Genomic DNA, 134,639 nt, shown 5'->3' with positions numbered 1-134,639 from the left:
GGTATTTAGAAATCCCTTGGATTTACCCCTCTGTCCAGTCCTGCACTGCTCCACAACCCTGTCGATGGTAATGCTTGTTGTGTGCTGAACAACCAGAAAGGATGTAGAAATTCTCCTATTTCTCTAGATATTTCTCTGGTAATCATCAGATATTTTGGACTTAAATATTGTGGACTAAAGTCTGGTCAAAAACATGCTGTAAATTCCGTAAGTGCTTAAAAAAACACTTGTGAATATTCATAAGGAAAAGTCTGCTTTTCATGGGTCCAGTCTACTCATTGGTCCTTCGATCCACTAATAGGCAAAGTGTCATCTAGTGGTAAACTGCATATTGCACCTAACTGAAAACCTCTCACAACATTTTCATGCAGATTGGGTTGCTCCCTGTTCCCCCTGGAGAAATGGCTTGTCAAATACATTTAGAGTTTCCATATGTAGCTCCATACCCTGTTCAATATTTACGCTATCTTACAGACTAAAAATGACAGTTTGGTTTAATATGTGGACAGATCAGCTTCATTCAAATTTGCTATGGGCTGTTCTGGACCGCCTCAGCGAATGACACCGAGCTGGAAGTGGAGTTCATCGCTCAATACAATTGAACAAACTTCACTTTACTTCTACAGCATTGTGCCTAATTCCCTGCTAATCCAATTAAACAGTTTAGAAGAAAGGAGAGAAAAAAAATGCAGGCCTCTCGACAGCCACTGTCTCAGAGAAATGAGGGAGCCTCTGAATAACCCTTTCGAAAGAGCACAACTTAAAGAAAGCTGTATCTCAAATTTGTTTCTAATGGATGGTGTTCAACTCTTACTATTCTTAGAAAACGCAAATGAAATTAGATAGCCATTGACCTTGACAGGTACTAATATATGCTAATGCATGATAATTATTAGATTCTGAGGTGATGCTCTTGTGAGAAATCTACAGCAGCAAAGAGTTCATTTATAACGTCTTTGCAAGATGAGACAACTTTGTCCAAGGAATAACAGATAGTGTCGTCAGTGGTAACCCACGACAAGATTAATCAGTCTTGGAAAAGATGTGAAAGAAGAGGACGACGAAAGGAAAGATTTTGCTGGTCTTCTGTTGCCCTGGAGTATCAACATGTAGCACTTTAACCAGAGTGCTGTCCAGTTGGAAGTGAAAGCTTGGTGATGAGATGACAGGTATGCAAATACATATCAAGCTACTTAAGTACATCTTATGAAGCTGTCTCTTCAAAGACAAAGACATACAGGGATTTACTCTGTGTATCTAAGTTTAAAGTTGTTTTTTTTGTGGTGTGCATTGGTAATAGCACACAGCTCTGTCTGCCACAACACAAAGGACACAGTACAGACAACACTGGCTCAGACAGGAACCGTCAGATGTTTTTTCTTTCATTTTTTTAAAGTCAATCATTATTATTTGTTTTATGTATGAGACTGATTAAAAATGCTCAGGATTAAAAACAAATTGTAAAAAGAAGCATTGCAACTGTTAAGAGGAGAGAAACAAAAGGTCGACTACAGCAGGAATCTGTACGCCTTATTTGTAGTGATGAAGAACTCAGTATGTAGCTTCAACACACATTCATCAGTCGTGATTAAATAGTTCAGAAATTAAAACTCATCTTCTCATGTCAGCACCTTACAATACTGACAATATTAATGTAGTTTTTATTTCCATTATCTGGTGCATCCCTTTAACAACACTTCAAACATCCATCCCATTTGTCACAGATAAACTGTCTTTCATATGCGTGCCGTTTCAGTGATTGCAGTTGCTATGCAGTCATACAGATTTACAGTATCTGTACACAATTAGGTGCTTTTGCAACTGATTGCTTAAGGCAACCTGCACTAAAAAGCTGTTTAATCAACTTACTGCCCTCAAATACACTAAATTATGAAGAAATGGCCAAACAACTGGCAAAGAATACTTGTGAGAATGCACTGGAAATGATAAGACTCACCTTATATTTTCCTTTAAAAGATTTAAAACTGCATCATTCTTTGCTATTCTGTTAAAATTAACAGTTTGATCAATAATCAGACAGACTTACATGTGTTTTTCTTTTTTTTTTATATGATTTGAAATACTGCTTCTGTATTATACCTTTAGCTTTGTCACTTGTACAGCTTCACCTGCTCATACCTTCTTCCCTGATAAAGTTTAATAACAGAGTTATACAAACTCTGAAACTATGCTGCTAAGGTGAGTATACACCTCACAGCATTTAAGCCTAATCAGATACATTAGGCTCATCACCACTGACTGTCGCAAGATCTGTGATGTACTGGCGACCCATCCAGGGTGTATCCCGCCTCTCGCCCCATGGCAGCTGGGATAGGCTTTTTTCTGACACAGATTATGTATTTAAATAAACTATTAGTGAGGTTTTGAACACATTTTTTTCTGCTTGGAGTCCCAAGGAAGACAAAGGAGTTGTTGTTCTTGTCAGACCAACAGTAAATTTTTACTTCACAGCATACATTACACTGATTAAAAGAGGGACTGATATGGCACTAGTGTCAGAGCATAACATGAGTTATAACATAACATGAGGTGTGTGGACACCGGGAAAATATTAGTTTTCGTTGAATGTAGGGTTTTATTCTCGTGTCCAAAGACTAGTTACCTGATTGGCAGCTGTCTTCACCAACAGATGACCTCTTACTTACTGACATCTTACAAAATACCCTTGAGTGATTGTCTCGTCTAGCAGCTTCAGACAGGCTGCTGCCATGGCAATAACAGGCTGTAATGGATTTGAATAGCACCTTTTAGGGTAATCACCTCCGAACCTTGATCTAGTTTGTTTCTCTCTTGGGTCCTCCTCTTGCCACCTTTCTTGCCAACAGACAAACCCCAAAATATGATTCTCTTCAGTTAAGATACTTGTCAATTTAGCTAATTTCCTCCAATGAGGGGAGCACAGTGCAGAACAGCTCGTCGTCTTGTTTAATCACTCAGATTTAACAAGAAATTAACAATCATACACAAACCGTAGAGCCATAACTGGTGATGTGTATGCATTAAAAATACAAACTGTTGATATTGACACTAAGAAGAACATTCAATTTGATAATCCCTACAAATAAGCCTTTGCTTTTAGCTTTCCACTGATAAAATTAGCCTTGATGTCATTCGTGAGGACATGTGATGCAAGCAAAATGTAAATGACCCAAGACAAAATCCTTTCCTGCATTAAGCTTTTCTTTTTTTCTTCACTCACATCAGATGGTAAATAGGGTGCCAAGTGTGACAGGGAACAGAGGGAGTCTTTATGCAATCCCTAGGGCTCCACCACCCTTGATGTTACTGCTGCAGCCCCGGTGACTGTACTTCATTACTGTTACTCCATGAGGGGAGCTCAGCATAGCTCATCGTCCAAAAGGCAGGGACCCTGTTCTTTTGATTTAGGGGCACCGTTTCTATCTCACATTCTTCTATTAGGCAGAAAGACAGATAAAATATCTGTCTCTGTCTGTCACCTTATTTCAAAAGAAAAAAGTCCTTAGAGAGAGAGGAGAATTTATGAAGAAGCTCAGCGTTGGATCGTGATGGATGCAGCCAAAATTTCTCAAACATATTAAGCTTATTACTTGTTATTATGCTTTAACATCAATGTCAGTTTGATGAAGGAGGTTGAATGAGAAGAGGATCATGCTGTATATACATAGATTAGATCTGTAGCTCAGGATTGTATGAACAGGCAGTACTGGCATGTTTTTATCTGCAGGTATGTGGTTCAGGTATGTTTTCTACGAGGATTCCAGTTCATTGCACAAACATGCTGACTTTTTGCCAACTGGCTACATAGCTGATGCTTCTGAGAATGTAGTTTTGTAAAAACATTTTTGGTATCTAATCATAGTCATTGAAGAATATAAAAGATTTGACTTGATCTGTAAAGAAAAAAAAATGTACAAGAATGTGATATCACTTGGTTAGGGTTAGAAATCAAAACTAGTTGGGTCATTTTAAACAAAAATGATCTTTTTACATTGTGACTATGACCTTATATAGGCCATATCTCCCAGTAAGAACGAATTTAACGAGCTATGGAGAGGAGGACAGTCTCAAAAACATATTATAATCATCACTTTTTATTCCTCTTATGAAGACAATCTAAAACAATTTTTTTTTCTTCTATAGTTGGAGATAGAGAACTTATACTTCCCAATGATCTTGAAGCATAAGAATTGTGACTAAATTAAGCAAAACAAATAAAAACATCACATAAATAAAATAAAAACAGACACATCCGCACCTGCACACAAATCTTTGGGAAGCTCCTGCATTTTTCTTTTTTTTTTTTTGTTACAAACACCTACACATTGTCATTAGCTGGTGTCTGCAAACCCTCTGGCTGGTATCCATACACATGCATATTACATGGACTCCTCTAAGCAAGTACGGATAATTGGGAGATGTCAGGAGTCAGAGTATTCTTAAAGTTATCAAATTTGCATCACCTGGTCTTTCCTAATAGTATAGACAAGGGTAGGGGTAAAAAAAAATGCCAGCATACTTAGACAGAGACCAACAGGTCTCTTTTGACTCAAGAATTTTGTTTTATTTAGAAGAAATATTGTTATCTTAAGGATGCTTTTCTATTTTTATCTTACATATAGCTCAGCATCTCATATCTTTTTAAAAACGATTAGAATTGGGTTTGATTAACTGTTCAAATTTTTCCAAATAGAATGTTTCAAATATTGGCTCAAAAATCATTGCAACAAATAGAGAACATTTGAAAGTTATACCAAACATGGACAATGTTCTGCATCTTGAGAGCTACAGAGTGTAGAGTGGGTAAGGGGGTTGGATGGTATAACTGTAACCCAGATCCAAAATTAATTTTATTAACTACATTTGGTGGCCTCTAGAGTGTCAGTCAAAGATTTGGGCATATCTTCTCATTTCTTTTGAATAAATACATGTCTGAACATGTATGTATGTTCAATTAGAGTCCTCTATGTCTGTTAAACTGATGTGAGATTAAATGTAGACCTCAGAGTACCGTGCCACAGCTCTGTCACCACATTCAATATGACTGGAAATCAGCATGCAGTTCATGCAGCCTGTCACCATGGAGACTGACATGTTTCACTCCAGCTGTCTGATTCACTCGTTGGCAGATGCTGTTGGGTCCTAGCTGCTGGCCAAAATGAAAGCACAATCCACTCTTTGGGCTAATGGAGGAAGCATTGCAATAAGAGTGAGACAAGACACAGAGAGACGGACATACTGACAGAAAATGGCAGGATGATTGAGATGAGCCCAAATTTCAGAGAATGGGAAGGAACAGTATCAGGATTAACAGAGGAGGATGTGTTATGACAGGTAATCTCTCAAAGCAAGGAAGAAATTGATTGATACCGACCGCTGTCATCTAGTACTCGCTTTGAAACACTGACAGGTTTTCCAGGCAGACTCATCTGTTTGTAACAGTTCCTATATCTTCCATGTTGGTCGTTTTTCATCTCTGTTGTAAGTGATGAATGAAAGACAATAGTACTTTAGGATGCTTTTCTTAGATGAAACTAGCATCAAATCAAAATATATTAGATAAATGGTCGGTCTTAGAAATATTAAGTAATCAGCAATATGTACATAACACTCTCAAAGTAAAGGTGCAAGAGATATAATCTAATATGCAATAAAAAATAGGGCATTTAACATAGCAAGTACTCCTTTCTTTATAATTTTAAGTTTATTTTGATGTTAGTAGTTTGCTGCTGTACTTTACTGGAGTGAAAATGAATACATAGCTCTTCCTAAGAGAGTATTAATAAACACAAAAAGATAAATGGAAACCAAATAGGCAGAAACAGGGGTCAATGTTTGCTTTCCAACTGCAGCTGAAGGAAATGGGATTTACATCCAGAAAACCCAAAAGTAAACCATCGCTAACACCAGGATAGTCTGCACTGGAAAGGGAGATGATGCCAAAACTTTTGTTTGGTGCAGTTCCACTGAAACATATAAAGAAGATTTTCCACAAATATTGGTAATATGGGGTTACCTCTACAGTAAATGCACACGTGTGCCCATTTCTCATTCCATCAACTGAAAAGACGTTTAATGACGCTGAGGTCATGTTTCAGTATGATGATGCATCTTGCCACATTTACATTTTTCTTCAGCATATATAAAATCAATTGCATGACATGGTCAGCAGAGATCGCATCTTGTCTGAAAATGTATGGTGGGAACTGAAAACAAAGTGGTCCATGACAATGTCAGAACTGACAGATGAACAACTTTGTCTTTTAATGGTGAATTCCATAATTCCATGTCTCAAATAATTTTTTTTCCCTCACAACTGAATGAATCTATGATGTCTTCTTTCCCTACTTCATCTAAAAATTTTTAAAATGTATATATAAAAGGTTATATAAACAAAACCAGAACGTTCAGCTATTACATTAAATTGTTTTGTGTCATACCTGTGTTTTCTTTATTTTATCAATTAATTTCCTTTTTCCTTTTTTTTTGACATGGAGCAGAATGAATTTTGTCCAGAAGAGGGCTCCATTTTTTGTTTTTTTTCAAATGTTAGTGTTCTAAGATTATGAGGATGTGTAGCATACAGACTTTCTATTGTACACAGTAGAATCAAAGTCAGACTTATTGCATAAAAAATATCTTTGTGGATATTTTAGTAGTGCAAAAAACTATTATACAGAAAGATACATAAAGGTTATAAGAGTGCATAGAAGTACATAGACAGCAGTTAGTAGATAGTCTAAAACTGTATGTTCTCACTGTAGCTACAAACTATGTATTTGCATCGTATTGGAGGGTTATTACACAGTATATAGTATGTTCTGGAACATCATATGGCTGTTCATTACTGTGATGAAATGAGGGCAAACATTCTTCTGTTTCTATGTTTTATTGCACAGTGCGATAGCTGCTGCGATCACAAAAAGTATCATATCATGTCTCTCTGTAGTGAGCTGTGCCATTAAATATCACCTGGTAAAGACATAACTACTGTCCGATCTCCAACAGGCTTTAGAATAGAAAACAGTTTCCTGCACTGACGTCTCCCTGTTTGTTTCCTTGAGTTTCCTTGAGCCCTGGCAAGCTCATTAGAAGTTTAGGTCAGTTCTACCCAAACAAACTGCTGTAAAATTGTCTCTTTTCAAGTGAAAGTCTTTTTTCCTCTGGTCACCTTTCCACCACATATAACAATGCTTGATTATATATTTGCTTAAAAATGACGACGAAAAAACCCAAATTTAAAAAACTTACGATTGACAAGTATCTCCACAGCACTATGGAGCTACAGTAATGGGGAAAAGTTTGACTAGTGTGCCTCAACATTCTGGTAATGGGAGAAATAAGAAAAACATTTTTATGCCTTAAAAGCAATTGCAGTGTTTTAGGGTGGCACCAAGTCTGGGACTTGTAAAATAGTATAACTAAGGATTATTTTTCTGTGGGACCATTGAGAAAACATTCAAGAGAAAATCAGTGCCAACATATTCTTTGTATGTCTTTACAAGCACTAAAATCTACATTAGGAGACATAAAAGTCGGCTATGGTGAAATAATTTTGTTTTGGAAATTTGACTCCTTTGTGGGAACATGTTTTCCAGTTAGTTACGTCTCAAGGTTGCAGCTCACTTCTGTTTTGGCTTCAGTCTGAAAACAGTTCTTTTTCTGTCTCACTCTCTCTTTCTAGTATTTTTTTTTTGTCTAGGCAGCTAAACTGGTCAACTTTGCACTTAATAGCTTTGAAAAAAAGGAAGTACCAAACAGCACACAGTGTTTTACAATTCTGTACCTCAGGGTCCTATCCAACCTGCTCTCGTCTAATGATGTCAGATGTTGCCTTTTTCTCTTTGGCATTTTGTACTTTTGCACAAGGTGCCATTAAGCCCTTGATGCCAACAGAAAATACTCTTGATGTATTTTTGAAAATATACTCGGGAACAAATGACAAGGCCTTCACAAGCAGGCTGGAAAGAAAAAGATAGTAAATCAGAAAACTTCAGACCAGTACAGGATAATGATGCAGAAATACACCATTGCAGTATATTTACACAGCACACTGAGATCTGACACTATAAATACTTTCTGCATTGATTTGTGACCCCAAGGGACCCTGACATTACATTCGTATGTGGAAGGTTGCAAGTGACAAAAGGCTCAGCAGCAATGCGTGGTTTGATTAATGGGCTGACAAAACTGAACTTTAACAAGACTATTTGTTTCTAACTTGAAACTGATACCAAATGACACGTTTGCCTGATATCTGTTTTTCACACATAAAACTAAAAAATTAAAAAGCTTATGCTTATATATAGCAGAAAGCAGTTCATAAGCATTTTTTTTATCATGTTTTAGATTCACATTGTGACCTTTTTTTGTTAGAGAGGCTGCTAGTTAAAGAAATATATAAAACTGGGTGTAGGACAAAATAATTAGCTAAGTTGGTCTGTATAGGTATTCAGCTGGTCTGATGCAAAGCAGTGTGTTAGAGGTAGTCATTTGGAAGTCAATCAATAACAGCATTTGGAGTCATAACAACAGTTCCCCACTGCAGGCGACTTTTTCTTTCTCAATCACAAGCTTTTCTCCCACACACGTTACCACACACACTTTTCTCTAAACTGTAAACACCCACAGCAAGAAACCCAAACTTTCAGCTTGGTTAGTTTCCATAAATGGCAAATTTCCTGGTCTACTATTTATTCTAATGTCCAAAGCACAGAATGATAAAAATGAAAAAATATTCAGACACCAGATGTTTGGTTTATGGCTGCCCGACAGCTGGTGATTCACTATGTCACAGTGTCTTATAATGGCTTGGTTGGTTTGTCTCTATAAGTAACTCTCACACTGATACATTTGAAAACGAGATATAAATGATACAAGAGATATTTTGAATTAAAGACTTATGTACAGCAGAGATCACCACACGCTCATTCCTTATTCCTTCTTATCTAATGGAACAACTAATTTTACAGCCTCTGTGTCTACAACAGCAGAAACAGCATGACTGGGTGGCCGGTCAGTGTATTCTCTCCCAGGAAAATCTTAGCAGCACTAACATAAAGTTGACCCATTTGTCAAAGAATGGGTTTGTGTTCCATGGCTGGCTGTGTTTGTGGTGTCCCACAGTCCTCATCAAAGTTGGATAAGTGGCTTCAGACATTAGCTTAGGCATAGAACCACTCCTAGCATAAATCCCTGGGCTTGGTTTGGCTTCATCTCATCTGAACTTACACTTACCTTCCTTTCAAAGGCCTTGGTTCTGTGAGACAGCTGTAAAAACAATATGTCAATTAGATGTTCAGAACTGTGCCTTTATTTCTCAAATTAGTGTGGAGTCTATGGAAGAGGGGGCAGGATCACAAGTGGCTAATGAAATTTACAGCCTGGAAACGAGGCAGGCACGGGGAGACAGGAAATGAGTGTTTTTGAAATCGAGTCTGAGCCATGCCGCCCACTCGTCCAGACATTTCTTATGTATGTCATTGCACACCACTGACAAATAAATAACAGAAGCAGATTGAGTTGTTTTCAAAGGCACGTTTTTAATATATATATATATATATATATATATATATATATATATATTAGCAGATAACGAAGCAGATAATAAAAAGTTTTAGAAAACCACCACTATCACAAACTCAATACAACGGAAGTGTCAAGAATCATGTTTAAGGTGTTGGTACAAGCCAGTTTTGATTAGAAAGGAAAAACCTAAACTGCATTTAAAGTGCAGTACTTAAGTTGCATTATTTGATGTTGCAGTGATTATAGTTTCAAATTTAAATCATCTACAAGACAATGTAGAAACACAATATCATTTTCCTTTGAGTTGAATCCTTCATCATTTTCATGTTATCTTTGCAGTGGGAAACTGTAACATACACACCGCTTCAGATGACAAACTGTAAAACTCCTTCCAAGAAGGCTTTTCTTGGCAGTGGTTTCCTATTGTTGATGGTAAAACTGATGAAGTGCTTATCATCCTGTAAAAACAACACAACATCATAAGTTGTTTCTCCATGACTTATTTCTCGTAGAACAGTTGGCAGTTTGTCCACATATTTTTTTTCAACTTCTCATTTCTCATTCTAGTAGCATCATTGCAAAATTGTGCTATATATTTATTTATTTATTAAAAATGACCACCTCTTCTTTCACATCCAGCCTCAGAGGAATTAAGCAGAACTTTAAACATATATATGTGTATATGTTATATATATTTATATATAGGACATATTATATTATTTCTTATTATATTATCTATTTAGCACCACATCACAACAAATGTCCTCTCAAAGCTCTTGGAAGATACAATTTCAGCTGCTTATAATCTGATCCATTGTGATTCAATTACAATCGAATAAAATCAAATTAATTGACATGCAAATTAGTTCAATTCACATTATGCCAATTTAAAAAAATCATTTTGAGCTAAAGAAACAACAGATTACATCTGAACTTCTCAACAGTTCAATTCCCTTGTCATGAGCATGCATACCATACCACAGAAAATATGAGGACTGAACTGTGGATCTACTGTCAAACAGAGGGAGCAAATGGATCCCAAGTGCCCTGCAGTCAGAAATAACTTGAATTAATTTGCATTAAAATAACCAATATCAATAAACATGTATCCAGTTCTCAAATAACAAGATAATGTCTTAAGTAAATATATTATTGTCAGCCAGGGTGATTAGGAATGGATACCATTCCACTTCTTCCAAGGACATGCCTTGGACAGTGGGAAGTTATTACAATACACTCTTCAGTGCACAAACCAATCAATCTGGCAAAACATTTATCAAATAAGATGTTTTATTTTTATTCTAATCTTTAAAAGAACAACTAGGAAAGAGTGAGTAAGAAAAGGGGGAAACTAACAGTGTTTGTTCCAACACTAGGAAGTCTCACTACTTCGCTGTGATTCGACTGTTTGACAGACAACCTGCATTAGTCCATTTAAGGGAATTATTATGCTGGGCAAGACAATGGCACCAGATGGAAATCATCAAGTGAATGCTAGCTGCTTAATTTTGTCTTTAGAGATCCCACGTGCACGAGGCCACTCTGAACTTCCTGCTCACAAATCAGATTACAGGTCTGTCCCTGAAATATCAGTTACATTTAAGGTGTATACACAAATAATATTGCAACAGAGCTGTCCACTGTCTGAGTTATGCCCAACATGATATGGGGAACTGAAAAATGTCAATGCAACAATATTGCAATGAAGATTCAATTTCTATTTTAGATTCCCACTCATTTACTTCCTCATGGTCATGAGTGTACTGCACATTAATCACAAGACAACTCACCAGATCACTTGTCACACACTGTTCGTAGGTCTTTGTTTGTTTCTATAAATGCTTAAAAATTACCTTTAGTTTACTATTCTAACGGAAACCTTTGATATCGTGATATCAAAAAACGGTCAATGATTTATGACAATCATAAATTGTCATACTTGTTGGGCTGTTCATCTGAGATCAATTTTGTCCATAGACAGGAGTTTATAATCTCAAGCCTGATGATAGAGCTGTTGTGCACAATACAGAAAATCTGATTAGGTGGGACAACTAGATTTAGCATAGGAAGAGACCAGAGGGTTAGAACTGATATCAAATTAAAGGAAAGGTTCTGTATCATTACCTAGGCTGCAACAGAGGATGGTGAGAGCACCATTTCAGTTGTTGTTTTTGAGCTGTGCAACAAATAAGAAGTTTGCCACTGTCATTTCAAACCATAAAACAACACATGGAATGAGCACAATGCAAATGCTCAACAGGGCACAACAAGTACAATCAGTTCAGGAAGATAATGTATTGTTCACCTTAACAGTGTACCGTTATTTATGTCTGACTCAAACCTGGATTAGTGGAATACACTCATGAAAGACAGTGAGTATCAAAGATGTTGCATACTCGGCAGCTTGGCTGTGTTTTAAAATAACTCATAGTGTTATTTTTATGTAATTTTACCTTGAAGATACGCTTGGAATGGCTGCACTGGCCATACTGTAAAATATGCATAACATGCACCGGCATCAAGGTGGACGCTTTGATTTGCATCAACATTTCTTTTTATGTTTCAGAGGTTTGAGCCCATTATTAGGAGTAACAGTGATCTGATATAAGGCATAAACCAAGAATAATAACTGGAATAACAAACACATTTTTGGTAAAGGATTGCGTATTAAAATACAACAAAACATGGAACGTAAATTTGCAACATAAAAACAAAGGTTTCATATTTCTCACAAGTGCCCATTACGTCTATGTCCCCACAGAGAGTATGTCATAATGCACCTCTAATATCACTAAATGTAGCACTTAGTGCTCTTCTTGGGCAGTATTTTTCAGTGTGTCGGTTTGTGAGTGTGTTCTGTGGTTTCTCTACAACCTTTCATCTAATCTACTTCACACTTGGTGCTTGTTTTACTATCAGCTATCAGCTGGTTGGATGCTACACACATTTGATAAATGATTGTATTTGGTTTTGATCTCTGAGCTTTGATATCCACATTAATTTCACACAAGCTGAACTTAGTTGGGGTATATAAATCTTTTTTAAAACAGCTACCTCTGTGTACTGTTTTTAATTTTATGAAGACACACTTTAGGCAAACAGCAATATCAGTTCATGTTTTTCAGTTTGTCTACTTTATTTCATAGCTTTTGTTAGTTTACAGTTGTTAACCTTATTTAATGTCCGACAGTGTTTTACAAAATGACGACGAAATCTGACCTGCAACATTTGTTCCAAAAACAAAGAACACGGCTGTTCAGCTAAATCTACATCAACAGAAAACAACGTGTACAGGGTTAAATTGCACTTTTTTTTACGCTGAACAGAAGGAAAAGGACAACCACGAGTAACCATATTAATACCTTTGATATCCTCTTTTCAAAACTTTAACATGGATGTTAGGCTTACTTTTGACCGTTTTTATTTATCATAGTGACACACACTGATATACAAAAAGATGTAGGACGCAATCAGCAACAATCCTGTTTGTGTGAAGTTGTTTGGATCGGCAGCCCACATGTTTTGACTTGCAGGAAAAGATTGGAGATGGGATCATCTTTGTTATCTGATTCATTTTACTGTAAGCATAGCAAGAAATCCCTGGCACACCCTAACCTTGCTCACTAATCCTAGAAGAACTATGTGTATAACCTCGTATATTTCCAAAGACCTCTTTGGTGGGCATGCTTAATCAGGGAGCTTCGATTGCGTGCTCTCTATGTGTGCATGCGCCTCAGCTTCTTTGATTACAGCAGCTTACTCTAATCTCAACTTTATCAAACTTTATCTAACTTTATCTAATCAAAACCGTAGCCAAACTTATAACAAGTTGTAAGTGGCAGTTGATTAGTGACTATCAGCTGTTTGTGTCTGTTTTTCATCAAACAGACACAAACAAAGTGTCAAAGCAAGAGACCAAGAATAGAATATAGAATGTTTATATCAAGTTTGATTATTTAGCAGCAGCTGGCTTCTTTCTAAGTTCATTTAAGATACTTAGATGAAATAGCAGAGACACGTAAAATGATAAACCTGTTTCCTTCAATTACATCTTTTTTCAATCTATAGTTTCATGTGTTGCTTTGCCTCATGTCTCTTGGTTGGTAGGTGCCCCGCCCCCCCTCCATGTAGGTATGGAAGAACTGGTTTCACTTGGAATATGATTCACAAACTTTCCAAAACATCATTAGTCTATTAATAAATTCCAGCAAGTGCTGGCAAAGCATAGTGACAATGTAATGTACGTGCATTTTTTGCACCTACTTAGGCTTCTTCGGTTGGTTTTCAGTTGCCCCTGAACTTTTCGAATAATTTATTCATATCAATGAGAGAGAGGGGACTTTAGTTTTCCTTTTGTTTGTCAATAGAAAATCACAATTTAAGTGACATAATTCAAAGGAGGTGCCCGAGACCAATGTTGTTGCATAATTTAAGCCACATGTTGGCACCCTGAACTATCCATGCATTTGCTGACACAACACATTCCTCTAATGACGATACTAAGATCACTCACTTGTGCTTGCAAGCTACCATCGGTCAGTGAAGCTGCTTGAGTCAAGCTGAAGTCCAAGTAGGTATCTATACAATTTTGTTTCTTTGTTAACAAACCTTTGTCAGATATGCATGTATTTCACCCTAAAAGAAGTTAATGTAATTCAGCATGACTTGTAATGATGGTAGAAATGTAGTGTAAATGTTAGATTCATGGGAGGTGTTTGTCACAAAGAATTGATTAGAATTATGTGACTATTATCGCTATCTTTACCAGCAAAAATCCAAAAATCTCTCTCAAATGGGACTTTTGGTGTGTGTGTGTGTGTGTGTGTGTAACAGTAGCAGTTTCCATGGCTCATTTCAACAGTTATTACAAAAGCTAAAAACTGTAACTCTTCTATATATTTACAATCCCAGATATGTTTAGCCATCTGTTAAGCATTTAGCTTTTAAAGATTGGATGGATTAGAAACACATGAAACTATTGTGTATCATTTTACAACTGTATAAAGAGGGCAGGGGAGAGACAGTCAGTCAGCGTGCTGAGTATAGTATGAATTTGCCTTGCCTTTTGGCTGACATCACTCTAATTACAGTTTTTTCCTGAGGAGTAAGTCACAGACAGTGTGTCACAGAGGCAGAATAGAGTGAGACGGGTGAAGGAGAAACAGCTTGACATTCCCCATCTGGATATACTCAGGAGAAATGACGCTTCAACCTACAAGGTATAGAAAAACACCATACACTTTGTGTAAACTGTGATATATATCAATTCCTTTAAAGAAAAAAAGAAGAGCAGTGATTTACAAACTGTCAGTAACCATGTGTAGATGCCGCCTAGAACGTGTTGGCACGTGTGAAGGGAGCTGCTGTTCAGATTAATAACATTTTGTGAAATATGAGAGATTTTCCATATATTTTATTATTTAGATTAAATTATGCTGAAAACTGCAGCTGCCCTTACCAATAGGAGCATGTCTTTTAGCATCTAACTAAGTCTTTTAACACATGTGAATGACAAGTAATCACCCTTTAATTTTAAATGTATCAAATTATTTGTATTTCTGTACGTGAATACGAATATAGAGCCACAGAAATGATATTGTTTACTGTGTTTCATGTGAGCTCAGTCCTGACTAATGTATGCTATGCAAAGATATACCAAAGACCATTTCCTCATTTTGCTGTTGTTTTCCCCATCTATTAAGGAGGCACAGTCTCTTCCCTTTAGAACAATTTTGATTATTTGAATTTGAAATTCTGATTTAAATTGGAGCTCATTTTATAGTCTCTTTAGCAGCAGTACTTTGATGTAACAAAAATACAAACAGACAGCCAAAGAGAGAATGAGAATATCACACAAGGGAATACTGTGGACAGAGCTGAGCTTGTTGCACATTAGTGGAGCATGGAAATGATTGTATCACATGACTCAGACACAGGTAAAACAATTATTGTGTGGCATCTGACAGATTGTAGAGGAGATGACGACTAAGGCTTTGTTTTGTGATTGTAGTTTCGACCTTCACAAAAAATCTGCTGATCTAAATGTTCAGCTGTGTTTTCATGGTAGCTTTTTCCAAGTTATTTCAGTTCACCTCAGAGGTCAATGCTTGAAAGTAACTGTGGCTTCATGCACGCAGAACTGTCTCCAGCAAGGAGTAGGGAACTCAAGTCATGGAATGTCCCTACAATAAAAATTTCCGTAGAAGGCAAAGGTTCTCCACAAAAAATTGCCACACAAACTCACATGGCAAACCTTATAATTTGTCACGTTAGCATGGAATTCAGTGGTACATTTTCAGTTGGTAAGGGTAAAGCAAGGACATTTCTATAATCATCATTACACATGAAATTAAGAGAGAAAAAGACTGATATCACTCGTGTCTGTTTAGGAAATTTGTAAATGGAGATAGCAGTCAGTCATAAGTATATGTTCTGTAAAACAGGGGAAAACAGACAGCAAACATGAGAGAAGTATTGGTCTTCTCACAGTCTATCTTCTCACAGAAAGCAAGGGAGTCGAAATGTCAAATTGTTAATTTTATTCTTGAATGCAGACATTTACCCATTGTTCATGGAATATTTCTTCTCTCTTCACAGCATCCCAGGATATAACAACACCAATGGCACGGAATGTTCAGAATCAGAATTGTGGGAATGGCTCATCGCTAGTCAGCCAGTGTATATTGTGATCATCAGTGTGCTGGGCATCATATTCAACTTCTTTGTCCTGATGGTTTTTATCCTCCATAAGAAGCCCTGCACAGTGGCTGAGATCTTCCTGAGCAACCTAGCTGCTGCTGATCTTGTGCTGGCATCCTGCTTGCCCTTCTGGGCTGTCAATATTTCCAATAATTACAACTGGCCTTTTGGCAAATTTATGTGCAAAGTTGTCAATGTGGGCATTAAAATAAATGTCTACAGCAGCATCTACTTCCTTGTTTTAGTTAGCATAGATCGCTATGTGGCACTGGTGCATGGTTTGTCACATGGAAGTATGCGTAGGCCAAAGTATGCCAAACTAAGCTGTCTACTGACATGGAGTTTCAGCTTGTTGCTCAGCATACCCACATTTATCTTTAGGGAAGTGAAATATTTCCCTGACTATGGTGTTCATGCTTGTTATCTTGAATACCCAAGCCACACTGCAGAGCTTGTCTTTGATGGGATGTTGATCATTCTTAGCTTCATTGTTCCTATTTCAGTGATTTCATTATGCACTTTGAAGATCATTCAGGCTTTGAGGACCCAGACAATGGAGAGGTTCAATGCTGAGAAAACAGAGAAGAAGGCCACTAAGTTGGTGCTGGTGGTCCTCTTGGCCTTCCTTATCTGCTGGGTGCCATTCCACCTGATCACCATTTTGGATTTGCTTCTCCGAGTTCAGGTCCTGGGAGGGTGTACCCTCTCATCCGTCTCAGATATCTGCAACCAGATCTTCACCTACTTAGGCTTCTTCAACAGCGTCCTCAACCCCATCCTGTATGTTATTGTGGGAAAGAACTTCAGAAAAAAGGTTCGGGAACTCTTAAAGCAGTGGAGGATTACGAAAACAAAAACAGCTGAGTCTACACGCTCAAACCTGTCCTCTACACTCAAGACTCTGGTATAAAAACACCCCCCACGAAATACTAAACAAAACAGACTTTTACAAAAGATGCATGTGGTGGACAATCATTTCATAATCTTGTTCTGAAATGATTCGACAAATCATTCAAATGTTCTACTAAGTTCATGAATTGTATTGTTTCTCTCAAAAACTCATTGATAATATATGTAGCGATAGGCCACAAGGCTTGACCATTAACCCTTCCAGGAGAAGCTAGAGTTTTACAATGTTGCTACTGTAATGTTCTGTGTCAGTCATATAAAACAACTGTATAATTTAGCACAAGCTGTAAAAATGTGTTTTCCCCCAGTTCAGTCGCCTGTGATAAAGTTACTGGACCCAGGCTACGAACACTTGCAAATATTAGAGTTGTCTAGGTAAAGGTGATGTAATGTAAATATGCCCAGCTGATGATGTAAATATAACTTTCATGTAATGTTCTATATTGCAAATAATACTGAATATATAACTAAAACTAAAATTTTGCTTGTAACATAACTATTAACTGAAACATATGTGTGGTGTTTTGAATCTTTAGAATAGATTTAAATATTAAATTAAGCACAAAAACTGTCCCAAAGGAGAGTCAAAACAGCTGCTTGCTAAGTGTTTTCTGGTGTTTCTGACTCATTTTTTTTGTAGAGTTAAAATGGGATTCTGTCAAAGATTTTCCAGTGGTGATACACAAACACTCAAACACTGTTTTGTGGTCTGTATAGACATCAGCAGTCTCATTATGTATTTCTCTCCACACAAGCATCTAATGGCCCACTGTTGACTCACTGTGGGTTCTGGGTAAGGATACACCCTTAGGCAACCTCAAAATGGAGGTAAGCCATGACAAACGGGAAATCAAGCCCTAACATACATGCCAGGGTTGAAATAAGTTTGGAGCAAAAAACATGCAGGCAGACAAAAAAAAAACCTCAAACTGTGAAACGTCTGCCAAAAATACACAGTTTGAGCTTGTTTTGTGTATTTCTATCAGCCTTCCTGAAACATTGGGCCACGCTTGAAATTCTCCTCTGTAGAATTTAAAATTTGTTCAATCTTATTCTAATGCTTGTGTTTGAGGGCGTATTCTAAAGCTGAATAAAACATCATCAGCATTAGTTTTGGCTTAGTAGTACTCACAGTGGATGATTTCAACAGTTGTCGTCAGCTTTTTTTTCCTCAGGGCTGTAACGAAACTGTTACTTGAAATGATTGCATGGCTACCAGCTGCAACCTGTTGAGTGACAATATAATCTATGACAAACGGAAGTCTATCCATTGTAGTTCCAAGAAGCTGCTTATGACTTATGACTAGCTACAACATGGAACAAAAATGTTTTTTTCATCATTGTATAAACACACAGTATCATGTCATGAATTTACTGGCAACAGTGATCACATTACTAAGCTCGACTAAACAGCTTCCACCTCCAAGTAAAAGAAAAAAGGAAAATATTTTATTGTAAAATGTTGACTTTAGTAAGAGTTTAATTCATTGGGATGTAGTTTCTGTGATGAATCTTCAACTTGACAAATGTAATCAAGTTCAGTTAAAAACAACTCTACAACTGTGTGGCCAAGCCAAAATCCTCAAATGTGAACATTGTCAGTCTTATCACTAAGCCACACTAAGTTTCTCCAAAACCCAGTAAAATTACATTTTCATCCTTGCCTCATCAAAGCTGGATATTGGCGAGTTTAATCCAAAATAAATCCGATGCTACAGAAATGATGTGCAACAAATTGCATCCATGTTAGAAAAAAAAACGTGTTCGTTATGATTGTATATAGAAAATGGGGGGGGGGTTGAGTATGTTTGCTGTTCTCCGAATGATAAATGACCACCATCCACTCATCATTTTGTCCATTATCTCCTCACACTTAGACCTCAGAACATGAGACAAATGTAGCCACAGAGGCATTCAACCTCTAATGGTACTGTTAAAGGGTCATCTTGTTTTTTTATTCAAGTGGAGTTGTGAATTATTTATAGGTTGTCAGTGTCTTACCCGTAAAAGACAATAGATGAATCAGAAGCTTTCAGGGGACCCTAAAGCTACATGCAATGGGGCCACTTGAGGAGCAAATTTTTAACCATCTAAAACACCTCAAACCATCAAATTTTTATAATGGTTAAAGCAATATGCTGTGTATACATTTACATCACATCAATTCTACATCAATGGTTGTTTTCATTTTCTCGAGCGTAGAGCATCAGAGTAGGAACACTATTTGGAAAGTGTTCAAGAACAGTCTGGTTTGGAACACAATATGGACAATGTAATGCAGATCAACTATACTGTGTTTCTTTACCTATCTGATGCAGAAGTGGTGGGGTGTAAACATCTATGAGAAAGCATTCACTTGAACCACTATGAAAAGACATAGGTCTGAGTTGTTTTTGATTGCTTCAGTGCTAACTATTAGCTTTAGCTCACCCGGGTTGCTGCAGGTAAGGCCCTCACTATTCAACTTTACATAACTGGACTTGAAAAAAAAAAGAAAGAAATAAATAGATTTTTTTTACTATATGATACGTTCCTTAGTTTTGAGCCTCTGTGACTTTGGAGCAGCTTTCAACCCCAAACACAAAAGTATGTCACAAGAGCTTAGCTTTTCTGCAGCCGTTCAGATACATAGAATTGGGTTTCCACCATACCACCTTTCAGTAACTCAATCATCTGCCTTGTCATAGTTATTAGCAAATTATTTTGTTCTGCCTTTTAGAAGCAGTACAACCTTAGTTCTGGATGCAACCAGCGACCAATCATCTCATAGTTTCTTTCTCAACAAGTCACACTAGGGAATTGGCGACCTCATCCCAGCTTGTCAACAGTATCATTGGATGAATTAATATTGTAGTTTTTTGTTACTTATGTTAGTGATGGATATGGGAGCATCATCTGACTAATCAAAGATTAAAGACTGATCAAAGAGAGGGCAGAGACAGGTTCTCTGGGTTTTGCTTTAGTGTCAGGTGGCTTCGATCTTGCACAATTACCCTGCGGTTGTTTTCCATGCAATTCTGTCCTCATCTGGGCACTGGCACATAGTTTGGGACGTCTGGCATAGCTATGACTTGCTACCACATAAATCTAATCATTCAGAGCAGGAGGAAGATGAGAAAAAGCAGCAAAGGATAAGAGGATGAGGAGAAGATGGCAGTGCACTTGGTGCTTGTTCTGACTGTTCTTTCTCTGTTAGCTGCACTACCAGATTCTGATCTATTGGACACACTGGATCATTTTGAGGTCATCTCTGCATGTACGGGGGCACACGTATCAGATGTTGTTCACCATTAAGCTACTTACCTTTGTTATATCAAGAGCTCATCAAATCCTGCACTGAATGTGATTATGGAGAAGTTTGGTCAATTTAGTGTTTAGACAATTAATCAAAATGAAAACATTGTCTGTATGACATTAAATGAAAAAAAATACTTTATCAATCAAAAAATGAAATTATGATTTTGCAATGTTTATCTTTTTATTGTTTGTTGGGAGTTATTAATTATAGTGAGCATGCTTATGTTCTGCTGGCAGCAGTGACCTCCTGTCTATGACACAGAAGAGCTGAACATACTCCATTGTTTCTTTCACTTTATTATGAAGAGTATGTGTAGTGTTGTCCATATTGTTCAGCAACTTGTACACCATTCTTTTTCTCACAATCAGCTCCAGAGCTGTCCTCAGCTCAGACCTGGCCTTCTTTATCAGTTTGTTCATTCTTTTCAATTCACTGTCTCTAATGCTGCTGCTCCAATAGATGACTGCGAAGCAGACTGCACTCTCTACAACAGACTTCTAGAAGACATGCAACATCTTGGTGCAGACTCTAAAACCTAAGCTTCCTCGAGTAGTGGAATCTGCCCCGTCAAGTCTAACTGACCACTCAAAGCGCTTCACTACATGCATGGAACACCCAGGTATCTGTAGTCCTCCATCACATTCACCTCTTCTCCAGGATGGAAATAGTGTTTGGCTTTTTTCTGGTCCTCCTAAAATCAACAGTCGACAACTGTTTTTGGCAAAATTCAAGATGATGTGATGCCACCCATGCCAAAAGTGGTCGACAGGTTCCCTGGCCTCATGTATTCAGCCTCATGTCTATCACTGGTACACCGGCAGAGTCGTCTGAGTATATCTACAGACAAGGATGCTGAGTTGTTCTGGAAGTTTGAGATGCGTAGACTGAAGGGAAATAGTGAGAGTACAGTCACCTGTGGTGTCTTTGTGCTTCTGTGCTGCTGACTATGGTCTCATTCAACCTCTTAAGTCTTTCTATCTAGATCTAAAAACACACAGTGGTCATTTACCTTTGCCATATAAGGGAACAGCTTTAGGGAATGTCAATAGCTGTGTAATGTCTTCTGCAGCAAGCTCTTAATGAATACCAGATAATGTCTGCTCTGTTTACACCTTCTTCACATTCACAGTAGTACATTGTTCAGCTCCAGTCTGCAGTGTTGAATTGCTGCTCTCCTATCAACCAGAGCACAGCCTGAGATCCACAGATAAGGCTTTGCTGTCTGCTGCAGAGACCAGACCAAAGCTGACTAATGCTGAATGTCAGGATCCCTTGATTTAGGTATCCATTTTTTATTGTTGTACCGTTTATGTTTAAACTGTGCAGAAATCCCAGCCGCAAACAACCCCCTCTTTCTTGAAACCACAACTCATTCTTTAATGTTTTGTAGTAAACAAAAAATAGAGAGATATGTAGAATAGTGATGCCAGAGGAACACGTCTGGTTTCATAATATACACACATAAAGACAATAAAATACTTCTCATCTGACTCTTAGGTCTTTGAAAATGTTGACGTCTGGTTGTGGAAGAAGAGATGAAACTCTACTTTTTAAAATAAATTACTTCTGAACCACTATTGTTATCATTTGACCAAGCTGATATTGCCATATCTAAGCCAGGCTTGGATTCTATATCTTGTTTCAGTTTAATTGTGGTTTCCTGCTTCAGGAAGACTAGTTGTTTTTCTAAGGTGCTGGGTTTAGTTTCTTTACCGACCTCACATGTTGCAATCTAAAAGATGTGAGGCGACATTACTTACATTAAAATCCAATTTAAGTCAACAAAATGTCCCATAGCCTTTACAACAAACCACAATGAACAAGGTGACTTCCTGGAGCCTATCCCAGCTGTCATTGGGCGAGAGGCAGGGTACAACCTGGACAGGATGCCAGTCCATCACATCAGAATGTTTTCATAATGAGTCTTTTCCCTTCAAACCACAACCATGGGATGTGTATGTAAAAACACTGTGTACAATATCGCAGATGTAATATTTTTTGCTCCAATATTCAGTCAAATTTGACCTGTTTTAAAGTTCAGTTAAGATAGATCAATGCTCTTTCATAATCTTTTCTTGGTAGTTTTCTGTAATCCAACCCTTGCCTTCTGCAGTTACAGCCTTGCTCTGACATGTGTACAGAAGAACGAATGTTGACTCTTTTCCCAAACAAGTTGATATATTGAACTCAGCAGCCAAGGGTGTGGAAGAATGCAAATATATATACAAAGCAACTCAAAGGAGATCTCCCCTCATACTCTCTGTGTGCTCTTACTAGGAATTCAGTGTACAAATGTGTCTTTAATCATGTCCAAAGGAGGATTCATGGAAGAAACAGTAAGAACGTCTCTTGTTGCATTTTAATGACTTGTTCTGTTGTTAATACTGATAGGCAAAATTTTTTTAAATTCTCAGCTCTTTCAGGCAAGGCAGAAAATGGAGTACTACACAAAAATAGCACATAAGGCAGGAGGTTTAACACATTGCAAGGATTTTTTTCTTAAATCTGGTTTAAAACAAGAAAAAATAATAATTCTATTTAGGTGTGTTTGAGTGTGTGCTTCTTTTACTTAATGTATACCTAACTAATGTTTACGTGTAGTATAACACAGTCATTTTTACAATTAAAACTGTTTTTAGTTTCAAGCCTTTGCTGCTTTACTTTTCAAGTTTTAATGAATGTCTACCCATGCATAATAGCAACATTTTTTCATGAACTTTTATTACATTTACATAATTGTTTTTATCCTATAAAATCAATTAGCTTGTTTGAATAGGGGACAATAACTGAACATCATGAATAGATTATATCCCACTTCTTTTTCATATGCTATTGTCACAAAGTTATGCTGTTAAGTTAAGTTCTACATTCACAGATTTAGCATTTTTTTGGCAACAAAAAGCAGACAAATATCTCAGCAACACTATCCCCACTTTCAATTCCAATCCTTACGGCAAACAGTAAATCAGAGCGCGAGCCATACCCCAGTCCACAAACAGACTGTCATTGTTTCTCGCAAAACCTTCACTCGGTGTTATCAGTTATTTATTCAATTTAACACAGTTCTAAGCCATTCAAACTTTAAACACCAAACCAAAGTTAAAATGCATAAAAACGGAGCCACAACTGCATCAATAAATAATGTTGGACTTTAATTTAACGCTAAATGAGCTTTTGCACTAACCAGCATGAAACTTATCTCAGTAAAATTCCCCTTTCTTTCTTTGTAAAATTACACTTTGGACTTTACAAAAAAACTACTCACAGTCACTCTGTTTAACATGCAATTTGACATTAGATACCTAAATTCACAATGTATTTCTGTAATTTTATTGGTATTTTTTCAGCTCCAGGAAATTAAAATGAAGTACAATTAGTGATTTCTTTATAGAGTCATTTTCCAGCTTTTCATTTGCTGAATTATCATTATTTTTTAATTTTGACCTCGTGTGTTTCTGTCACAATCCATTTCACATATATTCACATCTCTGAATGCAAAAAATGTAGTAATTGTAACACTACAATATCTTAAACATTACGATTAGTGTCTCTGATGAGTAATGTATTAATATTTTGTTCCACAGTCCATGGAGCCAGTGTCATCAGTACCTACAGCATTGATCTGGTCTGAAAACAGCAGCACATCATCTCCATTCAGCCCATCAGAGTCTAACTTCTCCACAGAATGGGAACTTGTCCTCACCATCGTCCCCCCCTATATCTTCACCATATCCCTGTTGGGTCTTCTCCTTAACGGCTTTGTCCTGGCAGTGTTTCTAGCCCACAAAGACAGACTGACTGTAGCAGAGATCTACCTGAGCAACCTTGCAGTGGCTGATTTTATTCTTCTCTGTGGCCTCCCTTTCTGGGCAATGAACATTCTCAACAGGTTTCACTGGCTGTATGGAGATGCATTATGCAAACTGGTCAACTCCATCATTATCATTAACTTCTACACCAGCATCTACTCCCTGGCCATGATTAGCATTGACCGCTACTTGGCACTCGTGAAAACCATGACGACCAGGTGGTTTAGACGGACACTTTACGCCAAGGTCATTTGCTTCATCCTGTGGATGTTAGGGCTCTTGCTGAGCATCCCGACCATTGTTCACAGAAAAGTAAAGTTTATTGAGGAGTATGAAACAGTTTCCTGTGTTCTAGATTACACTCATGACAGCTCTTGGAAACTAGCCCATCAGATTCTGATGAACGTCTTAGGCTTTGTGCTTCCTGTTATGGTTATTGTTTTCAGCAGTTGGCATTTAATCAAGGCTCTGGCTCAGAGGGGGGAAGGTTTGGGTTTTTATGACCCTAAGGACATAAAAGCCACAGTACTGGTGTATGCTGTCACATTACTATTTCTACTGTGTTGGGGTCCTTTCCAGGTATTCACCTTCCTCGATACGCTCTGTTCTGTTCAAGTGTTAGATGAAAACCTGTGGTTTCATACTCTCGATATAGGAGGTCAGATTTCAGCATATCTGGCCTTTCTCAACAGTACCTTGAACCCTCTTCTGTATGTCCTCTCTGGACAGCACTTTAGGAGGAAGGTTAGCGCCATCTACAGAGGGGCTAGATATCGACGTAGAGACTCAGACATGACTACATACCAACGTTCTGTTGCGTCCACTTATATCAACAAAACAGAGCAAATTAAACCTGTGGTCATTCTTAGTGCCAAATATCAAGTGTGACTGATGACATCCTGCTCTCCATCATCTTTATCATTTATGAATGAAATATACAGGATGTGGCTCTTAAGCTGTCGTATATTTAATGAGACTTAACACAATTATAATGCTATTACAGAGGTAAGCAGCACTATGAGAGGATGTTTATTCTACATTTATGGAAATAATTAACACAAATAGAGATAATGGATCTTATGTACAAGAAATGGAAGCAGATTCTTTCTTCACAGGCTCCATCTTGACACTTGCATCTTATGCTGTGGACAGACAATATGTATCTCTGTTTGGCCTGTTTAATTGCTCATTCCTTGTGACTTCTGGTGTTTCTAAATAAAACACACAAAACAAAACTTAGCCCACTTCATTTTGTCTGTTTTCTGCAAATTCCTTCTCACAATACAGGCTACTATGACACAATGACTTCCCATATACTTCACATACATTTACAATTATTCCTTCTGTATATTTTGGCATGAAAACATTTATCCAATAATGACAGCATGCACAGTCATGTTATGTCTGTTTCTCTTAATGATGCAGACATAAATTATTCATGCATTATTAATTTGTGCGTTAGTTGAACTACTGGTACAATCAACTTAATGACACCCAATAATCCCCAAATTACCGTATTTTCCTGAATATTAATCACTCTGGAGTATAAATTGCATCAGTCAAAAAATGTGTCACGAAGAGGGAAAAAACATGTATAAATTGCACCGGACAATAAATCGCATTTATTTAGAAATTTTAGATGCATTAAATATTGCATTGCTTTAGATACATCATTCTCACCGTCTGTAAGTTACTTGAATATTTTCTTTTACTACCGAGTTTCAATCTCATTATGGGCTTAGTTATATTGACAAAAAGCAGCAGTCTTCCAGCAGACTTGAGCTAACAACAAGACAAAAGCACAGACAAACTATGACTTCACACAACCATTTGACAAGATTAACTGCTTCACATTGTGCAAAATAAACTCTCTGCAAAGCCTCTACGTCCGTATCTGTTACAGACAGAGTTTGCGAGAATAACCAGCTGTACTGTCATTTTTTTCTTATTAATTTTGTGCTTACGCTCCTGCTCAGTATATTACGGATGCATCGGATGGGTAAATGCTCTGATGTTTTCACTCCACTAGATTTGGTCTGCCGTTTGCTTCTGGGCAGGAAGCATCCAGGGCTGTTACTGCATAAAACCTGTTAGTGAAATTGTAGAAATAACTCTGACGTTATGTCACAATTTAATACTGTTGATTTAAAAATCCTAGAAGAAACAGTTTGCCATCTGAAATCAACAACTTGCACTCTGGGCATTTTAAAAACAGTTTTTACCTTAGTAGAAAGTGATCTCCTACAAATAGCTAACAGCTCACTGACATCAGGCATTTTTCCCCGAGTCACTAAAAACAGCTGCCGTTTAAGATGTTTAAGTCATTAGTTTTTGCCATAGTTTCTTTAGTTTCTCTTGCCCTGCCATTTAGCTCACTCACTTTTGTTTGTTTCTCCACAGTTTAGATTTAGTTCAATTTAGTTTAGTTAGCTCAGCCGTGCTTTGTGTTTTTTTGTTTAAATAAATCAAGTTTTATTTTTGAAATATCTGCATCCGGGTCTTACCTCCACCTCCAAGCCACACCATAGCAACCACAGCTAACCAGTTGTGACAATTTCTTATTCTTTATCATTTTAATTATTGACATTATTTCTCTTTGTATTCTTTCATGTATTTTAATGCTTCTTCCACTCCCCACTGCAATGCTTTTATTTTATCTAAAGCACTTGAATTGTTTTGTACATGAAATGTGCTTTTTGACTTGAGTGATGAGGCATAAACAAATAGTTCTGGACACCCTGGAGCTTAATCAGATACCCCTCTCCATTGTTTTTATAGAGTCATTTAAACTACTGTTAGTGTGTAATGTTTTCAAGTGCTTAAATTATGGAAAGTTGACCTTTTAAGTAATGTATTTCATTTGGAGATTGCTTGTATGTTTTGCAAGATTAACAGTTGGTGAAAGCAAAAAAAATATGTAAAAACTCTTATTAGAAATTGGTAAATGCTCTTTTCATAGATTTCTCTCATTCATTTTTATGTCTGTGATCACATGACAAAAAAATCACATTTTGTCTCATAATCTGCTATGACTGTCCTGGTTCTTGGTTCTTAAGAGTGCAGCATTTGTAAGCTTACTAAAATACTTAACTATGACTATGACTGATAGTAATAGCCACATTTTGCAGTCGTTTTTGGCATAAATTAGCTTGTTTTCCAGCAATTCAAATTCTGAGATTTCCTTTCATGTAGAGCTGTTTTTCCACATACTCTACTTGTCTGGACATGTTTGGATGCAAAATCGCAAAAACGTGTCTAGAATTGCTCCTAGAAATGATCTTGTCACCTTTCTTCCATTAACTCCACAGAGTCATTGGAAGATACTGTCTTATGAATAAAAAACTGCTAAAAAAAACTGCTACTAAAAAAACTGCTTGTATGTTTCTTTATACCGGGTCATCAATATCAATACTGTGGATATATCAAAATAAATATCCTCTGGATAAAAGCACACACCAGTTATCATTCAGAATAGGCTTGGAACAATAGCCAGCATTCTTGATCTGTTGTTAACACAACACTGTGATGACCTCTGAATACTTTTTACACCAGATCCTACATCCTGTTCACTCTAAAGAGGCACCACCCTGGCTTACTTTATTTCGTTGGAAGAATACTGAAGTATATTACTCAATGACAACAGTAGGAAAAGTGCATGTGTGAATATCAGGAAGTCCTGAAGAAATCTCAAGTGTTCATGAGATTTCATGAGTTTATGTAGTAGTTTGTCTTGTTTATTTGCTCAGTTTGAAATTTTGCGTTGCACTGCTAATTTGGTAGACAAATATTTTCGTTGTGACAATCTTATATCAGGGGACGTCTGGGTTTCTCTGCTCAAGCTGCTGCCCCCGCGACCCGACCCCCGGATAAGCGGCAGATGATGGATGGATGGAATCTCATATGAGACTGAAATTGTACAACATTCCTCTCCCAAAGGTTCAGCAACTGGTGTCCTCAGATTCCAGACATTTACAGACTGTTGTAAAAAGAGGGGATGTTACACATGGCCTTGTCCCAACCTTTTTGAGACATCAGATTCAAGATGAGCTAGTATTTTTCATGCATCTATTCTTACTTTTTCTGTACCTGCTTGACATAATTTAGAATAAAGGCCCCAGATGAGCTCTTTGCATTTTACACATCATGAAAACTTTTTGGGATTTGGGTTCATATATTGTTGGCTGACTTTTTCTCCATATATGACATATTGAGAAAAGTTTTTTGTTATTGCTTTATGATTTTACAGATGTCTGTTTAGAACTGAGTTAGTTTTATCTCTGCATGTGACCAGGTGATGTGATTAACTTAGTCCACTCTTAATCTCATTATGGGCTCTGTGATCATCTTATGTCAAGCTGTTGAGGACTGCTTCTTCATTCCCACATCTGGCTGCTGTGGTGTATGAGGGATGGTCACCTTCAAACAGCCTATGTGCAGATGGTACAGGAAGAACTCTACTGACACAGACTTGGTCGAATACAGAAACCTTTTATTGCCAATCAGAATTACAGATTGATGCATCACATCTGGAGAGATCTTCAAAGCCCAAATTAAAACCTTCCCTTATTTAGTAACCCTGAAGATGCTGCGTACCCCCATCAACAGGCACACAGGAAGCGTATAATGTATCTAGTGAGCCACCGTGGACGCGTTAACTGAGGATTGTGTTTTTCTCAAAATGTTTTTGTGCCTCTCTTATCTGAGACAAACATCTGTCAAGTATCAGTCACTAAACTGCACCAATTGGCACTGCTTACCCTAGTTTACTAGAAGAGCAGGAGACCATCCTTAAAGAGGACTTATGAGTGGCCCATTCCTCAGTACCAACACAAAAACCAACATCATAGACAGATTTGTGTCTTTTGCTTGTAAACTGAAAACATGTACTTTTAAAAGGTTTGTATGAAACATTAACTCATTAATTTTTATTTTGACCCACCCTTTTCATTTCTATGATCACTCTATCATCATCACATTTGTGTATTTTTTTTTCATTTCATGTTCTGACAACTTTAAATGTTTTTATTTACTGATTCGGTGTAACTTAAGTTTCAAAGCAGGTGAGCATCTTATTTGCCTTGCCCCAAGGTGTGCCAGTTTGAAAACAACTGCTCTACTTCATACAGTCACACACTGTCACTAGTAGAGTGAAAACAGTAGAGGAGGAGCTGAGTGGAAAAAGGGGTGGGAATAATCAGATATTTTCAAAGACGTCTGACATCTGAGTTAAATTGCTCCTTCAAGAAAGAAAGTCAGAGGCAAACAGAAGACCGTTGCAGCACGTACGGGAAAACTGTTGCTTGGTGATCTCATTCTTTTTTTCCACAAGTAATGGCTGTCTCACCCACAAGGTATGCAAACGCATTTATGGCTAACTTTTCTATGTTTTGCTGTCATTATGTTTGGTTGAAAGCTTAACTAGGGCAATCTGTAACTGAGCAGTGTTCACCATTGTGCATTGTGATCAACATGATGTGCTTTGTAACACTCCCTGTTATTTAGTAGGAGCATAATGATTTGTACGTAAAATGATGATGATGAAAAAATGAACAGGATTGACAGTTGGCGGTTAAATACCAGTTGAGAAAGTAATTTTAACTCTGGCATGTCTCTTGGGAGCATCTGGGAAAAAGCTGTCTGGGTGGCATAATCATTCCCAGTTGAATAAAAATGCCTTAATATGGCTTACATATCTGAATGTATATCTATTTTGTCAGGGACTGACAAAAAGTCAGCATTTGAATCTATTTTTAGTCGTCATACTAGTATTTTGTTTGCTATGTGTTGTGTACTTTTCATTATCGGACCAAGGAAGGTGATTATTAATTCATTGTTAATTTCTTTATGACCTTTTATTCCCTATCATGAGTGAACTCTCCGCTAGTAAATAAAACAATGCCTCATGATGAGTAAAACTGTTTACTACTGTCATTATTTAATTATTCTTAATGTAGTTAAAGACACGACAAAACAGCAATAAAATGTGCTAAATGCTTCATATCTTTACACTTTTACAGGGTCATAACTCAAAAGTGTTCTGCTGTTTCTTTCATCTATACCTATCACTAAGGGCACAAAATGTCAGGAGACAAATGAAAAAAAAAACTGCTCTCTTATGTGAAGTATGACCAAAACAATTCATTAGCATACACGATATGTAACCCTATGTTACACTAGAATATTTTGATGAATATTTCCAAGAAATAATCGGTCTATTTCACTGAAAGTTTTATGACAATTGTCAAGCTTAGCTCCACTCTGTCTTATTAATGTTTGGTTGGCCTTTCTCTGTTTCTCTGCAGCGTCCCTGTCAACTTTAGCTCTGTGGCTGAAGCCAAAAACAACACAAATAACAATGCTTGCATAATGGAAACGTGGACCTACACTGTTATTCCTGTGTATATCCTATTCATCGCTGTGATGGGAATAATCCTGAACGTGTTTGTGCTGATGGTTTTTATCCTCCATAAGAAACCCTGCACTGTGGCTGAGATCTACCTGAGCAACTTGGCTGCTGCAGACCTTCTTCTGGTGTCCTGTTTGCCCTTCTGGGCTGTCAACATATCCAATAAATTCAACTGGCCTTTTGGAGAATTCATGTGCAAAGCTGTCAATGTGGGCATATTAATGAATTTCTACTGCAGCATCTACTTCTTGGTTTTGGTTAGCATAGATCGTTATTTGGCTCTGGTGTACCCATTGTCCCAAGAGAGGATGCGTAGGCCACGTTATGCCAAAGTGGCATGTTTTTTGGTGTGGGTTTTCAACTTCCTCCTGACTACTCCTGCACTCATCTTCAGGAAAGTGAAGTATTTTCCTGCGTTCAATTCTACCTTTTGCTATCTTGACTTTCCAGATTCTAATATAAACCTGCTGTTTGAGTTGATGATCTTCATATTTGGCTTTGTCATCCCTGTTTCCATTATTTCCTTCTGCACTATCAAAATAATTAAAGCTCTGGGTAACAGGTTAATAGAAGGTGTAAATGTTGAAAATACAGACAATAAAGCCACCACTCTGGTTCTTGCAGTCCTCCTGGCCTTCCTAATCTGCTGGGTGCCATTTCAGATGACTAAGATCCCGGATTTGCTCAAACAAGCTAAAATTCTGACAGAGTGTCACTCTCTCAAAATCCTGGAAGGCTGCAAACAGATCTTCAAATATTTGGGGTTCTTGAACAGTGTTCTCAACCCCATTCTCTATGTCATTGTAGGAAAAAACTTCCAGAAAAAGGCACACGAAGTTTTCAAGCAGTGTAAACAAAAACCTACCCACACCCTCACTTCCACACGCACTTATCTGTCAAAAAGTATCAAAGCTCAAGATGCTTAAGCTTGATCTACAGGCTTGTGATTTTTTTTTTCTTGAGTTAGGATATGTTGTTAAATGATTTTCTAAATAAAATTAAACAGGCTGGTAATCATAATGCCGATGTAATGAGAACAAATTCTGAAATTTGAATACACAAGTTTTACAATTTCAGTATTGAAATGGAAGCCTCTGACGGGATAACTTCCTCCTGCTGCACTATATTTTACTCATCTACATCAGTAATGTTTCTTTTTTACCTAAGCTGAAGTTCTGTAAAACTATGAAGAATAATCAACTTCATCAACAGATCAGTTGAAATTATGTGTATAATCGTTTGTGATCAAATGTGTGTCATGATATTCTGTCTATCTTGCACAACTTTACAGGATATGGGACTCAGTCACCATATCTTCCATTAAAACAGTCACATTCCAAGAAATTCCTGTTTTACGAGAAATGTTTTTAGATTCATCACAATAGTAACACTGCTGCATTTAAAAAGCATAACCGCATGTGTTTTATAGTGCAGAAGTTATGGATCAAACTAAGATAATGGAAGAAATGTAAAACTTAAAAGTGATTGAGGCATACTTGGTGTCTCTGTAGCCGCATATAACGAATGAATGTAAATTTTCAGTGAAAGGATGCTTTTTTTCTTGTTCATGTACATGTTTGCTACACTGTGTTTGAATCTCTGTTCATTATGACATTGCTAAACTGATGCAAACCTTTGATAGGTTAGTGGTGAACACCCAAAAAGAAATCCTGTCATAAGTTAAATCCATGCAATATGTCTTACTTTGCTGTGTAAAGTAATTGTAACTTGTGCAAGTATCTGAACATGGCTACATGCATGCATTTGCAAGGTTGTGTAGATTTGTTGCTTTTTTTAATTTACCATTCAAAACCAACTGACAAATAACAGTTCAGTCATGGCATGTCTCTTTACTTTATTAACACTCTTCATTGTTGTTCAATTAACTTGTATGTATCTATTCTGACACATAATGGTCATAATAAATGTGATGAAACACCTCGGGAGGTCCAGCTTTAATTTTTTTAACTACAAACAAATGAACTTACACATATGAGTTTGTGCAGTTCACTGTGACTATTGCTTTGCGGTATTAGAGGAACAGATGTTTTCTTTCTGTTTTATGGCTGCATGCCATATCTACAACCTAGTGTTTTGATACTTTCACATTCTTTCAACAGCAAGCAAGACCGGTTGAGTAGTTTTCTTTAGTCTAGTTCAAACTTGTGTTTATAAAGTTATTATCAGACATGGAATATCAGCAGCATGAAGACTCAGGACTAGGCATTGGACATGATATGCACTCGTTTGTCTTACTTTTGTGGATGTTTTAAATCACATATCAATCAAATTTAATTTAATTTTGTACTCAGTTGTTGTACTCTTCCAAATAAAACTGTTATATTGTTCAATTGTCATTTTTGTTCATTTGTGCAATGAAAGAATTGCATGACTCTGTGGAGCTCAGTAATACATACTACTTATGTTGATCTTTTGATATTTGATATATATGTATTTTCACTTAAATTTTCAAAGAAGTGTTCATCTTTGAAAGCCCGACAACAATTTAACAAATGTAATATCTGGTTGTTGATCATGCCTAACAACCATACTAAAGACAGCAAAAAGAGCACATTCAGTGTTTCAAGCAGTGTACTGTGACGGGGTCAGTTTTTACTGATTTTATTTGCTTATTTGGTTTTATGATTGCATATAGTGTCTATTTTTATATCCTGACCTCAAACGGAAGCTAAACCGCAAGCAGCGGACTTGACTGCATTGAGCCACAGGTGGTGGCACTTGGATTTTACACCCTTTTTAAGCAGGAGGCTGCAGCAACATGGGAGAGGAGGCAGGACCGAGGGGAAGCGCAGTGGGCTCTTAGAGGGGTGTTGGCATGATGCCCCCCTCTCACAGGTAATTACCCTTTTTCAGTTGTTTTCCCAGAAGTGATTTTTTTTTCACAGATCCCGAGCATTCTCCTCCGTTTTAATCGTCACATTGACTCTGGGTGTCTCTGTTTCCTGCTTTTATGATTGAGGCCGGTTCCCCATGTCTGAAATTTGGAGACTATGGACGCTGAGGGAAAATTGAATATTTTTCTCTGGTGCACCGCTATCGCTATGGAAACAGCAGGAAACACACAACAACAACCCTAAGAATAATATTATTAATGAAAGACCCCTATTCCTTTGACGTATTGTTACTGTCTGACAGGATCCCCAGAAGTGAAAGAACTGTTTTCATGTCTTTGGGTCAAATATCCCATAGGTGTAAGCATTGCAGGTAATCCCACCATCCATTCCCTCTCCTTTGTCTTTGGGAGCATATTGTGGATTGTAAAAGGAACTAAGGAGATAAGAAAACAAGAAAATAGTTGAGACTGACCTTTGCTCTGATGTGGAGCAGAGCTCAGAAATATAGTAATATCCAAAGAATGAGTATCAGCTCAGAGAAACCAGGCTGAAAGATTATTTAAGAGTAGTGACAAGTGGTGATTGAGGATGGAATTATTTTGACAAGGTGGGGAAATGGAAGTGACAAAGAGAATAGACTCAGGAATACCCTATCAGAGACAGGATGGGAGAACAGACCTTTTTTTTTTTTTATTTAATTTAAGGCTGTCACTTAACCTAGGAGTTTGCTGACACGATGGAATCATTTAGATCAATGCATAATTAGAACATTTGATTGTTAACTGAGCTGAAAATTGAAAGTTTTTTGCATGCAGAGTAGGAGTGTAGTGGTAGGTTGAAAAATACAGTATATATGTATCAAGGCTAAGTTATAAAACTTTCAAGCAGTGTTCATGTTTTTTTGCAGTAGATGCTTTTCATGTAGTGATGCAGTGATCGCTCAAACTGCATTTAAGGATATTTTCCCAATCACCGCAGCTTTTATATCATCAATTAAATACATTATTACCTACCCTATACATGCCCACGTTAAACCAAAAATGTTTCGTGTAAAGCTGCAAAAGAGCCTGCAAACAACTTTTACAGAACTTCAGCTTTGTATGGCAGTAAAGTTGAGGTTAACTGTTAAACCAGAATTTTCATGATGGAAAATGATGTGTTGATGGACCAGGAAATCTGTGTCATTACTGGATACTCGTCTTCCTCTATTACTTGCATTTACTGTGTGTAATTTTCTGGACTAAGTGCATCCATTATACATTAATAATGCAAGAGCATCTCCGCAGTATTAATGTGAGCCTAAATGATTTCAACAATCAGCAGAATCCTGCACCCTGGGTATCATTTGAAAATGGAAGTTTGATCCTTGGGCACATTTTAACTTTTGCTTACTTGGCTATCATCATGATTTGGATTATTAATGAGGATGAGAAGTGTAATGACTCCCTGACTTTATTTGCAGACTTTGCTAATTTACAGCCAAATGAGCGCAGATGTTGATTATGTGCCTGACGAGGTGACTTTAGAAGGCAGAGTATGTCCCAGCCACAGGTGCGCCTGACTGTTTGTTTACAGCAGTCATTTTTACCCAAAAAACCTAAATGAAAAAATCTCCATTATTGATATATACAAAGCAAAAGCTATGCTCTTTTCTGGAGTTTTTTGTTGCCTCTGTCTAAGTGTGCCGCTGTTGCTCAGGGGTTAAAGTGGTCATCTTTCAATTGGAAGGTTGCTGCTCAGCCAAGATACTGGAACCCACATTGTTTCTAATGTATTCTTCACTATCACTTTGGTTAAATCTGTACGCTAAATCGATGTAAGTTAATGTGTATGTGATCATGGGTCGGATTTCTATAATGGATGATGTAAATGTGGTTGATCAGGAAAAGGCATTTTATCTAGATCTTGCCACTTCCAGTAGTTTGACAGCTGTAGTGCTTCTTAATTTATCACTTACATAAGTAGCCATAGTTTGGCCTCTCTACCAAGTCAGGCGTACATGGGATATGTTGGTATGGAATAAATTTTCACCAGTAAGTCACTTGACTATTGAAAACTTGTGGATCCCTCACACAAATACCACTGGTCTGAATGATTATGAAAAGGGGATCTGTAAGCAACATAATTTGATGTGAACAATCTAGCCACTGACTCTTGCATCAGTTCACCACCTCACCAATTTCCACCAATCTCCGAAATGCTCATGTGAGAGATTTTCTGTAAGAGGGATCACATTTTCCCATCAAGGTTCCTGTATCCTACCAAAACCCAGAAGAAGAAAAAATAATGACATTTAGAATGTTTTGTCTTAGGAATAAATGCATGGTGCTCCCGCAGCCCCACTTTCAGGGAATACACCTCCTTCTCACTAGTTCATTATTCTTATTCTAGATTAGATTATTTTCTAGTTAGCAGCTCTCTCATAAGTAATATTCCAGAAACAGAAATCCATGCCATTACTATAAGTGATCACACACCAGTTTCTATCACTCTGGTATATAAGAAAACCACATCAACATCTAGAAATTGGAGATTTAAAACATCATTACTTAAGGATCCTGATTTTATTAATTTCTTTAAAAAAGAATGGGCTAGATATTTGGAAAATAATGACCTACCACGAATATCAGCAAGTATTCTTTGGGAAGCAGGAAAAGCAGTAATGCAAGGCAAAATAATCTCTTTTTCATTGCATAAGAAAAAAATAGAAAAATCAAAGATATCAGAAGTAGACCTAAAAACTGAATCATTAGATGATGCCTACAGTGCCTACCCAGATGAACAAATTCTAAACAGAATAAGAAAGTAAGTGATAATAAAATCAGCCTTCCAGCCTTACATCATGAACAGGTTATGGCTTTGGATTCTCCTCTCTCAATAGGAGAACATATGCCGAGTAATAAATCCCCAGGTTTTTAGAATTCAGCCAATTTTGGTCTACATTGGCACCAACATTTTATAAAATGATAGTGTAAATTAAGGAGAATAATGTATTACCTCCAAACATGAACTCTGTGAACATCATCTTACTTTTGAGACCAAGCAAATACTCCATAATCTTCTGCTAGAAGATTAGAAAAAGTAACTCCTTTCATAATACACCCTGACCAAGCAGGTCTCTGCTTCAGTCTGCAGAGAGGTACCAGACTGGGTTGCCCACTTCCCCCCTCACTTTTTGCTATTTTCATTGAACATCTAGCAGCTGCTGTGAGGCAAAATAAGAACATTAAAAGCATCCAATCCAAAAAAGTAGAACATAAGATACAGTAAGTCTTTAAGCTGATGATTTATTACTTTTCCCCCAGAATTCACAAACATCTCTCTCACAGACAATCGCACTCATTGGAAAATTCTCATGACTATTCTATCAATTGGTCTAAGTCCACAGTTCTGTCAAGTAACTGTAATTTCCAGAATATACCCACAACCGCATTACAGTCAGGAAATATAAGATATTTAGGCATAAACATTTCCCCAAGGTTTTCAAAGCCAGCAAAACTCTATGTATGTTCACCTTCTAAAGACAATAGAAGACAATCTCACACGTTGGAACTCCTTATCCATATCATTCATGGGATATCTAAAAAGCGAGAAAGAACAGTTTAAGAGCCGAGAAGCAACTCCATGTAAGGGAGAATCTGAGGGGCTCATCGGATGTAAAACCTTGAGCGAACAGTGAACAGTGAACGAAACAGTTTGAAACTCCTCGAAAACAGCTGAACATGGCGGAGATGAAGACAAATCTTTATCAGAGTGGACTGAAGTAGTCCTCAAAGCAGAAAGTTTTACATGTGTGGAGTGCAGGAGAGGTAAAGTTAAAAGTAAAGGCAGAAAGACCCAATGAGCAACAACTGAAGACAGGTGCACTCAAGAGATGGTAAAGCATCACAAATGAAGATATTGTGGAGACTTAAATAATATTGATGAGACAGGAGACGGAGGTGAGTTGAGTCCGTTTACTCTCCACAAATTAAATATCTTAGAACACTCGTAACTCAGAAACTGTCCTTGTTGCTAGGCAACTTGTAAACTATATAGAATCCGGAACCGGCATATCCCATAAGCCCTTGCTCTTCAAGGTACAAGCCCTCTGATGAATGTCTCTCCTAAATTCCTTATTGTGGGTCACTAGAATATCCAATAATGTCTCTAAGTTTTAGACGTCAGGCATCATTGTCTTCTCCTAATATTACATTATTTAATTTAATCCACATCATTCTCTTAGTTAGGACAAGATTAATTTGTTCACTTTCATATTTGAGCCACTGCAAAACAGGGTTCTTCATATTTGAAAGCCGTATACTTTTTTTCCAATTTGGATGTAAGTATTAATTTGGATGCCAGTACCTAAAGCAACATCCTCATTTTAAGCCCATACTTACCTGGAACTTGAAAAGGTTTTGGTACACAGGTTAAATAATTAATTGTGTGAGCATCGAAATAATATACTACAGTATGAACCCTTCAGAATAATTAATAAATGTTGTAAAATGCTTTCGAATCCAGAGGACTTTATTAATTTATAAATGCATAGTGGGATTGTTTCAATTGAACTTTGAGTGATGAAGAAGTTGATTATTGCATTTTTTTTGTGCAAGCAGCAATCGGGGTCACTAGATAACATCACTGACCCATAATGAAAAAAGGTTTGGGACGGTAAAACTAAAATAAAGAAGAAAGAAAATCACAAATAGATTTTAAAGATAAAGCCTAAAATGTGTTAAATGGCTGACAAAAAAGTCTAGAAATTGTCAACCTTACTGAAAATCAAATAATGTTAGACTTTAATGTTGATCTTTAGTGCAGAAACTGCTGAAAGTGACATGACACAAAACAATAGCTGTGCGTGAACAGAGTACAGAGTACAGAACTGTTTTTACATCCTCCAACTGTGGGGGGAGCCAAAGAGTAAAAAAAAAAAGATGGTGTCGCCTGAGAGCTGAGCAATTTGGGAAAAACGTGTGCGTCTCTTAAATGTCTTGTACGAAACCAGTGCTTTGTTTTTGGTGGTAGCTTTTACCTGATTGAAATTTGTATGGTGAAGCAGTTTTTGTTTCAAATGTCCAATATTTCTTTTTAAGTAGTTTTTGTAGTTTAATTTATTTCTATACATATTTGCTGCCATTTTTCTTCACTCATTTGAAGTCCTATTTCAGATGTCCATTTTGAAAACTGTTGGCGTTTAATTGCCTGTCATGTTTGATGTGTACATGTTTTAGGAAATCCTTAAAAAGTCCCTATTTTTGGACACGAAAATTACTACAAATTTACAGAACTAATGATTGAAATGAGTTTATGGTAGAATTGTCAACAAATACACCTAACGTGATAATTATCTTGAAAACACTGGACATCATTGCAGTATTTTGGAACATTGTAACTTGTGCATTTCCTTTTTGTTTGACACTGCTATCATAGGTGAATGGCCACCTACACCTCGCACACATTTGCATGCGCGTCGAGTTTCTTGCTGTGTACAGTTTGTTATTTATTCAAAGTCACGTGTTGCTGTTTTCAAGCTGTCCACATTGACAAAGACAGCTTTTCATGATTTTTCTGATTTGTCTGTTTGACATATACATTAGGTTTATTACACCATACTCCACAGAATCAAACAAAAATGTCAATCTTGGCACTGTTTAAAAGCCCAGGCCATGTGATGTTGGAAAGCCTTGCTTCCTATTAGTTTCAACATCTTATGCATTTATGATCATGTATCAGATTCTAAACTCATGTCTGCCTTGGCAGAACAATACAACGTAAGCACCTCACTGCAGTTATATAGTTAAAAGAAAAACATGTCTCACAATTAAGTGTCTGGATTTTTTTCACACTCTGGACCAGTTCCAATACCTCCAACAAGCCCTTATTTGGTCAATTGTGTTTACTTCATCTGAGACTAAAAAGGAACCGTCCCTGTCCCCTCAGTGGGTCGACTTGTAGTGGTGTCAATAGTTTCTGGCTAAAAAACAGACAAAAAGCTAGATTGCTATGGCAGTTATGTGTGCTACAAAGGCAGGCCATCAGTGCCTGGTTTGTCTCAGCAGCACAATGCCAGAGGTGAATTAAACACTCCTGTATTAACAGTCTGTCCCTATGCTGCATAAGATTTAAAAGCTTGGAGCGATATGATCTGGAAATACCTGTTGTTACTGGAAAGAAACTGTTTGGACAGTTTCGATAGAGGAAATCCTGTAAGTGAAGCTCCATTTTCTACTGTACAGAAATGTTTATTTCTACCGGTCATACAAATTTTAAATTTAATTTTGAATAAATTGTTATAGGGCATCCATTGACTCAATTTTTTTTCCATCCCCACCCAGTGCTCACATTTGCATAGCACTGGAGTGAGCAGTTCACCACATCAGAAAGTTTTCTGTTCACAGTCCCACTCAGGATCGGATATCATCGTGTTAGGATGGACTCCATGCTCCTCAACCAGACAAACATATGCACATTCAACTCCATGGTGGAACTGGAAATGTATCCAGCTGTGTATTCCTTGTTCTTCATTGTGAGTTTTCCAGCCAACTGTCTGTCTCTGTATGTCGCCTGGATGCTGATGATGAAAGGGAACAACATGGCAGTCTACCTCGTCAGCCTCTCCATTTCTGACCTACTCTACACGATTTCTCTGCCTGTTTGGATTGAACTAGCCCTGCAGAGGAATGTAGGTGACAGTCTTTGTTACACAGTCAATGTGATCATGTTCAACAGCTTTTATGTTGGCTCAGGTCTTCTTTGCTGCATATCTGTTGATCGCTATCTAGCATTGGTGTACCCTCTCCACTTTCACTGGGTCAGAGAGGTGAGAACAGCACTGGTTGTGAGCACTGCAGTTTGGATTCTTGAGATTATCATCCACATTATCTTACTTCACCACATGGGGGCAATGCAAGCTTCAAAACTCTTGTGTGAGCAGAGAATACCCATGACACAAGAGGATGCCAACATTGCCCTTACTCGGATTGTCCTTGGTTTCCTGGTGCCCGTCGTCATCATGGCTTTTTGCTTTCAGCAGATCATGCGGTCTCTCCAAAAGAGCACCTCCATCATGTCAGAGGAGCGCAGGAAAGTGGGACTGCTGCTGATGTTTCTCCTTCTAACTTATATAGTGTCCTTTGTGCCCTACCAGACTGTCATGCTGTTCAGGGCAATACTGGAGCCGGGGGACTGCATCTGGGCCGAGAGTCTCAGGGATCCATATCTGGTCACAGTAGCAACCACAACTCTGAACTGTACGCTGGATCCTATAATATACTGTTTAATCAGTGAGAGTGCTAAAAACTTGATTAAAAGCACCGTGATAAGAGTTAGGAAAGTTTTTATGAGAAGGAAATGTCAAATATTGTCTTCAGGAATTCATTCCGTTTCCTAGCTTTGTTTTCTTTTTAACTTGTATCTGCAAATCAAATGGAATACAAATTCATATTGAAGGCTTGATAGTCAAAGAGGTGGAAAGTGTATAAAATAAAGGTGTCTTTCCATATAGACATAATATTAAAGCTATTTGCTGTGGTGTAAATGTGATCTTGTACAATGTCATTAAAAAAAAGATGTTCTATATTGCTTTGACTGATATAGGTCCATATTTTTAAAAAAATGATATTTTCAGGAAGATAATACCCTTATTTCTGCTTTTAAGGGAAATGTTTCTTTAATAAATCAAGAATGGCTTTTTTGACTTCACATTTGTACTTTAATTACATCTTAATTTCTCAAAACAAAATTAAATAAAATGTGTGAGTTTTTAAAGACAAACTTAAAGATGTATATAAAACTGTCATAGCCATAGTGATTAGCCATATCAACATAAATGTGCTATGGAAATAATTAGGCAAACATGTCTTTATCAGGCAATAGTCTCTATCATCATTCAATGTTCACATCTGTATTGACACACTGAATATTTAGACAGTCTCATATCAAGACCAAATTAAATCTGCCTGCTGGTAGTTTGTTCTTTCATGGCCTGTCACCCAGTGAATGACTCACCGTAGTCAGGGACACCAAGGGGGAAGCAGCTGGCCCTTCCTGTTCATGCAGACTGATAAGGAAGCAAAGGACAAGACAGCTGAACGATTCAACTATGCATGTGTTTTAATGTTACCGTTTTAATGAGAATACATTTTATGGGCTGAGTTTAGAGTGGGAAAAAATCTGGAAAAAAATAAGTAAGTATCAAGCTTTAGTTTTAAACTTTAAATGGTGTTTCTGTTAAATACTTCTTCATGCATTTACAGCTCTAAATGAAATACTAACTTTTAAGTTTCTGTTTTTTTCAAAAAATAAATCATTTTAGACAAATTATTCATGGTTAGGCATGAATTTTCATTTAAACTTTAAATTGTTCGAATGATTCCATAAGAGCAAACATTTTATCAGCAGTTTCTTTATATATATTGAAGTCATGTTGATTATAGGCTGAATTTTGTCTTAGTTGCTGTTGTGTACTGATAATTTAGTCATCAAGATAAGTTGTGAAGAAAATGTAAGTAGAGTAGACAATGGACTTAACTTGAAGCACCACTGCCAAGGCTTAGAAAGGACTAACGGGAAACTGTTTGCCAAGAATGTAAAGATAAAGTTTGGGTCCCTCACATGAGACATTTAGAAAAAACTGTGACAGCAGATATCAACCAAAACCCTGAACCCCCTACTTAAATCAGCTTTCATTTTTTCATTTCTTTTGAAGTTCACAAAACAAAAGCTTTCAATTCATCATCCAATTTAGAATCTGTAGTGTCCAAAATTATGCCAAATTAGGATCGGACACATCTTCCTGTTTAGGAAAGACATCACTTAAAAAAAAACACCTGGTGGTAAGGTCAGGTCAGAAACATGATCAATACAGAATCTGCAGTTCAGAGAAGTTCTGTTTTTAAGAGGCAAAACTTTGAATGTTTACAGTTGGAGGTGAGTTGTAACCCTACAAATATCTAAGTCTAGGCCTACCGATGTGTTCATCGGTGTGTGACTGTAGAAGAAAGCAATGTAACTCTGTAGACTAAGGTGCGCCGTATGAGTGAATGTGGCATGTAGTGTTAACATGTTTTGAGAGGTCAGCTAGACTAGAAAGGTGCAATACAAGTACAGTCCATTTACCATTTAAACTGTTGCATTCCTTTTTTGTTTACTTTCCTATATTCTTTTCAAGGGGTTGACGTTCAAACACTACATCTGGGATGGAAAACTTTACCCTGGCCACCAATTACTCAGAATGTTTCTCAGTTGACAACGCATCCACTAGAAAGGTATTTATGTTCTTCTACCTGGCCGTCATCATCACTGCCATCCCGGCCAACGTCTTCTCCCTTTACGTGTCCTGGAGGCACATTAGACACAAGAATGATCTTGGCGTTTATTTGTTCAGCTTGGCCTTGAGTGACCTGACTTTCACTATTGGTCTTTCACTGTGGCTGGAATTCCTGTGGAGAGGAGTTTGGGTCCATGGAGGCTACATTTGTATACTATCAATCTACTCTCTCCTCACCAACTTTTACACCAGTGAGGCTTTCCTCTGCTGCATTGCTCTTAACCGCTACCTGGCTGTGGTTCATCCATTAAAGTACACATCCTTTAGGAGAGTCGGGACTGCAGCAGTGGTCACTGTTGTTATTTGGGTGTTGGTGGTCTGTTTCAATGCCAGTACCATCAACAGGGAGGACTCATACTATGAAAGCAAGACGATTACATTGTGCTTTGACATCTTCTTCCCGCTGTCCAAAAGCCTGACTCGTGTTAGCATAGCACGCTTCTTTTTAGGATTTTTTTTCCCACTTGTCCTTGTAATTTTTTTCACTTGGGGAACTTGTCTGGCAGTGAAAACCAACCAGGCCACAAAGGAAGAGGAGCGTACACGTATTTCAAAACTACTAACAGTAGTTCTCCTATGCCTTTTGTTTTGCTTTGGACCTATCCATGTCATAATGCTACTGCAGACAATGTTTAATGATTGCAAAAGTTTTAAATGGCTCCGCTATAGCTACAAGATCAGCACTGCTATGACGAGCCTCAACTGCCTCTTAGATCCATTACTTTACTGCTTCATTACTAGAACAGGTCAGAAAAATGTGAAACAGGCTGTTATCTTCTTTATGAGAAAGAAGAAAAACACTAATGACGTTATAGCATGAGCTGAGTGTGACAAAAGTTTCAAAACGACCATGTATTTACTTCATAAGTAGACCTTTAACAGCAGAAAATAATACTTAAGACACAAAAACAACTGTGATGTGTCATGTGCTGCAAAAAAGCTGTTAAATGATAAAGTTGGCAGCTGATATACCTCTTATTGCCTATGTCTTATCTGCTGTAAATAACCAAAACTTGAAAACTTCAAGCAGCCTCTTTTTTTGCTAATTTTTTATTATTATTTTTCACAAATTCATTAGAGGGGTCTGTAAGATTAGGTTGACATGCTTTAATGCTTCCAAAGCAGGACATTTTTCATATTGTTCATTTGCCAGGTGGAGACAGTAGAATGCAGAAAAGAAAGAAACTGTTCTTTTTTAAATCACAAAATGAATTGTGCAGAATCTTTGAGAAGTTAAAACAATTAAACAGTTTGACTTTAAACTTAATTAATTGATATACGGCTCCACATATGGGTGCAGTGCTTTACCTTTTACAGGCCGAGGCTGCGGTTATCGCACAGGTTAATTTCTTTTTGTGTGTGTGCAAACACTTTAAGAGAAGAGGAAAAGAACTGCAGCGAAAAAAGCAAAGGACAAATACTTGAATCACAAATAACGAGTCCCTGGTAAAATATTCTCTCTTAGCATGTTTTAAGACTAAAAGATAAAAGAACTATAATCTGAATTTACCACCTGTTGGAGAATACTGGTGTTTTTCACTTTTAAAGTTCAGCTGTTGGTCACTGTTGAGATCAGCTGTTGTATGTATTTAATACAGTTTATAAAGACTCAAAATATAAAGCAATTGATTAATATGAAAGTTCAATTTAAACAGGGAGACTTGATATTATAAAATAATACAGGCACATCTGGATGTGTAACTTTGCAGCTCATTTACTGACATATGCCCGTTTCCAAGAACAGTCTTATCACATGTTTTAATATGATTTGCATGTGGTGTACTAAACTGGAGTCATGTTCGGGGCAATGGAGCTACACAGAGTGCTCATAACAGAGAGGGTCAAGTTTTTTTGTGATTTAGATTTTCTGCGTTATTTGTTTTTTGTTTTGTTTAGTGTTATTATTTGTAAGGATAATCGTTCATTCTTGTGTTGTTCTTTAAAAGATTTAATTGTCAAATTAACAATGTAAAACGTACACAAACAGGAAAGATAAGAGCTTATATGTCACGATTACGTTCTGTTTCATGTTTTGTCTCGTCATTTCCTGTTTTATTTTGAAAAATCACTAACTTTCCCCTCTCGTCTCAAGTATCTTGCTCTTCCTCCCGTGTCAAGCGTCTGATTGTCTTCCCTGATTCCCAAGTGTTCCCCTTGGTTCCTCGTGTGTTCAGATAGTCTGCGTTTCCCTTGTGCCAGTATGTTGTCTCCGTCCATGAGCTTCGTTACCAGCCATCTCTTGATTCACAGCCATAGTTTCCACGAGCCTGCAGTGAGCGATCCTCCTGCAGAGCTATCTTGATTTGTAATTTATTCATAGCCATAGTTTATTTATTCATCACGATAAGTTTCATAGTTCCTCCTCTAGTGGAGCGTTTTCTGTTCCTGTTCTTGTAAGATCTGTCACGCCTCCGCTAAAGGAGTGCTTTAAGATTATAGTTTCAGTTTCATAGTGCCTGGGTTTTTTTTTTTTGAGAGCGTCCTTTGTTTAAATCCGCCTCATCAGGAGAGCGTGAGTTTGTTTGTTATTGTTCATAACTTTTGTTAACTTTCATAGCTGCACTCATCCTCAGCCATAGTTACTGAGGAGAGCGCTTAGGATTTTCACAGCCTGTTCTTTTGCTCTATGAGGAGATCCTCATCCTGCCTTGCTTTGCTGTGCTGTGTTCCAAAATAAACCACTTTGCTTTTGAACTGACCCTGCATCTGAGTCCTGAGGTCCTTGACATTGTACAAACAGGGGCAGCTGGCCAAAACGTCTAGCAATTACAGTAACTTACAGTATTTTTAGTGATATCCAATGTTAGATATTTTCATATTTCCCTGTTTGAGGAAGTTAATAGTTTACAGACACCTCTCTGTCATGAAAATAATTCAAATCAATATACTGTATGTTCTTTGTCAGCAGAAAAATATCTGTTTTGTCTGTTCTGAGCTTCAATGTAAATTCTGTTGCATGAAATCTTCAAACTGATACATAAGTATATAAGGCTTCTTTTGTATAATTGGTGCTGTTCACAAAACCATTTTAATAGAAGTGGAAGTTTATTTTATATTTTTCTGGTTACTGTATCGGTGTTTTCAAACAGGACTGAGACAGCCTTTATGGAAAGAACTTATTTGCATTTAATGCGTAAACATAATGTGTATTTTGGAATAAGAAAAGCCCCCTTCTTGCTTCCAAATACGTTGTGATGTGCAATGAAAGGCTGTAATTTTCCAAATAAAGGATTCGAGAATCATTTTGATAATCTGTGTGAATTTTATCTTTATTTCTACATTGAGGAAAAGGGAAAGATTTGACAACGTTTATGAGTTGTGTTTAGGACTACAATGACATAAAATGGAGCCAAACAAAGTATAAAAATCTAAATGAAGATTAAGATAAAGAGACAGTTTTAAGACAGTAATGTGGGGCCTATGGTTGTGGCTCTGTGATGGACTAGCAACCTGTCCAGGGTGTACCCATTGATAGGCTCCAGCCCACCCACGACCCTAAATGGGATTAAACGGGTATAGAAAATGGAAGGACATCTAGAGCTCTCTAGTGGACAGTGAGGGAAGTGCAATTCTTTATTGCTAAGACTGCAGTGTTTTGTAATGCCAATGGCATCTGATATAGAAATGCATCTCTTCTATGGACATCATCATTTGATCAACATCACAAGTAAAACAAACACCTAGAAGTGTTACCTTGTAAGACAGAATCAGGAAACGGACAAATCCACGTTCCTTTAGTTTGACAATGTGTTATGTCAAATACCTAAAAGCAAACCTTAATCATAGGTTTTTAAAGAAAGGTTCATCTAATGGCCACACCTTTATGTCCCCAGATGGGGGGTAAATCCCCACAATGTCTGTGTGAGAACACTGATAGTAGAAATAAATAAATAACGGATGTTTTGATGGAGCACCATGCCACTTCAGAGACTGTTAACCTTGCAAGAGCTTGCCTTCCACATTATTTTGCTCAGGTATTTACAGTGTCTGATACATCTCTTGTCGCCTTCGTGACAACACAGAATGGAAAGGACATGTGCTCCTTCACGTGAGTCTCTCTTCCATGTCAGATAACATGCTTCACTTAATCAATAACCTGCATCAGCAGAACTGATGGGCCATAAAGCCCACCAAAACGCACATCTTCCCACCTTCTATTGCCCTTGACTGTGCAAAGACAAACTTCATTCGATGTACAGTGCAAGCTGTCAGCAGATAGAAGTACCTCAGTGAATCCCAATCTTTACCTGGATGTTGCCAGAGTCTCAGCAGTGGCACATGTGTAAGAGCGTGCTCTCTCGCTCAGGCACGGTGAATGCACCAATACTTAATCTGCACTGGGTGAAACCACGCAGAGGGTGAAACTGACTCTACGCACATGAATCTGACAGGGTCATTATTCTAAGAATAAGAAAGCGCAAACTGAGACACAGCAGCTACAGTGGAGCTCATGAAGGATGTGAGTGGATTGTTGATGTTGTCAAAGGTTCCACTTAAGCAGCATGTTATCAGAAAACAAGCATTTGACAGCTGTGACTGGCACTGTGTGCTGGCAGGAAGGCTTTGGGGATAGGCAGGGTACGCCTACATGTGTAAGCAACAATCATGAGCTGAAAAAGGGAGACAGATGGACATATATTACAGCTGGTGGTCGTGTATTCAGGACATTACATAAGATATTTGTAAAGTAAACAAGAACAAAATGGATCCAGATTTGCTTGATTTTATGTTAGAGTTTTATGTTACATTGAGCAGTTTGCTCAACTGTTCATTTTATTTGCTGCCGGCAAGTAGCAACCTTTCTTTCCTCGCTGACTCCTTATATGTTTTTCTTGATATAACAGATTTTCTTGTGGTTTTATCCATACAATTATGATCCAAACCATCTCACTATCTCCCACAAGTTCCATTCAATTTCCCCAGAAGTGTGCAGTTTGACTCAGCTATAAAAAGAATTGCCAAGAGTCATTCGGGTATGGAGAAGGAAAGAGCTTCTGAAGCATGGGGGCTGACTCCTGACTCCACTTCAAAAATCGAATAATGAAATAAAAATTGAGGTTGTTCAGCAAAATAATGCAACAAAACAGTTTCAGTGTAATAATGACAGCCTGCTTACAATGTCAAACATCAACTACTGTTTAGCAATGTCTGCTCTGATTAACTCATTTCTATACATAGTTAAGAGTAGGCAGCAACAATCAGATAAGATATTTTCTATGAAAGATTAATGTCTCTCTTTAAATTTGGTTTGGGGGAATGAAACATTTTGGTTTTTTTCTTTTTGATGTCATCTAACAGGGAACATTTGAGCTTTATACGCAACAAACTACTGCATCTGGTGTAATGTCTTTGATATTGTCTTGATATTTTAACACACTGTATTCTCACAGAATAGCACTGGCCTTTATCTGAGAGTTCACAGGAGAGACAGATGGGAAATGAGGGGGAGAGAGAACTAGGGAGTGACCAGAAATAAAGGTCCAGCAGGCAGGGTGTCAAACCAAGCTCTCTAAGGGCTTTCAGCCCATGACATCTACTCCCAAATCACTCAGCTATCAGATCGCATCAGAGTACTTTTGACACACCACTTTTACTGGAGGTGTCATTCAAACCTAGATCCAAACAGTATTTGGGTACTTCCGAGTTACACGATGCTCTTTGTTTGTGTACGTTTTTCAGTAACTCCTGTCTGATAACTCTCTTCATTTAAGTATCTCAGATGTCAAACATGTCAGGCAGATTTCTCATCTCTCTCCTGGCACAGTTCATGTCAAGCACACTGCGCACCTCCAGGCCATCGTCTGGCACCTCCTACAAGTTTTCCCCCTTCCTGTTGCTCACAGCGGTTTCACACTTCTCACTTCCTCACAACAGCTCCTTGTCCTGGCGTCAACATCTCTCCAAGCTTGTGAGGGAAATAAAATGAGCTGCGCAAGTGGCATAGCAGGGATTGGTGGTACAATGCAGTAATCCTTTTATTTGATCTGAAGTAGTACCTCTTCTCTCTAAAGTTAACGTGTTTCCTTGGAGTTGCATTTTTGCAGAAATCATTGTTGCAAACTGGTTTTGACATAGATCATTCTGCATACTGAGACTGAACACTGTATTGTTCAAAAGCAGGAAACCTTGAATTGATTTAGGTTGCAGGGTTGTGAAATACATGTCAGATTTATGCATAAATAAAGATCTAAAAACATAGCAAATAAGCTGGACATTAGTAAGACCCCCCCTGACTGGTGACTAATGGACATTTTCAAATTATGTTAAGGGAATATAAAGACGGCAGGAGTCTCAGTTATAATCCATCTTCTTGATCTATCATTTTAATTCATTTCATGCCCTTCAGCATCTCCTTGATTAGCCTCACTAAGATTAGGATGTGTGCCCACGCCTGCTGTCAGCGGGACTCACAAGCCTGTCTTCAAACACACACTTCTCTCTGATGGATGGCATCCGTTAAGGGTTTCTTAACTGTCAGTGTGCCAGAAGAAAAAGTGTTCTTGGCGTCAGAAAACTTTTGATCAGGAATGTTCAGTCAATAGCAGCTTTTATTTTTTGGCAGGGAGTTTGTCACAGTCTAGACATACAAAGCTGTTTTGATAGAGTTTTAAATGATTTTATGTATTTTTTTTCCTGTTACAAACAAACTCCAGTGTCATTAAATCATCACGTCAAACCTCGCCTGAAACAAAATACCTGTGAAATGTTTCAGGAAACTCTCAAGTTTTAGATTGCATAAGTTCCCATCATTCTGTGAAAAAAACCATAGAAATCAAGTAGCTTTTTCTGACCTATAGCCACTCGTCACTGTTAAAACGCTCTGGTGTGGCTGTAGGAGTGACATGAGAAACAGCAAAAGGTAAGTAAAGTAGCATTGTTATAGAACGACAGATATCACACTGGAGCACAGGGTCATTCAAAACACATTTACTTTCCATTAGCATCTCTAATTCCTGGAGGCAGAGGGGTTGGATTTGGCTGATAACCCAATACAATTTAAATAGGAGCTCAACAAGTTCACCAGCTGTAAACCAAAACCAAAACTTTTTTTGTTCCAAGCTCTAAACATGTTTTCTTCTGCTGTAAAATATTTTTTCACCAGAGGAGATTTGGATACAGATTGACAAAATGATGAGCACTTATGCATTTGCTTTATTTTTCAGAAGCTCAACTTTTTCATGTAATTGTTTTTTTTGATAAATGGGGTGCCTTTTGGAGCGTGAACAGATGCAATTTTGCGTTTATGCTGTAAAATGAAGTTACTTTATGACTTGTGCAGACTCAAGTAACATATCAGTTTCCTAGTCATCTGTGTCAAACACCTTCATAGTCTCATCGCTTTCTATGTGGGTACTCATGGAAGGCCTTTGGGTGAAGCCACATATAAGTAGGCATCCATTATGCCTTTCTCCCATTGCTGTTTTTACAGGCAAATTAGAAACTATGGACAAACAAAGACATTACCAGGAGCTTCATTAGCTTCATTAGAACAAACAATATGAGACTGTAGATGTAAAGAAAAATGTTGTATGAAGTCATACTGCAAAAGAAAACCAACTCCTGTTTGTATTTAAAACCATCTTTCGTTTTTTTTCTTTTCTATCACTGCACCACATGTAATTGTGAGAGCTTAAACCTTGTCAAAATTCCCAAAATTCAATATGATACCTTCTTCAGGTATAGCAACTGGAATCACAAGTTTCAGTAGAAAATACCCTGTGGTAAAATTAGATGATTAAGTTTGGTGTGCACCTAAAAGCAGTTGCATCAGAAGTTCATTTACAAATTATATATGTGAAATCTGCTGCAGAAGGGTTTCTTTTCTCTCATCATACCAGTTTTCTTTGACACTGTCAGTTAGGTGTCGTTCTTCTGACAAGGTGGGAAGCCAAGGCTGGGTTGTGTGATCAGGAGTTTACTTCAGTGTCTTTTTGTCAGCTTGGCAGCAAAATAACTAACAAATTGAATTTCTTATTAGAGAGACACCGTATGGGTAATGTATGAAACATCTCAGTTCTGACACATTTGGTTAATCATTTCGATGCTCAGTCCCTGACAGAAATATTTATTTGCAGATTCTGAGCTGCTCGGGAATGTGTTCTCCCCCAGGACCATCCGTTTAAATGCCTCTGACCCAGACGTCTTAAGACATGAGTAAATTAACAAATGAACAGGCTTAGATTTTTTGTAAACACCAGAGAGGAAAAAATTACCCAGGTAATTTATCATCTGTGAAGGAGGCACATAGATAAGTGTGCGAGGCAGACAAAGAGAAAAGATTATGGGTAGAGGAATGTATGGGAGCGAGGGTGGTTGAGGTCACTTCCACCTTGAAGGAAAGCTCACAAACACACAAACATGTTATTGCGTGCAATTTATGCTTCTTTACTGGCCTGCCTCGCTGTTTAATTGCTTTGATAATGCTTCATTTCAATTTCCTCTGTGCACACTTGTACACACGTGACTCTGGCTCAGAGGTAGGCGAGCACACATAGAGACCTTGGAGTGCAGCATTCTTCATCACGGTTCATCACGACAGTTGCAGCTGTGCTTTGTCAACTGACTGCATTTAAATAAAAACAGTCTTCTTCAGTGACTTTTTTCTTCGTTCAATTATTTTTTTTGATAAAGTTGATTGGAGTATAATCTGAATACTGAAGACAGTCCCTGTAGCATTAACGGTATTTACTGCAGCTAAAGAAAATTTCAAAAAGCATTTAACTGCCTATTAATGTTTATAACAATATATTTCAAATGTAGCTACTTACAATTCAAGAATTTTATAGTTCCCCATAGACACTGACCACAAGTAAAGATGGTCAAAGGGTAAATATGTATAAGAAAAAATTAATTTTCACTGTCAACATGTCCTTAACCAATGAATGATGGTTTGCATGCATAAGAGGTAATAGTAATAGTAATAATTTTAAGAATAGCCGAGATTGGATGGCTGTCTGCGAGCTTGGAAAGCTTTTATAAAAGGAAAAATAACATTTCCAGTCACGATAGGAGGAAGAGGAGAGGAGAGGAATAAAAGAAGAATTCTAAGACCTGAGATAAAAATGAGTTCATGTGTTTCCCTTGATCATGCCATTCTACTGAATTACTATTCTGTAAAATACATAGACATAAATGAACCACAGCAGCTCCCTCAGAGACGAGAAAGATTGGTCTTTGTGAATCTGTGCGTGTATTGACATGTTTTTTGGAAGAGCTCAAAAACAGAGTTCTGTATGTGTCTGTCTGAGTATTACAACTGTGCAGATGGAGTCATTAAGCTTTGCAGGTGTGTTGTTGAGGTCAATATGAGTTTGATCGAAGGTGTGGGCCAAGAATGACAATGCAGCTGGTGTGATCCTGTTCCAAGATGGTGTGTAGTTGATAATATATTAGCTTGTGCTTTCTGCAAACATATTTACCAATGGGAGGGCTTTAACTCTACTTTCATAAAAAAATTACCAACTTTGATATCAATTACCTGCAAATAAAGCATCCACTGCTGTTTAATGTGATCTTTTTATGAAGAAATCTGTGTCTCTCTGATTGTCTTACAAGTAGTGGCGTCAGTATGTGTTTGTAAAAATAAAAAGGAAAAAATTGAAATAGTCAGAAGTCAAACGTATTGTTGAGAAAAGCCACAGGGAAACCCACCTCTCCACCTCTGTCAGTAGTATTCAAAGCCACCGTGCCACACAGAAACAGACAAAACGTGCATGACTTGTTCAGTTCATATTTGACAGTTTAATGGAAAATACAGACAACTTAGGTGCTTGACTGATAGAAAAAGGAGGAAAAATAGTTGTAAACATGCTCGGTGAATAAAAAAATCAACAGCATCACATTCATTAATCAAAACTTACATGTTTGTGATCACAGAAAAATTTAAAAAATAGAAAAGCTCAAACAATCTTAGTTTGCCGGTATTGTAGAGGAGCAAAAACTAAAAGTGTAAGCCGACCATTTAATTTCATTGCCAAGAAGGAATATTATAACTTTTCAAGTTACTTTATGTCAGTTAGCTGCTATGCCTGTGTTTTAATAACCATGCACTGTGTATAGTTTATTTAAGCTATTAGTATGTAGTAGGTTTTACCTTTAGGCTACATATTCAACACCACATACAATGTAGGAATGATTGTACATGTCCTTTAGGTAAATACTAGCATTGTTTATTGATCCAGCAGAAATATAACCTCCCAACCTCTGGTCATTAAACGTTTAAGTCCTTTTGTAGCAGGCCGCTCGGCTAAAAAAAGCCCCCACAGTATGAGATGACAAAATGACCAATAGTGTCTCTGAAGATGAATGACTTGAATGCAGCTCTCTTGCTGTTGTGTCCGCAATGTGAAAAAATAAGATTCAGCATGAACAGATGGTCGTTGCCCAGGTGTCTGATAAGAGCCTTGAGGGCTGAAAAACAACAGACTTGAGCGAGACAGCTTTGATATACATCACAGGTAGCCCATTTTACAGCAACATATGGAATGAGGTATTCTAACAACAGGCTCTTCTGCATGTTCAATTTTATTAATTTTTGGCAACATGTTTTCTTCCCATGGCTATGGCACGATGACTGAATTTCCCGGGAGCAGTTCCAGTCTAAGCATAGGAAACAGAAAGGCACATTTCTTGACATCTCTAAGGACTGTGCACTCTCCTTGTGACTCAGTCTGAGTATCATTCTGTCTGTCTTTTCACTCCCTGTCTGTGGCTTGAGTGTTCATGCATTTGATACCTAATCCTTCTCTCTGTCTTTGGCCTGTGTAGGTGTGAAGCCATTCAGCTTAGTGCGCTCCATCGCATACTGTGACAGGTTTGTCAGACTGATGTTTCCCTCTTTCTTCTCCTTGTTGTCCTCCTCAGGCTCCCCATCCTCTTCCTCCGTCCTTTCTTCTCCCAGCATGGCACTGCCGTTGTTTATGCTCACACTTGCCCGTCGAACATCTTCAGGAATGTTCCTGCGCAGCTCACGGTTCTTGTTGCGCCTGGCCAGCTTGGTGAGAGATCCGATGCGGAAGAGATTCTCCTCTGAGGAAGACGCTGTCTGTGGCGTCTGCTCGCTCCCCTGATGGTCATATGACACACAGGCTCCCTTCAGCCTCAGGTTGTTTAGTTTGGTGTCGATGCTCTCCTGGGAAGAAGTCTTAAAACGGCCAGCATCCAGACTGGCAAACATGGCCCGTTTTTCCGGTGAGAGCATATCAAGCGAGTGAGCTCGCTGCTCCAGGCCCAGCTGACGGCGCTCCATGCTGCGGATGGTGGCGGCCCGCTGCAGCTTATCATGGATCTCAACACTGAGACGTCGGCGTGTTTCACGGAACTCTGCTCTTACATTTGCCTTCCACTCAGCTGCATGAGCTTTAATCTCTCCAACCTATAAAGACAGTGCAAACAAATATGTGATAATATAATAATAATTTAAAGCAGTAGCACATTCTTTGAACCCTGTCTAACCCTGTTGAATTGTGTAAGAGTTACATTGATTTACAGTGCAAGAAATATTTGTTACCCAATAAATGCTTGGAAATTGTGAGATGCCTACATTGCTTTTAACCTTTTCAGTTAGCATGCATTCATATCACTTGACTAAGTTAAGTTTCTTCATTTTTCTGCAGAAAAAGCCTCAAAATTAATATCTGAGATCTCGTCTGGTACTATTATGTTTTAAATTTAATTTATTTTCTTTTTACTTTTAGTATCTTTGCATGTCACTAAAAGTAAAAATCGGCCCAAAAGAATTTTAAACTACTATGTCATATACTGTGGACCAACATAGCTCTTTCAGATGTGATACTGTCAGAAAACAGCTACTTATTTGGTGTTTTAGGCAATCACATCCAGTTACAGAACCTTAAAACAAGGTCTAAGAATCAGTGATTAATACGAATAAGAGAGGAGACAGAGGACAAGAGAGAGCAGAGTCACTTCTTATATGTAATAAATAAACCGCACCTCTTCTTTAGTCTTCTTAGAAAGCACTCGAAGCCAGTCTCCAATCATGCTGAGAACAGCTGCAAAGTATGCTAAACCCACAAGAATCCAGAACCACACTAAAGGCTTGTACCAGCTCATATAGTCAATAATTCGATTTCCACCTGGAAGGGTAGGCAATATACAGGTTTAGTCATAAGAAGTAAATTGTGTCACATAAACAACATTGTACATGATGACAGCGCAGCATTCTGTTGCATACCTGCAACATAGTCTCCTATTCCCACTGTAGTGAGCGTGATCACAACAAAGTAGATGGCGTCCAGTGTGGTCCAGCCCTCAATGTATTTGAAGATGACAGCAGGGATGGTGACGAAGACAATGCAGCCCGCCAGGATGAACAGGATGGCGGACGTCACTCTTATCTTTGTCTGGCTGATCTGATGGTGCTTTTGCTGAAAAAAAAATATATATTTATAAAACAGGAAGGTGATGCTTTAAGGAGTAACAAAAGCAAATAAAATAGATCCTCGATGAAGGACAAAATGAGGAATAAAAGCAACCAATACATGACACTTAATGAAACAAAGTGAGCATGGTGGAATGTAGTTCAGTAAAAAGAATGGGACTGCAATAAAATGTACACCCTGCAATAATACTTTGATACTTGAGGCTTTTACACTGCTTTGTCATCCACCTAAAATAGCAGTATGACCTACAAGAAAAAAAAATATCAGCAATTTGATACTTGGAACTCACCCTGAATATCTTCTCAACTCGCAAGATGCTTTTCACAAAGATGGTCCCCAGCTGATCTCCAATTCCCGCTAACAGGAAGCCAAAGAGCGGGATGCCAAATATGGCATAAAGGATGCAAAAGATCTTTCCACCTTCCGTGCTTGGAGCTATGTTTCCATAACCTGTTGAAACAGTGTAAGCACGATGAGGAAGAAAGAGAAAGAGAGAGCAAGAACCTGGCCAAGATTCATTGATTGCATTAAAGACAAAAGAGAAAAGGCACAAAGAAGGGCAAAAGAAGGGCGAAGAGGAGGTGGTAAGATGAGAAGCAGAAGTCAATCAAGACTTACTTATGCAACATAATCAATTGGAGCCCTTTCGTAATACTTCGTAGTGCATGGAGAGACAATAATTAAGTTCACCTTAAAGAAAATTGCATTAATAATGGACCTATGGTGACTTACAACGATACAATTTGATACAACGAAGAAGCCAGGGAGGTAAAAGACAGCATACAGAATGTTTTACTTCCCATTCCAACCATTGCTCGGTGATACTTGCATCAAGCAAATTTTAATGATGAATATTTCACATAGCTGTTTCAAAACATTTTCATGTGGCAATGAAGTAAAATGAGGCCTCTAAAAACTTCTGCTCAACAGCAGTGGCTGAAGTTTATTCAATCTCAGGATGACACCATCACAAAAGGTCAAGGACATAGTGTTTTTCCAGTCACTTTAATGATGGTGAATACAGTCAGGAGAGAAAATAGACGCTTTCATTCGTCAGTACTGATGTCATAGTTATGGATACTAAATTACGCTATAAATATATCAAAGTTGATTAAAGCCACAAGGCAACCAGACATTTCCAGTCACATGTCATCAACAAGACGTTCTCCCTGCAAATCAGCAGATGCTGTTTGAGGAAATGAATGTTTGCAAAAAAAAAAAGCCAACATGTTTAGGTCAGCAGCGTCTGAAAGCAATACTGAGAGTGCTGAGCTGCACAGGTTGTTAAGTCCCACAGTGATTACATTTCAAAAAAGGAAAACTCACTCGGGGCGGGAATAATAGGGTGGGACTTTACACACAGAGTTTAATCTAATTCTGTTATTTTGGATAATATAATAATTTCATGTGTTTAGTGTTCATGTTTTTCTGTATCTTGTCCTTTTCTTTCTTTTATAAAAATGCTCTGTCAGAACAGAAATTGTGAACTCCCCTACAACTGTTACTATGAAGATATGAATTATGAAAATACATTTCACAATTATGTGCCACATTTGAATTTTTTAACAGATCACTGGTTTATTTATTGACTTTATCCACTTCATTAATATTTAGCGCATAATGTCAGTTCATTTATCTAGCAAAGAAAATTGAGGCTTCTGGTATTTTAGACAGATTATGAGTTCATTCTGCAGATCTGAACTGAAGTAAGTTCAAAGAATTGGTCCCCCTTCTCTTCCACATGAGATGACATAGAATGACATCAGTCATACATGTGGGTGTGTACAGTACACATTTTTTGTAGCGTTGGTCCATCATTTCACCTTTTGATTATTATGGCTTGTTTAGATTTATTACTTCTTATTAAACTGTTAAACCTTTTCATTGAATGTTGTTGACTGTTGTTAAAAGGCTTGCTAATTAAAGAATATACTTAACATACATATATAAGTCCAAAGTTACTTGTGTTAGTTTTCATTAGCATGTTTAGTGTTAGCCCCAACTGACTGAATAGAGAACCACAGGTCAGAAAGAATGAGTCGATACTCCTCTGACGTTATTAGAATGAGTTTCTATAATTTAAAGTTGGTTAGCTAACACCTCATCGTGATAGATGAAGACATATAACACTGTCACCGACAGCAAACCTAACTCGTGTGAAATCGTTAAAAAGAGGTATGTTTAAAGCTTTTACCGATGGTTGTGATGACGGTTCCAGCAAAGAAGAAGGCACTGCCCATATCCCAGTAACTGGAGTTGTATGATTTCTCTCCAATAGGCCTCACTCCCGCACTCATGGCATCTATGGCATGCTGGGAAGAGAAAATATGTAAATTTGAAAGACTGAATAGACAGAAAAAACCCCAGTCCTGCTTTATTGCACCTGGCTCTCATTCTGCCAGTGAAATCTGACAAACAGGATTTTGAAGTGATGATTTAATGCCACCTCAGCTGACAGCAACACTACAAAGACGCATCTGCTTTGATTTGACTAAGCAAAACCCTGATGGTGTCAACAGTGGGCGTAATTTACCCATCGTACCAAATGTTTTGGTATTTCTGTTCCGTGTAATATACATATGTGACTGTGCTAAACTCAAGGGGTAAGAGGGGGTTTATTAATACATCTACATCATTTCTGTTCATAGTGTGATATCAAGAGCAGTTATCCCAACCGTTATGGCATGTGAGCTTGAAACAATAACATTTTTTTTTTCTAATTAGGGAAGATAAAGCAAAATAGGAAAAAGGACGTTCAACTTTGCAGCCTCATGGTAAATCATAACATAGCTGCAAGACAAAAGTAAATGCTTTTGTGCAGATAAACACAGCTTACGTCATTTTGTGTGTTACCAATTTTACCTTTGGCTCCCCACATTTGGGTTATTCAGAAAAGGAAAAGACGTGGGATAGATCAACAATGAGAGAGCACCTATTTCAAGGCAATCATTGATGTTTTTCTAATCTTAACCATGTGGTATTTAATGCCTAAACAAACAACAAGTTATAGTCCAAGTAAACAGCAAGTGGAAATGCGCAGGATGTAGAACATGATTGTTTAAAAAGTACTGGTCAAGTAGTGAAATCTGTTCTCCTGGATGGCAGCCCACCACCTGTTCCTTCCAACATTACAAGCCTTCGTGCTTAAAAACAAAAACGGTCTCATATGCAATTTTAGAAATGATTATGTCAACTATTCAACAGAAAAAAAACATCCTATAATGAATATCTGTTTTTACCTGTGACAGAAAGATGCTTTCTTGTGACCCTTCAGGATTACCCTTTGGAATGTGGAGATATTTCCTCTTCTGTAGCTCCCTCAGAGAATGCACCATAATGACTCACTCTTACTATTTGTGTGCAGAAACATGGAGCGCAAGATCGGCTCAAAATATTCAGTGTTTCGCTCTTCACACAGAGCTGTTTCTCCACTCTACTCAATTTGCATGTTCTTACAGTTCCCAAAGACTAAATCCATATATTTCCGTTTCATTCAGAGTACCTTTTTTTTTTCAGTCCCTCAGCTTCATCCCCACTTTGTCTAGTGTCTGGAAAACATTAACCGCAACGTTATTCTCATTGATCTCCCCCTGTGCTCCATTATGCATCCATAAAAGGTTGATCTACTATACAGCGTTCTTTCTCATTTCCGTGTTTATAGGATATTATGAGAAAAGCATTTATTTTCTCATTTTGATAGAACTTTATAGTGTAAGATTTTGCCTCTGGGTTCATTTCTGCTGATACGAAATCAACTGTGAAGAAAGTCTTTGGTAAGAAGTAGCTTCAGTGCCTTTTTCAGCACTCCGGATGTGCAGTTCAACCTCTTCATTTCGAGAAAACCCCAACCTATCCTTGCAAGCTTTCAGAGAGATCCACGTCCGTATAATAAAAGATGCATCAGCTCTCGTGACATACATTTCAGTAAAGTACAGCACCACCTTTAAACACATCACTGTACTTGCCAACTCACAATCTTGCATGAGATTACCTCAGCTCCACCATCACTGCCCCACTAATGGGAAACATTTTGAAACTAAGATCAGCCAATTACAATCATGCTCTTTCATATATTTGTTGTCCCTTCATAAGAGAAACATAATAGTGGATATCATATAAAAACTATAAATAACCTAATTATATGGTCATGGGAGAGTTGCTACACAATGTATCTGGATATTTTATGAGTAGATATATTCTTGTCTTGTGCCTTTTCCACAACCAAGTTCATGCAGAATGAGAAACATGAAAAACAGGGCTCTTGCTCATGCACTTTTGATGTACAATGATGGTGAATTATTGTTGTGAAGTAGCAAGACAAATGGTGTTTTGCTTCACCCATCATTTTCTTTTCTGCTCTGATTTCACAGCAGAGTTAGCACTTTGGACATTCTTCCAGAAATGCAATCACCACCAACGGGGCTCTTGGTTAATGTGTTTTCACATTCTCCACTGCAGTATCATTAGAGAGCAGACAGCCACTGCAGATTTTTATCCTCTCAGTGTGACTTTCCACCCCACAGTGTGTGACAGCAGTGAGCCAGCCAGCATGGAGCCGCTCGCTCTCCTTCACCCAGCTGCATTCTGACACTGTGCCAAGCTCTCCTCTATAACACTTTCACCATCAGTAATAACTTTGGCTTCACCCACTCCACCTTGAAGTCACAGGAGGACTAAAGTCCATCACGATTACAGCTGGTTTGACCTCGGCAGAGCAATTTCTGCATTTAGATGAAAAAGTTCTAAAGTAGTTTTGTTACTTTGTACAAACCCCACTTCAAAAAAGTTTGGATACTGTAAAAAATGTCAACAAAAATAAAGTGCAACGGTTTGCAAATCTCATAAACCAATACTTTAGTCAATGAAAAATATCAGCTCATTTTCAAATTTGATGACAGCAACAAATCTCAGAAAAGTTGGGAAAGGGGCAAACAAAAGAGTGGAAAAAGAAGTAGTACTACTTAGGTTAACTGGCAAAAGGACAGTAGCATTATTGGGAATAAAAATAGCACCTTGGAGAGGCAGAGGCAGTTAAAGTAGACACAGATTCAGCAATCTGCAACAAACTTTGTCTAGAAATTGTTGCCCAATATCAGAGTTATGTTCCTCAATGTAAAATTGTAAAGACTTTGAATATTCTGTCCTCAACAGTCAGTGCATTATATAATAAATGATTCAGAGAATCTGGAGACACAATAGGTCTCTGTGCACATTATTGTCATTATTGGATGTCCGTGATCTTCGGGCCCGCAAGCAGTACTACCTTAAGAACAGGCATGATTCTGTCATGGAAATCACTGCATGAGCTGAGTGATACTTCCAGAAATAATTTTCTGTGAACACATTTCATTGTGCCATCCACAAATGCAGGTTAAAACTCTATCATAAAAAGAAGAAGCCACGTGTGAATGTGATCCAGAAAAAAAAAACATGATCTTTGCTAAGGCAAAGTGAAAAACTGTTCTGTGGTTAGATAAACGGACATTTGAAATTGTTTTTAAAAATCGTGAACACTGCTTCCTCTAGACTACAGAGGAGAGGGACCATCAAGCTTATCATCAGTGCTCAGTTCAAAAGCCCACATCTCTGATTGTATGTGAGTATATCAGTGTCTATGACACTGAAAACTTGCACATCTGGAAAGGCACCATCGGTGATATAAGGCACGGTATTTTTGGAGCAACATATGCTCCCATGTCTTTTTCAGAGAGCCTTCGTCATTTCACTAAGACACTGTTGAAATCAGCTACAATCCTATTTCAGATGAAAACTGGATAACATTCCTCTCCCCTTGGGCCAGTCACTGGTCTCCCTAGTTCCCAGATGTTTACACTGTTGTTTTTGACTGAAGAGGGGAAGAGGGGATGCTATACAGTGGTAAACATAGCCCTGCTCCAAGTCTTTTTTTAGATATGTTGTTGCCATTTCATTCAATATTAGATGGTACAGTAAAATGTCTCACTTTCAACATTTGATACATTTTCTACAATTTACTGTGAATACAATATTTGTTTATAAGATTTGAAATTCATTGCATTCTGTTTTTTATTCCAGTTTTAGACAGCATCGCAACCTTTTTGGAATTGGGTATGTACATATTGTGCAGACCCCTGAGGAGCAAATTCCTCATTAGTAGCACTTTGATAAAAATACAAAGCCTAACCATAATCATTCATTTACGAGTTTAGAAAAATTCCCGACGGCACTGGTTGCACATCCTGATGCAGTTTTACTGCAGGTAGTTCAGTCAATACAAATGTTTATTTGTAGATAATTGACTCATCGATAATCGAGGCTTGAGTCCTGCCAGTGACAGCATGGCTTCACATCATGCCACTGAGTGAGTCATCAAAACAGCACCTGGAAAGCCAATTAAGGCTGCTGTCGTTGTGGGAGCACAGTGGGTGTGTGGAAAATACAGCTACCGAAGCAGACGTGAAGAGGTCACAAGTCGTGCACAGACACACTCACCCATTTTATCAACACAACGCGGTGGAGCAACGCTTAACAAGAGCTTGCTCTCGAATATATTGTCTCTTCTTGTTGTCTCTCACACACACACATGCTTCCCAAGGTTGCATTTTCTTGTCAACTTCTCCACCCAAACAGTTTGAAAACAGTGAGTCACCGCTCCCCGTGTCCCCTCGGAGGATCTTCGGCTGAGTGATGGGCTGAAGCACGAACAGACGGATAACGGGAACTGTAGGAAGACCAGGGTGACTTTTTCACGGGCTGCTTGTGAAGCAGCATGCCCTGCAAGGCTATCCGTTAAATAACATAAAGGAACATTTATTTTATTTCTTTTTATTATTATTTGTTTGTGTTATCACCATTACTTTTTCTACACTAAGTTTTTGGTGGAATGTTAGACCAAAGAACTTTTTGTTTTGGGTTTTTCACAATTTGACATCAAGAAATTCCCCTTTTTTTATGGACCTTTGTAGAAAAGATACTATCATCGTATCTGTTCTGTAATAATAAAGCTACGGCCAGTTCTCTTTAGCATAGCTTAGCTAAAACATTGGAAAGTAAGGGAAACTGCTAAACATATGAAAAAACCTGTCTATAAATTTGGTTTGGTAAAAACTGTGCCACATGCGCATGATTAACCAAATTATTGACTATCAAAATATTCAAAGCTTTTTTAATTGTTTTGTACATGATATGTGCTATACAAATAAAACTTGACTTGACCATTCTTTTAGCACATTATCTAATATTATGGACAAATACCTAAGCTTTCAGATCTTTCTAGTCTAATTACATGCCATCGTATATTATCTAACATACTAAGCTCATCATTTGTTCAAGAAACTCATGTCTATAGTTCAGCCTCTGCTACAAGCACTTCTGCTTTCAGTGCCAGGAGGTGTGTGACTGCTGGTCTGTGCAATGAATAATTGATTCCCTCTGGACCTCAGACAGAGGTTTTAATTTCCAAGCTTCTCCTTGGGAAATACAGTCATTGATTTTTACCAACTCATGATAGTGCTTTTGTGGCTCAAAGATTGAGCACCACAAGGGGATGTATAAAAAGGATGCTTCTCAAATAAAAAGTAAAAGAACACAGGTTGGCAGGGGAACAGGAGAGAATCAGAGAGGCAGTTCAATATTCACTGGAGCAGTGTTCAAGATGTTAGCATCAAATGGAGCTATTCTTGCGGAAAGTGGAGCACGCCAAGTGCCATTTGTGTGGTTCTCTCTTTGGGGTTATTTCAAGCTAAAGGGAATCAGCGAGGTTCACTGTGGCACTAACCTGAGTTTCATCTTTACTTCACTAAGACTACAAGATACAAACAAGGGAATCTTATGCTCGCTTGAAATCGGCATAACATTTTCAAAACTATTTAAATTGTTCTGTTGATTTAAGCTAATTAGGTATTTCTGACTTGATTCTCACTTCTCACTCAAATGTTGATCCTTGTTCCTTTCTTATAGTTTCTTTCTTTTTGTTGTCCCTTTGACACTCTGTATAGAGTGCTTGACTGATCTTTTTTCCGCGTTTTTTCTATTTCCACACGCCCTCACAAATCAAACTTTCCACCCAGCCGACTATACACGGGCACATCTCAAATCATTTTCTAATCCCGCTTCCACTTGTTCATGTCAGCTTGATGTAGTGACCTTACATCTCGACCCATAACTCTGGGTGTGATGCCAGAGAGAACTGTGAATCATCACCATGCTGTGTGCTATTGCTGCTGACAGTGTGAAACTACACTGTAAAATGAACAGTTAACTTGCGCTGTGATGCTAATTGTTTTTTTTTTATTTAGTTCTGCTTGCTGTCTTGTCTGATGTACTGAGGCACTGAGGATAAAAAACTTCAAAAGCTGTGATGATCAAATGTTGTGCTCTTCAAAAGTGGTATGGTCTAAGACAAGTCTACTAGAAGTGGGTAATATAATAAGAAACTTAGAATAAGTCTTATCAGTCATGTATAATGTACCAAGGGTTGTATGTAAGATATCAAACATAAGAAGGGTCACTGAAGTCCCGCTGTGCCTGAAGATTGTTTATCAAAACTGAAGCAACATCAACCAAAGTTTTGATAGAAAACATGGAAAACATGCCATCCAACATCTCTGTAAATGTAACAATTCTGATGTGGAAGAAGCTTAATGTTTTTCAAAAACATGTGCCTATTACATCTACAAACTGGATATTTTTCCTGCACCAAAACATTTATCATTAAGGCTTAAAGATAGTTATTTAAAGCATAACTATTTTTCAAAACATCTTACTATCTGATGTACAAAAATGCTGTGCTATTCAGAATCATGAATTATTATCATTATTTACACTTGAATAACAACAAACTCAACAAACGCTGCAACCCTGAATTTCAATTCTCCCTCGACAGCTACAGCATAAAGGTCACTGGGTCTGACCCTATTTTCTATTGGGATATTTGTCTTTTGTAAGTGACACATATTTCCCCTTTTCTCCATGATTACTGTTATGTACCATTGAACTACATGCGCGGCATATATTTAAACAGATGTAAGGTGTCACAGAGAATTATGTGTAGCACTGGGGTGGCCCTGAGATGAGATACCGCAGTTTTGGCACAGGGATGGAGCTGCTGTCAACAAAGCAGGCAGCAGACGACTGGGGCGTGTCTGCTGATGGTGCTTTTGACTCGATATAATCAATTCATTGTCTCCTCCTTGTTAATGTAATTAGGATTAAAAAATGCCAGTAAATTAACGCTACCAAGTCTATGAAAACACTCTTCAAGAAAAAATATTGCATCTGCCATGAGTGGAACTCTTTTTATTTCTCAACTGGGTTTTCCTTGATTTAGAGAGTGGATCGTTGGAAAACGTCCACTTGTTCATATATTTAAGTGCAGAGTGCCTTGAGTAAATTGAGTAACAGAATATTAAAAATAGACCAGGGTACTCAGGGATGACACATCTCTAAAAGTGCACGACGGATACAAGAATTTCTAGAGAAAAAAAAGGAAACATCCGGGAGACAAACGCAGCTGAATTTGCCAGTAAAGGGGAGACTGTATGTTGGAATCGAATTAGGAGTGACTGCTCTTAAAATGACAGTCAAGTACCTCTCTGTGCAGCAGCAACACCAAAACTACTCCAACTCAAGAACTTCTACTAGTTTTTCTGAGCATCCGGGTGTGTCTTTATCTCAATCAATGAACTTGCATGAGTTAGGGTTTCTCTCACTCAACATGTAAACATTAATATAATAACTCATATTTCTACTGATGTTTTATGACCATTTTGAAATTATCGTTCGGAACTGCAAGGTTAAAAAAGGTAGTACTCAAGTACTTAAAAGTTTTTCGCTTATCTGAAGTAGCTTTTGTCATCGAGCACTTAATGTGAGTTGGAATTTGGAAATATTTGTCTCTGCTTCTTGGTTTTGTTTTGTTTTTCCTGTTTTCTATGCACAACCTTTTACTTCTTTGGTTTATTGTTGGCATGCATAACATAGCCAACTCCATCACCCTTTGGTGAAAACCCATAATACGAACAGATTTTCTCCTGCTGTTCTTTCATGTAAAAGCAAACTTCTGACACATTTCAATAAAGTAGATCGCTTGATGATTTTTGTCAAAATTGAAAATTTAGAATTAAAGGCTGAATTTACTAAAAGATGCCCTACACATAACAGAACTCAAACTTAATAAGAGCATGGGATTTAGTTCAGGAAAACAGAATGAATTAGCACAAAAACTCATCATTATCCCTGATTGCAATCACCATCTATAGAACTGCTCAAAAAAATCAGTCCTCTCCCTTTTTTTGTCTTAATTATCTGCTGAATGTGCTGAGAACCTCCATAATGTACCAAACCATTTTTACTCAGTTAGTCTTATCCTTCTGTTCTCTATTGGTGACAAAAGAACTTCCATCCACTGATCTGAGATTGGGTCGCGGAGGCAACAGGTTCAGGAGAGAGCCCAGCGACACTCTCCAGCTTCTCCTAGGGGATCCTGAGGTGATCCCAGGCCAGAGGGACATATAGTCCCTCCAGAAAGTCTTGGGTCTGCCCTGGGGCCTCCTCCCAGTAAGACGTGCAAAGAAAACCTCCAAAGCGAGGTGACCAGGAGGCATCCTAACCAGGTGCCTGAACCAAATCAGCTGTCTCCGGAGAAGCAGTGACTCAACCTATCTCTAAGGCTGAGCCCAGCAACCCTCCAAAGGAAAACCATTTCAGCCGCTTGTATCCACAAGCTTGTTCTTTCAGTCACTACCCAGATAAAAACATGCTAAATCAATGTGAAGTTCAAAAGCTGCCAAACAGCTGGAAGCACAAAACAAAAACATTACCATATTCAAACTCTATGAAACCATAAACATGATGTTTCAGTCTAAAATCTCATCTTCTCTCTCACTCTTACTCACCTTGATGATGTCATCCAGCTCACTGGGAGTGACACACTCGTGTCTTTCCAGAAAAGAGGCCTTCTCCAGGGTGATGTTGGTCTTCCGGTTGCTCTCATATCGCTGCTCCAAAGCCTGAAATGCCAGTGCTCCACCAACCAGGTAGAGAACAACCACGATGAACACGGCCAGCACCGTCTTCCACTTCATTACTGAGTGGAGTGCTGCAATCGAGCCATCGGTGCTGGCATCCAGACTAGCCACCATGCTGGCAGAGCGGGAGGAGATGGAGAGGCGTGGAAGTGGACAGTGGCCATTGGTCTTTGGATCGTAGCCCATGGGGTTTTGCATGGTGGCCACGCTTGCCTGGACAAGGCTTGACTTCACCATGCCGGACTGGACCTTCTTGGGGGGGACCAAGTGGGTCTGGACTGCCACTAGGAAAGAGAACAAGAAGTAAGAAAAGGCTGGACTGATTCATTTTTTTGCTAGAAAGTATACAGAGACAGTAATTCCTTATCTTGTTGGTGTGATTGTGATACTTGTCCTTGCTTTTAAATAACAAATACATTTTAAATGACTGCTTTTGGTGATTTAATGTATTGGTATGTTTACAGATCCCTTTGGCATAACTGATCCTATATGATGCATATGATGAATTAGTCTAACAACAGTGACCCCACCTTATCTCGTGGCTTCCATTTCACATCTAATAACAATGAAGGGACACTGCTGTATGCGACATAAAAATAAGCATGTCGCAGCTACTGACAACCTATTACCCCCTGTGTGAAGCTTCAAAAAAGCTTTCTTCTGCCCACACTCAGCTAATAAAAGGCTTTTTGCAATGCAAAAATGCAAAGCTATCAGAGAAAAATGCTTGTTACCCAGGCTACGGCCGTGTCTGCAGCAAGACTCTGTCAGATCAACGTCTTCTTACCATCCTGAAATTTTGTAACCATCTCAGATTTCCCCTGTCAAACTCAGCCCACATCCCATCAGCTCATGCTTTAATCTCTACATAAGTCAGCATCGTATTGAAACACTAATGATGGGAAAATCTGTCAAATCTAAATAAGCAGCATAAGCATAGGACACTATAAAAAAAAGCATTTGCAAATATTTGAGGCATGCCTTAGACCCTTTCAGAGTTGTTAGGTAGAAGTGAGAATTGAGTTACTCAGCAGGATCCAATTTTCCTAATGTGCTAAGTGAAGAATAAGTGCATTATTCAATATTTGAGCGCTGGATTTTTATAACAAATGCATGTGTGCAGTATGAGGTGGAACATGAAGCAAGAAGCAACAAGGAGGTAGCCAAATTTAGATCCCCTTAATGTATCTCTTTTTTAAGCTTTTCAGAGCTCTGGCCTTCACCCCTAACGCCCCCTCTTCTCTTAGGCTGTAGAGCATGGAGTGCCTCTATGCTATAGGCGGAGCCTGTTGTCTATAATGATGTAACCCTGGAAGGTACGAGTGAGAAATTAATTTGGCTGAGGGAGGCACTATTGTGTTTAATGTAATTGTATGGCACATACAAACACGCTGACCCGATAAATCAAGGACGTCCAGGAAGTGTCTCCTCCTCTGATGCCGTAGCTATGAATCTTTTTGAGTAAATCCCTGCTTCAGTGAGTGGATCAATAACAACAAAATGATGTCCCAAGCTCAGGAAGGTGAAAAACAGCCACTTTCAATTAGCAATACAGGTCTTTAAGGGAGGTGGCTTGTTTTTATTTTCATAATAAGAGATGAGTTAGAAATTCAAGACTGACAGGTGAAGCCGCTGGAAGACTGTGATCGACATGTTGGAATGTAATTGGTGCAAAAACTGTTGGGCAAAGTGCAAAGAGTCATCTTACTAAAATGTTTGATTGCTTTTTTTTCTGTTTTTTGCCACTAAGTGAAATTGAATAAATGAAGCATGCGGTAGGCCAGTGGCAACCATTCAGTCAATATGGTCGTAAAAATAAATACACAATACACAGCTATGTTCTGTATATTAAAAAAAGCTAACGCATATTTTCCAAGTCTGTGAGCCATTAGTGTAAAATTGTTTTCAAGGAGCTTCACATTGATTTTTTCAAAATTAAATAAGGGCTGAGAGGAAAGCAAGGTTTTATCTTATAGTATCGGATGCTCTCACCACCCTCACTCTCTGCTTCTAGTATGTCAAGCCAAAGGAAATATTCACAGGGGACTGAGCTCCATAATGGAGGATCTCCTCACTTCAGCCACAAAAAGTAATGGAAAGAGATAGGTTTCCAGTTGGCACAGCTGCATTGGGACTCTTCTATCTGTATGTTTGTTCTATTTCAAATATCCAGAAGCATTATTCACTCACTGATGAAACGCTCCTTCAAATCAAATCAGCAAAAGTAAACATGAGAGGAAATTTCTAGGCCTGCTCTTGGCCATGTTATTCCACACGGTTTTGAGGCAGGTTGCAGGCATTTAACTCACCAACTGAGCTTCAAAACCAAAAGTGAAGCTAGCCTGAATGAAATAAAGAAACTAAAAATTTAAAAAAAAAGACCAATGTTGTTAAAGTTTATATTCATATAAATAAATTCTATCTTAAAATATAATTGTAGAATTAATTTAAGCAGAGCATTGAGACCAGTTTTTTAAGGGGCCCAGAAGGCACGGAGGAGGAGTCATGGTAATTCATTCGGGGAAAGCCCTCTCAAAGTAACACATTTTTGTAACACACAAGTTTGATAGGAAATTATAGCTATATGAGTTGACATTTTCTTTAAGTGTAATATTACAAATCAACAAGTCTATGTAGTCCACTTTTATTTTTGTGAACCTTTTAGGTCTCACAGCGGTTATTTCTGCTCGCCTGACGTTTTTGTGGCTCCTCTTCAGTCAGCGCTGCACAACTGAGCACACGTATGATGGGAAATGGAAATGTCACAAGCCCTGTTGTTCACCGCTTAGAATCCTTTTTCTTAATTTAGTGAAACAATCTAAAAGGCATCTCTCAGGAAAATTCAAAAGAGAAACCACCACATAGAATTTGTGTAAAACTGCTCAACCCGGAGAATAAGGTGATCTGATGCGAATGCGCCTCTAGCTACCTCACCGTGATGGTACTGATATTAAGAGTGGGCTACCTTTGAAACTACAAATAATTAGCCTTAATTACAAAGTCACAATTCAGTGAAAAAGTGAGATTTACCAACCTTGTTCTGGGTCCCAGTTAACTTGTTTCGCCTGGTTTTCTATTGGAAATTTCATGGTTTTTTTTTTGTTGTTCCCAATCACGACGCTGGCACAGAAAATTTATTCAACGCGAGTATAAAATTAGATAAAGACAGGCAAATTACGGCACGTTTCTTTTCCGCATCCTCGACACGCCATTTGTTTTCGTGGAAACCTGTTCAAATTGTATAGAGAAATAAACGTATCACGAAACCGCATTGTCTCGCTATCGAGCAGAATACCCCCTCCTCCCTTTTTTCTCCGCCTCGCTCGAACGCACTGTACCACTGGCAGACTTGAGATACACCGCCTCAGACGCCTTTCTCTGAGCTGTGGCATCACACGGTGGTCCAAACCACATCCCTTGCCACACTCAAACAGTGGTCCGGTCCAGAGAAACTGCCTGTGTGTTCAGCCGGGCGTATTTACGCACGCGTTACACCAGCAGCACGAACAACAGGGAAGGATGCTCTCCTCCCTCTCAGCCACGACTCCACCTGCATTTTCTGTACAGATGCATCAAGCGTTGCATCGTCTACATTTCCACTAAAGTGTAAATCTTAATTCATGACTTTATTCATACTCACTCTTATTTGTCCACAAAACACTCTATCTTCTCATCAACTGGCAACCGGCGGCTGAGCACATGGCAGACTTAACCCATTACATCATTCACATGTGGGTGAGTTATGGCATGAATAATTAATGAATCTCAATAGGCACAAAGACGGGTTACCTCCTTTATCGTGTCAAACCCCAAAATTGTCAACTATGGGCTATAAAGATGCTATGTTTATCATTTTAGAGAACAAAACAGCTCAAACTGTGCTTTTTATTCAATGCAACAGATTGTGAGCAGCTTCAAGATCCTTGAAGGTGAAATGTTCCCTAAAAGTCTAACTTTCCAGATGGGGTTAAATCATTCTTAGGGATCAAACACACACTTTTGTTTTCCATCACTCCATAAATTGAATCCAAAAATTTTAATTTAAATTTAAAAGTTGAGCTTGTTTGTACTGCATTTATACTAATACAAATCAGTCTGCATATACAACTGCTTTGGTATGATAACACACACCAAAAAGTGTTTGTGCAAAAAAAAAGAGAGATCAGAACACAGTGCAACAGAATACGAAACAGGAAAACAGGCCTATGTTACATTTATGGTCTTAGTCTCACGGATTCAGTAGATAAAGTAGATAAATGCCAGTGGTAAGAACAATAATCAAATAAACACCTACTGAAAACATGCTGCAAGCAGAAAAACGCTGAAAACACATTCAAGTGTCATTTGTTCAACGTGTGTGTAACTTAACTTTACTGCATGGAATTAAGTCCTAAACATTTTATTTTCCAAGTAGCTAATTTCCAGTTTCTCATACTGATCAGCATGATGCAGCAGTTGTGGTCAACACAATCAAAATGTCCGAAAATGTATCTTTTAAATATGTTTGTCACTTGGGATGTGTTCCCTAACAGACATAAATCAGGAATCAAAGGATATGCTGAACTGTAACAGAGACATCCAGAACTTTGACCATGAATGCTGTCACTAACATACACTCCCATATGGAACGCAGTAAAGATGCTGCGTCTGTTTTACACTTAAAACTTCATTCTGTGCACCTTGTATTTAAAGGAGTGTGATAGCCACGTGCAATCTTTGCATGAACCTTCATCTTCCTTCCTTTCAGTCATATTGTAATCTTTTAGAATATTCAGCCATTTTCAGCCAAAATTCATAGAGTGGCTTTGTCAGTAAAATTATGAACCTGCACATTCAGGTCGTCCAAGATGTGGCTCTCCACAATTTCACTGAAAATTTGATGTTACACAGGTTTGTTGGTAAGTCCAAAAAATTCTTTACCATTATTTCAGATTTACAAATATATATTGATTCCCAACTACCTCAGTTCAAATGTCGAAGTATCCCTGGGCAAGATGCCGACTCCAAAACTGCCCACCAATGTGTTCCTTACTTGTAACTTGGGAGTCAGTTTGGATAAAAGCATTTGCCAAATAAATGTGAGTTCAAGAAAACATGTGAAACCTGGATAAAGTGTTGCCTAATGTCAAAAGGTTTTCAGACTGTGGCATGACATGCTGATCAGTTAACATAAATCAATTTCTAGTAGACTTACATAAAAACAAAAAAGAAAAAATATTAGATATATGACACAAAAAAAACCCCCAAAAAAACATTTTGATAAAGCCTAAAACAACACATGGTCAAACAGTCAGTTTTGCATGTTGCCTGTCACAATAATAATTCTCCAATGCTGGCAGCATTAAAAATGCGATGCTGACAGAGTGATCCCATGGCCAGCGTGCGCTCACTCGAGTCCAAACTTGTGTTTACTCCATATTTCATCCGACTGTCACAATGCCGTATTACAGTAAATGAGGCTGAGGCTTGTGGGTTTTATCATAATGGCACACAATGATCGTTTTTTTGTTGAATAAAAAAAGGCTATTGATAACGGTGTGGTTATTTGTGGCCACAGTGCATCAGGAAGAGATTAAAGACTCTGGGGAGGACATGAGTTTGATTAACAATCACAAATTCATCACATGAACACTGATTCATTCTAGGTTTTGGTCAGCAGCTAAAGTCTCATCTGACATGCTTTATATCAACATCAACCACTAGTAAAGTTTTACAACTCACTTCACAGGGAAAAATACAAATTATTATATTAATAATCACTGAATTCTTTGTAGTTTGTGGTTTTAAGCACTTTGGTATTGTCCATAAACTGTCACACTGTCAATTACACCTGAATAGAATGTGGTCATTTATGAGTAGCTATTGTTCCTTTTCTATGACAATACATACAAATTATTGACTGTAGTCATTTCCTTAAATTAGCAAGCCTTCATACACCCACATCTCAAACATCAGTGATGCATATACTCTATGTCACTAATACTTATTGAATGGGAAATGTATCATCTCTTGTGATCTCAATGCAACTACAAATAATCTATGGCAAAATAAAACCATAGTCCTAGTTCTTAAATTATTCCTTAGGTGATTTGGGGTTCAAACAGCATTGGATTATTGTTTGGTCTCTACTTCCTGTTAAGAAGACATTTCTATAAAGCTCCATTATTTACAGGTGGATTTCTAATCTCGTTGCAAATGGGCAAGCATGGCACTCCAGCACAGATGTCTCGTTATGACCTGGACCAAATATATTTAGGGTCCTGTGTTTCATGGGTTTTACACTGGCCCTACTTGCTTCATCCTGCCTGTCTGCAGTATGAGGAGAACTTGTTTTGACTATAACATCCACACCTCAAAATTACAATGTGAGAAAACACAAATAGGCACAAAGGATATTTGCCATATTGTCTGTTTTTTTGTGTTGTTACATGAGCACGTATGCTGTATATTATGTACATTTATCGAAAGACAATAGCCCGCTGAACTATTGTTCTGCAGTTTCTTATTGACCAATGACTGTTGAGCACTGCCTCACTTTCTATTTTAATCCTGGCCGCTTGCCTTGATTCGTGGGACGTCCTTCCTTACGCATTAGCGTGATGCTGACGTGATGACGGAGGCAATCATAGCAACCAGCATGGCGACCGAAAAGCTTTGCTTTCCATCTGCTTAGGCTAGCAAAGTCTGTTACCATTACATTGGTTGCTTGATTGTTTTGCTGCGTCAACATGTTCCCGGTTAAACACACCGAGGTTCCTGGATGTGCCCGAGCACTACCTTCACTCCTCCGTGAGAGTTCTGAGGAAAATGGGATACGCTGACTGTAACATTGCAATGGAGTCGAGAACAGGTATCCTAACAATATTAGCATTGGCTAGCTACGTAACCAGTTGACTAATCAGCAGAGGGAATTGCATTCAGTTTGTGCTTAGGCAGCTACCTGTACGTAGGAACAAGCTGACTGTGACATATTCATAATAATAAGGGGTCGTCAAGTTGGTTTTAATAATAACCACTAGCCACACTGATAGTATGGAGGATAAACCTGACATCTTAAGACCAGACAGGAACTTAGGTTTGTGATATAATGTTAACGCCAAATAACGTGTTTAATTTGGACTTTGTCATTCTGATGTATTTATTTCCTGCCTATTATTTTCTGTAAATTCATGCATTGCTTGCAACAAATTTCAACAAAAATGTACTCGTGTTAAATGATTAAATCTGGCATATAACGGAAATTCAGTATTTTAGTCATTTGCATATTTACTTAAGAACATTTAAAGGCTGTTTTACCATTTTTATCATGTCAGTCACATTTTCTACCAAGCCTGTAGAGATGCCTTTAATTTGCTTGTGTCTAACCAAGTATATTAACATATCTGTAAAGCTCTGTACTGCAGATACATTGCACCATGTTTGAGTAATGACTTGAATGTTTCACTGTATCTAAAAGGTCAGTTTGCATCTGGATTCTTTTTTTTTTTTTTTTTTTTTTTTTTTAGGGAGTGTATCGTCTGGTTTAGGGAGCAGCCGTGGAGTTAGAGGGCAGACTCTGAAAAGCAATCGTAAGTATCAACAAGGGTCAGTGAGTTCGGTCACTGTAAGATGAACGCTGAATTACATAACGTACTTTTTGTTGTCTTGTCTTTTTAGCTTTCTGTCCTCGCTCCTCCAGCAAGCTAACACAGTCCATCGTTAAAGACCACATGGTGTCTCATTACAAAAAGGTTTACTCAGCTAAAGGTGAGTCTCTGTGTATGGGAGGCATACATCTTAGCCTTTACAGTAATGTGGATGTGATGTGTTAATATTATTAATAACAATATTAACTTTTCCACAGCTGCCATTGATAACTCTGTGCCCAAAAGCTTGGTGCAAAGTGTGAAATGTGAGTATCAAAGTGTCAAATATCTAAAGCAGAATATATTTATTCACAATATATTTTGAAGTCTAAGTATTTTTATTCTTAGCGAAATAACTACCCTTACGTTCAAGTGCTACGTGCAGCTTTTTTTTTCTGAACTCACAAGGTTGCTATCCTGTTTGTCAACGAAGGATGCGTCGTCAAAATGTCCGACAACCCAGAATGTTGTGATCCGTCATTAAAATCAGACGCTAGTCTACCTTGGAAATCCCTGCACGGACTCACTGCTGTCAGTGAACAGAGTTTGTCACAAAATGTGAGAGGAAAGGAACAACGAAACATATGTATCCGAAATCCGGAAAAGACATTGTGTTCCCAGCTTGTTATCACCACACGGTTAATAAAAAAAACATTATAGTATCGGGTTGCGTTCGTGTCCTTGGTGTGGCTAAGTCTGTGAAGGCAGAATTAATGGTGAACAACACATGCAGGTTGTGAAACAACAAATGTCAACTTCTGCGAGACATTGTCATGCCATTTTCTGCCCGCATTACAACAGCCTGGCTCTGATGTAGAAGTCTGGGTGCTAGGCTGGTTGACCTGCCGGGGCAATGAAAAATACAATTTTCGTTTCTGTTTATCGACTTCAAACCTGTGTTCAAGCAAGTGTGAAAAAACATTTTGTTTTCAAAACTACAGCAGGCGGTTTTAACCCATCCTGTATGCTTCCAGAGTTTAGTCAAAAGATAAAGTAATGCAACACAGTGGTAAACTTGTCCCTGACTTAACTTTTTTACAAAACTAACTGCTGGCACTAAATTCAAAGGGAGTGTATATTTGGCTCAATTTATTCTCAATTGAAACATTTAATATACTCTCTTTGTGTTATTTCTAAATAATTAGATGGTTTAAGTGGCTTGCAAATGGCTTCCCTCTGTTTTTTGTTTGCGTTTCACTCAATCCTGGTAAAAATGAGGTCGAGGAACAGGCAGAGGCCGACTGCTGCACAGACTGAAGCCTCAGTGAGCAAAACTATAAGACAGACATCTATTAGATTGGAGGACAGGATACAGCTCCCCCTCTTCCTCTTCTGTAAAGATGGTCATAACTTCCCTCTTATGACTGTGCAATCCCAGAATTTCTATCGATCCAGACGTCCCCGGAGTTAAGTGCAGGAAGTTCCTCATGTTGTCTTTAGACAACCTAAAGTCATCCCAGGAAACTGAGTCGATCACAAAACAAGCAAAGCAGATGCTGAAACAAAGACAAACGTAGATTATAACATGGATTACTTTCCTGCCACAGCGCAGAGACGACAGTCTTCTCACTTTCATTCTCGCCCGTTTACAGACAATGACCAGATCAGACAAGAGCGGCTGCGGAGAGAAGGTCGTCCCCAGTCGGCCCATTCTTTCTTACAGAGGAGTAGCAGGACCTCTTGCTCCCCGGCCCAGGTATGAAGTCAAGTTAGACACTTTTTCATTTAATTTCTTAATCTCATATTAACATATGTTTCAAAGAAAAACAAACACACTGGCCCAGTATTCAAATCATTGTCCTCACAACATATGATTGAATTTGCATTTACATTTTAGAGTAGATTATCTGTGCAGTGCGACAGCCCCTACCTCTGCTCGAGGAGCTCCATTGTCTCCAGCCCGAGATTCACCACCTCCTTCGATGCCAAGGACGCAGTTTATCTCCGTCACATTCGCCCGGCGTCAGAGACAAAGTACCGGAGCCCGGAAGCGGCTTTGCAAAGAGAGCAGTCGGCGTGTTCGCTGGCGTCTTTGAGGGATCAGGGTGGCTACAAGACCTTCCAGGACCCTGTCCAGAAGACGTACAGCGGAGATCTGATCCAGAAACATTCACAGCACTTTACTCATGACAAACCGTTTACTCCCAGGACCCTGAAATCAGATAAGAGTTCATACCTGTCAAAATATCGCTACTACAGGGCACCGCCGAGGAAACCCACTCAGGACTGCAGTCACTCAAGGATGACGCGACAGGAGACGTATCACGGAAGGTATGGACCAAGCGTTGGAATCCGCGGTGTGTCTGATGAATGTAGCTTTTGCAGTTTGTTCTCCAGTTTCTTTAAATTTATTTCAGTTCTGTTGTTTTTCTGCAGCACTAAAAACGAAGAATATACACAGGAACTCAGTGAGCCATCTCAGGTAATTTTGAGGGTTCCATTTGATTGTTATCATCATCATTTGTAAATCATGACAAATTCTCATAACCGTGATGCCCTTACCAACTTTGTCTGTTTTTTATTTTATCTCAGGGTCAGTCATATCTATAGATTTGTTTTACCTTTCAAAAATGACAGCAGCAGAATAAAACTGACACATTTCCATGAACATTTCACACCGGTTACATTATGTATTGACACTGTTGACCGAATTTTTACAGGAATATTCTACAGAGCACGAGTGGTCTGAGGATGAGGCCAGCGCCACATATTTATCAGCACCAAGACATCGGAGTCAAACAAACAGGAGACAACATCCTTCCTTCTTCGGTTCCTCATCCAGGTGAAATCATGCTGTGGAGACATCCTGTTGCATTTTATTCTTGATGTCAGACGCGTGGTGTTTTCAGCAAAGTTCTAAAAGAGTTTGCATCTCACTCTGTAGGTTCACTCCACAAGGTGGGAAATCTCCCACAATGAGGCGCGTATCTGCTGAGTAAGTTCTCTCTGGTATTTTAAAGGCCTGCTTTTAATGAGCAGAGGTTTACATGCGAGTTGAGATTTGACGGTGTGCGGCTTCAGTGAATCCACAGAACAATTGAAATGAGCGCCTTCGTCTGTTTTTCCAACAGGGAGGAAGAGTTGATGTACCTTGAATTCATTTCTGCTGTAACAGAAGATATCTTGTCCAGGGGGCACATCTCTGACAGGTTTTCCTTGTGAATTGTTTGCTTTCAGTGTTATCACGTGTGTGCTCCATAGTATGTTAGATACACTAGACTCGACACTTCTTGATTAATTCTTGGTGGATAGATTGGTTCATTATGTAACATGTTTCAAAAGATCTAGCCTCTGGGCGATTACTAAAATGTAAATGTCTGTGCTTCTGTTCAAGGGTCCTGGACCGGGTGATGAAGCGTCACATTGACATGAACCTGCATCGACTCAATGAGGTCAGCGCATCCTTTTCATGAGTAATATACCAACAAAGCAATTCTCCTTTATGGCTTCTGAAGATGTTCTCGTGCTTGTTTTTAGGGTAAAATGCGCCACCTTCTGGAAGTGCTGCGTAAAGATTTTGAAGGGCCTGCCAACATATCCACCTCTGATAATGACCCTAAAAAAAAGGAGGATGATCTTCTTGATTCGATGTTTTCACACATGGAACCTAGAGTGAGACAAGTGAGGACCAAAGAAGACAATGACGCGTTCACTTATGTGTCGCTCATTAAACACAGCGACTTGCTTGACTATGGTGATCCTATCCTGGTATCGACACCCTCGTGTTCTCCTGAAAGAACTAGTTCGGTCAACATAAATGAGGAGGACGGGGTGAGCGACACTGAGGCAAAAGGCACCGACTCTCCTTCACTCAGTGACGATGTTACCAATAGTAAAGGTAATAGTCCGAAGGATTTCTATCAGGTTGACTCAACTACAGCAAATGATGTCCACACTGACAGCAACGAGCACAGCACTGTGAACGGTGACCCGAACCAAGCCAACACTCCCATTGATGGACAGTCGAATGAGCTTGAAGATCTGGGGAGAAGGCTGTCTGCGTCGCTGCGCGTGTCCAGCGATGAGGACTGTGAACGCGTGGAAAACTCCGGAGAGCGACGCCCAAATGTACCTGCCTCTGTGAGCGACGATGAGTTCTGAGCGTTTCCATGTGTGGGGTTTTAAAGTTAGTTTGTTTTCATTCATAAAACGGCGAGTAAACACAGAGAGTGCAGAGTAAAGACCCAACAGTTAAAAAAATTCCGAAAGTAGAATTTTCTTAAGGGTGAGAAAGCGCTGCTTTTTCGCGTCTTGCAAAAGCCCACCATGAAGACGTGTTTTAGTTTGTTGTGCTTTTTTTTTCTTTTTAAATATAATTTTTTACAAAAGCTCAGTGAAAAATATCAGTATTTTATTCGGGATGTTGTAAATTGGGAATAGAAATTATTTTTGGAATTATTATTGGTCCTGTTTTAAGTTGTCACGACTCTAATGGTTCCGTAATGACTGCCAGGTTAAATATTTGAATCATACGCATCCTCTAGTTTGAGCGAATCGCCCGCTCACGGTGTAGCTATACCTTTGAAACATTTTCAGATTTCTAGAGAGCATTGTTACAAGTAAATGTTGTGTTTGTCTTAACATATGCCTCTTAGCAACTAAGTATTGACTGTAACCAGAGAGTGTCTTTCTATCGCAATAAATGATTTTTATTCTTATTTTTGTTATTCTTCCGCTTATTGTATGCTTTCATTTGAGTAGTGCGACTAAAAGAGACGAATCACTCAAAGACCACGTCTGTGATCCTTTTGCAAACAAATACTGCATTGCTCAACATTACGTGTATGCGATTGCAGCTGTCGGGTGAGGTTAGTCGATGCAAAAGGTAAACAAACAGGTCTGCAGCCAGCAGTGCGTGACAGCTGTCCCATTTCTGGCATTTTCAGCGCTCAGCATTCCAGCTATCTGATGTCATGGCACCGAAAACCTCCATGTATTCCTCCGCCAGGGTGGTGCTATAGTAACTTTGAATCCCCTTTCCGAGGAAATGCAGGTAGTCATCCAGTTTGCACTCACGTATCGTCGCATTTAAGTGTAAACCCTTTATCTTGCGTGTTAAACGATAGCCGAAAACGCAAACACTGAAAATATAGCACCGCGGATTTAGACGGGAAACACTTGTTGCTCTTCCAATCCCAGGAAGCGAAACACGCTTGGAACTCGAGTGAACTGTTGGACCAAGAGGCATGGGGTGCTTCGTTAGTTTTGATCCAGAAACAAACTGCAGGCAAATAAAACTGCTTCAAATTCCCTAAACTATTTAGATAGACGTATGTCATTGACCTCAATAGCGGAATTATTAAGGACCGAACAATAGTTGGACTACTAAATTGCATCTGGTGGCTAACGGTAACGTTGACGTTTTTTTTTCTCCCAAAATATTTACCGGCGACGTCAGCCTCTCAAGGGTGTCGTCTATTTGCTGGAGGATAGGTTAGCAGGCTAGCGTTCAGGCTAATTTATGGTGCATTTTGAAAGTTACTATGGAAAGTTTGGTGTTCCGTGCATACGTTAGAAAACGGGATTACACTTCCTGAAATGTAATAGACAATAACTTTAGTGAAATTGGGGAGCATTTGAAACGCAGTGTGTCCTGGATTCAGGTTTAACAAAAAAAAAAAAAAAAAAGGAACGTGGGTTGTATAGTAGCTCGCTGCTTCTCAAACAGGGTCGCTTTGGTTGATGTTTGGACCAGACTATTCTCCGGGAGGGGATTATCTAACTACAGGCTTGGGGAAATAATTTAGAACATACTGAGCGTAGTTTAGGTCAGACAGTCATGTCCAGTTTTTCTCCATTCCTCCATTTTTACACAGTTATTCTGAGCGTGAGCGCACAGGACTGTCTGGTTTAGAGAGGCTGATGTAAACACTGTTGGTAACAAAGTACAGCGTTAAAGAGGATTACTTTACGGCGAGCAAAGTGTTGGTCCTGACCTGTGTCACTGACACTCCAGTTAGGAAGGCTGATGCTAAATGCAAACGCATTGTGAGATTTTCTTTCGTGATGAATAAGACCAGGCTTTATTTGTCACCAGGGCTATGATTTAGTTGTGTATTGTGTTCTATAGAATATGTTTTGAGATCTCCTTTCCCTACTTTTTTTTGTTTTTACGTTTCAGATCTGTCACCTAAAGATGAACCTCGTGACTTGTAACATCCTGACAGTTTTCGAGTTGACAGCGAGGAGAATACTTTCTGTGGACTAAGTGAAGACTCCTCCTGTTAGGAACTGTGAAACATGCCCTTGCCATTTGGCTTAAAACTCAAAAGGACTCGAAGGTATACTGTTTCAAGCAAGAGCTGTCTTGTCACTCGAATTCAGCTTCTCAATGGAGAGTTTGTTGAGTTCACGCTGTCGGTGGAGAGCACTGGACAGGAATGTTTGGAGGCAGTAGCCCAGAGACTCGAATTAAGAGAGGTATGTGTAGTTTTCTTTCACTACAAGTGCTGATTGTTCTCGCAGATGGATTCTTTTTAGGACATCTCAGCGGCAAAATGTTTCAGTTCGGGCTCTTCTCGGCCTGCATTCCTTCTTGAAACTGGTAAAAGCAGGACAACAGAGACTAAGATAAGCAGTTTGTCATTGTTTGCTCGTATAACGTGATCTCTCATGATCTTTGCCCCCCTCGTAACGTGAGGAATTTCTTTTTTCTTTTTTTTCATTTGGTCATGAATGCATTGGCAAACACCTCGTCGCACATCTAAGCAGACAAGTGGTGGTGTTTTATAAAAGTTTCCTGCAAACACGAATCCGGACTCTAAAAGAGCATCACCAGTGTGGTCAGGAGAGGTGGCGCTGAGTCAGCTTTGGAATCTTTACTGTGGTTCATGCTTGCATTTGGTCACTTTTGTCACACTGTGACACCCCCCAAGTTTGTAGTTCCTGAAGAGATGTTCTGGCGTCCCTCGTCGTCATTTTAATACGTCTTCAGATACAAATACAAATGTACCAGTTCTGTATAATCTGAACATTGTGACATGTTAATGAAAAAGGAAAAATAAGTTTTTTTGACACGCCTTCTTCATGTTAAATGTGTTCCTTAAAGTTAAGACTCGCCTGGGTTTTATATTTACCAGAATGACCTGGATGACCTGAATGAATTTAAAGGCGTTCACTTGGGTCACCCTGCGTCACCCAGTGAAGTTTGAAGCATACGTCACGCGTCTCTCCGGTGGACATGAGCATGAAGCACACGTCCACTGAAAGGAAATTGATGGACTGTTTAAAACTGGCTCACGTTTTTCCTGATGGAGTGCTGATGTAAGCTCAGTAAGAAACGTTTGTCGGGAGCTGAAATCTACCTTTGCAACAAAAAAAAAGGAAAAAATTACTTTAACTTATACAAAAAAGCAGAAACTTCCATCAGACGGGTGGAAGAAGCTTTTAGGTGGCTGCGGGAAACATTTACAGGCCGCCATTGTTGCTGAACATTTTTCTTTTTCTTGCGTGTGCTTTAACTACATTGATATGAAACGCTATCGGAACGACATATTTGCTAGGCACCCTCGGATATCCACGATCACTTTCCGATGAAGTCGTAATGCACCTCCTTGCTTTCTTTGCTTTTTAGATAACGTACTTCAGTCTGTGGTACTTCAATAAGCAGAACCAGCAGAGATGGATAGACTTGGAGAAGGCGCTGAAGAAGCAGCTGGATAAATATGGGCTGGAGCCCACGGTTTACTTTGGAGTCGTGTTTTACATACCCAGTGTCACCCAACTGCAACAGGAGATCACAAGGTGACTTGAAAAAACCTCTAATGTTAATAGGGCTGTAACCTATTCAAAGTAAGGACATTAAGCTAATTGCGCGTTGACAATAAGCTACCCATCCTTTTCTTTTAAGAGCTTATGCATGGTCAATAGATAATGGGTCGAATAGTTTGAAGATATACATTTGCCCCGTGCATTTTCTTTTGGCCTTTAAATGTAAAATGTTACATTTTAAAACTGCTGAATGTTGACGTTTTGTTCTGTAAAGACTTCACAACTGTTTTTGTCATATTTGGTCCTCAGATGTTCGCCCATTCTCTGCTCTTAACTTACCACCCTTCTCTCTCTCTCCATAGATATCAGTATTACTTACAGTTGAAGAAGGATGTCCTGGAGGGAAGGATCACATGCTCACTAGACCAAGCTATCCGTTTAGCTAGCCTGGCAGTGCAAGGTAAGATCGACAAGTCAGTTTTTTAAGCCTGTTGTTTCTGCAAAGACCCTTTTGTAGAGTTTATGAGCCTCGAATCCCAGGTCATTTGCTGTCATTTTAGACAAATTTCTGCAAATAATTGCGCTGAAAACATTCCATGTCTCACAGTCATTTCTGGACAGTAGACTTAAACCAAACTGTAGGTTTTCGGCATCAACAGATCACTTTTTTTACTTTACTTTACTTTACTTTGTCAAGACTTTGTGCGCGATCTTCAGTTCTGTCACGTCCTCTAACTTTTGCCCAGCAGGAAGAATCTCAAACACAGCTGGCAAAGTTATATCAGGCATTGCAACTTACTGGCCTGAACGTTAGCATAGCAGAGCCACTGAGATCACTTACTGTTGCAGCTATGTTCAAATGCCCGAGCAGCATTAAGCGTGTAACCAGGACGAAAGCTTGATGAAACTTCTTCCACGTGCTCTTGTTACGTATTCATTGCTTAATGAGACATGAAAACTTGCAAACACTGCTGTTATGGAGCTTCTGTTTTAGTGTTGCATGGAGTCTGTTTGCGAAGGACAGTTGCAGCTTTTAACCTACTACTCATACCTAGAATACTTGGGTCGCTGTATGTTTGTTGCCAGAAGGCAGCCTGAGGCTGTAATAGTTCAGGACCTCGATGTTGTCAGAGTCCGAAGCAATAAATGGACGTCTCCTAAAATTAGTCCATCGTGTCATCATGTGCTGCAGCCCCCCAAAAGCAATACGGCATTCTACAATTTCTCAATGGCTATTTGTGTTGTACTAAATTCAGAGATGGGTATGATGAGATTTATCCTTAGGGATGAGTCATGGAGTATGTGTTGCTCCTTTTTTTCTTTTCTTCCTGTTGTTAGCTGCATCATCTCTTTTCATCCACAGCTGACTTTGGAGACTTCAATCGGTATGATTCCCAGGATTTCCTTCAGAAGTTTGCGCTGTTTCCTATCGTAAGCATTTTTGTCCTTTGCAGCACGAGTCTGGAAAATATTTCAGCTTTTCTGTGAGTCTTTATGTGAGCGGCTCAGCCCTAACTGTGCTTGCAGGACTGGATTCAGGATGAGCGAGTGCTGGAGGAGGCCACTCAGAAAGTGGCACTTCTGTATCAGTCCTTCAGGTGAGCGTGTTTTCAAAGCATCGGTCTGTCTATTCTGTTTGCTGATCGACAGACAAACACCTTTTTTTAAAAAAAAAAAAAAAAAAAGAAGAAGAACTTGGGCAGTATGTGGTCTGTAGTTTAGTCATTTCTTGTAATCTTTTTAGTAATTTTACTTAAAAGGTCCCAAATTGTTTCTAAATTGCTAAATTCTTGATCAATTGTTTAGAATTTGAACAGCAAGTCAAATATATTCATTAGGAGCTTTCAGCTGATGACGGCTTCAGAGCTTCATGCATTTGTTGACGTGCTCAGACTCAGCGTAACACTCAACTCCTCGCGTCAGACTGAGGATTTGAAACAGACTCACTAATGCTCACAAAGCATGGGATGAATGCCATTAAAAATAGCAGTAAGGGGAGGGTTTAAGCGAAGACTAGATCTGAAAGGAGGCTTTGGAGGAAAAAAAACTAAGCTGCCTTCGAGTCATTTAACCCGATTTTATTCAATCTGTTCTGAGCCTGGTTGCCAAAGATAGCTGTTTCATGTCCCATCTCATGGCTGTAATTGTCACTGTGCCCGCTAGAACTCAACTTTATTTTTACAAGTTTTTCTTTTGTCTACTGTGACTTTTACTTTAAATTTTTTTTTTAATCCATTGTATTCCTGTCGTAGTATATTTACAGTATGGTAGTCTATATATTTTCTTGCCATCTTGTCGTCCTCAGAGGTTTGTCTGCCCCGGAGGCAGAAATGTTGTACACACAGGAGGTGGAGAAAATGGAAGGCTATGGTCAGGAGAGCTATCAGGCCAAGGTAGGTCTAAGGCCGGGCCTGTAGCGCCCAAACGCAGCCTAAAACATCAAGAACCAGGACACTGGCTTACTAGAATCAGGAAGAACATCTCTTTTCTGTTTTTAAATCAGGACAGTACAGGCACAGATGTGACCCTGGGATCCTGCCTCGATGGCATCTTTGTCAAGCATAAGAATGGACGCCCCTCTCTGTTATACAGGTAAGCCTGAAAACAAGCGCATGTTGTTGTTTTTTTCCAGAAAATGGTGAAAAAACCCCACTTTTTTTTATAAGTTTTGACTCTGCAGTGATTGGGGGAAAAAACAAAACTCTCGTTATAGATTTAGATTTGTGTTGCAGCTGTTCTTAGAAAAAGCTGTCTCCTTAAAAGCTCTGTGGAACTGAATGTGACTGAAGGACAAATGAGTCATGTAGATTGGTTTTAGGGGTTTTGAGAGCGCGACACGCCAGCGTACTGAAATTCATGAATATTTTTCTACACCAGCATTATTTCTAGGCTGTTGATTGGCTCCCAAAACGATTAAATCAAGGGATGATAAAAACAGTTTGAAAAGGCTGCAGGTTTTTGGACTACAGTGACATCCTGTGTTTTGTTTATGTTTTCCTTCTTTTCCCCTCTTCTCCTCCTCCTTTCTGTGTTAATTGGCTTTGTAGGTGGCATGAAATTAACAACATGAGTCACAATAGGTCCTTCTTTGCCCTGGAGCTGGCCAACAGAGAGGAGAGTGTTCAGTTCCAGACTGTAAGTCTCTGCTGCCACTGCAGCGTCTCATCTCTTTCTATAATTGGGAACATTGCTGTCTTTTATTTGATTTAGCACAATTGGCGTTCCGCATTCATGGATCATACCACTGGCTGGTTTAACAAAGCCTCTGTGGGTTTTTTTTAAAGTTGTTTGGGTGAGTTTTTTGAGTCATTAAGTCACATACCATTACCTGGAACAATGTAGAAGTATTTGAGAGTATACACAGGAGTGTTTTATTTGAACATCGCCAAGCAAACGCCACCTCTGCACCACCTGTCTCGCCACCTAATGTTTTCTTTTTCCTCTCTTGTGTAGGAAGACATGGAAACCTCTAAATATGTGTGCCGGATGTGTCTGGCCAGGCTCAAGTTTTATAAGATTAACAAGAGTAGCTTGTAAGTTGTTTTGTAACACGTCTAGCCTAGTTCCTGTCTCTTTGTTCCTCACTGTCTCCTACGCGAGTCTCCTCTTCGGTGTAGCCTCATGCCTCTCCTCCTCTCTCTTCAGAGAGGAGTCTGACACCCTGCCTTCTGAGGGCTCCCAGAAGTCCCTTCTCACTCTATCCTTTCCTCGCTTTCCAATGCTCTCACGTCCCTCTCTGCCTTCTAATAAGGGGTGAGCATCACAGTCAGCCACCACCTACAGTTTACCATGACACCCCCTCCTCCTCCAGTTAAATGAATTACAGATTTAGATTTCAGATCACCTGGAATTCACATGGGGGGGTTGTTGTCATGACAACAGGAAGAAAAATCCGATCTATATACTTTGTCTTTGAAAAGTATACTTTAAAACATGAAGCACGTCCATAATAAGTTCTGAATTAGTATTGTGTGTTAACACAAGACAGTGAAAACATGTCACACAACTCCTCCTATGTTGACCATTCTTATGTAATTATTGACCATAGGCATTCATGCTTGCTGGTGATCTGTATCAGATAAGTCTTGGGGTTTACAGAAAAACACTGACATATTTTGATAGACTTCACCTGCTTCACCTTTCATTAAAACAGACACAGTGTTGGGGAAAACACATTGTTAGTCGTGATATGGTCAGATGAAATTGAATTTATCTGGTTGCCTTCTTTTTTTCTTCCCCCCCACCAGCCAAACCCAGCCGGCAGCAGTCAACTCAGTCAGACGGAGATCTTCCACTAGAATATCTCTGGTAATGTCTCCATTTTCTGAGAGCACACTCGCACAATGCTATGGCAGAAAATCGCATACTGTGTGGTAATTCCTTTCGCAGTTTTTGTAGTTAGTGTTGCACCACATGATGTTTGTTACAGTCCTTATCTATGAGCAGCAAGTTATGACGGAGTTATATTTAATTCTTTGCTCTTTGATAGTGTTTGAATCATGTGAGCTTTGACTCAATGCCTGTATTGTTGATTTACAGCCAAAACAACAGGCCTTCATGATGCCTCCTCCGCAGATGCACTACAATGGCCATTTCACTGAGCCTTACACATCATCGCAGGGTAAGCGCTGGTGACAAATTTGGTTGCAGCTAAAAATGTGGAAATGAGTGCTTTTTAACATTAGGAATTCTTACACGATTCCCCAAGTTGTCTTCAGTGCGACTGCTGCTTTCTGTTCAGCTCATTGTAAAAGTGTGAATTGTTTTTGATAAGAATTCTGTCTCGATCTCCTCCCTCTCTCATAGATAATCTGTACATGAACAGTCAGAATGGTTATTACTACCACTCTCAGACCAGCCTGGACTGCTCCCCTCTGGAATACAGCAGCGGAGGACGATTACGTAATGGCAGCGTGTACAGCGCCCACAGCACCAGCTCCCTGACCAATCCCCAGCACTATCTTCAGCCCTCACCTATGTCTTCCAACCCATCCATTACCAGTGATATCACCAGGCCAGATTATGTCCCCTCTCATCGTCACAGCGCTCTCATCCCACCTTCCTATCGGGCCACTCCTGATTATGAGACGGTGATGCGCCAGAAGAATCGAGGTGCAGGGGGAGGGATGGTGTTGTCTCAAGAGCATCGTCAGAGCCACTCAATGAGGAACTTAAACATTGGAAACTCTTATGTCTACAGCAGACCAGACCCTCTAGTTTACAGCCAACCAGAGATAAGAGTAGAGCATGGTGGTGCATCCCAACACCACCACTATCCTTTTCATCTGGGCTCCAGCTTCCACAGCCCTTCTCCATACCCCTACCCCGCAGAACGAAGGCCTGTAGTGGGGGCAGTCAGTGTCCCCGAGCTCACAAATGTCCAGTTACAACAGGCACAAGAGTATCCGGCCCCCAACATCATGAGAACACAGGTCTATCGACCGCCTCCACCTTACCCATATGCTCATCCCCGTCCCGCTAACAGCACACCTGACCTGTCGCGTCATATGTATGTGAGCAGCAGCAACCCGGACCTAATCATCACCAGGCGTGTGCACCACTCAGTCCAGACTTTTCAAGAGGACAGTCTGCCGGTTGCGCACTCCTTACAGGAGGTCTCGGAGCCTCTTTTCAGCGGACCCCCACACAGACAGCCATACCACGCTCAGAAGCGTAACTCCATTGAGATTGCCGGTTTGGCACACAGTCTCGAAGGGGTGAGGATCAAAGAGCGAACTGTGTCTTCCTCAGCAGCAGAAGCGGCCACCCCGCCACCGGTTCTGCATGGCGGCCGCTCTCATGGGTCCCAGCTAAATGTGTTTTTAGAACGCACAAAGACCGAGGAGAGGGAAGACATTAAAGACAACGTGCAGTATGGACACAAGAAATCTCTATCTGATGCCACAATGCTAGTTCACAGTAGTGGAGAAGAGGAGGAGTTTGAGGATGAGAGCGGACGTCACACTCCACTGTCACAAGAGGCAGTTGTTGCTGAGCAGCCACCACAGCAGCATCGCAACTTGACTTCTCTCTCCTCACTTACACCTCAGCAACAAACTCCCATCGAGCCTCCTCCTGCGTACCCCATAGGCTCTGCGCTGGATCCCTCCATAACCAGCTCTTTGGCCTATAAAGTTCACCCCCTGATCCAAGAGGGCGAGCCCCTTTATCTGCTGTCCGATTTAAGACAGCCCAGGATTATGCCCTCCGTGTCCGAGGGCGACCTGAGCGACCAAGCCAAGCAAAAGTCTAAGAAAGACTTTAAGAAAAGGCCTGTGTCTGATGTGCCTTCTGGGAAGAAAACAGTCGAGGGTTTGCCCCCTCCGGTGAGTCCTGTTCCCAAATATTCAGTTATTTTCTGTAACTAGACATTTATCAGTTGTTCCATACAGAGTGTTAACACACTGCACTGATTCTTAACTTGTTAAAGCGAGCTTTAGAGCCTGACCAATAAGTTATCATGGAATAAAGCTTAAGAAGCCCAAAGAAAACAGACTTGGCTGGTTTAAACAATAATGGATCACACAAGAAAAGCTTTGTTCGTATGATGACCCGCAGACATCGGTGCACCTGCTGAAAAACAGAAACAGAAACTCTGCGAGGATCAAGCAGTAGCTGCAGGGGTTGTTGACAGTGAAGACAGAGAGTTACATCAGTCACTGGTGCTGATCAGCAGTGGTCACTGATCAGAGAACCGCTTTGCATTGGTCATGTATGTGATCACCACATGGCAGGATCCTGATGGCAGTTTTTATGTGGCTGTAAAATCCCAGAGAACTGCAGCTTCAACAGAAACTGGTCTCTGTAGTTCATTTGGAAAAAGAAGAGCGTTGTACACACGCCATTTTCTTTTTTTCTGTCCCTCTTTGTCACGATCAGATAAGTTTACTCGTGGAGAAAGATGAAAGGTAGTTTCAGTGGTGAGCGTTTAATTACACAACTGGATTTCGAACGTCACTCGTCAAAAGAATGCAGTTCCTTTACCTCGGTGAACCAGAACGGCAACATTCTTTCAGGAAACACCTGACAGGGCTGTGTTGTCCATGCCCTCTTGTTCGTCTTCTCCCTCTCTGAGACTCGTACATGACCAGCTTTTTTCTCTGCGTCTGCTCTGCTGTCACACCAGGGGATGAAGAAAGGAGCCAGGTCAGAGGTGAGGAAGATGGGCCCTCTGAAGGTTGCCCAGCTCAATGGCCTGTCAGTGTCCAGGCAGCCAATGCACGACGAGGCCAAAGACGAGCCCGAGCAAGCTTCCAATGATGAGAGGGTAAGTCACTCCACTGTTTGGATTTTTCTTCGGACTTACTTATTGAATAACTCCTCTTTTGTAGCTTTACATGCATGTTTTTTTAGTTTTTTTTTTACGTTTGATGCTCCAAGCAAAAGTTGATTATCAGGAGGTGCTAGTTTTGTTATTATTAGACTTTGTTATGAGGGATGCATGAAGGAGGGGGGGTGGGGGCGCTGTATGCCTTCGGCCTGCCACAGAGCTTTGAAGCCGACGTGGGGAAACAAAGTTCTTTTTGTTCATGACAGCAATGCACATCTCTGTTCTGGTATGTCAGTGTAAAGCGTTGGAGCAGCACATGGACAGGGGCGAGCTGTTAAAAGAGTACGAGAGTATCCCAAAGCGCCATCCAGGAGGCGAGTGCACCATCGCCCAGCTGCCAGAGAACGGAGACAAAAACCGCTTCCAAGATGTCCTGCCTTACGACGACAACCGAGTCGAGCTGGTTCCCACGAAAGAGAACAACATGGGCTACATCAATGCATCACACATTAGGGTAAGTTAAGCTAAACATCTTATTACAGACCGCGTGAATCAGATTTCTTTTTTCATGCCTTGGAAGTCCATAAATGTGTCTCTTTGCACTATAATGGCAATTATATTGCATTATTATGATGGGATAAAACTCGTTAGCCTCTATGTTACTTCAGACATATTTCCCTTAACACTCATCTCTGCGCATACTCCTCTTTTGAAATTCCTTTTTTTTGTTTCCTTTACATCTCATGGCTTAACTCTTGCATTACCGATGACTCAGAGTGATCCTATCTACATTACCACATATCTGAATGAGCTCCTCTGCTCGTCCTGCATTACTGTCTCTTCTGCTTTAACTCTTCACTCTTTGCTGCTCTGACTGTCCCTTATTTGTCACTTCATTAGATAACAGTAAGTGGACAGGAGTGGAGTTATATCGCCACACAGGGTCCTCTGTCAAACACGTGTCAGGACTTCTGGCAGATGGTGTGGGAACAGGGTGTCTCCATCATCGCCATGGTCACTGCTGAAGAGGTGCGTCGGTTTTTATATTTAAACCCTCATTGGGCATTTCTCATCCGCACTTGGCTGACCTTTCCACATCATCCTCTTCCTTAAGGAGAGCGGGCGAGAGAAGAGCTTCCGCTATTGGCCCCGGCTTGGCTCACGGCACAACACGGTGACATACGGCCGCTTTAAGATCACCACACGGTTCCGCACAGAGTCCGGCTGCTACGCCACCACGGGGCTAAAGATCAAACACCTCTTGACGGGTCAAGAGAGGACAGTGTGGCATCTGCAGTACACAGACTGGCCTGATCACGGCTGTCCTGAGGATTTCAAAGGCTTCATTAGTGAGTGGGATCTTTTCAAATCTCTACTTTAACCAAGAGTCTCTCTAAGAACATGAAGTCAGAATATTGAATATATGTTTCTGAAGTCAGTGTTCTCATCTCTCTCCAGCTTACCTGGAGGAGGTCCAGTCTGTCCGGAGACACACAAACAGCATCAGTGACCCAAAGAACACCAACCAACCCGTGCTGGTCCACTGCAGCGCCGGAGTGGGTCGGACCGGCGTCGTCATCCTGTCTGAGATCATGATAGCTTGCCTGGAGCACAATGAGGTACCGGTCCTCAGCAGAGGCCATTTTAAACACCTTTCTAATCTGCCGTTTCGGTATTTTAAGCCTAAATGGAATCGCTTGGTCTTCCAGACTCTGGATGTCCCGAAGGTTTTGATGGCGCTGCGTGCTCAGAGGATGATGATGGTGCAGATGTTGTCTCAGTACACCTTCATCTACAAGGTCCTCATCCAGTACCTCCGGAACTCTCGGCTGATCTGAGCAAAGGTTTTCTATTGAGCTAAACGACACCGACGATTGCAGGGTGGAGTTAGCATTTATGCCAAACCGTACAGCATTAATGCAGCTGCGTGAATCTGCTTGAACAGGTCGAGGCCAAAAATAGGACGTTGTTCTGGCCAAGTATTAAATCAAATTGAAGGTGTGGAATGTTGGATATATATAAGACAGACGCAATGCCTCATGAAGAGGCATCAAGACTGTGTTGTGCCTCCCAACAGTATTATCTAAAGTTATTTTTTTAAGCTCAGCACTTTCATCGCACCATGCTGTAACATAACAACCGATATTAAGCTGCATTTTTTACAAAAAAAACCCCCACCTCTATGATAGATGTGTTATCCAAAAACATTTATTTCGTCCGAGGAGACTTTAGAGAATGAAAATCTATCTGGGAAATGCTGTCGCTTCATCGGTTCTGATAGAATAAGAGGGACATCTGTGTGTGCTGGGAAGGCTCGTAAAGGAGAATCATCCATCCCACGCAGCACCTCCACCATTTGGATTGAAATGATAGCATCTGTGAATCAGGGCTGCGGAAATCAGTGCATCGGTTTAGTTCTGCGTTCCAAACTTTCAAGTGTGCTTGAAAATCAATCCCGACACATGTTCGTCTGAAACGAGACGCCTGTTAAAAGAGGATGACGATGGACCGTGAAGTAAAGATGAAAGCCGCATTTAAAGGGGGGGTTTAAAATGTTATCAGGTTTTTGGGTAAAACTGGAATTTTGCTTTAGATTTTTTCTTTCTAAATTGAGAAAAGAGCAGTATCGACACTGTAGAGCTGAGAGGGTGTGGTGGTTTTTTTAAAGTTTTTTTTTTAATAAACAACTGTAGTTCAGTGTAATTTATTGCCGTGATCGACATTTTTTTTTTTTTTGCAAAAGCTGCAGTACAGCAGAGCCAGGAGGATGTGCCGCAGCGTGCTGGCTGTTCAGTGGAGAGCACCTCTCCAGTTTCAGTTTTCTGGCTGCCAGGCTTGTTTTTAGTCCGATGAGAAATGCCTCCCAGCAGAGACGCTTCCTGCTTTAATAAACGGCCAACAGACGGCCAGCGAACCCTCCTTGTATCATCATGTCAGACTGGAGTCGGGTCAAGTCTATTTTTTCCTTTCCTTTTCTTCACTGCAGCTGTAAATAGTACATTAAATGCTGAAATCCGAATCGAATCCGTTTACGGACGCTGTAAGTAGCTATCGGACGACTTGAATGAGCTTTTTTTTTTTTTTTTTTTTTTTAGTTTGTTTCATTTTTTTAAATGAAGGTGCCAACTCGAAGTAATCTTTATTTCACTTGCCCTGATTCTTTTGTTTTTGTTCACAAGTTTTTCAGAGACCCGTGATCTTGTTAAACTGGAGAAAAACAAAACAACTGGTTCTGAGACCCGTGGCGTGTGTCCTGCTTTTGGTTTTATGTTACAGTTGAAGTCTGGCAGCAGAAAGCAGAGGCTTTTGCTTCCAAAGTGTACATTTTTTGTCCATGTACAGCTATGTTATTCATAATGTACACAATGTAAAATTCTGCTTTAATGAAGATTGATTACTGTACAAACTATGTATGAACTGTATGTATTAAAAAAAAAAAAACATGGTTTGATACTGAGGAAAAATGTTGAGCCACAGAGGCTTGTGTGGGTTTTTTTTTTCACTCTCTTGTGCCATCTTGTGGTTGATGTTAATCACATCAACTTAATGAAGGAGTTCACATTGTTGGAAAGAGACATTTATTGCTTAAAATCAGAGATGAAAGGTCCCTATCGAGATATAAATATCTGGCACAGACTAATTGGAGATGTGATACTTTTCAGTCTAATGTGAAATACATAAAAATTAAATACTTTCCTACACATTAATGTACAAGATGCATTTGAGGGTCATACAGCGGCACCGGAGCTTGATTTAGTGGTCAAGTCTCAGGGTTAGGGGTCCGATCCTCATGCGTGGTCGTCGGGCCGTTACCTCGTCAGGCAGCAGAGCCGTCAGTTATCAAAACGCTGCGATCGCCGATAACTGATCAGGAATTTTTCTTTTGCCAGGGAACAATTTCTTACCCGCACTGGCAACAGTGTACTAAGTTAAAAAGCACAGCTTGTGGATTAAAGAACTCAACTGTAATAAGCACACTTAGTGTTTTTGTTCTTATCGGCGTACAAAAGTAGATGTTCTTTTAATCAATGGGTCTTACAGGGGAAAAAAAAAAAAACAGCACTGATGAGAATATTGAATTCAGAAAAAGTCCGAAACCAATGAAAAACAGAATATAAACGCAGGATTGCATAAAATCATGTAAAAGTGGAAGATTTTCCACTGAAGGCTGTCAGTCAGCCATTTGATGAGATAAAACGCCACAAAACTGAAGTGAGGTCGTGTGAAACTGATGCTGTACATAACTGCATGCCCCTAAAAAGACAAACAGTCAGCAGATGCTAATACTGGTATCGTGCTTTCTTTCCTCCGTGTCCTCCGTAATCTCCTTGTCTACCGTGTCCTCCTTGGTTCCAGCCTCCTCGTCCTTTCCAACCACCCCCTCCTCCTCCTCCTCCCCAACCACCACCACCTCGTCCACCTTGACCCCAGCCTCCACGTCCTCTTCCTCCTCCACCATCTTGTCTTTTCTGCCAAGGCGGCATCTCGGGAGGCGGGGCTTGTATCTCAGAGGGGCGTCCTCCTCGGTCTGGTACTCTTCCCATCAGGATCTGTGGGGAGGAATACAGAAAGGGAAAACGATCAGATTTTGGCCTGTTTTTAAATGATTTTGGAGGGGGTGGGTGTTACTTGTTTACCTTGTTGACGGCACACGTAGTCTTCTCCCTGCTGGAGCCACTGCTGGTCTTCACCACATTGCAGATGTCCTCTCTGGCAGCCAGCAGCTCGGCCATGTCCACCGTGGACTGTGGCCTCAGCGAGTGTCTCCTCGGCTGGTAGGCTCTTGCCATGCTGTCCACCCTCACCTAAAAGAAAAAAGAAAAGGCTTGAATACTTCCATCAGATAAAACCATGCTGGTGTACAAAGAAAGGACTCCTCCGCATGACATGTGCTTATCACACACAGACACACAAACATGCCTTGGCTCTATCCGACCATCCGAATGACTGAACGGTGACGTCCAGCCGTTTGATCAGCATCCTGCGGCGACACTCATACTCCGACGACAGCACTTTGTTGATGTTGTGCAGCGTCTCCTGCGGACACAAGTGAGGCCAAAGTCACCTTAGTAACAGTAACAGGGTCTGCGTTAAGCAGACCCTAACAAAAATATAGATATACTGACATACAGATCTACATACCCACTGTTCACTGCTGAGACATTTCTTCAGCACTGGATTTCCAATGGAGGCGTCAGGAAGATCTTGAAGTACTTTTTCAACCTATGATGACAAAGATTTGGATCTCTTAACAAAGCGTGCATGCTTGAAATGGATTTCTAACATCGATTAAAGTCAGTTACAGTAAGCGATCAAAACTGAAACAGTGTCTTTCCCCGGGATAAAGAAGTACGGCGTCATGCCGAAACATACTCTAGAACATCAGGAAACTAAATCTCACATGAGCGGAAAAACAGATGACTTGATGTAAGGGCACTGTGTGTAAATACAAGGACTGGAAATACAAAGTGAACGTGATTACTGGCATTACAGGACATACTCTAAAGTAAAGTATGTGTGAAGCTACACAGGCGCTCTGTGGAGGAATCACTAGAATCTAACTGAACCTGTTTGACCGGAAAAAGGAAATCAAGAAAATGCGTCGGCAAAGGCACGTGCGTCATGCTGCTGACTGCGGGACAGGCGACGGCCTCCTAAATATACCGAAGAGTTTAAGTCCCAGACCTTCTGAAGCCCATAAATAAGTGAAGACGAACAACATGAGGATCAATTGTTGATTCCAATAAAGAAAAAAAACAAGAGAGGATATGTTCGTATATGGATCCCTGTGGTCAAATTATACAGCCACGGAAGAGCTTTAACTCACATATCAAACAAGTAGCACTTCAAAAAGAATTAATCAAAAACAGATTTCTCAGTGGCTGTAAGCAGTGCCACCTGCTGGCCATAAATATAATCACACAAACAGTCTCACCTGGTTTTGGACTCGAGAGAAAAGCCCTGCAGTCTCCTGTCCTCTGGGCTCTGGCAGCTTCAGGGTTTCACATATTGCTGAAAGTTCCTGAAAAACTGGACTCTCGTCTTGGTGTTTCTCAGAGGCTCGTCCGCTTCTCACCATCTGAGCCGCCTGAAGCTCAGAGCTCAGAAACACTAAAAAAGAAAACGAAAAAAAGGGGGATCAATTCTTAAATCTAGCGCCCGATCTAGAGTTTGAGGAACATTGACCGGATTGAGGAAGCCGACTACATACAGAGAACCTTGAGATGGTCTTTTGTATTTCGCACGCTGCCCCTGAGAATCCCCGAAACGGCCTCTTCATAGGGACAGTGCAGCTCCTTCAGCAAACCGCTCACCTCGACCTGGAGGCTGTCCACGTCATCTGCAGGGAGAACACAGAGAAAAAGGCCTTAAAGGAGTGAAAACACTTCACTTCAACTAAACTCTCTGCAAGTGGAAAAACTGCAAGTTAGATAAAGATAAAGTTGATCAGTAGATAACTGCAGCAATTGTGCGGTTCTTCCTGTTTTCATTGACAGAGGGACAAATTAATGTTTATTAACTGTGACACTTACACAAGATCCTAAACATCCTTAAATAAATTCATTATACACACGAGATTGCATATAAAAGGAGCAGAGTCACAGTTCAGCTTGACAAACAGTGGCTGTTTTAAAACGTCTTGAGGTGTTGCCAGCTGGAAATATAGAACTTAAAAACAACTACTGCATCTATAGTAGCTCTATAAAAATGGAAAAGTCCAACTGAATACGGCCATTAAATAAGAAAGTACGAAAAAATAAAATGTATCTAAATTGAACAGTAACACCTTCAAATACGTCAAAATAAGAGGCAATGTCACCTGGTCCTGAGGTGAGACTCTCCTCCAGCTCACACAGCGGCTTCAGTCCGTCCGCCAACCACCTGCAGAGGTCCACATACTCCGGGGAGGACAGGCCTTCCTCTGCGGCTCGGAGCAACGCCTTCTCCTCCAGCAGAGGGCCGTCATAGCTGCGGACAGCCACACACGGCGAAGATGGATTCAATACATGTGTTAGACCAAAGACCACACGGCCACACGCAAACGAACAGCTCAGAGCAGCTAACGGTAAACGCACAGTTAAACAGTTAGCCGATGCGCACACAGTGGATTAGCTTACCTGAGCTGCTCTAAAGAGTCCAAAATGTCACACTCCATCGCTGAATGCGTGACTTATTTTTCTTACACGTTTATCCTTTTAAAACATGGTTTTAAGGTTAACATAACCAGCAATTACACCCATTCATATCCACAACGTTATCGACATCCTTGTTGTTCCGGTTGTATAAATGAGCCGGAGTGAAACACGGTCAACGACATGGTTCCGCAACAGTTTTCACGGCGGTATTGCATTTGAAAAGCAAGTATTGCATTTGAAAAGCTGTAATTGTAAAATTCGGGGATTTCACGAGTAAATAAAAAAGAAAAATTAGACTTATAAAGTAAGGTGACCAGACTTGTGAAATGAAAATCGGGGATATTTTCAATGCGAAGGTGAAAAATCAGCCCAAAAAAACCCCCTGCCAAAAATAAATAAGTCAACACACAAAATACCATTTATTGCGGCCGCTATTCTAATTTTCTTTCCTTTTTGCCGCCTGTAGATTGTTGTTGTTGACGCTGCTGCGTTTATACTTCATAGGAAGTCTTCTCTGGCGATGTGTTAAATGGCTACCATAGTAACTAGTGTTACTTTGAGTCTGCGCGCATTACCCCCATTCAGTGAAATTAAAATATAGGTTACAATAAGGTGACCAGATTTCTAAAATGAAAATTGATGACATTTTTATTGCAGTGGTGAAAAATCATGAAATATCATCAGTATGAAATAAAAAACAGGGACAAGTACTTTTTCAGCTTTTATTACACAAAAGGTGGAAATAAATAAAAATTGTGACATTAGTTATGTCCTCATTCATCCACCTCCACCTCAGGAGCCTGTGTAGAATAAGAGCAGAGGAGAACAGGAGAAAATGTCATCACCTGGTAATCTAATGCTAATGCTAATGTTAACGTTATAGCTTCGCTAATGACAGATATGAAAATGTCATAATGTTAACTTCACTGACTTTTATAGTTACGTTAGGTCTTCAATTCAGAAAAACAATCATACTTACTTTAATGTTACATCACTTCACACACACGCGCACTCACAGTCAAGTCTACTGCCAGTTCACACAAAATAAATAAGTTAATACACAACATACCATTTATTGCGGCCTCTAGATTGTTGTTGTTGACGCTGCTGCGTCTGTACGTCATATGACGTCTTCTCTGGCGATGCGTTAAATGGCTACCGTAAGTACTAGCGTTGAAACAGCTTTATTAATCATGGTGGACTTTGGGATTATGCATATCAGTAATCATATGTCTTTAAGAGCACATAATATCTCATTGTATTACATACAGTTGCATTTGTTTGCATGTAGAGGGCTTACAAAGTTACAAAGTCCACACCAAAGCAAATTATTTTCTACCACAGAGCCGAATTGCCTGAAATGCCTACTTTTTTGTCCAGCCTTTCATTTAGTTTCTTATCCACACCACTATATAACATATCTGCATTTCACCTGTCTAATGACAGGCATGGTACACCTAAGAAATGAACAGTTGTGCCACACTTTGCCATCAGTAGACTGATCAACAGAGGAGACTGGCCGTTTTGGGTTGGTGGGGCTAAATTTGAGCGTTGAAGACGGATGACAAGACGAGGGGGCGTTTTTCTTTTTTTTCTTTTTTTAAATATCACAGCATGTGATACAAGTCTAGCAGACCTATAACCTATTAGTGAATCTACAAATGAACATATGGACAATTAAATCTTTGACACAAAGATAGAGGTACTTTGTCTGCCTTACAGTCATTTTTGTGAAAGAGGTCAAAAGATGTTCAAATCACTGTGCATATGCTCCATGCCTTACACAGCTTCCCATTATTTTCTAATAGTTTGTTAGCCCTACTGGTACAAGGTGTCTTACCAAAATCCAACATAAGTTAAAATATTTCAATGTACTTGAGGCAAATTCCAGAGGAAAAAAATAGAAGCCAGAGTTTCACACATCTGTCGGCGGCTCTCATAAAAATGAATGAACCTTTGGTTGACTCTCATATGAAAACACATATGTGGAAGCAAGTTGTAATCGGGGGAACAAGTTTCTCTTAGATACAGCCAAATAAACAGCCTTTTTCTGATTACCCTAACAGGATAACGTCATATTTGGGGTAAGCAGTAATGAAAATAAGCTGTATGCTGATCATATTCATGTCAAGCAGACACGTTTACACTTTAATAAGAATACTATGCTCTATTGTTTCGAGGGATATGGATGTAATAAAGACTTTGGATGAGTGAAAATATGTAGATGTCGGCATGAGTCGTCATTCCGACTTTTTTCAGTAACATGTTAAATGGAAATATGAATGGAATATATATCACGTAAAAACCATCATGGGAAAATTGTTTTATTTAGATTAAGGCTGAAATGTTGTCATCCATGTACACAAAGGCACTGTGTGACACAAGTCGGAGCACCTCTGAGCCACTTTCCTGGTGTCGGCCTCCCCTGCGGATCGCTGGAAAGTAACACAATGAAGTGGAAACGACAAAAGATTAAAACTCACCATTTTATTATGATAATGTTATTTGATATGTCAAATTACAAGTGTATGATGTAACATAAAAACAGTTACAAACATATGTATGCATATTTACATTATATATTTATGAAAAGTAACAAGCTACATCTGTATAAGGAAAATACAACTATGACATGAGTTATTGGTACTATAAATTTTACATCAGATACTTGGTATTCTCGAAATACCTAGATGCGTAGAAACCAATGAAACCAGAACGAGAGATGTTAGATTGTGTGATGGAGACTAGGATGGACGTGAGGCACTTTTTTGAGGTTGTCAGGATGTGAAAGCCGATGGCACTAAGAAAAACTCAAAGGAAAAAACAGATGCACAGGAAAAGGAAATCTGCACAAAGAGAGTGCGAGAAGAAAGAAAACAGGCAGTGTTTACAGAATAGTTAAGAGTAGTACCATTTATACTGCAAGTTTCAAAACACAAATGTCTTCCACTATTTAGAACTAATCACATAAATGTTACATCAAGCGCTGTAAGATGGAGGAAAAAAAAAAAAAAAGAAAAAAAAAAAGCTTACACGTAGTATCATCAGTGCACCAAAGCATCGGAGAATTGAAATATAACCACTCAACTGCTGTGAAAAGTAACCTTTTTAAAAAAAACAAACAAAAAAAAAACAATACACTGAAGAGAAACAGGTTTATATAGCTTCTTTCTTTTTTAAAATCTACACAATGTCAAGAATGTACACTTGTATGCATTCCCAAAGATATGCACAATTTCCAAGATCGAAAGAGGATAAAAGACTAGCAGCAAAGTGGTTAAAACTGAAGTCTTATATAATGCAGGTCAAAAAATATATATATATTAAAGCGGACAGACACATGTTGCATATATAATACAGTACATGACAGGAAGTTGCACTGCGCTGGTTAATGCAGAATGAGAAGTGTTATTTCAGGATTCTCTACACTTTTGTATAAATGCACATCCTTTATTTTTGCTTCTCAGCCAGCAAGTTTTAATCCGGTTTTCCTCGTTCAGCTCGCGAGAAACGCGGGGCGGTCCGAGCACGGTGGGAGAAAAATGACAAGCGACCAAACGTCTGGTTCCACACCAACCCCCCGCACACACACGGTGCACACACACACACACACACACACACACACACACGCACACACACGCACACGCTCGGGGAAGGGAAGGGGCACACGAGAGCACACAAATATACAGTGACACCGGCTCACTCACTCACATGCACAAGTGCCATCGCACAGAGCAATCAGACCTTTCAAAATAAGCAAATGAGCGCCGTTATATGCTGTTTTTAATTCGGTTTTTAACAGTCGTTCATAGCTGATTTTCTCTGTCAACACAATAAAATTAGTGATTGTATCTAGCAGCTTTATATGTATATATACATATATATATATGTGTATATATACATATACATACATATATATACATCAAACTTTAGAAACAAGTAGACTGCCACTACTGTACCGTGTTAGAACTATCCTCCTTTCTACCGTACAAAACTAGAGAGAGACTCTATTTGAAGCTCAATAGTCATTATCCACCACAAAGCCCTCTACTTTTCAATGTGAAATAATACTAAAAGGTGACCTATGTACAAAATGCTGTCATTAGAAGCTACAGTATATGCTGACAGCGGCGATAAATACAGCTCTATCTTTAAAATTTCAAAGACAAAAAAAAAGCTGGGATTATTATCAGTACTTAAATATAGTGTTACGTATTTACAGGCGTTTAGTTTGGTACCAGGGGTTGGTCGACTACCTATATAGCATTAAAGTGTCCTGTCCCGCCACTGCAGAGAGGTCAATGCGTTTCCCACGTTAAAGATTTGCATAGAAAGTAAAGGGAGCATTGGTCGGCATGGAATCTGGAAAGCAGATGATCCCCCTGCGCTCACCGAGCACACAGGGTTTTTTTTTTTCTTTTTCTGAGAAGTAGGAGTGTCTGGAGGTGAGAAAAGATGCATATCTGTTTGTAGCTGCATTGGGATGCACACTGGATTATTAGAGTTAGTGTTAATTTATAATGAGTCCATGTTTTAGGAGGAAATTCAGCGAATACAGCCATAAGCCAAACTGAAGTGTTACCCCCTGCAGGGACTTTGTTCTCATCTAAATGTTGTTCAATGTCAAATTTTCTTGCTATTCTGGGTGAGGGGAAAAAAAACCCAAAAAACTGCAATACAGTGTAGCTGGACCCTGTTTGACCAGAGGATTTTAAAGGAGTAGTTCAACATTTTGGGTGGAAATGCCATTTGCTCTCTGGCCAAGTTAGAACGAGTCGACTGATGGGACTCTGGTGCCAGCAGCCGGCTCGCTTAAGTTAGCACAGACATCAGATGCAGCGAGCCTGGCTCTGTCCAAAGGTTGTGTTTAAAAAAAAGACAAGCTGTGATTTCACAGGGGGGCCATTTTAGGGCATATTTAACAACTTTAGATTGTTAAATGTTCAGATTGCCAGACGATCTCACGTGACAGCAGAACTTCACAGGAACATAAGCAGTCCCATACATACACCCTTGTAAAAGCACAGATTGTTATATATATATATTTCTTAACGGATTCTTGAAAAAAGGACTACATCCTTATGAATGAACTTGAGTGAAACTGGAGTTTTACTCTGTAACATTCAAACAGAACCAGGAAAGCTGCCTCCACCTGTATTAGGTCTGCCTTGATGCCAATCACATGCCGCAGAGGAATGAGGGCGGCATCAGTCTCATCCAGGTGGAATCGTTTCTTTATTCACTTTAAATCCCGTAGACAAACGTGCTTTGAAGTTCAGAGTCGAAGCCTTAATCGTATCGCCGGCGGTGATACTACGGCACAAAACCGCGGACATGAAGATGTATGCACACATGCACCTATACACATGTATAACATGTTTTTAGTAGCTAAGATACTACTCAGCGTTCGGAAAAAAACAAAAAAACAAAGCACTCATTCATTCAGGGCCTGTTAAATGAAGACAAGAAAGGAGGAGTGGATGCGCTTTTAGAGGAACAATGTAATACTACATTTACACAGAATATGCAGGGACAGTAAACACTGGGGGGGGGGGTGAGTCAGAAGACAAACATGGAGATTTGGAGAGGGTGCAGCAACCAAAGCTTGGAGAGCAGTGCTTTAAGGGCGGGTTTCCCCGATCTGAACCGAGTGTTAAATTTGTTAAATTCATCTACAGACTAATTCTGTAATTAGAGGGTTTCTTAATCAAAGAATATCCTAATTTAAGTGCCTCGTCATTTAACCAAGGAGCGCTGTGACCCCTTGCTTCACACCAAAGCAAAACTTGCTGGTTGAGCAACATTTCAACCTTTGATTCGAAACTAATTACAAAAAGGAGCAAAAAATAAAATAAAATAAAATAAAATAAACCAAACCATCAATTTCACTACGGCAGTAAATAAGTGGGCTAAAACATTTCGTTGATGTTAATGAAACTGTAATGTGTTGCTTTCAAAGTAAACGGGCGAAGAGGTTTTCATATGCGACTTTCCTGAGGAGGAAGCTGGGAAAACGAAAACGGCGACTTCCACTTCTTCCCTTCTGACCACGGAATCGATCCCTTTGTTTCGGAATGCAATCAAACGGCCACCTCAGAAAAGAAGATGTGAACACAATTTAAATTAAAATTTCTATGCGCAAGTGTACCTTCGAAAACAAGCCGCGAATATTAGCTTTTTATTTCTTTTTCTTTTTTAAACTAATAAAAAAATAATAATAATAATTTGGCCCTTATATCCACCACAGAAACGCCGCTCGAATGTCAAAATTACACTAAAAATGGCAGATAATATACCACGAGAGTCTGGGATGGTAACCTTAACTTGAGGGGGTGGGGGGGGCCCAGTTTAGTGCACTTTTTCTCTGTTTAGTAATTACACTGTTAGCAAATGCTTAAGCCATGACGGAAAGGCCACTGTTACCCAACTGCAAATTTACAAAGAAGCAACATATCCCTTTTAGCAGACTCAAACAGCAAGTACTTTTCTCTTCAACGCGGAATAGTTTTGTTTTCTTCTTTGTCATCAAGTTGTCTGTACAAAAAGACATTTTTCCTTCATAAAGTTACACATTACTTGTAGTAGACTTCTGATATTTGTGGCCTGGCTTTGTCAATGTATGAGAGTGACTATGAGAGAGTTGTGTGTGTGTGTGTGTGAGTGTGTGTGTGTACAGATGCGTGTAGTAACATCTCCAAGTCTGTTATTCATGATGTCTCCGCCTTCTTATCATATTAAGCTCCTGGACTTAGCTTGATGCTCAGAGCCCCCACAAAACATATGGTTTGTCCTCCACTGCTGCTTGTCGGCGACAAACACAAACTGAAATCTCCAAAAGCCCTCAGAGCTGGGGATCAACAACTTATCACCCTGTCTGAGAGGGGAATGAAAAAAGGATGCCGGCTATTAATTTTCCGCTTTTATCCACTGCCTTTGTTAGCTAGCTTTGAGGGTGTCCCAGTGTCCCGGCGTCGGGTCACCCCGCCGCCTTGTGCTTGCCCCCGCAGCAGCGGCAGGCCTCGCCACAGTGGTGGCAGGCGCGCAGAGGCAGGTAGCAGCACATGCAGGGCGCGATGAAGGACAGCGCCACCAGGGCAAGCCAGCGCAGACAGAACTGCTCGTCAGATGTGTCACACGAGCAGGGGTCTGAAAAGTCGCCCTCTGAGTCGGACATACAGTGATACAGCATGCTCTCCGCGCACAGCATGCAGCTGACTTTGTAGATGCACTGCTTGATTGGGTCAGGGGCATCTTGGCACTGCCCCCGCCAGTTGTCCTCGTGGTTGAACATCTCTCGACAGTAAATGCAGCGCGAACGCTCGCCGTCTTCTCTTCGCCGACGGCCCTTCTTTGACTTCAGCAGGGGAGACGGCTGAGTCTTAATGGCTGTGTCCTTGCCCAGACCCAGGCCCATCCCTGTTCCTATGCCCATACCAGGGCCCGAGTGGGAGTCCACCCCAGGACCATCAGGGAAGAGGTACTCGCCCTTCTTACTGTCCAGTTTGTGAAAGGAGGTGGGGAAGTCCAGTTCCTCACGGTCTGCATCACGCCTGCCCATGACAGGGTGGCGGTAGTCCTCGTAGCCTCGGATGAGCACGTCTTTGCGCGGGTTAATGCGAACAATCTCCTCTTCGTCCATGCGAAAGCTGACACGGCGAGTCGACTTGTAACAGGGAAAGAGGACAAATTGAGAATTTAGTTGGATTGCTCTTATTCAATACTTATTTCAGCAGTTATTACAATCGAGAATCGAGTTAGTTTACGCAAGTTCTATGAGCAGCACACCTGTGGAGGCAGGTAGCGGCGGGTGTCGTCGAAGGGCTGAGGATGGACGTAGTAGCCCCGGAATGACCCGGTGGAGACAACATTGTTCAGAGGGGAGAAGGGCTCTTTCATTGGGGTGCAGATCGAGGGAGGCTCATCGCACACCTGGAAACATACAGAACCGGTTAAATGTACCAAACAGCTGTGGTGATCTTTAAAGAAAACACAAATGCATCTCAGCTTTCCTTTGTACGCCTGATTTAGGTTTGTGTCAGATCAGTGCATTTGCCTTATGAGCAGCCCATTATTACAGCAGAACATTCAAGTTGTCGCCTGTGTTGGCACAACACTGTTGGTGACCTTTCTGAGGACGTGCGTGAGGGCAGAGCTGAGGATTTAGAGTTTCTGGAAAGTCTGGGCGCTCGTAATCATAAAGAAAGAATAAAAATCAAACAAGCACGGGAGGCCTAAACATTTGTCATTGTTCTGTTATAGCATAGGCGACCAATTCACATGTAAAAATGATCGATCAATTCGGTTTTCACGAGCTCAGCTTTCAGGTTGCGAGCGCCTCAGTGTGTTCCACTTGAACCACCAGGGGGCATCCTGCACCCACGCTTCTCCAAATGACTGTGTTGTGTGGTGATGACTCAAGGCCCTTCTGTTAAGAACTCAGAGTTCCCATCAGGCTTGCATGTGTTCCCACAAACAAACAAAAAAGGCTCTTAAAAAATGCGACGAGTGAGAAAAGAAAGGAAATATTCGCTCCGCCTCGTGCCAATTAATCTCATGCCTGCAAGAGGAAAGCTCACTGTTGAATTGAACCAGGATGAGAGGTCTATAAATACCGTGTTATAAATGTTGCAGATGGATTCAAATATAGAAGAAAATATTCCTTTATATCTGCAGGACAAAAACAAAACAAACCAGCTCAATACTTCAGTAAAAAAGCGAAGATGGTTTCATGATCATGCGTGTGAAGGTGATTAGAGAGAAGGGGGTGGATGGTCAGCTATTATGAGAGGAAACTTGTAATATTCTGAGCAACCTTCTTTGCAACTTCCAGTTAGTTCTTGAGTCGAACACGAAAACATGCCGAGGTATCCTCAGACAACTTCGATCCGACCAAATGCAAACCCCAGAACACACAAGGCGAGCTGTCCCTCTTTTTTTTCCCACACACCTCCCGACCTCATCAATGCAGGGTTAGTCCTCCTCTCTTCTCCTTCTCCCACCCTCACTCCCTCTCTCCTCTCTGCGTGTGGAGGAGGCTGCTGGCTCTGGTTAGTCAGTGCCGTGTGTAAAGTAGCCCACGCCAGTGCTTTAACGCACAGCGGAAATCTGGTTTGCTCCCAGCTGCTGCTACAGTAATTACTGTCCTGTGGTTGCTAAGAGATGCTTCCTTTGACTTCTTTTTTTTTCTCCCCCCTCTCTTTCTCGTCTTTTTCCCCTCACTCTCCTCCACTTGCAATCCCCCCCTCTCCCCAGACGGCCAACACATGGTGTGTGTGTGTGTGTGCGACTTTGCTCTTTCTTTGCCTCCAAACATACCGAGCGGACTGACACACACACATCCACAGCGTCTGCGAGGGAATGTGACGAACAAGAGACAGTGGAGGGAGAGGGAAGAGAAAGAACAGAACAGGAAAAAATGAGATTGTGTTGTACTCATGTGAGCGTCTGTGTGCGAGAGCTGGAGAAAGGAAGAAACACAGAGAGCACAAGAGGCCAAGAGTCTGCCGAGGGAATGTCATAAACTAGCTCCAGCTGGAGAAATGCAGCACAGAACTTAAAAAGCCAGATGACAGCTGTGTGTGTGTGTATGTGAGAGAAAGAGGGAAAGGAGTGAGGGGTGGAGAGGTGGTGTGTGTGTGTGTGTGTGTGTGTGTGTGTGTGTGGAGGGGGGGGTAGAAATGGGAAACAGACTTGGGCTTCCTTTTAAAGCGCTTGCCTAAGCCCCACCATTCAAAGGCATGCGTGGGGGCCAATCTGGAGCTGATCTGACCCTAGAGATGTGGCTGGGTGAAGCAGGAGAGGAAGGGAGAGGAGGTGGAAGGAGCCAGGGGCAACGTGGCTCCGCACCAACATCAGGGATACATGCACTTCCACCCTCAAAGGCACTGGGGTTCAGGACAGGGAAGGCTTGGTTCAGGCTAGCAGCACTAGCAGCACCGGTTCTCTGCATTTACAGGCAGCTCTATTCCACTGCCGCACTGCCGGTGTTGGTTCGCAGCCCGTGCTTCATCTCAAACCACCTCTCTGCATTTCGACAGCTGCAGAACCAGTTTTTAACCCCGAAAACAGGTTTGAGGGCAGCAGCAGCTCCTTTTTGTTGGGTTAGAAACAGGAGCTCTTCATGTCAAGGGGCTAAGAGTGGGATTTTGTGGATTTTTGTGGGATTTTTCATTTGAATAAATCCTGTTAATCCAAGGAAGACCAAACGGAAACAGAGCTTTGGTGAGGCTGTGAAGTCAAAGGACCGATGAAAGCCAATAAAGTTATCATTTGTCAATTCTGTTCCCCCAATTTTTCAACATTAACCACTTGGCGCTGAACAAAGAATGCGGAGCAGTGCAACCATTTGAAACTTCCTTCCGTGTTTAACATCCCAGCACCTATTTATAAATCCTGTTAAAAATGGTTGCTTGGCTCAGACGGACGTTTGCAACGTTGTTAATAAACTGGCAAACTCGAAAGACAGAGTAGGGCGACGGTGAGGCGGCATCTTACGAGTCCAAGTAAAGTATGAACGTAGTTTCTTTAAATGTTTTTTTTTTTAAAAAGCTCCAAAAGTCGATAAGAAAAAAAGGGGAGGGTGGAAAAAAAAGCCATGAATCATCTGTTTTTTTCTTGTTTTGATTTTTTTAAATCAGTCGTTGTTTGCATCAGTTTGAAGGACAGCGTTCCTAACATTTACACCACTTAGAGCCCACCAGATGATTGCAGATGTGCAAAGTAACTACACCTTTCATGTTCATATGTCAAAGCTACAGATAAAAGTATGAGGAAGACAGAGGCTGGCTCTTTATGCTAAACTAAGCTAACAAACCGGTGACTGTTGACATGCGGTTTTCTATCAATACTCTTGGCCCAACTCTCAGCTAAAGTATTCATTCACATATATATTTGACTTTTAGCCACTCTGCTTTCTACCTGCACGGCAGGGATCTACATACTGAGGCAATCGGAGCGTTTGCTCCGTGACGGAGGCTGTAGAAGTCAACTGACCAACAAACTGTATGTGTACAAAAAAAAAAAAACTGATAAGAAAAAACTTCCTGCCAGCGCCAAATTAGATGCGGATGTTTTCCTGTGGCTTCGGAAAAAGGAAAAAAAAGAAAAAAAGAACACGCTTTACTTTGTGCTGGTGGAAGGGCTGCAGTGGTGGGGCATAATTCATGGCAATAGGTCATCACAGCTGAGCTCGGGTGTTGTGCAACCACTTTATGGGCCAAATATGTTGCATGTGCAAACTGGATGTGTGTCTATGTGTGTTTGTGAGTGAGAGGAAGACTGTGGTAAGCCTGTGAAGGGCATACATGTGGGTGCTCTGCCTCAGTGGGCAGGATGTGGGTGGAGGAGACCATCCTCAATGCTTGTTCCACACACACAAACACACACAAACCTCATTATAGATACACTAGTCAAAAGGTTGGAACAATGCAAAGTTATTATGAAACCAACCCATCCTTAGAGATGGCTGAGTCTAATCAAGAAATTAAACAAGGCTTGACGGTGACCTCACATAGTGATGAAACAATGCTGAGTTTCAACAAGGCCACAGCTGCTCCGCAAATATCTGCTGCTTCTAAAATAGCTCACCAATAACAAGAGCAAAGGCCCGATCATGGCATTTTTCTATATTTTTTGGTATTCAGAGGTGCAACTTGCCAATGTCAAACTTAATGTGTGGTGGTATTCGCTGGTTTCTGGCTGCAGCCCTTGCCTCTGGTTCACTTCTCTTTCTCTGTGGCCCAGGTCTCCGACCGCAACATTCGGATGCCAAATCACCATGGTGACACCCTAAGAGGCTCACTGAACCCCGTGAACACCCCCCTTCTACCACTCTCTAGATGCACCCAAACCCCCCCACCCCCCCGCTGCCTAGCAACAGTGGTGCCATTGGATTTCTTGTATGTTTCGGGCTGATTCCTTAAAGAGGAACTTTGCCACAAGAACAGCGGCCCTCTCTCCTTCGCTACTCTTATCGTTCACATTGCAAAAGGTGTCAGATACTGGGCAGGTCAGAACACAGGGCAAGCGTCTGGAGAGTGCAACAGACCCAAAGCTAACAAAAATCATGGTGCGATCATTTATTTAAACTATTAAGGAGAGCTTGTTGAACTGGTGGGACAATTTCAATAAAGAAAATATATCAATGAGAGCTAAAAAAGAAGGCAATGCAATAAAACCGCCCTTTAAAGTAGGTTTAATGTTACTATCAGCTCTGTTGTACAGGCCGTACTTTTGTCAAAACGTTCGTATCTGTGGTACACGACAACAAAGCATCATTAGCATTCAAGTTTCAAAAAGGTGTCATTTATTGCGGGACATTTGCAGCAGTGCGTTTCCACATTTTGTGTCACCAAGTGTGCATAACAACACTGTCCTCTCTGCCTCTAATGTGCCTTCTCACCTACTTTACGATCGTCAGTAGAACAGGTGACTGACTTTCCGCTAACAGGCCTGATATCTTAAACAAATTAACGTGGGTGTGTTGGCTTGAACTGTATACCTGCTGCCTTCCTTTTTTCTAAAGACACCCACCCATATCGACAGTCAATATTTTGCAACATGACAGATGCTGAGCACAGTTAAGGTGCAGTCCTGTGCAAAAAACCTTAATATAATCAGGGAGGGGTCAGCCAGAGCAATAAAGAAGCATCAAAGATAAAGAGGAACTGCAATAGATTGTGTGACAAACCAACCCCCAACCCTGTTTGTCAGCATTAAGGAGACAGTCCAGTGTGACATGAAACGAAAGAAGTAAATGAGAAAGCCCAGGTGCACACATCTGAGAGATGCTGAAATTCTCAAAACATGTCACCAGGAGTGACTGGTGCCGGTTTAAAGTGCAAACGCTGTCACGCGGCCTTTTGTGGAGAGCTCAATTCACAGAGGCAATTACGATGGCACCGGGTTCACATGCGCTGGCCAACACCCATCTTTACTTCAGGGTCTGACTGCCTTGGTTAAACACCAGTAAGTCTCCAGGAACAACAGTTAGGAGATAAAGGCAGGTGTAAGCACCTGGCCGGGACATATTAGGTCTTAAACACATCCCTCAGGCTCCAGCTACGACCTGCTGTCTGTTGAAAAGTGAGGGGGGGGGGGGGGGGGGGGGGGGGGGGGGGGGGGGGGGGCTCAGCAAGACAAACCTGTCCTTGTACACACAGACTAAATCTGTTACCCAGAAAATTCCACCTTGATCTCACTCACCGGTAATCCCTCCTCAGGAATATCTCCTTCTCCGAACGGACGGCACCCTGGAAGATAAGAAGAGCATAAGAAAGAAAAGTTTGATCATTTAACCAATTTAAACCAAGTGGGCTGACGTAGCTCAGTGCGTTACTTTACATGCAACACTGACATACAGCAGAGCACCGTGTGAGCGGCTCAGAAGGGAACTTTACCTCCAGGCGAAACTCAGAGAAACCTGTACCAGACTTCCTTCTACAAATATATTTGAGAAAACATTTAGCTGCACTTCTCAGGAAAAGCGTTTCACTATCGACAGATGACATCTCCCCTGCTAGAGAGAATGTTTGATATTTACACGGGTGACTCTTGTAAGGCCAGAATAGGTCAAGACTTCTGCTTTTCTCTGCCTGTCACCTAATGGGGAAATGAAAGCTGCTTTGTATTAGTGGGGCACACAGAAGTTAATCTAATATGCACGGGTAGAATAATGCAACCCCGGCCTCGGTTAAAATGCCATGTGCCATTTCCACATCCAAAACACTTCCCTTGCTTACGCTGGAGTCGGGATCTCAAGTTTCAGATATCAAGCTCAGCATGTGACAGCTTTTTGCGATTAGGAATAAAAATGCTTCGGGGGAGGGGGTTGTAGACACTAGGATAAAAAAAATTTAAAAAAAAACTAGATTCCCACACACACACTCAGCAGTAAAGCAAAGCCATACGACTGTTTTTGACTAGTATTATAGTTTTAGCTAGCTTCATTTAAACAGGAAACAGTGAAGTATTTACGATGGGATAAGCATCAGCTGACATAATTATGATCAAACACAGTTAAAGGCACATTGTGTAGAATATTAGTGGCAAATGCGGCCTTTAAAGTCCGTCCTTCTCCTTCCCAAAAATGCTGCAATCAATAAACCTCTGTAGAGGGATCCCAGAGGTAGATGAAGATGAACTAGATCACCTTATCTTTCAGTTTGTAAGCTGTGTGGAAACCTTTTTCCAAAAAGACGCACCCTTTGAGTACTTTGGAACTTTGTGCCCATTTGAGTCTAGCTGAGCACTTACATGTTGAAGCTAAAGAGCTACAGTCGCATTATCTTTGTGTGTTAATCCAGTTCAAAGGAACTTGATACTGTACAATTGCAGTTTAAAATGTAAGTAATAATAAATATGTAAAGAGAGCCTGACTGACAGAACACTTAAGACAAGGTTTTAAGACAAGTTTGACACTCATTATTTTGGTTTTTATAATCAATTCATTTTCTTTAAAGACAAACTAAATGGAAGAGACAACGATTGAAGGAATAATTTAGACACCAGGGATAGAAGGTCATCCACTAGGACGTGGGGGGGAATTGTTTCTACTCGGGCCACGAAGCGCTGTGCCATCTTGTCTGTATTCAGAGAGAGAACACAGCGCTACATGCTAATGCCATCTTTGTCACAGTGAGGACAAGAATTCAAGAATTCACTGGGCTTGTGATAGAGACAGTCAGTCAGTGCGTCTCTGAATCACATGGAGAAAGGTGTGTGTGTGTGTGTGTGTGTGTGTGTATGCATTTCTCCAGTACCAAGAGAAAGAGGCCTCCTGCAGCACGGCTCTAGCAGTGCTGGGCCGAGGAGCTGCCTGAGCCATGTGCCCGCGTTGCCATGGCAACAGAGGACTGCAAGACTGATATGCACACGTGCGCACACACGCGCGGGCAAAAACATATTCTCTCTTGCTGTCCCCCCTCCCCTCCCCTCCCCTCCCCACACACTCACATTCACACAGCAGTCCAGCAGCACAGCGATGCAACAGGAATACAGAAGAAGTTGCCCGCCTGTGCTGAGGGGAGGCATTACACAACACTGGCAGAATACAGAGGATGCCAAGCGGACGAAGGCAAGGACAACAGGGGAAACTGAGAAACCGAGAGAAAATTCAGGCCCTGGGGAGTCGAAACCCACTATAACCTGCTGTGGCTGACATTCACAGGGAAGAGCTGAAGTATTTATTAGCAGATCAAAGCTGCGGCGTCTCTCTGCGAGTTGAGGAGAGCGCGCATCATCGCACTGCCCTGCTGCCAAAGATGCTCAACCTGCTGTTACAAAGGCTCCTGGCTCTGTCAACTACTGTCTCCGATGCTAAAAGTAATTAAGTGCAAGGCCACATCTTTACCGTCTTGTTTCCCAAAACTAGTTTGTCCACCATCACACAGGCTTGAGAAACTGACAAATATATCCATCTGAGCGACCGTGCACAGTAATTCTACTTAGAAATGATGAAGTAATTATCTAAAAACAGCTGCTGAACAATCCTCCAACTAAACTGGTGAATATGCCCACCCAGCTCGCTCCAATCAAACAATCAATCTGATGAAAACAACCCTCAATACAGCTGTCAGAATATTGTTATCTTTATAGTCGGATGATTTGCCTTTCTTCTCTTGCCCCATGTATATAAAATACATGAAGTTAGTCCTGCAGTAAAAACGAACCTTTTACCTAGACATGGCTCGTGCCCAGGAAGTTCAAATCTCAGATAAACGTTTGTGGGTAAGAAGCGACCGATGCCCAGCAGTGATAAGCCTTTATACATTCTGCTGCACCTCCTCTATGCTCCCCAGGGTTCCCAGGCCTAGAGAGTAAAAGAGATTATAGCTCCCAAGCCAGCCAGCTCGCCTCTTGTGTAACATGGGGTCTGGTGGCAGATTGCTGAGTTGGCAACTCTCCTACTAATTGGATGACTTTGCAACCTCTGGCTCTGTACAGAAAATTATAGCTTATCAGGACCCAAAGCTGCCAATTCAACTCCACACAAAAGTAATATCTAGTTTAAAAAGAAAAAAGTAGAAATGCCACACAGTACAGTGCCAGACCAAACCCTTTCTGTCTAGTCTTGCCAGTCCCAAATTGTACTTTTACCCTGAAAAGGACAAAAATCCAATCTAGTCAAATTTCTTCTGCCTAAAGTTCAGCCCCATCTCAGGCTGCCACCCGTTCCAAGAGTTTCTCCTCTTGCTCTTCCTCCTTCCCATCATCTCCAGCCCTAAAACACCCACTCTCTGGTTGCACAGCCAGCCTCTACAGGAAGTGGCAAGATTATCTGTGCAGCTGGGATTGATAAGATAACACAGGAGGGGGTCACGCTTAGGTTCAGTGAGCAGGTAGCGGCGGAGTCATCGACGCTAATCAACGCAACCCATCTCTCCTAGAACAGAGGTTAGGTCAGCCATTACCGAGCGAAAATAAACAAGCAGAAATTACAGGCTGTGCCCACCATTCATACCACATTTACAGGCAGTCACCCAACTTATTTCACATTTGCACTGAATGGCTTCCAATACAAACGCAGGAGTGTGGCGCAAAGTTTTAGCTCAAAAACATATCCGATGAGTTATTGATAGGGTGAGAAGTGAAGATTCTGCTGATTTTTTTTTGATACTGAAAAACAAAATGACTTGCCAGCTTGGCTTGATGGACTTTGCCGCTCAAGTTTTACCGACTTAACTGGTTTGACTTGCCCTAAAACCCAACGACAGACGGCACGATGCACACACCTTGGTTTATGTCCTCAATGGCCCGGCGTACGCCCCGGTCGAAGGCGCGGGCATCGGCTGGGCTCTGGAACGTCAGGCCAAACTTCTTGTCGTTGATCCTCCAGTGGTGGAAGATGGGGTTAACCTTGTTGTATATCAGGTCTCTCTGCAGAATACACTCCAGCACCACCTGAGAACACACACAGTTTGACAAGTGAGCAAGACTTATTTGCATTTCATGATATTCGTACGCGGATTAGAAACTTGCGACTGTGTGGTTCAATGGTTTCAGGAAGATGCTTACTTGGTAACACACAACTAATCCTTCATCCAGTTCCTTAAGCTGTTATAATGTGCCATAGTCAACCATTCTAACGCAGTAGGAGGACAGGGGGAAAAAAAAAAAGTTTCAGATTTCTGCACATGTCACCTCCAGAATTTCCCAAATGGAAAGAAAAGTTACCGTAAGCCAAATAATTCCCCGGGCTTTTTTGGATAATTTGTAAAACACATTCTAAATGGCAGGGTTCTCATTACAGATGATGTTAAAGTTGAAGAGGAGTGGTGACAGGGGGGGGGGGGGGGGGGTGCCTGGAAGCTAGGAAGCCCAAGAGCAGGGCAGAGGGAGGCTGCGTTTCCAAAGCCTATTATTAATCGGAGGTACTGGGCCGCCTCCCGGCCTTCCTCTAGGCAGATTAAATGAAACGAGAGACGGCCATTACAGTCTGTGAGGTTTTTACAGACGAGGTGGCTGAACCGGGTGTGAATGTGCGAGCGTGCTCGTGGTAATCTACGCGAGACAATGCATAAGCACAAGAACTGGTGCGATAAAAAGATCCGTGACCCGAGTGCCACACTGTCCATCTTCACGGTGCAAATGCCTAGTTGGAGGATAATACCGCATTAGAGGAAAGCAGATCCCCCTGAATCAGAACAACAGTCAACATACGCTGTTCTGTAAGACAAGAGATGATGATAAATGTCTGTCAGAGGTAAAGCACACAGGTCTGTATGTCATTCTGTCTGTGTGAGCTACTTTGGAACCTTAGTGCAAGCGTGTAAAAACTAACAGCATCCGTCCCGGTGTCGCCACTGCATACCTGCCTTCAAGAAGAAAAGCAGGAGCAAAGGTTATGCTTTTCTTTTCCTCCCCGCCCAGAACTATGGGATGAGAGGAGGGAAGATGAGAGGAATGGATGTGAGGAGATGAAGTGGCAGGGAACGGGGGGAGGGGGAGGAGGAGGGGTCCACAGTGCCTCTGGGGGTGAGACTGTGGAGGCGAGACTGAATGGAGCCGGAGCAGGTAAGGTGAGCGCGCAGCAAGGCCTGACAGAGGAGGAAGTATCACAGTTGCATGGAAGGATGATACTTAACACCACATTCCACAATATGCTCAAAGAAAAGAGCAGAGGAGGAGCCACCTTTCCATTAAAGAGACAGAAAGGGAACACAGGCAAGACATGTTAAATGAGGAGGGGGACAAAGACACACGGAGGTGAGACATGCAGGGTAGTGAAAACATTGTGTGAGAGTAAAAAAAAAAAAGGAAAAATTGGGGAAGACAGATGGACACTATTTAATTGCTAACAAGAAACCAGGTGGTGAGGAAAAAAAAAGGCCACTGTGTGCTGTTCTATGTATATATACACCACCTTTGCTTTCACATTTGCTAGTCATTTCATAACAAGGGATAAAAGGGTATGTCATCTTAATTAACACCATAATACAGTTGTTTTTATCTTAAAAACGCAAGAAAAGAAAAAAAAACATGTCACCGCTATATAGAAAATGCACCGTGAAAAAAAAAAAAAAGCGGAGGCAAGGTACTGGTACTGGTTCAAAAAGACACATTCAGTCCCATTTACTAAGACTGAAAGCTAATAAAACACATTTTACTGACCAATTTAAGTCAGAACAATCTCATGACAAGGATAACGGCAGAAATAAACTGTATCGAGACCTGTGCCGCAAGGAAAAGCAATTGAGAGTGAGCCTGTGTGAACACCACAGTCACAGCTTTATCAATCAGAGGGAGTTGAACACTGCCAGCAACAGAAAGTGAGGTGGAGTGGCAGAGAGCTTAGCCAGTGATTTGTCATAATCCGAGAGCCAGTATGGTAAGTAATCACCAACCAATTAGATCTGTAGTCTTAAGAGAGTCAGAGAATCAGAGTGAGAGAAAGAAAGACGGAGAGGAGGGAGGGAGCAAGGAGGAGAGTGATTGGTAGCTATATGGAGAGCCAGCTGAGTCATCACCAGCACACTGTGTGCCGCATCACTGCGCTTATAGACAGAACCCCTCCACCTCTTTTCTTCCGTCTCCTATCTATCTGGCTCCACCTCCATTTCCTGTTCTTTGACTACACACTACTCTTTTCTGAATTCATCTCATATTGTTTATGTCTCTTATCGCCCAACTCCTGCCTGCCAGAACAGAGACTTTAGCTTCTGAAGCAAATAAATCTCTGATCCATAACGTTCCGTTTAGGAATGGATTTTGTTTTCCCCTTTTTCTTTTTTTTTTTCCTTTTTAACAGTTTTGGTTTCGTTTACCCGCTCTGTCAATTTCTGGCTGGACCGACACATCAAAATGATTCCCTTTAGAAAAACCAAAACAGCATATACCCAACACTTGGTAGACCATGTTCATTTCCTGCGCTTTAGACATAACAAACTACAACAAACAACGGCTCCGGCATTCAAGAAGCTCTTCCTTTGGCCTATTTTCAGCTCTCAGTATCTTCCATACAACATAATTATAGTCTTTCATTTACTTATGAGATCAACATACTGATGTTCTGGTTAAAAAAACACAAATACTGTGGTAACCAGCGTTTTTTCTTTTTTCTAACATCATATTCTGGTGTGGTTTTGATTGTAGTTGGTGTTTTCTTGAAATCCACACTCTGCCTTTTCTCCTGATGCCCTCAGACTGTCGGTAGCGCCGCGGCTGACGCCAACACCCTGGCACCGGGCGGCATCTCGACAGACCTACATATGGTTGGGTGTTTGTTGTGGTGGCTGGGGACTCCGGCGGTGATAGGGGTGTTTCACCACATCCCAGAACGGTTGCCGGTGTCTCTGAACCATGTCTGTGCCGTGTCTGAATAACAGCATTCCCGTCCCACCCTTTCCTGTGCCACACACACGCTTGGGTAGCAACGCACAAAACACAAACATGCCGTAAAGACAAAACACACCGAAAAGGAGTTCAGCCAGAGAAGATAAAAAAAAGAAGGCGATTTAGACGCCCGTGTGACAAGCTTCTAGAGACAGCTCGTCGGATTTCACCGCGGTGGCCATTTCTCCCGTCTAGCACACAAACAGATTTACACACTGTTGACCACAGGCGGAAGGTTACCAAAGCACATCTAGGAATGTTTGTGAGCTTTACTGGAACGGCTCCAGAAGCCAAATTGTTGGTGGCGCGAAGAGACAGTCTAAACAAAGGTTTGATCTTCTTCTGTGGAGGTATGACGCGCCGCATCAGATGACAGGTGTAAAGACTAAACAATTCAATAAAATGATCATGCGACTTTGTGGAATAAGGAAAAATAAATAAAAAATCCTTTATTGCTGCGAAGAGCACTGTGATGACTAATAATAATGATTTAATAATTCCCATCTCTTTAGGCTTTCTAAATTGAACGTGTGACATGTTCACAGCAAAGGACATTAAAAGTCAAATAGACAATAAACTCTGAAATGGAGGGAAAACATTTTTTTTGTATAAAATTTGTAACTATCTGTAGAAGCTTATGCATCTCCGACTGCAATTATTCGACATAGTTAAAATCATGAAATTAGGCCCGTCAATTGTGCAAGGCCTACATATAGAAGTCTACAACAAATGTTGCCTGGTTAGAATAAATAGGCCAACAATGTTCATTAGCTAGTGATTATTGTCAGCAAATGCAGGTCCAACTGTGTCGATGGACATCAAAACCTCCTTTAAGCGAAGCGAGGATGTAAAGTAAGTGTTTTTAATTCACACACGCACATCAGGAGAAGAAGAACAGCCGTGTAAGGTGCAGCCCTACCATTCAGAGTAGCTCGGGGATCAGTTTTTCTTATTCTTTTGTTGCACACTCGAAAAAGCAGGGCCATACTTTGCCGGCTTAATTCAATGACGCAAATGGTCTTACGGAGAAAGAGGAGATGCGTCTAAAAAGGTAGACAAATCCTTGTGCACTTAAAAAAGAAAAGAAAAAGGAAAAAAAAAACAAAAAAAAAACAGCATGAGTGTGAATCTTAAGCCCATATTTCCATCCCTTTTTTTTTCCACATTCACTTCTTGAGTAATTTGCCCTTCTCCCTGATGATGTCATCATGCATCACAGCATCACGCAGTTTGCTCCTATTTTCAGACACCTGCGCCGTGGAGGAAAGCCAAAAAAAACCACTTCCTGTGTGTGTGAGTAAGAGGGAGAGAGGAGGGGGAGTCTGGGAAAGCGAGGGTCATGGTGATCTCATTCAAGAAACCAGACCATTCCCTCCTTTGTACAGATGAACGTGCATTCAAAGGAATGTCTTAATAGAAAATCGAAATAAGTCAACCAGCTAGTAAAATGTATATAAGCAGTATGAACTTATGCAGTGTAACAAAATCGATTCACAGAAATTGGCTTGAGGTTCTCTTACCAGTTTGTCTTTGAGCCTTTCGCCCTTGATGTGGAACTCCACAGTGGTGGGACTGGGACTAGGACTGGGACTGGGACTAGGACTGGGGCTACAAGGGCTGAGGTTGCTGCCACTTCCTCCACTGCCTCCACTGTGGGTGCTGCCGCTGTCCTCCGCCCGGCTGACCTTATAGACAGTGACACAGCTAAGGCCTCCACCCCCTAAGGGAAGCCACCCACCGCTGGAGTCATCCCGAGTCATGACCACTGCTCTCACACGCGCATAACTGTCACTGAAGAAGAGGAGGGGAGGAGGGGTGGGATGGGGTAAAGAAAAACAATGCTGTTAGTTAACAAAAAAATAAAAAATACAGCGCAAACCAGAATGTTTTCAATTTTCCATCAGAAATATTTTCTTTGATTATTCCACCTGCACTACAAAAGCATTATCACAACTACAAAGCCTCAGCCTACATGAAATATCAGCCCACATAGCACAGCTGAACCACAATATGAACAGTGGAGCTGTCCCGAATGCCATGTTTGGCATTTCAAAGCTTTGAACCCAAAAAACCCATAGCATTCTAATACAGATTTGAATGTTGACTGCCATAGCAACAGTTGAAGATTCACAGCATCTAGGTCAGCCCTAACGAACGAGGTGGAGCGCGGTGCTTACAGGGAACAAAAAGCGTAGAAATAAAGGTATGCAAAAGGTGCAGCAGAGAGGAAACTGTACATACAAGCAAAGAGAGGATAAAAAGCAACGAGACGGATCTAAAACAGCTTTATTGTGACGTAATATGAACATTTAACAGAGTTTGCCAGAAAAACCCAGAGGGAAACAATATAAACATTAAGATTAGTACATGCAGTATTTCTTGGTAGGTGCAGTACATCCCTCGTATATATATATGATATCACATAACAGGTCAGTATGTTTACGAGCATGTTTAACCCCAGCCAGAGGGTGAGTGACCATGTGGTCAAGTTCAGGCTCCGGCCACTGCTGATTTCCAACCTTTCCCCCTAAAGCAGGTGCTTTTAAACTAGATAGCACATGACAGGGGCTCAGGCTCTCAATGCCCTCTATCCTTTGAATCACAGGGTGCACACTGTAAGACAGCCACGTCCAATAGATGATCTCAGTGAAGGGAAACACTATCAGTAAAAATGCAAAATGTGTTATGAAGCATGAAGGGAACTCACTGTATTAAATAAAAGCTACGTTTAATGGCTGACAGGACAGTTTTTCCCTCTCACATGGACAGAAATGCACTCAAGAACATAGTAATAAAGAGATTATAGCTACAGCTTGATCAGCTCGAGAACTATTTTCTTTCCATCATTTATACCATATCTACAGAAAGCAGCTGTATTTTTCAACAAATACAGTCCAAATGCAAAAGAACAGCACTATATACAACTTTTATGGAACATGAAGGAGAACAGAAGCCGAGCTCTAAACTCAAAAGGTCCGGGAAGTTCGACCTCTTAGCATCTTTTTTTTTTTCCTAACAGCAAAACCCCCAATCAAAGTGCTTTAATTCACACTTTCTTCCGTTTCTTGTCATGTCAGAAATTGTGGCTGAAAAGCAGACCATTAAAACCGTGTCAACTCATTTCCAGGCTGTCACTCTGCTCTAATAAAAGCCTGATTTTATAACAGCATCATCTAACAAAACTCCCCATTGCCATACTTAGTCTATCCTTGCGTGTGCAATTAACGAGGGAGAAGAATCTCTTTTTTCTGCCTTTTCCAGACAGTCCACAGCGTTGCACATACTTTGATCAATAAATGGATTTCTCTCCATTCCCGGACATGTTTACTGCGACAAGAACTGTGGTCCAATCAAAGGGCCAGGCTGAACTTTTACCATAGCTCGAGTCAATGGTTTGTGTCAGCTGCACAGAGGTTGATGGCATTTGTCCATCACGGCAAGTATTGGTGAAATACAGGTTTGACCTCAATGTCTGAGCCTACCATGGTTGAACAGAGGCATTGTTCGTGTTTATTATCATTTTGCCCCTGGGTTATTGATCTGAGAAGTTCAAATCTGAAGCAGAAGGAGGTGCTGTGCACTTTACCCTTCAGAAGATTGACAGGTATGCGGCTCTCTGTACTCTGTAACTTATCCAAACAAATTGTACACCATGTGGCCTCTTAACTCATGGTGAAGATCTTGAAATGATAGCGAGCATGTGTGCGGACGTGTCCACGCCGCTGTGCTCCCGACATGTACTATTATGCAGGTGGTGTTTATACGTGTTACGGCACAGATGCGCACACATGTATGTGAGCGTGAACAGCCAGTCAGCAGTCAATCAAGCTGATCAATCAGTGCATTTCTAAAACGTGTGAAGCCAAATCTAAAACTAGAAAAACACTTTTGGGCCACAAAGGAAAAGAAGTCCCAACTAAAAGTGCTGCTGGCAGGATCACAGTTAACAAACCGCCGCATTATGCCAGTTTATCAGTACTGATTGTGAAAGGATGCATCATTTTAACAGATTTTATACACGCCATAAATCCAATCATCTATCAGGGAAACAAAATTATAAGCAAAGACATCCGTCACTCCACTTTTCTGCCCGGCTCACCTCACCCAGAGTCAGATGTTCCCCTGATTAGGTAACACTGAATCGGACCACCGGAAATGACAAAGGTTAAGGTGTGCTGAGGGCAGCGTTTTGCACAGACTGCTGGTCACATATTACAGACAGGGAAAGATCAGAGAGCTTAAAGGAAAGACGGCCGGATGTCTTTGTGCGACTCGCTGTTCTCTGGTTAGAAGGTTAACCGATAACGGTACCGTCGCAGTGTGTAAGATGTTTGGAAAGCAAGTCTTCTTAAGCTGTGGCCGACTCTGAAGCAGTGACTGAGGGAGAGGATAAAACCAACATACAATGCATAAAACTATTAACTTGTAGCTCTTATTGCCGCCTCTTAGTCAATAAGGCCGACCCTTGGTCTCCTACCTTCCACACCCTTGGCAAGCCTCAGTATACAGGTTCTTGGTTAGTAATTAATCTGAGAGTCAGCGGGCATTAAATCTGAAGCTTTTTTTTTTCCTCTTCATTTGAAAGCTCCTGGCAGCCTGTGAAGTTGCCAGAAGTTCCCTAAAATGATTGAAAAGTGTGACAGTTGGGACTCCTTTTTATAAAAACCGAACATTCGGCACGGGCCATGTCTGATTAGAGTGCATTTTAGTGCATTTGCATTGATAAATATCTAGAAATCCGTTCTTATGAATCACTGGCATTATTCACCCCACTTTCCACTCTTCCTCTTAATCACTGGAGAACATATTTACTGTATTGCACCATTTCAAGCCTTCTTTACACTATGATATAAAGTCACAAATGGTCAAGATCTGAGGAAAATCAGCAGTCACAATCTCAGTCAGAGGAGTGTTAAGCTACAGCCAATGTGATTGCAAAAGATAGAGTCAGGGATAGGACAGTCCCATGGAAAAGGAAAATAAGACACACTCTTACAGTCATGGTACCTCCTGAATCTGTAGCTCATAGAGCTTTAGAGTTGGCTGAAACCTCTGTGTTGCTCTTCGGTCACAACTTTAATAAAGTCAACCTTAACACCGTTGTTGTCTGACTGAAAACAGTTGACAACAATTGTTTTCAATGATAAAAGCCTCAAAAACGCCAACTCCACTGTACATTACCTGCTGAGCACATGACAGGAGGGCAGTGAGCAAATGGCTGGTGGACACGATAAGAGTGATGAGCAGCTGAAAACCCAATTCCCTCAGAAGTTGGTAGAGACCACAAGCTGATCAAAATGAAAAGAGCATCAACGGGCAAACAAAAAAGCAACTTGCTCCTTGGCTGCAGGGTGTTTTAATCAGGAAATGCTTGATACAGAATGATCTAAAGACAATAGATGCGATCAAGAGATGGACATTGTAATGATGTGGCAGCTGATATTCCAGTTCAACTTTACAGATATACACAAGTTTTTACTTATGAGCCTCATCTCTGCCGCTACTGCTTCACATTAAAGCGATGGAATCAGTCATGTAATCAATGCATTTTCTCTTAAAAGCCACGCACACTTCTGTCCATTTCAAGCTGATGCAAAGCCAGCTGTCCGCATTCACAGAAAGCCAATCGGGGTGCAGAATGGACAACCATGGAAAACCTTCCCTTTGTGTTCGTCTTTTTACTTTTAGAATTTCATGGATGTCATCAAATATGAAGCAGTGGTTTTTACCCCCACTTGATGATGCTGTTGATACAAAATAAAGGAAAAAAAAGACTTATAACAATTGTCATTTCTCTCTAAAATGTGCTGCCAAAGGCTTATTTGACAGCTGCGGGCCATGGGAGACACCACCGATACATACACCACCAACTTCCTCTGCGCAAACAAACATAAACATCCTCTTTGGTGACAACTTATGACAGTAGTGTCACGGAAAAACACCACAAGAACTCCAGCCACACCAGAAAAAATGTGCTTTTTGAGCAGTGTAGCAAGCAGTGAAAGAGGGAACCACTGCTGCCGTTACACCCCTTCCTGGACCCCAATAAAGGATGCGGGTGATGGGTGCAGAAGGGGCTGTCAGTCAGGCAGGGGTCCCTGGGGTGAACAGAAGGCAGGCGGTGGTGTCGCTCAGCCATGATCAGGGCACAATGACCAGGGCCTGACCCTTCAGGCCCACCATCACACACATGCCAGCAATCGTGACACTTGCAGGGAAGGGGGTGGAGGGGGAAAGGACTTATAGGAAGTTAAGTGGCGAATATAGAAATATGTTCCTTTTAACTATCCATTAACCTACTAAAAAGCAAGAATACACCAAAAACCAGCAAAGAACATTCCATTTCTGTCTTAAATCAGAGTCGCTCCTTTCTTAAGACGTACTGCAGCCAAAAAGAGAAACTTCAGTGCGATCTGAACACACACACACACACACACACACGCGAACTTCAGAGTGGGATGGTAGAGACAAAGGCCAGCCTCCACGCCTCTTGCTGGGAGCACACAGTCGAGTGGACACACAATTGCGAGCGGAAGCTGATCAGCTGGCCTTGGCATGCAAGAGAGATGGGGGTGGATGGAGGGGGGTGGGGGGGTGTTGAGGAGAAAGAAAGGAGCCCCCAATTCCGAATTATTCCAAGTTATTCTGCTGGATGACTGACTTCATTTCCGACCAAAGCAGGAGAGAAAGACAGAGGGAGGGGTGAGAGTGCAGCGGAGGACTGTGGGAGGAGGCGGCTGTGGATGGGAGCAAGGTGACAATACAGTTATAAAAAACTTTTTTTAATCTTTTTAAAATAAAATAAAAACATCTGAAGAAAGACTTTTATATCATAAAAGGTAAAAATCAAACGCACTGTAATTTTGGTACAATTTGGAACATGAATTGTAGACAAAGAAGAGTATTGTATGGTAGTAATATTTATACAATCTGTACCTTTGTACACTGCAATTTGTCAAAGTGAGCACAGCTCTTTAAATGTGGAGTATGTAGTGTGGATAAAGGAATCTGTAAATGTGTATTCAGTTTTACTATGATTTGATAAAAGGAAACTGCAAAAGCATGAAACCGTGTATATAAGTGCGTAAAAAAACAAAGTAAGTTTTTTTTATGAGTGTTTGGAAATAAACAAATAAGAATAAAATACATAACATGACCATAATAAAATGGGTAAGCATTCACAAATATTTGTACAGAAGAGAAGAGAAGAGAAGAGAAGAGAAGAGAAGAGAAGAGAAGAGAAGAGAAGAGAAGAGAAGAGAAGAGAAGAGAAGAGAAGAGAAGAGAAGAGAAGAGAAGAGAAGAGAAGAGAAGAGAAGAGAAGAGAAGAGAAGAGAAGAGAAGAGAAGAGAAGAGAAGAGAAGAGAAGAGAAGAGAAGAGAACATGTGCAGACCAAGCAGCCATAGGCCTCGGGGCTGGTTGCTCCAGTGTGTGGTGGAGAAGGGGGATCCTGGGACAACCATTTCCTAAGTGGACAAAGTGGCCGTTTGTCTGCTGCTCTGGGCCATGGCTCACTGGGTTCCAGCATGCAATCATGCTTTGCTCCTGTCTCAGCCTTGGGCTTTCCACCCCAAAGGGGAGTGGTGGAGAGGAGGGCGGAGGGGAGGAGGGCGAAGGGGGCAGCAGCAGGAGGAGAGGGAAAAGAGAAAGGATGTAGCCTGAGCCCTGGTTGCTCGCCAAGTCACCCTCCCTTTCCTCCACTCTGTCTCCCCCTTCTATCCAGCCCCTCCCCGACTGCCTCTCTGTACACAATGGCCGCTTCTCTGCTGAAATTTCACGTTATTGGATCCCGGGCCTGGAGTTTTGTCCTCCCACAATGTCCAGGCAGCGGAGCATGCTGCAAGGGAGACACACTCTGCAAGCTAAAAGCTGGAAAACCATTCCTCCTTTCATTAGCATCTGAAAAGGAAAGAATAGTCCCCCTTCCACCACCTCTTTTTCTCCTTCCTCCATCACCCCTTTTCCTCCCCATCTCTCCCCTGTATCAAAACCAGTAGATGGCTGTCAAGCTTGGTCAAGCTCCACTTGGATCCTAGGACTTTTATTTTTCTTTTTTTTGGGGGGGGGGGGTCATTAAAATGTCATTGTAGAAAATAAACACAAGCTACTTATCCCAATCCGATTCTATAGCTTATCCTCCAAAAGGAAAGCAATCACCAGCAAAGTAGGTGGAACATGGAAGATGGCGAGAAAAGCTACTTTGAGTGTGACTCATACTCTTTGCTTACTAATATGTGACCATCTACAACAGCTGTTAAGCAGTTATATTAGACAAAATGGGATATTTGTTCATATCAATAAACGCCTGACCTGAAATATAGTAACGTAAGTCTCAATGTGTTCAATGTAGATTCATACTAGTAGATATAAATAACAGTATAGAAATGTAATCAACCAAATCATTTCACTCCAAAACAAAGGCTGGCGACATAAACATGGCCGGTGGCAACTTAGATGTTGAAGCTGTAAGAGGATAAAGCAGTGCAAGTTCTTTCACTGCGACTATGCCTCATTGAAGAAATAACATGGAATCTGGGACTCGGCCATCGATTCCAGCAGTGCATCTAATCTAAATGGTGCAAACAAGCTAGCCAATTAGCCACAGTTCAAATCCCCTAAATAACCAGGGGCAAACTCGAGGGCAAAAACATACCCAAAACAAACACCAACATGGCCTACCATGGATGCAGTGCAAATTACGACATACGGTCAGAGCATAATACCCTTTAAAAGGGACTGTCTGTTAGCCATTAATAAAACAGAGATAATTATGGGACAAAGAGAAACACCAAGGCAGCATCACGAGCCTCCTTAAGTGTGCTACAGTGAAAACGAATACGCTGGCTACAGAAAGAGAAGTGAAAGAGAAATTTGCCCTATCTCCTCTCAACACCTCAGGCTGCTGGTGAGTCATCTCCCTCTCAAGAACATTCAGCTTAGCTACCAACTGACTCAGGAAAAGGAGGAAAAAAAAAAAAACAGAATAAACCTACTCTGCTGCACGACACAGAGGATCTCAACTTCAAATGTGATCCTGTCCTTCGACAGAAATACTACCTGGTGTGACAACAAATTCTCTGGGTTTAGCCACATCTGGTGGTATCTGTTGCAACATTTCCTGGGCTTAATTCTCCTGCAGTCTGAATGAAAAGTAGGCCTAACAAGGACATGAGTGTCAGAAATGTTCGCCAAGATGACATTTCTAACACTAGTTTTCAAACCAACCCCTCCATTACTGGATTGGGCCTGCAACCCCAACACCAGTGTTCTGTGTGCGCTGTTGTACGATAAATCAAAAGAACCCCATATGTGTATCAAATGCCAAAAAACTATTCTCAAACATCAATCAGAGCCACATACTGAGATGATCTTGATTTGAACCACAAGCATTTGGAAAATTAAAACCTTACGCTTGCCATTACAAAGAGAGCAACCACGAAATTCGACTGCTGCGGCATCTCTGGTCTGCTTTGATGTAAGAGTAGTCCCCAAGGACCCGGCCGTGGCTGTGGGAGAAAACCATCAATACATCTCAGGAGCTACTTAGGAACAATAAACCACCAAACCAAGATGATGGCCCACGGATGTTAAGAGAAGCTTCTATGACAAGTTGTAAACTATCACCGAATGCCAAGTTGACATGGATACCATAACATCAGCAGCAGCCGAAATGTCAAACGCCAAACTATTAGACCATCTTGAAAAGGAATTAAACTCTCGTTCAAGTACGCTGAACCAGTCTCTTGGAATTTGAGGAATCAAGAAACTTGTTTACCAACCAATAAAAGGACCCTTTCAAGTACTAAATATAGGCGCTGGAGAGGACAAAATTTGACCAGAAGTTTACAAAAGCAGATAAAAATACATGTCCTAACACTCCTCTAATTTTGATCATTTTTTAAATCATCACTTATTAAGTCATTTAGTGTTACGTTTGCCTAAATTCACTCATCTGGGATTCGGTCATATCTTTCCCAGAAGCACATACACTCGCCAAATGTTTCCAGAGAAATAAACACAAAAGTGTGTGTGTGTGTGTGTGTGTGTGTGCGTGTGTGCACAGACAAACACACACAGAAACCCCTTCCTGTTTTCAAAGAGTTTGGAAACTCAATCAAAGACACAAGGTTTAGGATTTACATCTGTGCCCTTTTATGTCTGTGGCCTCACAGGAAAGAACCATCTTAGCACAGCTGCAGCAAAGAGCTTCCAACAAGGCCCAGCCTTCATGCTCCCGCATGTAGCACGACCGAAAACAATATCCACAATTCAGATACTTAGCGCTAAAAGCACTTCTTAGAGGCATTAAGATATGGTCTGTGAACATCAGAGGCCCTCCTTGATAACGAAATACAGACAAGCCCTGCCATGTGGATGCTATGTGGAGACAAACACACACACACACAAAAGAAAAGAAAAGAAAAGAAGAAAATTAGCTAGTCGACTGTTGACTAAACAGTCCTCATACACAGCTTACCTCCAGATCAAGACTTTGTATTAAAAATAGAGAAACTGATTTGAAATACACTGCTGGCATTTACACCAGTTTATGTATGCTCCTAAAATACTTGAAGAGGAAATGAAAATCATGAGAGAGAAGTGGCTCAGGGTTTAAAATACACATAATCCAAGCCCCAATCGGGCCATGGGAATTGAAGAGTCCTCCACTCCACACGACCCGTTTCAGTGTGCTGGCCTGTCCAAATGAAATACATCCCAACACCGTCAGTTATACAGAGAATAATCATCCTTACTGACACACAATCCAACAGCTTCCACGCAAGTAAACACCGGAACATGTGTTTAGTCTACACTGGAAAATAAAATGCTGAAAAGTTCCAGAATACACAAAACTTTACTGTAAGTAAATGCGTTGAATTTTCCGCAAAAACTCCCAGCAAGGAGGTGAGTAAAATGCTGTTACAAGTGGCCTTGTTTATATTCATCAAGTGACACATTTCATGAGCCCCTGTAAACCACTGCCATAACAACAAAGACTTCCGCAAAAGAATACAGAAGCAAAACCAAAGACGTGTTCAGCTCCTCGGGAGTCTGTCAGAGGTGCGCCTGTAGCTTAGAGTCTGCCAGCTAGAAAGGCTAAAGGTTCGCCGAGGTCATATCCAACAACTGGCACTAACCCCAAATAATGCCGTCTATAAAAAGGTCCAGGAAATTATTTAGCTTAACGTAAGGGCCACAGGATATAGGCAATTACAAAGGCCATAAAGCACCAGCTCTAACAGCTGAAGGAGCCATCTCCCCTCGTCGTTTCAGGACATGATGGGGGTTGTTTGGGAGGAATGTTTGGAAAGCTCAGCAACAGGAATGGCAGCGCAAAACAGGCCACAGGTGATAAGATCGAGACACCCACATTGGCAGATAAGAAGCTGACCTGTCAAATCAATCACAAAGATAGAAGGAGGACATAGAAAAAAGGAATCACCTGACTGGCAAAGGACAACACCACAAAATGAAAGGAATCAAGGAAACAATGAGGCCAGACATGTTCAGTGAAGTACAAAGGCAACCGAGCTTCACTGTGCAGTTTTTACTAAATCAGTCTGTAGGCTTAGATTAGCCGAAATCTACATTAACATTTGATGTTCATAAAGTGGAGGATAAAGGATTTTGTTCTCTAACAAAACCGTAGCTGGCTAATCAAAACAAAAATGTCATTTAGCAGTGGGTTTGCACATCCAACAGCAAGGCACGCATTGACCGTGGCACAAAGAGTCTGTACTGTACACAGATGAAAGATATAAAGCACACTGCACTTCCACGCACCGCCGTCCGAGTAGAGAGAGGCATTTCTGAGAAGCGTGACACTCGCGGACGCCGCTGGAACAGGCTTTCATAACATCTCCCATTTTCCCCCCGGCACTGCCACAGTCCCCGTTGTACAGTGTCCTCCTCAGCCTCGCATCGCACCGCTCTCCCCACACCGGCACACACGCCAGACAAGACGCAAACCAAAACCTCACAAGGCTTTACGTGGGTTCCTGTCATTTCAGCCTTGTGAACGCCACTGCAGCAAGGCCAAGGAACATGTTCTCAGCCGAGGGTTGCTCTGCGCACACCACCTTGGCTTACCACCTATCATTCAGACAAAACCACTTCAGCGCTATCGCTCCACAAATCTTGTGGACATTTTCAAACTAAACATAGAAAAGCAGGCTAAAGGAGTATAAAAACGTTTTCTTTTTCCCTTCCATAATTATATCTGTGAATGGTTAGATAATCAGTATTTGCGCACAATGTTTGTATGTGCCATTAAAAGGGCAGATTCTTATCCCCACTCTTTAAATTAAACTAATTTGGATAAGTAACAGCCTTGTCCAAGACAAAAAAAAAAAAAAGTACATTATCAATGAAAGATGGCACGATGTAAAAGACACCTTCCTGTAAAACAAAACAACACATCTTTACTCATCCTGGGTGCAGCAGAGGAATAAAACAGGCCAAATGCTCAGATTTTTCATTAACGGTATATTAAAAGACGCTCTCTTCATTCAGAATACATAGCTCAGACTTTGCTCGATTCTATTCGCTCCATCACTATGAATCACACAACTGCCGGAAAGGTGGTGGAATCATAGCAACAATGTTTGGATCACTTCGCCATCTTAGCTGCTGCCATCAGGCAGTGTGGAACAAACCCAGCATATATTGCACCTTAAACCTGACTGATTGTCTGTAGGCCCGTGGCAGTAGTTCCCTAAAGTGGGGGGGGCATGAAGGAGGGCCCTGAGGTTTTATTTTTTTTTGTGCCCCCCTCAACAGGTGAACACATTTTCGAAAAACATAAAAGATGTCTGCTCAGATCAGAGGCTCTATCCTTCCTGCCAGCACCACGCACAGAGGGTTATTACACAAGTACAACACAAATTAAATCAGATGGATTTCCCCCTTTAATAACACATATGTGAGAGGTTCAACTCGAATCTGTTTGACCTGGCTCAATATGAGAAAAACACAAAAACAACAACAACAAAAAAAAAAACAAGTGCCTGATGTGTTACATAAGAAAACACAAGTATCCTACAAGGACAAAATCTCATGCATTAAATCAATCAACCTCACAAAAGCCAGATAGATGGAAGGGGGGGGGGGGCATGGGTGTGTTTCTAACATCACGCCATGACACTGTAAATGGCTGAAAAGGGGCATATGACTTCCTCTTTGACGGGCACATTATCGAAGAAAAATCCTCGCATACGGGGAAGAACCGTCGCTTACATTGACTGAATAAAAGTTTGCGCAGCGACGTGCGGCGTTTGAGGAAAACGCGATCGTTGTGTGGTCGTCGGTGCAATGCGAAACAGTGTACAGTGCTGTGAATGGGCAGGCAGGTACTTTATGAATGGAGGGGATCATGTGACCGCAGCACCTCCCGAAGCAGATATTTCTCACTGACTGTCAACAAGCGCTCACAGGGGGATCAGCCCATTAAAACAAAGCCAAAATGCGACGAGAAATGGGCGCGACGTGCATTAAAGCACGACACGCACCGATTACCATTCATGTCCGCGGGTTGTCGGGATTAGGGCGTGAATGCGATGTCGTTTTCGTGGGTTTTTATGAATGGGGATTGTGATATGTAAATGAGTGCGATTGAGAAAAAAAAATGGGATGTTCGGCTTTTCATTGTCGCAAATAAGCTCGGAGAGCTTTCGCCGAAGAAAGGCTGGATGGAAACACATACGTGAGCGGCACGACTTTAGTCGATGGTTTTGTGTCGAAATCATGGCGGACAGCCGCTAACACACGGATATAGACTGTCAATGTAACGCCGTCTGACCATGATGTACACAACCGGCGTGGATACAAAATACGTTTAAGATGGATTATTGCTGTCTCCTCTGAACGATCACCCCCCCCCCCCCAAACTGCCTTATAAGCGCAATAATGTATATCACGAGCTTATAATTTCCCACCTAAGTGAATACCACATAAGCAAACATCACTACACCTACAACACTGCGGCCTAATATGATCCTCACATTATTTATGTTAGTTTTGCTGTATCATAAGACCCAAAACAGTAAGGGTGAGATTGTTGTTTTATTCTTATTATCACTATCATTATGGATTTGTCCCATTGCCTGACAGGTATTGTTCCTATTCGTCCCGATAGGTAACCCCTATCTTTGAGCTTACAAACAAACCCGAAGGCAACCTTTTATCGCTGATATCGGCCAAGTAAGATGAAATACCAGAGGAGCACGGTTAGAAATGTCACTGGGAACTGTGGCAGTGCAACATGCAAACGTGTGTGTGCTCGTATCTAAAAATATGCGAGCGCTCGTTGCTGAACTGCATCTCATACATGTTAATGGTGAACTTGTGTGGAAATGTGTGCGGACAGTACTCACTCGTTGTTTGGATTTGTTGAATCTTCACTCATTTTCTTCCTCATGGGGATCCAAATCCTAGCAATAGCATCGACGGCGCAGTGACGGCGGGATAAAATGCCACAAAAATCACCATTTTTCCTTCACAAGCAGAAATGACCCCTATTTAGGATAATAAGTAAACGATGCACAAAAAGGGGGCATGCCTAACCAAGCGTCCCCGTGAACACCAAGCGAGCCTAGCCTAGCTTTGCTGGCTGGGACTAAAGTTAAATCGCGAGGAGGAATGACAATCGTTGATTCATTTTATCCTCCCTGGAAGTAGAATCCGACCAGAAAAACCGAGCCGACGGCATCATCCTCGTCAACAAACACAAATCCTCGCTTTGGACAGAAAAAAAAGGGCGAATAGATCCTCAGAAAATGCAGAAATTGTAGCAGACAGTAACGTTTGGCAGGTTATTTATGGCTGACTGTCGAGCATCCATTCGCCAACTTCAGGTCCAGGACAACACTTGAAAAAGCTCTGTGCAGCGTTGCTCCGTCAACGTGTCCGAGTAATTTGCAGTAAAGGCATCCAAAGAGGGGAGGGGGTGAGGCTTAAAATGCTTTCAGTATTAATACTGATGTGTTAAGTAAAAGCATCAAGGCATGAAATTTCCTTGAGAAGCTGCTGGACATCTGCTTTAATCGAACTCCATTTTCAACTCGGGGGGGAATGAAACATCGGAAAACTGGGCGGATGTGTCGACCCTCGCTTGAGAAAATCAGATCCTTCCGCGACGTATTGAAAACATACTACTTTCGCCAAAAGATATGCTCAACCAGCACTGAAATTATTTGATCTGCTTGAAGAGTAAGGAATGCCGCGATATACCACGTCCCTGCGTGCCCGTGCGCGTTCGATTATGAACGTTTCTTTCCAAAGTTAACCTAAAGTAGTCCCCGCACTTCCCAAAAGAAGTTTCCCTTCAATCACGCATTGATACTAGAGGGAAGCGTCTGTGTGATAGCACGCGACGTAGAAAATAATCTGGAGGAAGGACTCGGGCTGACACAGACGCTCAGCCATTAACAATTTTTCGCTCTTTTCTTTCATGAAACGAATTTATTATGATCGACGGCACCCGGCCCACTTTTTAAAATCCTGATGCAGAATCGTGTGGAAGCGCTGTAGATGTACACAAGCGAGACTGCCACAGCACGTGGAATTACATCAGACCCCCGTCACGATTAATGCAGCTAAAGCCAAGTTGTTATTTCTATCTCATTTGTTGTGTATTAATCATGCAGAAATAATGCTTACAGGCAAAGTTTCGCGCCAGAGTGAAAATGAAAGAAGGAACAACACTTCAGAAATGTTACATATTTTCTTCAAAACAGTTTATTAATAAGAGACAGTTGAAGAGTGGAATCACTTATAAGTAGTACAGTTAGCTGTGATGGTAATTTATTATCATTATTATTTTTTTTTTTTTTTTTAAAGGCATGAGATATTTTGTATTCCATGAAGAGGGGTTTTGAGTCCTCACTGGCAAATTTGTTGGGGGTACAATAACACTTGCAAGTAGTTCTAGCAGCATAGCATAAACTGTCCCACCTGTCACTCCAAGCTTTTTTTCTAGACAGGTTGAGCACAACATAAAACTCGCTGGAAGTTAAGATGAAAATCCATGTATGGATCTATAAACCTTATTTGCAAATGTGTTAAAAGCCTTCCAGAGTGAATCGGTAGCTTGGTTGCGTAAGACTTAAATGCTATTGGATTTCTGTGCTATGTGGAAAGGCAAGAGATCAGGCTAAATGATTCTGCCTGGTTGTCATAGCAACAGCATGTTGTGTGAGAAGTTTCTTTGTATTTCTATGGCTTTCATACAGCTTGTGCCACAGCCTTATGTTGAAGCCATATAGAACTCCCTTCTATGTCACTGTATATAGACACAACCTTTGCATATTGGCACATATTAAGGACTTCCTTATGAGTTTGATCAGGTTTTCCGTCTGAGCTGTGTGCTTCTTTGCGGTCGGCTGCCCAAGAGCAAAGGTGAATTGTCTCTTGAGGTTGTTTTCCTACCAAAAATACTGATGTCAGCCTGATACGAATGTTACATGCACTTATTTACTCAAAAAAATCTGTATTTCCATGAAGGCTCACATTGGGTAATCAAGATACAGAAGACTGACTGTCTCTTACAAACCGTGGTCACTTTCTTTCACTTCTTCCTTTTGAAATTGGGTTAGCATTTACATTGATCAAGCTTGCAAGCCCAAATAAAGTGTCCCTTGTTTGAAATAGAGCAGGGAAAAAAAGCAATGACCATGAACTTTCCCACTTGCATGCCTTTATCCTTTAGAGTATTTTGAGTTCAGGAAGTCAGCATGCTTTCTCATCTCACAGATGCAGATGACCCGCGTGCATTTCCTGTGTTTTTCACACAATGTAGTGCACTTAAACAAGGCAACAGGATGTTTGGCTTATGAAGGCATCCCTTCACTTAACTCCCAAGTGCAATCAAAGTCACAATTCTCCTTAAGGTTGTAAACAAGCCAACATTCCATCGCCAAACAAGCAACTGCAGGAAAAGGGATGCACTTAGCTTAACACAAACCTCATTCAGAGCAGAACTTTGCTTGACTTTTAAAGAAGACATTTGGAATTATTTCCTGATTTTAGCCTGATGTGACCTGTGTTTTGTTTTGTTTCAGTGGCCATAATGCACTGATGCAATTTTTTTGCAACCGGACAGAATTTAAATTTGCAACCCTGTCAATATGATACAGTAAGACATTATGAAAATGTCATTAAAAACCAGGGGGACTCTCTCTGATCTGGAGCCTTAAAATGTGTTTGAATGGTGAGATGATCAATAAATAAAGGTCTTTTATCCATAAAAAAATCATTTGGGTTATCCCTCGAGAGAACATGAGAAAACCTTCTAGAATGACAAAAAAAAAAAAGGGTAAATGGATAAGTTATGACTCTATAAATGGAGGAACATATCCTTTCTAAATGTAATCAGCAACACATATGGTTACTCTGTTGGGGTGCCCTAAATTAAGTGACATAAACATTCATCACAAATTCTTTGAGTAATTACTTGTCGAAACTGAGCAAAAAGGTCAACCAACTTCTGTTTGTCTACTCTGTCTACTTTCCTATTGGACTGGATCGTTTGGGTAATGTAAAAAAAAAAAAAAAAAAAAAAAAAAAAAAAAAGAAAAACAAATGAGAAGCTTGTGCTGAGTTTACGTCAGAGGTCAACAAGACTTTCCATATCCATACGTTACTTCAGGTCTGAATGATGTATGTGCTCAAATACTTTTTCTGGAGATTCATTCATTCATAACTACCATTAGATGACCTCAAAACACAGGTGATAAGATCATCAACATCCAGCCGCATATGCAGTCTCTGATCACAAGAGAGAAGAAGTGAAGCACTCTCTTTGTACAGTAACTATAGAAAGGAAATACAGTGTCTGTGTATTGTCTGCAGGGTCCCCAGGGCATCTGCAAAGAATGACTCAAAATAGCTGATGACAGCTCTTGGCAAATAGCCTAATCTGAGTATCATTTACCATAAACTGCATTTCTACTAAGCTACTTTTAACTGCAACTTTAGTTGTTGTGTGAACTCAGAGTTGTAAAATGTTGCCACTAAAAAAAAAACCCAAAATTAAATCAAACTAAATAAAAACATTTATAGTTTTGAGAGAGCAACCTCCAAAGTTTTACCTAGATTAGACCCAACTGGACGACAACAGTGGAGTCCTTGCAATGTTGGCCAAGAGGTGTGGCTTAAACAAGAGGTGCTGATTTTTAAAGACCTGGCAGCTGAATACAACAATGCATACCTATGATTAGTGTGGGCCAAGCCTAGGAAGCCTGCAGCTTTTAGGGAGGCTAATTGCAGGGTGGTGAGTAGAAAAGGTGTAGTGGTTAGAGGGGAAGGAAGTGTGAGGGCCTTCAGGCATGTTTGATGTGCAGTGAAGCGGCTTTCATTCTTTGACTTTTCCGACTGTCTATATGCATATGATTGGATAATTGCTCCTTGATAATGCTTTTATAGTTTCTTATCGAAGTTGCCGGAGGGGATTTGCTTTTTCGGGATATCGTTTCAAGAATATCTTTTGAGTGAGATGGATGTGGATAAGTAGATGAGCAAACTGTGTCAAGCTTAAAGAGCTGGTCTTGTGACCATGCATGCACAAGGATGTTGGTTCAGATGGAAGGTCATTATGGCGTCAAATGAAAGTAATGCATCTCTGGAGTAGTCTGAGATCTGCGCATTGCTGGGGAAAATGTGTTATAGTAAATCATATGATCTTCTCATGCTCAAAATGAGCAGAAACAAAAGTGTACATTGCATTGTTTGTTTCACACATATGTTAAACCGCTACTTGGATGCTGTAGATAAATCATTTTAAGGCGACTTCATTTTAAATTCTCTATTAGGTTTACAACCTACCTTGGTTACATTTATTTCTCC

At 40.4% G+C, this 134,639-nt stretch overlaps 9 protein-coding genes across 10 annotated transcripts; 6 read left to right on the top strand and 3 right to left on the bottom strand.

Annotated features, from left to right (window-relative positions):
* Positions 1-14,684: 14,684 nt before the first annotated feature.
* Positions 14,685-17,660, top strand: bdkrb2 (bradykinin receptor B2). The gene is made up of 2 exons (XM_072365127.1): positions 14,685-14,747; positions 16,126-17,660. Exons 1-2 carry the CDS (start codon positions 14,728-14,730, stop codon positions 17,135-17,137), a joined length of 1,032 nt encoding a protein of 343 aa, XP_072221228.1. The 5' UTR covers positions 14,685-14,727; the 3' UTR covers positions 17,138-17,660.
* A 6,361-nt stretch (positions 17,661-24,021) lies between these two features.
* bdkrb1 (bradykinin receptor B1) lies at positions 24,022-25,459 on the top strand. Its single transcript, XM_072365702.1, has one exon. The coding sequence runs from the start codon at positions 24,022-24,024 to the stop codon at positions 25,129-25,131; it is 1,110 nt and encodes a 369-aa protein (XP_072221803.1). The 3' UTR covers positions 25,132-25,459.
* A 3,995-nt stretch (positions 25,460-29,454) lies between these two features.
* LOC140270533 (B2 bradykinin receptor-like) lies at positions 29,455-32,724 on the top strand. The gene is made up of 2 exons (XM_072365703.1): positions 29,455-29,594; positions 30,546-32,724. Exons 1-2 carry the CDS (start codon positions 29,575-29,577, stop codon positions 31,573-31,575), a joined length of 1,050 nt encoding a protein of 349 aa, XP_072221804.1. The 5' UTR covers positions 29,455-29,574; the 3' UTR covers positions 31,576-32,724.
* Positions 32,725-39,922: 7,198 nt separating this feature from the next.
* Positions 39,923-43,640, top strand: gpr65 (G protein-coupled receptor 65). The gene is made up of 4 exons (XM_072365848.1): positions 39,923-40,312; positions 40,427-40,579; positions 40,640-40,742; positions 42,679-43,640. The coding sequence occupies exons 1-4, from the start codon at positions 39,923-39,925 to the stop codon at positions 43,638-43,640; spliced, it is 1,608 nt and encodes a 535-aa protein (XP_072221949.1).
* An 8,906-nt stretch (positions 43,641-52,546) lies between these two features.
* On the bottom strand, positions 52,547-69,683 carry kcnk10b (potassium channel, subfamily K, member 10b). The gene is made up of 7 exons (XM_072365972.1): positions 69,262-69,683; positions 66,096-66,511; positions 57,416-57,533; positions 55,511-55,671; positions 55,014-55,206; positions 54,773-54,915; positions 52,547-54,194 (listed from the first exon to the last, which is right to left on the bottom strand). The coding sequence occupies exons 1-7, from the start codon at positions 69,314-69,316 to the stop codon at positions 53,556-53,558; spliced, it is 1,725 nt and encodes a 574-aa protein (XP_072222073.1). The 5' UTR covers positions 69,317-69,683; the 3' UTR covers positions 52,547-53,555.
* A 3,165-nt stretch (positions 69,684-72,848) lies between these two features.
* spata7 (spermatogenesis associated 7) lies at positions 72,849-78,469 on the top strand. Its single transcript, XM_072365212.1, has 12 exons — positions 72,849-73,077; positions 73,733-73,795; positions 73,884-73,973; positions 74,071-74,118; positions 75,445-75,548; positions 75,690-76,123; positions 76,229-76,274; positions 76,513-76,634; positions 76,737-76,787; positions 76,924-77,001; positions 77,187-77,244; positions 77,330-78,469. Exons 1-12 carry the CDS (start codon positions 73,035-73,037, stop codon positions 77,951-77,953), a joined length of 1,761 nt encoding a protein of 586 aa, XP_072221313.1. The 5' UTR covers positions 72,849-73,034; the 3' UTR covers positions 77,954-78,469.
* Positions 78,470-78,821: 352 nt separating this feature from the next.
* ptpn21 (protein tyrosine phosphatase non-receptor type 21) lies at positions 78,822-92,921 on the top strand. Of its 2 annotated transcripts, XM_072366132.1 has the most exons (20): positions 78,822-79,201; positions 79,974-80,272; positions 81,426-81,595; positions 81,925-82,022; positions 82,926-82,993; positions 83,090-83,160; positions 83,868-83,955; positions 84,066-84,154; positions 84,610-84,697; positions 85,016-85,095; positions 85,208-85,315; positions 85,810-85,870; positions 86,102-86,183; positions 86,369-87,888; positions 88,689-88,829; positions 89,128-89,346; positions 89,733-89,861; positions 89,947-90,181; positions 90,291-90,451; positions 90,542-92,921. In XM_072366132.1, the coding sequence occupies exons 2-20, from the start codon at positions 80,093-80,095 to the stop codon at positions 90,668-90,670; spliced, it is 3,717 nt and encodes a 1,238-aa protein (XP_072222233.1). In that variant the 5' UTR covers positions 78,822-79,201; positions 79,974-80,092; the 3' UTR covers positions 90,671-92,921. The 2 variants fall into 2 exon arrangements, with proteins under 2 accessions (XP_072222233.1, XP_072222234.1); XM_072366133.1 differs by lacking the exon at positions 85,208-85,315 and having other exon boundaries at positions 78,823-79,201.
* Positions 92,857-96,105, bottom strand: fam98b (family with sequence similarity 98 member B). Its single transcript, XM_072366134.1, has 8 exons — positions 95,951-96,105; positions 95,653-95,801; positions 95,044-95,172; positions 94,768-94,943; positions 93,975-94,055; positions 93,753-93,869; positions 93,470-93,637; positions 92,857-93,382 (listed from the first exon to the last, which is right to left on the bottom strand). The coding sequence occupies exons 1-8, from the start codon at positions 95,986-95,988 to the stop codon at positions 93,113-93,115; spliced, it is 1,128 nt and encodes a 375-aa protein (XP_072222235.1). The 5' UTR covers positions 95,989-96,105; the 3' UTR covers positions 92,857-93,112.
* Positions 96,106-102,175: 6,070 nt separating this feature from the next.
* spred1 (sprouty related EVH1 domain containing 1) lies at positions 102,176-130,994 on the bottom strand. Its single transcript, XM_072365701.1, has 6 exons — positions 130,172-130,994; positions 117,319-117,589; positions 112,699-112,867; positions 109,172-109,218; positions 103,754-103,897; positions 102,176-103,631 (listed from the first exon to the last, which is right to left on the bottom strand). Exons 1-6 carry the CDS (start codon positions 130,213-130,215, stop codon positions 102,945-102,947), a joined length of 1,362 nt encoding a protein of 453 aa, XP_072221802.1. The 5' UTR covers positions 130,216-130,994; the 3' UTR covers positions 102,176-102,944.
* Between the last annotated feature and the right edge of the window lie 3,645 nt (positions 130,995-134,639).

Source organism: Leuresthes tenuis, unplaced genomic scaffold, assembly GCF_036924035.1.
Source record: "Leuresthes tenuis unplaced genomic scaffold, fLeuTen1.0.hap1 SCAF_15, whole genome shotgun sequence".
NCBI classification, from domain to species: Eukaryota; Metazoa; Chordata; class Actinopteri; order Atheriniformes; family Atherinopsidae; genus Leuresthes; species Leuresthes tenuis.
The sequence above is the reverse complement of the archived record's forward strand: the minus strand, read 5'-3'. Positions and strand labels throughout refer to the sequence as shown.

What these genes read in the sequence shown, in the direction of transcription:
- bdkrb2 (XM_072365127.1), top strand. Translation starts at nt 14,728, where the DNA reads ATGACGCTTCAACCTACAAG. An exon ending in ATGACGCTTCAACCTACAAG is followed by an intron (nt 14,748 to 16,125) that starts GTATAGAAAAAC and finishes CTCTCTTCACAG; the next exon opens with CATCCCAGGATATAACAACA.
- bdkrb1 (XM_072365702.1), top strand. Translation starts at nt 24,022, where the DNA reads ATGGAGCCAGTGTCATCAGTACCTACAGCATTGATCTGGTCTGAAAAC.
- LOC140270533 (XM_072365703.1), top strand. Translation starts at nt 29,575, where the DNA reads ATGGCTGTCTCACCCACAAG. An exon ending in ATGGCTGTCTCACCCACAAG is followed by an intron (nt 29,595 to 30,545) that starts GTATGCAAACGC and finishes GTTTCTCTGCAG; the next exon opens with CGTCCCTGTCAACTTTAGCT.
- gpr65 (XM_072365848.1), top strand. Translation starts at nt 39,923, where the DNA reads ATGGACTCCATGCTCCTCAACCAGACAAACATATGCACATTCAACTCC. An exon ending in ACTTTCACTGGGTCAGAGAG is followed by an intron (nt 40,313 to 40,426) that starts GTGAGAACAGCA and finishes TTGTGTGAGCAG; the next exon opens with AGAATACCCATGACACAAGA. An exon ending in TGTCAGAGGAGCGCAGGAAA is followed by an intron (nt 40,580 to 40,639) that starts GTGGGACTGCTG and finishes GTGCCCTACCAG; the next exon opens with ACTGTCATGCTGTTCAGGGC.
- kcnk10b (XM_072365972.1), bottom strand. Translation starts at nt 69,316, where the DNA reads ATGAAATTTCCAATAGAAAACCAGGCGAAACAAGTTAACTGGGACCCA. An exon ending in AGCTGGATGACATCATCAAG is followed by an intron (nt 57,534 to 66,095) that starts GTGAGTAAGAGT and finishes TTCTCTTCCCAG; the next exon opens with CATGCCATAGATGCCATGAG. An exon ending in GAGTTGAGAAGATATTCAGG is followed by an intron (nt 55,207 to 55,510) that starts GTGAGTTCCAAG and finishes TTTTTTTTTCAG; the next exon opens with CAAAAGCACCATCAGATCAG.
- spata7 (XM_072365212.1), top strand. Translation starts at nt 73,035, where the DNA reads ATGGGATACGCTGACTGTAACATTGCAATGGAGTCGAGAACAG. An exon ending in ATGAGGCGCGTATCTGCTGA is followed by an intron (nt 76,788 to 76,923) that starts GTAAGTTCTCTC and finishes TTTTTCCAACAG; the next exon opens with GGAGGAAGAGTTGATGTACC. An exon ending in ACCTGCATCGACTCAATGAG is followed by an intron (nt 77,245 to 77,329) that starts GTCAGCGCATCC and finishes GCTTGTTTTTAG; the next exon opens with GGTAAAATGCGCCACCTTCT.
- ptpn21 (XM_072366132.1), top strand. Translation starts at nt 80,093, where the DNA reads ATGCCCTTGCCATTTGGCTTAAAACTCAAAAGGACTCGAAGGTATACT. An exon ending in CTTCTGTATCAGTCCTTCAG is followed by an intron (nt 83,161 to 83,867) that starts GTGAGCGTGTTT and finishes TGTCGTCCTCAG; the next exon opens with AGGTTTGTCTGCCCCGGAGG. An exon ending in CTTGCCTGGAGCACAATGAG is followed by an intron (nt 90,452 to 90,541) that starts GTACCGGTCCTC and finishes TTGGTCTTCCAG; the next exon opens with ACTCTGGATGTCCCGAAGGT.
- fam98b (XM_072366134.1), bottom strand. Translation starts at nt 95,988, where the DNA reads ATGGAGTGTGACATTTTGGACTCTTTAGAGCAGCTCAG. An exon ending in GACTCTTTAGAGCAGCTCAG is followed by an intron (nt 95,802 to 95,950) that starts GTAAGCTAATCC and finishes GGCTGTCCGCAG; the next exon opens with CTATGACGGCCCTCTGCTGG. An exon ending in TCTCTCGAGTCCAAAACCAG is followed by an intron (nt 94,056 to 94,767) that starts GTGAGACTGTTT and finishes TTGTCATCATAG; the next exon opens with GTTGAAAAAGTACTTCAAGA.
- spred1 (XM_072365701.1), bottom strand. Translation starts at nt 130,215, where the DNA reads ATGAGGAAGAAAATGAGTGAAGATTCAACAAATCCAAACAACGA. An exon ending in AAAGGCTCAAAGACAAACTG is followed by an intron (nt 112,868 to 117,318) that starts GTAAGAGAACCT and finishes GTGTGTTCTCAG; the next exon opens with GTGGTGCTGGAGTGTATTCT. An exon ending in GCCGCTACCTGCCTCCACAG is followed by an intron (nt 103,632 to 103,753) that starts GTGTGCTGCTCA and finishes CCCTGTTACAAG; the next exon opens with TCGACTCGCCGTGTCAGCTT.